We start from the raw sequence: 144,179 nt of genomic DNA, 5'->3' as shown, positions 1-144,179 counted from the left end.
TTTTTGTTTTTATACTTCTGAAGATGTGATGAATTAAGCACACTGTAACCAAAGTTAGTTCGTATAATTGACTAAAGAGGGCCAAATCAACTCATGGATGGAGGCAATTTCTTGAAAATAATTATATATCTCGCGCTTAAAAACATACACCAACAATAAGAATAAATAAATCATCTTTTTATGTTGACAAAAAACAATAATCGTGTTGCAAACGTCAAAATAACGTTTGAAAGAAATGTTTGAAAAATACATTTTTCATTTCTATTTCCTATTCCATACGTTTGAATCTAATTTATGTGATTTGCAATGAGTAATGAAAGCACTTTCATATGACTTCAGAAAGGAATTAGGTAACTGTGGAACGATACAGCAACCCTTCATAAACTCTGTGGTGTAGAGTATTTAAGTTGGAGTTTCATCTTATTAATTAGCTTGACTCCCACTTGTGATGATACGTTTCGAATGTAAACGTTTAAAGCACAGTCGTTTTTCTATAATGAAGTTCTGCTGCATCTAGTATCTGTTAATATACTTGAATGACTAGCAGAAGTCGAGAACCAATTTCCACCGCATAAGCACACGACCTGAATTTCTCAAGAAATCGATAATGGAATACCCTCTAAGAAATAACAACCGTCAGCAGTACTAATTTTAATGGAGGCGAATATAAGAGGGTTTGGAAAGGGTTAAAAATATGAAATGGTGATTTTTTATCTGATCTTACTTTCCTATCTTAACATTAAAACATTTAAAATGAACTAAAAGACTCTAAATCGAATGCTAAACCAGCGCCAGCTAACCATATTCAATTTCTAAAATTTACAACTTTTAGTCTTTGTCTGACATTTATATATGTATTGTTCATGTATAAATTGATTAGGTGTATCACCCAATAAACAAATACTATGTGAGAAAAGATTTCGTTCCAAATTATTAACAATTCCGACACCCTCACACTTTGCTCTCCACCAAAACTAGCGCGGCTGAAGATCGCTTTGTTTCTTACAAAAAGGTCTATCAATTTCGAGGAAAGTCAAGTTGTATGCTTGTACAGTGGGAAGTGGCTCCCGGTTCCTAGACAGTGTCTGTAACCAACTCACACTTAACCGTGCTCACCTACATGATATTCGCAACTTGAACTATATCACGAAGGATAATAAAGTCTAATACATTGTTTTTAGTGCACTGAAGGAGGTTTTCAGAGGCCTAAACTTTTTTGTTGTCATTTCTAAATATATGAAAACATCATATAACATATGCGAACGTTAGTTGGAATAAAATTAACACAAAAGATTGCTTTTATGCTACACTATTACAGTAAACTAAACAACATAAGTTTTTTAAAGTGATCCAATAGCTAACTTTTTAATTACACAATTTAGCACCACTCTTTAAATTTGGAACTTGCTCAATTTTAAGTTCCACTCAGGAATACACTTTCAAATTTTTTGAAGAAGGCCGCCATTTTCCAACATGGCAGCCAACTTTAAAATCTTTTATTGAACACCCTGTATTTTATGTTGTTTTTAGATTCTACTATACAAAATAAGACATTTTTGCTTTTTAAAGTTTTTCTATATCTCTAATGGTTCAGGAGCTATGTGGACTGGAAGTTTTCATCATCAGTCCGAAAAAATCCGAAAACTTTGAAAAATGTTGTAGAGTAGAATCTAAAAACAACATAAAATACAGGGTGTTCCATAAAAGATTTTAAAGTTGGCTGCCATATTGGAAAATGGCGGCCATCTTCAAAAAATTTGAAAGTGTATCCCTGAGTGAAACTTAAAATTGAACAAGTTCCAAATTTAAAGTGTGGTGCTAAGTCGTGTAATTAAAAAGTTAGCTATTGGATCACTTTAAAAAACTCACCCGGTATATGATAATAAAATATATCCAACACTGGTTATTGGTAATAGTTGGTTTATCAATTTTATTCCGATTAGAGCAGCAATAAAACTGAGGTAGTTTAGGTAATCCGGAAAGGCAACCAGTAATAGAGATGGCAGCAAACCCTGTGACGCATCAAATAGAATAAATTAGATGTGTTTGACAGCAAATTGAATCCCTCGGGGCTCTCGAGCTCAAATACTCAACACATTGCATAATTAGGCTAATATTTCAGTCAGTTCACAGGCTGTGCATTCCCATCGCACTTCGTATTACTGTACTGTGTAGCCTACTACGTCACACAGTCCGCTTGATAATTCACTGTGTTTGTGAAACAACTGTTATGAGTTGATATTTTACAATCAACCGATTTAATAAAATTTATTTATTTACATATCTGATATATTTAATATATCAGGATCTATAACAATAGTATTTTTAATGAATCTTAGGACATGTTATTCTTCCAACAGCTCAAAAAAATCCTAAATGCACATAGTTTAAGCAATAAATATTTGACAGATTAATATCAAAGTATTTCCTTTTTCTTGAATTAAACATTTTTCCTTGAAATAATGTGTTTTATCATTATGTTCAATAAACCAAACTTAACCAACACAAAACACAAATTTGAACAAGCATTTATGAGATAGCCGAGTAACTAAACAATGTTTGATGTGTTGGTGTTTTTATGTAAATAACACATCTCTGTTTGTTTACTTTCAGCATTCATACTTTAATATCATTCTGTAACGGTATTTAACTCTAGTTGTGCTTGTCTCGTCAAACACTTTAAAAAAGCTAAACTAATGTTTACATTTAAGATTTTCCCCTTGATCTACTTATCTATAGAGGGAAACAGTCACTGATGACAAAAAACTTAGTTTGAAAGATCCCTTATTAATGCTATTATATTGGACGGTAAAACAGTATTAAGTAAGCCCACACACTATCCAAGTACAACAAAACTTTTTGTTGTGTAACGAGACAGGGAAGCACTGACACTATTAACATATTACAGCCCAGAAACAGTGGTTTGCTATTTAGAAAATATTGTCAATTTGGTATTTTTCCTCGCCTTTAATTGCGAAAGATAACTGGACGGTTACCATCTTTTGGATTGACTATAAAACCTACTGCTCACCAACTATAACAGGGGGAATTATTTTATTATTCTTCCCACAATTGTTTTCTAAAAGTGAGTCCCCAGCCTTTTCAATATAATATACAAAGATGTTACTGGTCGTGCTTAAATGGAATCTAATCCATCATTAATATATGGTAATAGAATTATAGTTCCTTAGCTTAAATCAACTGAAATGTAAACTTTTAGAATCACTTATTAATCACAATCTTTGCTCAAACTTCTACGTTATAAACATTTATAGCACAAGAAATTTTTTCATGTTTATTTTCTGTTTATTACATTTTTTAGAGAAAATACTAAGTCGCATTTTGTACCTATTGTGTATGGAGATGATTAGGAGGGGACTATATTATTATTTACTTCCCATCATCTATTTAATTTCACGTTATTTCATACATGGATAGTTCAGTATTACAAAAATATAATTTAAAAGAAGTGATTAAACTGTTGAACTTAATATCACCGACCAATATTGAAAAAAACTACTTCAAGTTTTAATATATATTTCCAGGGTACATATAAAGCGGAATACTCTTTTAATCTAGTGGTAACATCTTTTTATGTTAACCATTGTTAAGGTTAGTGCTGTAAAATAAATTATTATAATCAACATGAAAGGTGAAGAGATCTCAAATTAATTTCAGGTGTGTAGTTTTAGGATTATGGACTATATATATACTCTAAAACGGTCTGAACGCGAAACCGTTTAAGTAGTGTAAAGTATATCAATATGTACAGGACAAATCTTAACAGCAGAAAGTAGAATTTCATTAAGGGCGCAGGTTCATTAGCTACGGACAACGACATTCCCCTTCTACGCTAGAATTGGTTATGTCGTGCTGTCATAACAATGTGAACAATGTGCTAATGTTGGTAACTTATACGACCACATACACAGTCCAAATATGGTTATGGAATTCCTGGAGTTAATCTACTCATAGCAACTCGTATAATATGTGTATACATGAATGCATGATGTGAAATTCATGAAGGTTAAGGTCAGAAGATATAAACAGTTTAAAATTCTTCGACTGTTTACGAAATTGTTCAAAATCCTAATTAATCCTCATGTTATTTAGATATCTATTTTAAGCGTTTTTTATATAATTTAAATTGTCATAAAAATAACATTTCTTGTGTGTTGTTATATCATATTAAGTTCTAAAAGTTGATACAATTACTTAGATAATCGATGATATTGATATAGGCTGTAAGTGATAGTTAATTTATGCTAAAGTTGTTCTTCCATAACAATGCAACTATGTGCTAGCCTCTAATCAGTCTATTGATAGCGTGTAACCTCAAAACTTATAAATAAACATGAATCACTAAGCGCTTTTATTTTGTGTTAAGCTCTAATCTTGGGGACTGCTGGACTAATTTGACTAACCTTTTTTATATTCGTCGAAGTCCCAGATAGATTTTTTTGAAAAGATAAATTTTAAAAGTTCTCCGAAATTTTTTAAAATTAGGGAAAATAATGATAATATTTACGAAGCATAATCTAATTTTATCTGACGGCGGTTGCCCTTTCAGCTGAAGTTCACCAAAGAAGCACGTAAATTAATAATCTATATTTGAATTTTAGTGTTAAATATACAGTTATTGATCAGTTGCGAAAGACAGATTTCAAAGACAGATTAGTATCTACTGTTTACTACGGAATGCACCAGTAACGAAGTTAAACTATCCGAGGGATTAGAATATAAAAATACTATTTAAACGCTGTTATAAACCCCACTTTTATAAACAAAGTTGTCAATATTTGCACATAAGGTATTAGAAACTGGTTGGCTCCGTTGACAGAGTACATGTCACAATACGACTGCGTACGTGACATATGTTGTGTATAGTATTTTATTAAGTGCATGTTTTTAGAGTTAGTGAAGTTGACAAACAACATGGTGGTTGTGATTCCTGACTTAGGCATGCCACAACGCTTTGGTATGATTTGTTTATTATAACCTAGTTTGTAATTATGTATTAGGTTAGTTATTTTACCTGAAGAAGAGATCATATTGCAGATCTCGAAACGTAGTGTTACTGATTTATTGTTTCACTGAACTATGGCAAATGTCCGGAAAAATCCTGTTTCCTTCACAATCCTTCCATCGTCAAAAATAACCTTCAAACAAAGAAATGTAGACTACTTACAAAACAAGTAGTCCTTGTGGAACAAACATAATTTCAGTGATTAATGAGAAAGCATTTAAAGCCTCATCCCATTTAATTGGCAATTCCGTTGTTTGATCAAAATCAAACGCAATGTTTCACAATATCGTGAAGGTAATTAGTAGCTAACAGCTTTGAGGCTTGTACTTGTGCCGCGTACGTAAGCGAGTATTTGAACTTGTTATTGATTGACCCGTTATAGTTCCGCTTTTACTGAATAGTACAACCTACATATAGTTTTAAATGTTTACAACAATCATATTGAAAACTAATTAAATCTTCAATGGCCTGAAAATCATGCTTTTTAATAGCTCTCTTTTATAGTGTCGGAGAGTTGTAAATAATTTAACAAAATAATTAACTGTTTAACAAAATATTTACCAAATAAAGGTCCTTGGAAATGGTTTTATTTTTTAGTTTTTGTACCGGTATATGTTTGAGTTCATTCTCGTATATTAGTATTGATTGGAGTAAATATGTGTATAATTATTTAAGACCAATTTTAACTGTAGCCTTGTTCTTATATAATTAAAGCACTTTATTTTTACATTGACGAGATTATATCTATAACTCTTCTGGTTTCAAAGAAAGTTATTCTGAATTCGTTTAAAATAAGGCTCTTAATTTTTAGATTTTTAGTATATTCAAAAATAATAAATAGAGTAAATCACTCTTCAAATCAACCTTTTTTAGACATACTTTTGTATGGAGAGTAGGAAGCGGAATAATTCAATTTTATGGAAGAAATTGCCCAATAATTTAACCGTCCGTTTGTTTGGCTGCATATCTTCTAAGTATTTATAAAACACCATAACATAATCATAATGCTTTAACAGAAATAAACCACATTATTAGCTGACCTTTAGCTAAGTCGACATCACTCGATATCGTTCATGCAATATTTCTACGAAGCGCGCGCTGTGTGTGTGTGTGTGTGTGTGTGTGTGTGTGTGTGTGTGTGTGTGTGTGTGTGTGTGTGTGTGTGTGTGTGTGTGTGTGTGTGTGTGTGTGAAGTTTCAGAAGTCAGAAACACTTTATTCAGTAATAGTTTGCATTTTTACATTATTTAAATTCCCAAGCGTCGCGTAGGACGCGTGCGGGATATCACATTGTACTTCGTAAATATCACCTTATATTAATATTGGCAGTCCAAACAGTGTCACTTAACCATTTCTAAATAATTTTCAAAGATACACAACATTCCGTAAGCAGTCAGGAGTATCATCAGAATTCATTAAATAATCATTATGTTAAATAAATAAACATCCATTACAGTGCTATAACAATTTCAAAAAATACAGACAAAAATATTTACGACAAAAATAATATAATAAATAATAAATATATACATTTAATGCATTTAACAAATTATGTTAACAAACCATACTTCAAAAAACCCCAAAGTATACTCCCCTCCCAACCACGCACTGATACTACACCAAATTTTACTTACTTTTTAAACATAATAAATATAAATAACTAAAGCTATGTACATGTAAATAAATATAGTAAAAAACAACACATATTACATTGATTGAAACTGTTGTGGAGGCTGAGTTCACATAAAAGTTAAATAAATATAATTAATATCAACAAAGCAACTAAAAAAATATATGGTTGGGAATAAATAATAGTATAGCAATAAATAACAATAAAAACAATAAATAACAAATACAACAACAATAATAATAATATTAAATAACAATAAATACAATAAATAACAAATACAACAACAACAATAATAATATTAAATAACAATAAATACTATAAATAACAAATACAACAACAATAATAATAATATTAAATAAGAAATTAAAAGATCTTTATATAAAAAAACAAGATTAAAAATAAATAATATACAGATTTTGAATAACTATCTTTAAGGCAGTTCCAGGATAAATTCTCTGACTTTCATTTTAAATTTGGGTTTATTTGCAAAAACAATTTCGTGACCAAAATTTTCAACGAAATTGTTGAATACTTTAGGTCCCTTGTAACAAAATTGGTTTCTACTTCTTTCTTTAGTTAAATTTGGTACTAGAATTTTAATAAATTGAGAGGCCCTAGTCCCTCTATTGACAACTTTCAGAGTAAATTGATTGAAATATTTATGTATGTATGATAAAAAATTCTGGTTATAAATGAGGTTAAAATAATTTATCGATCTCAACTTACCACTCAACTGAGCAATATGCTGATTCCACCTCAGATTTCTCTCTCTCTCTCTCTCTCTCTCTCTCTCTCTCTCTCTCTCTCTCTCTCTCTCTCTCTCTCTCTCTCTCTCTCTCTCTCTCTCTCTCTCTCTCTCTCTCTCTCTCTCTCTCTCTCTCTCTCTCTCTCTCTCTCTCTCTCTCTCTCTCTCTCTCTCTCTCCTCTCTCTCTCTCTCTCTCTCTCTCTCTCTCTCTCTCTCTCTCTCTCTCTCTCTCTCTCTCTCTCTCTCTCTCTCTCTCTCTCTCTCTCTCTCTCTCTCTCTCTCTCTCTCTCTCTCTCTCTCTCTCTCTCTCTCTCTCTCTCTCTCTCTCTCTCTCTCTCTCTCTCTCTCTCTCTCTCTCTCTCTCTCTCTCTCTCTCTCTCTCTCTCTCTCTCTCTCTCTCTCTCTCTCTCTCTCTCTCTCTCTCTCTCCTCTCTCTCTCTCTCTCTCTCTCTCTCTCTCTCTCTCTCTCTCTCTCTCTCTCTCTCTCTCTCTCTCTCTCTCTCTCTCTCTCTCTCTCTCTCTCTCTCTCTCTCTCTCTCTCTCTCTCTCTCTCTCTCTCTCTCTCTCTCTCTCTCTCTCTCTCTCTCTCTCCTCTCTCTCTCTCTCTCTCTCTCTCTCTCTCTGTGTGTGTGTGTGTGTGTGTGTGTGTGTGTGTGTGTGTGTGTGTGTGCCTGTGTGTGTGTGCCTGTGTGTGTGTGTGTGTGTGTGTGTGTGTGTGTGTGTGTGTGTGTGTGTGTGTGTGTGTGTGTGTGTGTGTGTGTGTGTGTGTGTGTGTGTGTGTGTGTGTGTGTGTGTGTGTGTGTGTAAAAAGTAAGAAAAGTCATATGACATTTCACATGTGACGTAATACGGTATTACATGCTACTGTATATCAATATATATTTTTATTGTCAATCCCTTGTTATTAGATGAAAACAATTTTGGTAAGGTGACTTAATCATCCAATATCTTGAACCATCTCTTATAATTCCCTCATAAGCCCACACTCACCTGTTACACACCCCTACCTACCACGTCCAACCTACATCACGTTGGGAATAAATGCCGTGTTTTTCAATCAAATATTTGTATAGTCCCGTGAAAAAAGTGTTTTCAACAGATTTTGTAAAATACCTTACATACGAGCATCAACAATACTTACACAAATAAAATTTCATTCACATATTTCGTACAACTCGATTTTTAGTTTTAAACAATTAGGCTCAAGACAAAGGTTAAAAAAATAAAATATTGTTAAGAATATCTTAAATAAAGCATGTTAAACAGTTTTATAAACAAACTAACTGTGATGGTCGACATTGCAATGAAGGAGGAGGAGCTCTTCTTATTGGAAATATCAATTTTCTATTATTTTACAAAATAAAACTCACAATTCTCCAATAATAACATCTTCGATGTCGAAAGGCCTCGTGGTAAAATACACAAATTATTGGAGAATTGTGAGTTTTCTTTTGTAAAACAATAGAAAACTAAATAAAGTTAACGAACCTATTTCATTTACCACATAGTCCATAATTAATATTATAACACTTTATTTTTAATTTGATCAAATATTTAAACATGTTTCCAAATTAATGAATTTGCCCGTATCAGATCTGCTCTATTAGATGAGAAACGTTCTAATTATATTAGTGACAGGTCAAAATGAAATGTGCGATGTTAAACGTTGTCAATTGCTTAAAATTAATTTAACAAAAGATTGTATTGTTGTGTACCTGTAATTATGAAACTGAATGCGAGTATTAAAATTAAGTATTAAAATCCTATACCAATAACGTCGCCTTCCAATAACTTTAAAACTGTATGATGTCAACATTATAAAAGATTTAATTAGTACTATTATACTCATAAAATCTACATCATTCTTAAATTGCTATACTAGAAACATTCCTTTCATTCTGAGATTGCACAATCCTAAATCCAAATTTAAATCTTTTTTTTCACCTTAATTTGGGATTTAAAAAATAGCTATACCGTAATGTTTTCTTCCTTGTAGTTGAGCTAAAAAAAACCATTTTGTCATACATATTACTAACTTCAACCACACAAATATTTACTTGTGTACTGAGAAATAAGGAAGAAGGAAGGGTGTGAAGAGTTGATGTACTGAAGCTTTGTTCCTGGTTGCATGCATCTATTCTCACTGACATAAACTAATGGAATACTATTAATACCGACAAATTATGAGGTTTAGTTTTATGTGAATCCGAACAACAGAGATTCAAATGTCGTATAAGCCAATAAATGCAATTTGTAACGCAATAAGTCACAGAGAGTTAATTTGCATTGTATATGCGCACAACCAATTGTTTTGCAAAATCGCTAGGTGAAACTACCCTATAGATCATTAGACACAATACCTTCGTATCAAAAAGTTTACATACCACAAACGAACCATTAAAACACAATTACCTGAGTTAAATTAAATTTAGCTTGTTCGTTTATACAAACAATAACTTTCAGTCTTTACGTCTATAACAATAACATTGCCGATTTTGGCGCTCTTCAGTCAAACTGCAACTTTGATAATTAATAACGCAGAAAATTGTGAATCAATTATTACGAGATTTTTTATACAATACATTTACATTTTTACTATTTTGGAGACTAAAATTTTAGAATTATATGAAATAAGTTGTTATTAAATTATCATATTAACACCAGCTTGAACAAGGTCTTAAAAAATCGGCGTTGGTCTTGTTTGGAGCTTTAAAGTAAACATTTATTTTATATGATTAATTTTATTTGGAGGTTTTTGGCCTTGATTTTATATGTTTGTAGAGGATGCTTTTTTCTTAAAACAAATAAAATAGTTAAAAAGTTACAAAATAGTTAGTTAGTTTGAATAAAGTTACTTTTTAGGTAAATATTTGAACTATAATAACATATAAATTACATTTTATGTTTATTTATTTTGGGAGTTCCTCGGCTTTGAAGGTTTAGTTTAACTTGAATAGATGAAAATATTCTAGGTAGGCCTAAATTGAGTATAAAAAACCAGTTTCATAAATCAGATTTTTTGTAAAAAGTTAGTAGTGTAAAAGCTAACTTTAGAACATTTCTCGACCGTATGATTTTTTGGGTTGCCTGCTCTTCATTATTGTGATCAGGATCATTAAATATTCTTACACCTGAGTATTACACGGTGTGCAATGTTACGCCTACAATAAAGTATATTGCATATCTGTATGATATACCTCTTAATTATTACTGCTATCGTTCAGTGAAACAAGACATCAATAACACTACGTTTCGAAATCTGTAATCTGATCTCTTCTTCAGATAAATAACTAACCTCATACATAATTACAAACTAGGTTAAAATAAACAAATCATACCAAAGGGTTGTGGCACGCCTAAGTCATGAATCACAACCACCATGTTGTGTGTCAACTTCACTCTCTAATACATGCACTTAATAAAAAACTATACACAACACTAATCATTAAAACTGAACTACAGAATACAGGTCACACAATACGTCTGCATTCGTGTATCAACCACCTACGACTATTCAGGTTTTCATATATGAAAAGCACAAACTTTGAAGTTTCAATAAGAGAACAAATAATATAAGCAATAAAATGGCCAACGAGCAATAACAAAAGTCCTGCAAACAACAGTCCTGGATATACACACGGCTTTGTTGTGGCGAGAAAGCAACCGAGTAGGCCATGTGGAAAACTTGACGGTCTTTTTTCCACCATTACTTAATTCATAAGAAAACTACCTTTCATCGACGCAAAAAATAACATTTTCATTTTACCTAGTGAAGTAGTCCTATTATGTATAGTGTACTTATGAGTATTTTATATGATAATTTGTTGTATTTGAAATATGTTTGAACGTTTCAATAAAACGGAGTAAAACGGAGTATATGTGCTCATCTCTTGGAACGTTGAAAGCGTAGCGTAAACAGTACAGAGTTTTGAGTCGGTTGCAAGTCTTTCACCAAGTGATAATCATGTCATTTGAGACAGAGTTACAGTAAGTAAAGTAAGGGAATATTATTGATTTCAACCGAATTAGTTTGACATCGGCTAGTAAAATTTTTAAAGTCTTTTCAACGAGTGCATATCGACGAACACTTTGTTGCAGGTTTGTTGTCAGGTGAGTTGTGTTGGGTTGATAATTACACCAAGACTCTTTACTTTGGTACAGTACGAAACAACTTACATTTACACTTGGAATGTTTTCAAAATTTATTTAATTTTTTAGCCGAAAATGAGTAATAATGATAGGTTTAGTCTTACTATTTAAATTTAGATCGTTATCTTTTACCCTTTCCATTATATTTGAAATGCCTGAATTAATGATTTGAATTAATTGGTTTATTGTAGCCTACTTGGCTTAAATTGTATGTATATTTTAAGATCGTCGGCATACATGTGATATTATTACAATTAACAATACTTGATGTTAGGTCTTTATCATAAAGTAAGAACAAAAGAGATCCTAGTACTGAGCCTTGGGGTACTCCATAGTAACTGATTCCCAGTGCAACGTTTCGTCACCAACTTGCACACACTACCGCCGACCAGACAGATATGACCTCAGCCAAGAAACAAAATGATAATCGAGCTAAAATTCAAGTAGGAGAGATTAATTAATTTAATTTAGACTTAATTTCTAAAGTAAACAGTTTTCAAGTTACGTGTACACGCTCATACCGTGAATACGGTTATAAATTACTAATTATTATCCCAAACATCCACACACGCGAAGTTACTTCAGAGCAGTTTAGTCCATACTAATCTGGGTTAATCCGAAGAACAACACGCCCAAGTAGTTTAAGTACCTCTTGTTCAGAGGTTTGCCCATCCTTTATCAAAGTTTTATTAACAGTAATTTTATGAGATACTTCTATACATAATTTATCTTAAAATTCCGAAAATACCAAACAGTAATCAATGCAATGAAAAATGAGGGATATTAATAACAAAGGATCAATAATAACTACTTTCCGTAACTATAGTTATAAGCTCGATGTTAAGCTTTCTTCAACTTCGTCACTTGTGGCACGGTTGTTAAAAATATATTCTTGATATTGTGATAACCTGTGGAACCACCACTTCAATCGCCGAAACATAACATATTTTAGTTATTTTCCATTTCGGAGGGCAGCATTATAAGCACCATACTGATTCGTGGCTGAAACAAAACCAAATAGCACATTTTCCAAATAAGCCCGAACTATATCAAAGAAATTTCCATAACATGATACATGTTTTATTGCTTTTATCCTGAAGCTCTGCTCCTTTGGTTCAGTTAACAATTATCAACCCTGTATTAAGTCATAAAATATCCATGCAAACTCTTGATAAATTGTCAAACTGGGAGTGTTGGACCATTCACTAAAGTTGCCTTTATCCTTAATCCCTTCTAGTCCTACTTAATTTAAGCTGGTTCTTGATATTAACTATTATATCAAAATTTTAAAGAGTGCTTCAATAACAAAGCTGTAATAACAACGTTTTCGAACCGCAGACTCTCGCTCCTTGGCACCAAACTTGTTCGGTATAAGACGTGGATAGTAAATTAATCCTTACATTATCCATGAGTTAAGATATGTTCAATAACAAAGGATCCTTTTTTTATTGACATCGCTAGCATTCATCTTAGGGCATTGTTTTACGTAATTGCTTTGTGAAATCAATAGTGTCTTCTTCCTTCATTGGTCGAAGGATCTAGTCTATGAGACCTTAATATCAAGAGTCATTGCCCAGATAGATAACGAGGTGATTCTAAATAGGACCTCTCGGGTCCTAATGATAGGGACATACTGTGTGAATGAAAAATTAGGATCAAGCGCTGAAATCTGCATTAAGGAACCAATAGATCTGTAAAATAACTTTCTATAGAAAGGCTTTAGAAACTTGAAACTTGATACACAGGTTCCTTTTGGTCAAAGGAAATAATGTTTTTTATTTCGGGCTGAAAAGGTCAAAGTCACTGAGGTTTTTTACTGAAAGGTCAAAAAACTGTGCACCTTATTCGTATGCAGTATGTGCAACACATAGGAGAAAGGGACTTGTAGACATCAGATGGAAGGCGCTATAAAAACTACTGTATGTTCTGCCGGATCCTTCCATGTCCGTTAGGAGAAAGGGACTTGTAGACATCAGATGGAAGGCGCTATAAAAACTACTGTATGTTCTGCCGGATCCTTCCATGTCCGTTCTATCGGTTTGTTGTTGACATACAACGTACGAAAACTGAGAGTTAGAGGAAAATTGTTTATTTGTATGGCCTATGTAATATTCTTAGCCTAACTCATTTACAAATAGGCATGATTTGTTAATGAAACAGTTTAGCCTAATTTGTTTAGATATAATATTGAATATGATAATATTGAGTAATATATGAATATTATTTAGATTTGATAGCAAACAATGTAAACTATTTTAGTGTTAAATAGTAGATATCCTACACTAGCAGCTAGTAAAAATATACAATTATAATAAATCCACTATATTTTTTCTCAAAATTTTAATTTCTAAATCAGTAATGATAATATTCGTAACTTGTTTCAACTCTTTTAATTAAATCAAACTTATTATGATGTAAACATTTTCATAACATAACGTTATTAACAAATATTGGTGGTGCTTAAACTTAATTTTACAGTTCATTATAGTTCATAAGCCGAATTAATTCGTATTTAATTAGCACATAGCCTCGTTTTCCTAGAAACCCATGGAGAAATTTGATTTATAGAAGAAAACAGTTGTCAGCCAAGCTACTTTTGGGGGACGTATCTAAAGGGTTAAAAATACGACAGGGTTATATAACCATGGTATTTTGTTTAATTGGTTTTAGTGAACTAAAGAAAATAGAGTAATTTATTGTTATTGAAATTAATGTGGAATGTATTAGACAGCAGAGAGTGGGGAAAGCTATAAATGGTTTGTTTGAATATATTTAAAAAGTACAACTATGAAAACAAAATTCTATCGTGGAATTGTTAGATGTCTGTACAAAATATTGATTGTTTCAAAGAGGATTGGTAAACATTGCTTTGCTTGAAAACATACTTGGCATTTGTGAGATTGTTATTGGAAAGGGATATTTTTATTGAAAATAGTATCTTTTACTTTAACTTTTTATTGTAAAAGCTATTTTTATATAAAAGCTGTTGAAAATTTTGAATACCAATTATGTTAATAAAATAGTCCATTAAAAGAGTTAGTAATATAGAACAAATTTTTGTGATTCACCTGTGAGTGAGGTGAACTATTCGTTCCCTGAATGTTTGAACATAAAATAACCCAGAATTTGTAAAATATGGGAGTGATTTGAGTTTTTTTGTTTGGAAAAGACAATCTGAGAATTGAATGAAATATAAATCAAAATATGTTGTAATCGTACATATACTGAAAATAATATGGATAGTCACAAAAACAAACATACAAAATATAAAAAAAAAACTTAGTTACGTATTGTACTTGGTTGCATATTAATTTTAATGTGGAAAATGTTTTATAAGAAATATGTTTGAAGACTGTTCATTATTAAATTAGCGCTTTGTTATATGTGGTACCAAGTGTTGCATAAGCTGTAAAATAAGCAGCTAATCGGTTTTTGTACTAACAATAAGGATTTTATAGTACCGTGTTTTGTAAATTTCTGCTGTTCCAAAAGTTTTTAATTTCTAATGTCACACCTTTTGTCTAAATTTGTAAATTTCATATATTTCATCAAAGTACTTTATTGATAGTGGTAACTTAATTTTTTCTCAAATAATAATTCAATTATATTATTTTCTCACCCATCCTACATTTTCTTCGTGCTTCTAGGGCTTCTGAGCGACTGGAAAAGTGAGAAACTGGCGGCAAACCTTAGTGGCATTGTAAAGGTATGGCTCACAGAAACGTTAAGTTACTTGTAGAATGTAACTGTATACCTACCACTAACAAGATTATTAGTTACTTTTAAAATCTACATTTAGATCATTTCCTCTTGTACAGCATTACTGGTAAACTGAAAATAAACATTTTCTGTAAGCAGTAATTAAAATATTATTGACTTTTAATTCTTGGAATATGAAGGGTCAAAATATTGTTTATAATTTTTGTTAAGAAGAAAATGGTAGTAATTCCGTTGCAAGTATAAACGTGAGTATTATTCAACTTACCTTTAGAAACCCTCAATTTTACTACTAACAAAATATAGTATAATACAATTAAAATAAAATAGTTTACAAACAACATTTTTTAAGCGCTTTAATACACCCAAATACAAAAATAATGAGCCAAGAAGTTTCATTTCAGGATTTCATAGATGTATTTCACTTCCTTTGCACAAACATCCGTGACTGTTTGAAGCCATAACTGCACATTTCATTTAGCTTCTCAAACAATAACACGTGCACTTACAGTAATTAATTGTTTCCTTTGAAATGCTCAGGAACTTGAAACCCCTTCAAGCTCTATAATATCATGTTTCCTTCTGTTTAAGATTTAAATCAAAGATAAGTGACATTAAATGTCAACTTAAATCTTAACCTCATGAGAGCATTTGTTTATGGTTTGTATATTGTCTCTATTCGGTTATAACAATGCTAAAGTACAAAAGTTAAAAGCTACAGTTTTAACAACACATATAGAACACATGGTACCTAAGAGATATATGGAGATAGTTTTAGGTAGCTTTTAAGTAGATATTGTTCACCAAACCACTCTATTAATATTTTTCTTATAGTACCACTTACAAAACTCAAAAAGAATTCCACATAGATCAAACGTTACCCCCTGAACCCAAACCAAAACCCCCTTTTCCAAACTATACATAACAGGGTGTTTACGAACTGTACAATACTATTTTGGGAGTTTGTTCTTCTATTCAAGGGAAATACAAATGTAATATATACATGGGTCAGACAGGTTTAATTTACCGTGTTTACGTCTGTATGTGATTTTTAAACTTTTTTTAGAAATAAGCCAAGATAAAAAATTTAATTATTGCACAATTATTGGTCTTTTAGTCTCAAATCAAGTGAAACTTGTATTCGTCACGTTTGAAGATGGTAGACGGTTAAAGAATTGAAAACCTAATAACGTATAATAGCATTATGCAAATATGATAGGAATAATAAAAGCTAATAAATTTCATCCCATACATTTTTACACCTAAAGCATAAAAATAGGTAAAAAAATTATGTAGATGTGAGCTTTTAACTGTGGTAATGCAGGGCAAACATTTACATTGTCATGAGTAACCGTATGTTAAGCCGAATTCAATAGAATTTTCTATCACCAAGAACTGGCGAAGGAATAGGGAAATATTTCCACATTGACATTCTTAATTTTAATCATCTTAATTAAAAAATTAAAGCATTATTTGAACCCTTAGTTTATTCCTCTCCTCTACAATTTTGAAATTTGTTCAACAAAAATTGTAATTTTCTATTCCCATATTTCAGTACAGTAAGAGGAAATAGAAAAGCCGGCCCAATGAACATCTCCTCTGAGTAGGATTCTATTGTTCTACCGACTAGCTGTCACATCACCATTGAAAGAAGATTAATTCATTTATCTTAACTTAACTTACATCTTTAATGTTGTATTCCAATATGTCGGTTTAGTAACGGAACTCCTAACATATAGTATTTACATTTTATATATCAACTAAAAATATTACGATTTGGTGTCAAATATAAAACTCAATGAAAATATTTTTCACTACAGTAAAGAATACAAAACCAGAGTATATATTTTTTTTTAGCATAATTATCTAATATATAGTTTAATACAGTACGTATAACAATAATGTAGCAGGAAACAAGGCGAGACCTGCCAGTCAGCAGCCACTTCTAAGCAGGAAAACTCTTTAATTATTGAGGGACGGCTACGTTTGGACTCTTCCTTAATCCAAAGCAGTCAGTAGGAATTTAAAGTGCTTTATCGCACCACTTTTTTCCGTGGGTAATTTGTAAATACACGTTTTCCACCGTCACTTGTTTGTTTAACGTTTATCGATCCACTCAGTTTTATTCTGCCCATGTCTCAGAGCGAACTGGAACACCCAAGTTTGTTTGCACAGCACTATATTATTGAACTAAGTCACCAACTTAAGCGGCACTGACTAAATTTGTGATGATCATTTGCATTAGATAAGATAGTGTATTATTTTTACACTTTTTAGCGTGTTAAACGATGTTAGTTCATTTTCAACGGAAAATTTCTCAATTTATATACCTGTAAAAAGTTACAAGCAAACTTGGTCGTAGTATCACACTATCGTGTTATAACTGACCACTCAAAACGTGAAAACTTATTCAGACCCTTGCACTAAAAACATCTAACTATTAAATTTAAGGTTAAACATGAAACTCAGAACCTCTCCATTATATTGGCTACATATTTAACTTGCAATTGTGTTTAACTGCTCACGAAGTAAAACCTAAAAAAATCTTACAAGGGTATTAAAATATACAGCGATATTATTATATAGGATAACATGTACCATAATAAATATCCACTCATTGGTTAAAGCAGCAGTTTGAAAGTTTTACATTTATGATGTGATAAAGAGATAGAGGTTGTTTAATATGTAAATTTAAAATTCAATGTGGTAATTTCTTACATACGTAGTTTAATATTAATAGGGTCGAAATTTCGTTGCGCACTATATTATATCTCAATTTTTAACCTTTTAGTTAATTTAATAAACTTCTCCTGGTGGACCAAATTGTGTTGAAGATATAACACTGCAAATTTTCTTTGGTACGGAATAATGTTATTAATTTACCGTGAAAGTGTTGAAGAAAGACGTGATTGTCCTGGACTTGCGATCGGCCTATGTAGTCTGAAGGAAACAGGATTTTTCCGGACATTTGCCATCGTTAAGTGAAACAAGAAAACAGTAACACTAACGTTTTTCGAGATCTGCAATCTGATCTCTTCTTCAGGTAAAGAACTAACCTAATACATAATTACAAACTAGGTTAAAATAAACAAATCTTACTAAAGCGTTGTGGCACGCCTGAGTCAGGAATCACAACCTACATGTTGTATGTCAACTTCACTAACACTAAAGACATGCACTTAATAAAAAACTATACAAAACACCAATCATTAAAACTAAACTACGGAATACAGGTCACAATATGTCTTCACTCGTCTACTAACCATTTACGACTGACCAGAGGGGGTAGCCAATGGTAATCGTGACGGCCGGCTAAAACAAGATGGCGGAAATACAAGGGAAGGGGAACAGGAATGGGCCCTTTCGTTATTAATGGTTCATGCGAGATGAACTTCTTAAAACCATATTGTGACTCCGCATTGGTTTATTGCAAATATGCCGATCCGTTTGATACTTTTGGTATTCTCTTTAGTTCATTTTTTAGAAATTGGGCAACCAAAGCGGCCCTAATCTCGACTGATGGTTTGACTGATTGGTTGGTCTGCCAATTTAATGTATGTTGCCTCAATTAATTTCCTTTTGAAGAAATGTGGTTCCCGATGTATTATGTGGGCTTCCATCCCAATTCATATGATGGTCTTCGGACCAAACAATGGTGTGCAATTTTTGACTTTTCTGTGAAACCCTTTCTCGTGTTTTCTTTGTGTTCTTTTTATCCTTATGTTTAGTGGTCTTTTTGTCTCGCCTATGTATTCCCTATTGCAGCTACATTTTATACTGTAAACACAGTTTTTGGAATCCTGTGTGCCATTTTTTGGTTTTGTTTTTACGAGACTTTGTCTAAGAGTGTTGTGTGTTTTAAACGCGGTTCTAATGTTGTACTTTCTACCTACTCTTCTAATTTTCTCCGATAATCCCGGCACATAAGGGATTGACATAAACGCAAATTTATCACAATTCTGTTTTCTGACTCAGGAATGATTCTTCTGGTTCGTTTGCACTTATTAATTACTAATTGAGGGTATCCATTGCTTCTGAGATCCGATTCAATTTTCTTAAATTCTTCTTTTAGTCCATCTTTATCTGAGCACAAAAGCTCTTTGCTCTATCAAACAACGAGTAGGCTACTCCTTCTTTGACAGATTTTTGATGGTTGGATTGATAATTTAAATATTTTCCTGTGTGTGTTATCTTTCGAAAAACAGTTGTCTTAAGGACATCCCTATCTCTTAATACACACACATCCAAAAAGGGAAGCTTGTTTTGGACTTCCACTTCTCATTGTGAGGCGGATGGAAGGAGAAATACTAAATTAATGTGATTCAAAAAATTATTTAATTCAATGTCTCCATGAGAAAAAATAACAAAGGTATCATCCACATACCTCCACCAAATCTTCGGTTTGAACTGAGCTGAAGCCAAAGCTTTTCGCTCGAATTCCTCCATAAAGATATTGGCGAAAATAGGAGACAGTGGAGAACCCATTGCCATCCCCTCATCTTGACGGTAAATTTTACCCTCTAACTCAAAATAATTGCATTGAGTGCATAGTTCTAACAGTTTCCATAATTACTGGCACGGGAAGTTTAGTTCTATCCTTTAATGTTTGGTCTTCTTTGAGACGTGATTTAATAATTCCGAGAGTTTCTGGAACTGGTACATTTGTAAATAGACTTTCGACATCAAAACTTACCAGTTTGTCAGTTTTCAGTCAACTTTAGGGATTTTGACTTCTCTACGAAATCCCTGGAATTTTTGATGAAAGAGTCAGTTTTTTCCTACCAATGGTGTTAAGATGTCCAAGAGGACTTTAGACAATTCCCTGCAAGGTGAATCACGAGAACTAATGATGGGCCGGAGAGGGATGGTAGGTTTGTGGATTTTGGGAAGGCCATACATATGGGGGATTTTGGAGTGGTGAGGAGTTAATTTAGATCTAAATTTATCTGAAAAAAAATTCTTTATGTTTTCTTAAGGTGTTTGCTACTTTGCGTTCAAATGAATCAGTCGGGTCTTTATTTAAAACTGTATATTTGCCAGAATTTAAAGTTTCCGCAATCTTTTCTTTATACGCTACTGAGTCAAGTACCACACAGTAGCGTTGCCTTTGTCGGCAGGTAAGATTTTGACCGTGTCATCTTTCCCAAGGATCGACCTATAACGATGGCAAATGTCCGGAAAAATCCTGTTTCCTCCTTCACAATCCTTCCATCGTCCAAAAATAACCTTCAAACAAAGAATTGATTCTATGTAGTCTATTATTATAATGTTATGTAGATAATCGGCGATATGTGGTGATCTGCAGATAGTCGTTATGTATGTCGTGTTTTGCAGATAATAAAGATAACTATTATTGGATGTTATGGTTGTAATTTATTATACGATTGTTATTGTATGAAATGATTTTGTAAAATGATGGTATGAAAAATTTTAAAAATTATTGTGATTTATTCGTATACTAAAAGAATAAATCGTAATTCTTAATCCTTTAACATCGTATTATTGTATTTTTATGAAAGAATAACAGTATAACAGATATAGTGCGAATCACTATTTCATTCCCGTAACGGACTTTTTTATGTAATACAACAGCAGATGTTCTATGATTCGAGAACTAGAATCCGTTGCCTTCATCAGGTGTCAAAAGGCTAATAAACAAAATTATTGGTTTAAAGTAGTAAACAAACCCACAGTGATGAACACACCGAATTAAAGCAAAGAGTTCTAATTCAAACCAAATGCATACTTGTAATTTCGTATCAAGCCAGAATAATTGCAAACAAAAAATCACGAAACTACATAAATGTACCGCAGAAATATAAGATGAACCCCATAGCTGGCCATTTCAGATTAGACAGAAGTTGTTGCCTTAATGGATGAGCAATCTCTACACAAGTTTGCTGCCACACGCTGATATGAGGTGACTGACACGTGTTAAAGTACTTACACAAACTTGTTGATACACACAGTTTCTTATCTGAGGATGAATTAAAGTTATGTGGGGAAGTACAATGAAGTATTTGATCTAAAAAGTCTGAAGATGTAAAGACATTTCCAAGGAAAACAATAAAGAAACATGGATATCAGAGTGATCTAAGGAACGGATCTCTTTAAAAACTAATAAGTAAACAGTACCAAGAGAAAAATTGATTGAATTTTTAAGAAAGTCTACTGTGAAATACAAATCTATGAAAACATATGTATATTAATTTATGTCTGTAACATTAAAATTATACTAAGGTCCCTGTGATAAGGTAATAAAATATTTTTGAACATCTCTAAGAACACAACATAAAATAAATAAACTCATTTTTAGTATTTTAATTTTTTGAGAAAATTTAATATAAATACGTTCATCAGTCTCTTAATTAGAGTACGTTTGAGCCAAATTTAAAGAAATTAGTCTAATAAATTAGGTTTAAGGAATGACAATAAATGCAGTAAGAGCGTATATTTAGCTCCTTTTTTTAGTAAGTGTACACTCTTAACTAACATTGTGAGACATTTCATTTTAGACTGACTGATTGTGATAGGACTACTATTTAAATGATGAGCACTAAAAATTTATCTTCTTCTGATCACGAATGATCTTAATTGGGTTACTCTAGTAAAGAGTGATAGAGCCAACATTGAATAAATGTTTTAAATGTTTTTAAAAACTTACAAATAATTGGAAAATTTTAAAAATTATTAAAATCTTTAATGTTAACACTTAGCTGCAAGGTAGGCGAACTCAGTACGCAGTAAACCACCTTGTTATTTATTTAAATTAATTTTGAGAACAGTGCTTCTCAAACTAACTTTGCAGTCGTGGAAGTTTTGAAGTCAAAAACGAAGATTATATCGACAGTACGCTGTCTTTTCTTACAATTTCCTTAGAAACAGAGAGCAGTGTCGTACGTGTACTAACTAATTTAGCCAAAAGTTACCAACCGCCTAACATAGATTTATATAGGAAAAATTAAAAAGTACTGGGTCTAAAATTAATCCCTGCGGAACTCCATACTTAATGAGCAATTATTTTACTGATTTTATTTATCTGAACATATTGAGATATCTTTTGCAGGCAAGTATAATTTCACCCAAGTGAATGGTGTATCTCTTTACCACAGCTATTTAATTTCGAAACGAGAAGCTAATCATCTACGCAATCAAAAACCTATGACAAATTTAGTGATATGCTGATTGTAGGTGGTTCAGTGTATAGGTACTCTCGGATAATGTTAATAAGCTGTAACTGTATCTGTTGTACATATACCTCTCTTGAAAAAAATTGCTCATTGCAAAGGATATAAAATCGTTCCAAAAAGTTCAGTGATATAAAAAGGAACATTTTTTTAGAATACAAGTACTTTATTCAGTACTGGTAGAGTGGGGCTCGGGTGATAATTATCTACAGTTTGATCATCGCCTTTTTTCAAGCAAGAAACTATTTTGCCCTTTTTATGCTGTTGGTAATCTGTCCAGATTAAAAATAAAATTCAATAATTTTAGCTAATGGTTCAGCAATTTAGTTTTTAATAGGCCACAATGATATTCCAAGCACTTCAGTGGAATATTTGTGCTTTGTGTCTCTGATGATTGCCATCACCTTGTAATGCTAATGACGTTAACATTAACAGGTACTAACTAACTCGTTGATTCCACTGTGTTTTGTTGCCTTTCTTTAATTCGGTTAGTAGCGGAACAGTCACGATTTTGAGCAACATTCATAAAACCTTCATACACATTATTTGCAATCGCATCACGAACCACGATAATACTTCCTTCGATTTATGTAAACAAATATTAGTGGTTGAACTCTCATGTTTTATATTGATTGGCAATTAATAATGCTCTAGGCCGTTTTCTGCACAATTTATGAATCTTGCAATTGGCCTCTTACGTCATAATTCTTTGAGGGAGGTATTACTTTTTACAATTAATTTTTACATTTAAAAATATTTTATTCTCTTCATTTATTGTTGATTTGAAAATTTGGTAGTAATTCTTCCGTTACTACTAGCGCCCAAACTTGCGGATTCCTGTATCGTTATCTTCACTACCCCCAAGTAATCTGAGATGTTCCATCGTTATCAAGATCCTCTCACAAAAAGACTGCTTGGCCCGCATTGTTGAGCAGTTGCCCGTGCCTTTTAAACGTGCACCTACCAAGTTTGATAAATCTACAACGATATACCGCCCTTATGCAACTTAATTAACTCTTTATTTATAAGACATTTCTTTAGTAGATCATGACGGTAAAATAAGTTTGGTATGACGTGAGATTTACCAGGTACAGTTTTAATTAGTAAATTAGTTCAAGTTGACTCACTAGTTTAAGAGACTATCTCTAGTCGCGTTCAAAACGGCTCACGTCGTTGTTTCCAGCAATGATAACAGACTCAGTTTTGTTATAGTTTCACTCGTCGCGTCAACTTACAATTCGTAAGAACATACTCGAGACGGACTCCTGCATTATCACAGCCAAATATCTGACCCTTATTTGACACCTGGATTCTGGCTATTGGCTAAGCTTTAGCAAATTTTCATTTCTGTCTTTCTATCTGTCTGTCTGTCCACACGATATCTCGAAAACGAGCTGACCTATAGACCTGAAATTGTGTATGAAGCTTCAGTTCTATATGAGAAAGGCTGAGTTCTATAATGATGCATCCCATGATATTTGGCTGTGCGTTAGCGGAATTTTTTGTTACATTAGTCTTACGGTAACCATGATGGTAATGAGAAATCAGCAAAGTGAAAACTTATGCAAATAAATTCAATACACCCAAAATAGATTCAAAGATGTTACATATTTACTCATGTAGCCTAACTACTCCACCTATTCAACATTATTTTATAGTGACTTGATGTTTCTTTAGTAAAGGAGAGTCCTTTTTTATTTACACACTGGCATTAAACCCAATTTAGTGAAAAATATGAATGCGTCATACAAAAAAATATGTCAAAAAAGATTTCATGTGAAGAACTCAGATTTTGCAAGAAATTTCATTTCTACAGATTGTCTGTCTGACTATATGTGCGTAGGTCATCGAGAGAATGAAATGAGCTGTAGATTTGAAATTTTGCATGCGATCTCAAAGACGCCTGTTATAACACGTCGTGTGCTGTACTTCTACCTTGTTTTGTAGGACGTTTGCCAATCCCTTAGCTTGGCTATCTCCAAAAATTCTTCTTCGTCCTCCTTTGGTACATTTGGTTTCACACTACTGTGCTTGTTTATTTTTGTCCTTTGCTTTGTGTCATCCGACATTTAAAGCTCCTTATTAGTATCAAAAACAGAATTATTTGTATTACCTTTAAATTAAAAGGATATAAAACGTTACTTTTTATGTTTTTGCCACACTCCACTATTCTTTTAGTCAGAGTAAGGCTTTAGGTTTCGCCCGAAATTATCTTACATGTCACTCAGATGTTGGCAATTTTTCTTCAGCTTTATCGACTTTTCCCTCCTGGTCGGTTTACGATGCGATATTATAAGTAAGTGGCTCCTGGCGAGAGACTCTATACCTCTCCTCATCCCCATCTTCTAATTACAGAGTCGGCTCCTGAATCTTATCAACTAACATTATTAACTGACGTAACTCTTCCACTCATGCAACAAACTCTTCTTTACATTTCAGCTTTATCGGCAGGTGAATATCGTGTGTTTGACACTAATGCACTGTATGCAGTCTTCCCGAAGAGAGTTTATAATGGAGAGGTGAGTCGAACGTAGTGAGCGGTGGCGTTGAGGGAATGGCGGTGGAGGCTGACGTGAATGATGCAGGTGGTTCTTAGGTCATTAGAACCTTATATAGTTGGTCGAGGCACGCAGGTCACTAGGTGAACGCTATAATTTATTTTTTCATTAACCTACACGATAATATTAGCATTGTTACCATTTGCTACTATTGCAGTGTTGCACATGCGACCGAGACCTTACATTTAATGTCATCATTTCGTATAACTCCACTGCCACATGCATATATGAGTCCAGAAACAATGTAATCCTCGGCCTACTTATTATTTTGCAGACTGAGAGCCATGTTTATTTCTGAACTACCAATTCTCATTAATGTCAACTCGTGATAGCTACATTACTAAATCGATTGCTCAATTAAATCAATTTTAGTATAGTATAAGTATTTTCCTGCAAGTTCTGGATAACATTGGACACGGGCAAGTATATATCTATAAACGCCTGCTTATCAGCCTGCTTGACGCAATTGGAGGTCAATCGCGGATTCCACAATAAATTGGCATCAATACGAGTCAACGCGCATGCGCCAATTTATGAAAGCTTGACACAGCCTTCCTCTCCTTGAAAATCAGTATCTAACTCTAGGAAGGAATTGGAGACTCGGTTAAAAGTTTGTAAACTCTCCGTCCGTCTACTGTCAGTTACGATGATCGCTTACTGTCTTCGTATTTTGAAAAAGGTCATTGGCGAGTCCAGTAAGTTTGCACTACATAATTATTCATTAATATTTACTGAACGAATAAATCTTGCTTTTAATCATTTTAGAACAAGCCTAGTACCTTTTAGAGTTGCTAATTAAATTTAAATATAATAATAATTAAAAATAGATATATAATAATAAAAATAAAGTTAAATCACATGTAACCTTTCTTACATATTAGCAACATGTAGCAATGTTCTTACATTATAACAATCCATACAAATTTAAATTATTACAATCCGATCGGAACAAAATTTTAATGAGTTATTCTCTGTATTTGTCGATACACTTTGTGTCTCTTGAAATCTCCATTCTTTGAAATTTCCATTAATCATAACATTTTTGGTGTTTATTAAACAAAATTCTGTTATTTGTATTAACAACATTCAAGCAGGACCAAAAGGTTTAGTCGATAGAAACATTATTTACTGTGTTCCATCCACCTGTAGGTCTACTGGTAATTGCATTGAGAATTCATTTTTTTTTCTGCGAAGATAGAATAAATTCCTTATAATAAACTTAGGAGTTAATCTCGCATAAGTTCAAAGATAGAAATAAAAAACTTGTCAACTTTTAAGACATTTTTGGAAAATAAGGTAAAAATCTAACAAAGATTTAAGATTAAAATAAATTACACAAGCAAAACTGCTCTTTTCTAATAATGATAATAATAATTTTATTGCATTAGAACATGTACATGTTATAGCAATTGTCAAGGAGGAAAATAGGCAAAAATTGAATTCATACATGACATCTAGGTTACTTTTATGCGTACAATTTATTCCATCCATCCTACTGCTCATTCATTCGAATTTCCCACTCTAGCACCAGTGTCAGTCAGCCAATTATGTGGTCACCCAAACATGTGCCATGAACTCGTCTGTACTGTAAAAAGCTTCTGAGAGAAATGCAGTTTTCAGGCGAGTTTTAAATGCCTTAGGCATTGCGGCACTTTTTATGAAATTTGGCAGTTTGTTGACAAACTGAGCTCCTGCCTGAGTAGGCAAACGCTCATGTACTACCGTCCTGTGTCTCCCAGTTCGGTAGTTGTCCCTGCCTCTAGTCTCTTATGATTGTATATCACTACCTCTGATGAGATTGCATTTTGACTTGAAAAACAGAGACGTCTCTAGAATATAGAGGCAGGGTAATGTCAACAGTTTCAGATTTCTGAATGCTGGTCTGCACGACTCTCTCCATTGCAGTTTTGCAATTGTTCGAACGGCTTTTTTGGAGTGTAAACACTCTAGAGAAATGTGTATTTACACAGCCTCCCCACAAGACCACTCCGTATGACAGGTGGGAGTATGAACTAAATTATTTCTTCCCTTAGTTTAGAATGGAACCGAAAACAATATTGCATAAGTAATCCCAAAGTACATTTTCTCACTTGATTACATTACTCTCCTTCCCTCTTGGGAAGGATGTGCTCATAATCTTCAGTACTCCAACGGACCTTGAAAATAAATTGCTGTTTCCTCCTTAAATTGCCATATCAACAAAGATACCCCAATACACATTAATTTACAAAATACCCAGTAAAATGTTTATTCAATACCGTAAACTCAAAGTTTATACAATTTCGGCGACTGACAGCGACTTACTTGTTACACCAGCGGTGTGGCATAAGGAAGTACTCGTGGTCTTGCGGACAGTTCGTGGTTTGCGGTTACCAGTATGCTCGAACACCGGCAATTCACTTTCTACAACACTAATAAAACTAATAACCTTAAGATTTTAACAACCTGCATGAAAAATGAACACATTAACTGCGACATGTATCATTGCGACTGTTTTCAGGACGGTATATATCCCGTGCTGTACAGCAAGTGTTTTATTTTTTGTTTATAAGAAGAAACAAATATTTTTTGAGAATGAAAAATATATATTAAATGTTTTTTTTAATAATTCAGACATACACGCTGTAAAGGTATTATATGAAGTATTTAGAACTATCGTGTTTCGATTTTCTCTTCAAGGCAGGAAAGAACTTTTACACACATCGTATACTACTAACTACGAGTATAACTGAGTTGTCACCACATGACGGGAAAGGACAACTGAAGGCATTAGAAGTAACAAATGTATCTAAAAACGCTGAAAAAACTCGATATACTTACGCCCTTTTACAAAAACAACTAAAATGTCTACGTTACAGAAGCTCTGTTGAGGAAAACAGTGAAAACAAAGCGAGGAAGCACTCAGCAGATTATAAAGGTTAAATTTTAGAGTGAACTGGAATCACTGGAGTTTCATATTTAATGATCACACAGACTTCCTCTCTGAGCATACAGATTAATTTTGTTTCAGTGGATGAGTTTGTGTCGTCCATGACTTTGTTTCTACTACCAGGGACATTGCTACTTTAAAATGTAATAATGTCAAAAGTTGGCTGAATATTCCTTTGTGTTGACATCTACCAGAAAGCTCACTGTAACAATCGAACTTTCATTAACGTAGTAGATTCTGTATTCTTCCCTTACTAACTAGTACCCTTGCACAGCTACCAATACATGTTAAATTTCCACCACAGTATAATATAATAAATAATCTTGTTTGATACAATTTTTATTGTTTACATTATATTTGTCTCCTTAAAACCTAATCTACACGATAAGGAACAATAATATTCTCATTGCATTGCAATGCTCATTGTTGAGAGAGAAACAACTGAGACGCAATATCCATGTTATTAAGTGCTTGACATGGCTTTCTTAACAACGGTCTTGTTGTCTGTCCGTCGGTACGACTATACGATAACTCTGGATAGAAAGGTCCATTTGAAAATTTGAATATTGGTTCCTGGTTGGTTTATTAAATTAATTTTATTGTTCGTTAATTTTTCTATGGAATTTGTTAGTTTCAATAAAATTGTTACCCGTTCTTTTAGCATCATAATATAGTATTATGATGCTATTAGAAAATAGCATCATAATAATGATGCTATTTTAAAACTAATTGTGTGGTCAAAATTACATGTAATCTTTATAAACAATAATTAATTCTTCTAAAATTAATCCTTCTCCATTTGGGTACTAAAGTCCGGATTTTCACACATATATGAACAAAATGCTGAAACATATTAACATCCCGTTATATAGACGTGTTTGTAACTGTTGACGACGTCCGGATATTATTGTTTTGAGTATCAAATAAATTGTATTTACTATACATTATATCAACTATAAATCTATTTTAAATGTTTCTAAAGAATGTTATTCCTAATTAAAGAAGAATAAAATGTATTTTTATTTTTGGTTAGCACATTGTTATTATGACTATTTTAAATTTTTTTACATAAAAACAGGCATATATGGAATCTATTTATGTACAAGTATTGTTTAAATCATTATTTTTACCGATAGTAAGACAATTAAAAGAAAAATTGTAAAATATGCATAACGTAATAAAAGTTCTTCGTAAAAAAAGGTCGTCAGTATTCCTCAGTCACAAATAAAAATGTTTTTCTGGTACCCAAAAGCTTAACACCAACAAAATTTCATTGCAAATAAATACACTTTAGCATGCATTAGGAAAAGTAAATGGAATATGGTTCTTGTAATATCCTTAAAAATATCAATATAAAAATATCAAAGTGCGATAAGTTTTATTATTGTTGTATGCATATTTATTACCATTATGAAAGACCATATTTAGTTATATACGTATGTATTCATGACCCTAGCATAAAAAAACTAAATTGTGAAGCTCAGCTTCCAATAAATACAAAGAAAGGTTCGTGTAAATTAGAGAATGTCCATATTTAAATAACAAAATCTTCATGGGCCAAGTTTAAAATTTTGAATAGTCATCTTCCACTGTTTGGAAATATTTCATAATTTCGGAGATGTTTTAGATAGAATTGCGATATACTTTCATCCAATTCCTTATAAATTACTTAAATGTGTGTCAAATAAATATTTTAGAATGAAATACTACAGTTCCTTGACAAGTAACTTCCCTGCTTTTAAGAATTATATAATAATACACTATTTAATCTCATTTAGAAATAGAATAGTTGAAACATATATAAATTGTGTCGTCTAGTTAAAAAATATGTGGTGTAACACTTAACTGCCACACTATAATAACTAAGTAAGCAAGCGCTGGCTATATGATATACTATTTCCAAATTGGTGTAATATGTCTCACAACTCATTCTAGCAGTATCATTCTCCCGTGATTGGAAAAGTGCCGGGGCCAGTACAGAAATTGTTTACATACACATGTTTCTACGTATCAGGATGTTGTTAAACTGAAAATGGAAACATATAACAAACATCACGGGCAATGTTGTGAAATACAAACTGCAAAACAGTAGATTGAAGTAACTGTTATTGTTTCTGTGGAAGAAAAACAAACGGTACGCAATTAAAACGTTGAAAAGTCCGTTTCACTTTTTCAAATAAACGTAACAATGGTCACTAGTTCATTGTTAAAAGTTTGTTTTTGACGATGGAAGGATTGTGAGGGAAACGTGATTTTTCCCGGACATTTGCCATCGTTCAGTGATACATCTGCAACCTGATATGTTACTCAGGTGAATAAAAAACCTAATACATAACTGCATATTAGGTTAAAATGTTTTTGATCATATCAGGGCGTTGTGAAACGCATAAGTAAGGAATTACAAAAACTATGTTATGTGTCAACTCAACCCATACTAAGGACATTCACCCTGAGGTCTCAAAAACACTACAGGAAAAAAGTCCTTCCTACAGCACTGTCTAGTCTCAAGTTTTGTTTCACAGTTGAAGATGGAACCTGGAGATGATGGCCACAGTGTTGACACAGTATTTGGCTTTTTCTACAGGTAATTTAATGTTTTCAGGACTGGCAAGTTTGAGCAAGTCGTAATTCACAATAGTTACAAGGGTGTCTGTAGCAGTACAAAGCACCACTTTTCAAAGAATCTAAGTAGTAGCTACAGCATTTCAGTTTATTCAAGTTTGATCTGTCAGCTTCTCAACGCACGATGAAAGGAAGGCGACTCTTGAATGCCCAATGCAGAGTCAACTGTCTTATGTCAGTCAGTAACTTGATACAGATTTGACACCAAACTAATAATGGTTCATCAAAACTTGTGATGACACGACAAATTCTGCTTCGTCTTACAAAAATAGAACAAGGCAATCACTGAAGGACTGCAGAATGAATTATAAAGGAGGTAAAGATCTAGACTGCTTCAAAGGGAGTCTTCGGTGTCGAATTATCACAATCTTGTGTTTTGGAGCATTTTGTAAGATAGATAGTACTTACCCAATCGCAGAAATTTAAAAAGGGGTTAAAAATATTTGTACTCTCTAAAAATGTAAAAAAAATTGTAACTAAGAAACAACGTTTACACAGAACAGTTGATATTATTAGAAGTGCTCTTTTAATTAGTATTTCACAACTTTAGAGACCAATATGGAATTTTGTTGCTTCTTTAAAGACCAGTGGGGCGTAGCCCGGAGATATTTTCGTAATAAGAATAGGCCTATATTCATTCCAGGGACCATGAGAATGTCCATTTCAAAAATCAGCGAAATCAGTTTGAGTAATTTATGCGTGAAAGCAAAACAAAGGCACTCTCGTTTTTATAATATTAGGCCTACTAGCTGTTACCCGCGAGTTCGCACACGTTTTTTTTTTAATTCAGAGTCCGAAGCCTACTTTGTCAAATCAATGAAATATGATGGTCCTCTATGGTATTTGTGTAAGTAGGTGTACGAACAGATTCGTATTATTTCTGTGTTGATGGTTAGACAATCAGAGATAGGGAAACTAACTCTTATATCAAGTTTGGGGTGTATAGGAGCATTTCTGGTTAAACTTAGTTACATTTCTGATACTACAACTAAGTTTGCGTCGTTTCCCTCATCCAGAAAATATAAACACAGGTCTCAGAAAGACCCTTCTTGTTGTCACGTGAAGAAAATATACATACAATATATTAGGACAGAACAGGAGTTTAGGATCAGTAAAGTTTCAATTACGAAACACAAATATTATAATTAAAATTGTGGTTAAATTAAATAAACATATTGTCGGGCAGCCATAATACATTGTTTACGCAGTACAGTTGATTACACTTGACAGGCTCTTTAAATTAATATTACACAAATTTAGAGACGAAGATGGTATTTTTTGCTGCTTTAGAGACTAGTGGAGCGTTGCTCGGAGGGATTTTAGAAGTAAGAATAATACAATATTCATACCAAGGGCTATAAGAATGTTCATATCACGTTTCAGTATACGTGGTAAGCAACACATATAAACAAAGGCACTTTCGCATTTATAATGCTATTAGGATTAGAAATAGTGTCTGTTATATATTTGCCCATATCAAATTACAGAACAATCGGTTGAATAGTTTATGCGTGAAAGCGAAACAAACGAACAAAGGCACTTTCGCATCTACAATATTATTAGGATTAGAATGAGGATTAGTAGATACAGTTTTGAGTAATTGTAACAAAAATAAAATCATCTGTTGCAACTCAGTTCTAATATGTAACGTATGTCGAAAATTCAAGTTAATTTTACAAAGCACAATAATGCAAGTAACGTTTAATAAATAATGAAAATTGCTCCACGATGTTCATTATTGCTCATATTTATAAATTGAATTATGGACAATTTTAAATTTTGTGTAGGCTGAGGTATCCTGCAAACCACAACGAAAGATGCATGTTACAAGTAAATGTACTTTATTAAAAGTGGTGTAACACTAAATCTTAAAGTTCAACCAAAAATGTATTTTAAATACAAACATACATCATACCTTAGCACCTTCAAATAGTCTTTGGCTATTTTATATACGGAACTGTCACATAGTTGAAGTTTATAATGTGCAGGCGCTTTGAAAATGTGTATCTTTTATTTTCTTAATTTTTTGTTACTGCTTAAACTTTTAAATCTAAACCATTCTCGAATCCACCTGAAGACACACAAACATTGTATTAAAATCGACCCAATCGTTTAGGAGGAGTTCACTGACATAAACACGCACACATAAAGAGCCATTAAATCTGTATAAGTAGTGATAGTCTTATTTAATTTTAATAGAGATTGAATCACAAAGAGTATTTTTATGCCAGGACCCAAACCCGGGAAGTATATACATACACAAACACAAAATGCTTTATTTTTGATATAGTAATTGTTACAAATATATATGATTTTTTTTTGAAAATATTACAATAACACATTATATACATTGGTATACACAATGTAATACATCAATAAAGTAACCTAAACAACCAAATGTATACACAATGTACAAACCTAATGAGCAAACTTAAATAAAAATGTAACATTCTTGTAAATTAATATATCCTTTTCAAAAGATTGAAGTGCTTATTTATAGGTTCAATATTGATTTTTTTTCTGCAGCCGCCATTTGTAAATAATAGATCTTATGAGTTGTGGTTTTCAGCATTGTGTTTAGTGATAGTCCTTAGTCATATGCATATTGACATAGAATAGTATTTTAGATTTCCATAATACTCCCCACACGCCATTCTCCCTAACGTCGGTGTATGACTGTTATTACATTGTTAATATAGCCAAACTGTGTAAAGTTGGTGTATATTATTTGTTATGGTTTAAAAAATATTAAGGTGTTTCTAGAAGTTTTACACCGTTATATGTACAGAGTGTAACACAGCCCCATACAAAAACTGTATGATGTATTGTTCAAAGGACCAAGAGGAGCTAAATACTAAATGCAATTAATTATCTAACTCTTTTCGTTTACCGTCTGCCTGTCTGCATGTGTGTTTTATGCTTGACTATTTTAGAAATAATGTAGATATAAGCTTTTAACCGTTGTAATGCAAGGGAATAGTTATATTGTTGACACTCCACTTGTAAAAAGCCTATATCTCCAAGACGTATTGGCCAATTTAGCAACTTTCAATGTTCTTAAAAAGATTCATAATATATTTTGATTAACGTTATTAGGCTTTACAATTTTCAACCATCCGCCATCTTATAGCATCACATAATAATATAATAATAATTTTTCTCCTCATTTGATACTACATGGAAACTGCGCTAAATTTGATTTTTTTTTCAGAAATAAAAAATGAAATCTAATAAACACACATAGGAAGACGGTAAACAAAAGATATAGAGAATTAGTTCTATTTCTTTTTTTAGCTCCTCTTGCTCTATGGACAATATTCTAATGTTTGAGTAAATTTTTGTTATATAGTCGCATATACGTATTGGTATTATTGGTCTTCCGATCATATGTTAGTTTGCTTATTTAAACGAATATGTGACAGATACGGCCAAATACAAAATAATTAAATCGGAAAAAGTAAGCGCTCTGTGGTGTAATGGTAGCACATTCACCCGGCAAGTGAGAGATCCGGGTTCAACTCCTGGCGGATCAAGTACTTTTTGTGATTCAATGTTTATTGAAATTAAATAAGGCTATTGCCATTTATACAGTTTAATGTATATAAATATATATATATATATAATATATATATATATATATATATATATTCTATATATAGGTACATATACGTATATATATATATATATATATATATATATATATATATATATATATATGTATGTGTGTATGTATGTACATACAGGATGTTCACAAAAGGGTGTCACAAACTTCCGTGACTCATAGTACTCATCATTTTTTGACTAAAAAGGCATATAACGATAGGTCCGATAAATTTCTCTTTTAGCAAACGAATCCTAAATTAATCAATTAAAAAGTAATTGTATGAAAGCAAACACAGAAGCTCAAGCTGGAAACTTTGTACTGTCTAAATGTAACAACAATTGCAATTGTTACTGTAGCATGTCAGCTGTTTCAATACAATTTTATTATTTATTACTTTAACCATTTAGTTAACACTGATCATTGTTACCAGTCTTCATTTAAACTCACTTCTAGTCTAATGTATTTACGTTGCTACAGTTGAGTTTGCCTTATTTTCTCGATTTTGAATTTATATATCCACGTTGTCCCATGCGTTAAAATATTATAGAATATGTGTAAAAACACATAGGGCTAAGAAGCCTACTTCATCTCAAATGCGTCTACTTCAGGCCGTTTTAATCAATTTCTGATATAATGTATTTAAGATGTAAAATTGGAGTTTTTTCCTATTGACCCGACAAAGAAAATATATATATAAGAAGTTCTCAGAAAACTACTTCCGTTAAAAAAAGATCTACTTGCGTCTCTTGCAATCCTTTCGGTCTAAAAAGTTTTAAGCCACAGTTCAGTTTGTAGAATGAAGAAAACATACAATGAAATGAAATGAAACAATGATTTATTTCCATAATTTATTAATACAGTTGTATACATCAATATATGGGAAATCACTATTCATAATCTTCCTATACCGATAAGTAGGTAAAACCTTACTTTATTACTAGTAAGTAACAATTAATAATAATTATAATTATAGTACTAACAACAATTATTACACTAAAATAAATGAAACAGGCAAAACACGTGTATCCTCAACAAACGACAGAAACACCAACAACGAAAAACATGTGCGTATAATGAAAATTGCTCATTTTTTCATGATTATCTAATCTAGTAACTCACTTGTGCTTGTGTTCTAGTGATTAGATAAGCGTTAGGAGTGTGGCTCCTTGTAAGGGATATCAATATCCTGTCTTGTCCTTGTCAGTGTGTGTCGGGCTGTAATGCAGTAATAACCATGTAATGAAACATTTTGATACATTTCGGTAAAAATAAAAAATAATAATACATACATACTTATGACTATGAAGTCTATTATGCTCAAAAACATCTAATGTACTCTCTGTATAAAGGGAAAATCCTTAGGAAGTTCACGCTACATTTAAAAATATTTATGATATATTTTTAATTTTAAAAGTCTTGTTTACCGACTGTAATCTAGGAAAGAATGGCTCGTTGAAGCGTGTTTAGTGTTAAAATAACAATGTCAAGGAAGCCAGTCTTGAGTATTTAGACATTATTGCACAAACACATGCACAGTTTTCTTCGTTGAGGTGGGTTTTATAAAAGTGTTTTAATAGTATTTACAATAAATATATGTTTTAAATTCGTTCCAGGCTCAATGTGGAATTAATTTTATAAGGTGTCATTGTTTTTGTTATCTGCATTACACTGGTTGATTAACAATAACTTTACTTTGAAACTGAATTGTAAAACAAATGTTTCACAGTCTCTTTGACGTACCTGTCAAACATCAAAGAAAAGTTTAAAAATGTCAACAGCTGTTTAGTTTTCAGTTAATTTGGATTTTAAAACATAAAAATATTATCATTAAAAATAGTGATTAAATTAACTAAACATATGGTTGTAACTGTCGTAAAAAAAGTTTACACAAAACAATTGATTACATTTAACAGGAACTTAATTTATATTCTACAAGTGTAGAGACCAAGATGAGATTTTTGCAACTTTAGAGACCAGTTTTAGGCGTAACCAGGAGGAATTTTCGAAATAAGATTAGGCCTATATTCATAGTAAGGACCCTAATAATGCCTATGTTACAATTCAGTATAATCGGTTGAATAAGTTAACACGTGCAAGTTCCTAAGAACATTTACATTATGACGTGCGTGCGTGCGTGCGTGCGTGCGTGCGTGCGTGCGTGTGTGTGTGTGTGTGTGTGTGTGTGTGTGTGTGTGTGTGTGTGTGTGTGTGTGTGTGTGTGTGTGTGTGTGTGTGTGTGTGTGTGTGTGTGTGTGTGTGTGTGTGTGTGTGTGTGTGTGTGTGTGTGTGTGTGTGTGTGTGTGTGTGTGTGTGTGTGTAAAAAGTAAGAAAAGTCATATGACAGTGTGTGTTTAATCACTGCTATGGCCGCAATTCTTAACAGAACTTTACAAAAATTAGCTTGTATCGGCAAGGTCGCGTTGTTATGAGAAATGGTTTCAAGGCCGTAAAACCAGTGGCAAAACTGTTATCTGCACATCTATTCTACGCCTTGTGGTAGTATGGAATTTGTAGAAAATTTTCCACGAACATTCTATAAAATAAACGAGATTATTTTATGGCTCCATTTACCTAAGAGGTGGAGCTTCGAAACAAAACTGTTTCCCACAATTAATCTACATAATTTCATTGCTTTATGTACATCAACGTTATGTTGAATACCAATTCGAGTTAGCCAAAAATAACTCTTGGAATGAGTGCAATCAGCCATACCCACTAGACGACTTAGATTCATAGTTCTGAACGAAAATTATTACGGATATGCATTTTTGTTCAGAATTGTTAAAAATCAAAACGTAAGCAATTATAGTTTGTAAATTGAATGAATTTTGATACCGCATCGAAACTAAAACTTAACACTTGTGAACTAAATTACCACATAAAAATTAAAAATCTCGGACTCACTACGAACACAAATCTCAAATGGACTGACCAAGTTACGATAACGTGCAGAAAAGTATTTGTTGGCATCCACGGTTTGAAGCGGTTTGCCTTGTACCTGCCATTCATTGTTAAGGTGCACATTAAGACTCTTATACTACCACACTTTGACTACTGTGACGTCGTGATGAATGACATGACCGTTGAGCAATCGGACAGACTCCAGCGTGCTCAGAACTACTGTATTAGATTTATTTTTAATCTCAGAAGTCATGAGCACGTTACACAATATTTTCGGCAATTTTCACTTATGAAATTTCATCAACTACGTAAATTCGACATTCTTTTCACTCTCCATGTAATTATCAAAACCAAATATCCTGTTTACCTATCAGATTATTTCAACTTTATCAATGATATTAGCGAACGACCTACAAGAAGGGGAGCCACATTACTATCAATTCCAATTCGTCTTTCAAAAATTTGTGATGTGTCCTTTACTGTTTAGGCTTGTCACCTTTGGAACGCTCTCCCCGATGATATCAGATGTATTGAGGACCGTCCTCGCTTCGGAGCGGGGGTTAGGGGCTTGCTGCTGGGGGGCCTGTGGGGGTGACGGGTTGTGCTGCTTGTTGTGGTCATGTGGACATTCGGTGTGTTGGATTGATTGAATATTTTTTCTTCTTGCTCTTCATTTTGAATTTATCATAATATGTATAAAGAATTTCTTTTGTATTTTAAGTATTGAATTAGTATATAGATTTTTACTTTATGTTCATTTAATTTTGTATTGGTCAATCATTATTGTTATTTTATATTTAAAGATGAAGTTAATAATTTACAACAACTGTTACGTATTTGTTTCCAAATAAATAAATTTCAATTCTATAATAGATTAATTTATACTATAATATTTATAAAATAAGATTAAAACATAAACATTTCTTAAAATATAGGTAAAAAGTACCCTCATAGACAATCCTGAGTCGTTGAAAAAGATAGGTCGGCCTAAATTGCTGATGAGTTGTACTTAATTGTATCAAACTATTGTAAATTTACTATACAATATCATTTTGAGTGGTAGAAAGGACTTAATAGCCCTAACTCCGCCTCTTTAATAAAAACCATTTTTCATTTTAGTTTCAAAAACATGGTGTTCGTATTTAAAATTGTTGAGTTGGCCTCAATTTTCGAAACAAATTATGCCGTCGGTCATCAGGTGAAGGGTGAACTTTGAGGGTGACCTTACACACTTATTGCGTCTATATGAATCAGTCATTCTTTTTTATTTGGGGAAATTCTATCTAGTATGTCAATAAAATATGGTTATTTATGGATCTGTTAAAACAAAAAAATCTATAAATATAATTTTAAATGTTATTTTTAGATTTCATAACTTTTAGAGATAAAACTATGTATAATTGGGGAGTTTTCTTTTGTGGCATTTAAGTTTAAAATATCATTAGATTTTATGGATTAGCTTCTGTAAATGTTTTATCGGGTTCAATTATTATTAGATATTTAAACTAATGCAGCAAAGCAGATACTTGCTGAAGCTATTAACATGGCAACTGGCAAACAAAAATTGAAATCATAACGAAGCAAAGTGGTTTCGCATAAGCTGGAACAGCCGCGTCGTGCAGCTGTCAACTTAGCTCCAATAATCCCAACGTCCCGACAGGTTTTGAACACCTAATGCAAGAATTTCAATATTTAAATCTAATTCAAGGATTTCATAACCTTGAACTTTTCAATTTATACAAAATAGTTTAATACGTTAATAATTAGTGTTGTTCAACAGTAATGAAGTTTATCCATTCGTTTTATTAGATAACATGTAGGAATGTTTAAGGACCCGACGGCCATTTTGAAATCATCTCGCTGTTCGTCCGTCTTCTGATAACTCTGATAGAAAGATTCTAGATATTTCAAACGTGTTACCTGATCAAAAGAAGATCGCTGTTGATTTTGGAATCGATAGGTCAAAGTATAGTCCGCCCGCCTGGTTGTCTGTCCATCTTACTGTCTGAGTGTCTTGATAAAAAGTCATAGACCCTTGAAACTTGGTTCATGGGTCCCTCTTGATCCAAGGAAGGAATATTCAGTTTGGTCTCAAAAGGTGAAAGGACAGTCTGTTGCGTATGTGCAATAACAACGTGTTTTTCTTTTGTCCCAATTCGATAAATTACAGTGTTTCTCCAATTCTCAACTTGACTATACAAAGTAACAATGCACACAACAAGCAAGTTGACAATGCAGTTTTCCAGTAATATGCTATTTCATACAATGCATTAGCAGATCCAGGAGGGAACGAATCTCGTCATTTCGGTAGAATATTAAATACTCCCAATATACTGAGTTTAAAACTAGCGTTTTAGAGAAGTTTGTGATTTAAGTGTAAAAACGTTTACTTTTAACGGAGAACTGTATTATAATTTTATACTTAAGGTTTTATTAGTTATGGTACTATTGATATTTTAATTTTTATCGGGAATCAGAATTGTAATGTCGGTGAACAAACATACTCATCTTTTGTTTAGACTAATTTAATTTTAATCAATTAAATACTTGAATAGCTTTTTGAGTTCGTTTAGCTTAAATTTTATAATAATTTACTACTACTTTATACTTGTAGCTGTTGACCATGGTTGCGCTCGCAATTTCTTGCTAAACGACAGAGTTGTCATTATCATATCCGTTCTAAATGGCATGGTACTTCTGAGATAAGTGTTGGCGATTGGAAAATACTCCCATTTTCTAGAATATTTAGACTTAAGTTTCAGTGTACTAATAGGTGAGTTATAATAAACAACCATGAACAAACTAGAATTCTATGCAGCGTTCCATAATTTTTGTGCCAGGGGATTCCTCTGTGATCCTGCTCAAGCACCACATTAATTATCTGGTGTATCATCTAAACCACATAACTGATCGTAGTATATCATCAGTTGTCTATCCTGCAGTTAAAATCTACATAAGTTATTCCAGTTGCAAAAATAATAGTAAAACACACATGAACAACTATAGACCAATATCATTCTTTAGTGTGTTAAGTAAAGTCTAATAGAAATGTGTTAAAATTCAATTACAGAAGTACCACGAAGATAATAATATTTTATCGGATTCTCAATACGGCAGTTGCAAAAAACAAAAACACTTAAGACTTTCTGTTTGCAATCAGTAAATTAATTTACATCTGATGTTTAAAACAAAACAATGAAGTGCTTCTTTTCATTGATCTTGCTTTAGCATCAATAGAAAGCTGCTGTTTCGATAGCTAGAATGTAGAGTTCGTGGGTTGAATTGAATTTGTCTTATAAGCGATTTACGTGAACGTACACAAACTTTCTCAATTAACAACCATTTAAGTGACTCAACCATTGTCGGTTATGGTGTAGTAAAAGGTAACAGACTTGGACCACTTTTATTCTTACAATAATTTATAAAAACTCGAGTTTACTGGGGAGATATTTGTGTTCACAGATGACTTTGCAATGTTGTTTGAGCAGGGGTTGTGAGAGGAGGTTTCACGTGTTGTTACAAGAGAATACAGAGAGTGAACCAGTACAAGTACACCTTGAAGCTATCATGAATTAAAAATTAAGACTGGACCACATATTCACATGTTGAAATCTAAACTTTATTATGTTTTATCAATTAAGTGAAGTACTAAATTCCAATGACATTACAACTATTTACTACGCTTACGCACCATCACTGTTACAATATGGTTTTATAGAATGAGGAGAGGCCTAAAGGTCTATTTTAGATTCATTAATAACTGCACAAAACTCAGTTATTAAGGCAGCGTTTAAAAAACACTACATATGCCCGACAATCTTGCTTCATACAGAAACAAAACTGTTATAAATTCGGCAAATATATCAAAATATTACTGCTGTTCACAAGGTGTCACACAAGCAAGAGATCTTCACCCCTGTCCCACATACATGGTTTTTTCATAGCCTGTATCTTACAAGAAATTCAGTTAGTGTAGGTCTTCAAGCCCCCAAAGTAGGAAAATCATTTAATCAGGCTCGTACTCAGATTGGTTTTTTCGGACAATTGTACCGGGGCATCGTGTGTATTTGAAGGGACCGTGCGACGGATGGCGGCATGTTGGCAAGAAATAACGGGGCCCGCCAAAGCTGAGTACGGCCCTGCATATAATTATACCAATTCCCTACTAGATAAAAACTTTTTTACGCAGAATTATTCCGCACCAGATAAAGGATCTGCAGGTCGCCCTGGCCACACACAAAAACTTTGTCTCTGGCTGTTGGAGGTCGGTGCTGAACACGCTGAGTCGCTGCTCTCATTTATTTTTACACTAATATTGCTAATACATACTATACTATACGTATAATCAATTTGCTATTACAAAATGGTGCCGTATCACCTTATTATTAATGCCGTAACCATAATCCGAATATAGCATTTACTACCGCTAATTGCAAATAATATATCTGATATTGTATTAGATTGTCTGAAAGTGTTTGATAAAAATATTATTAGATTATAAATTATACCAAATTGTTTGTGACATACATTCATATGATCTTTAGACAATAAACAAGATATATTTCTTCTTTCTTTTAGTTTTAAAATGATGTTTTTACAAAAATGTTTATTTTTTAATAATGTGATAATTTTGATCAGAAATAAGTGCACAACGATACGATGTAGAACCATCGCCACGAACAAGGCTCTGTGGGACTAATTTCATCTTCTAAAAGTGTAATAAGTTTGTTTTTGTAAATTATCTAAATTAATTAACTGATTTGACATTTGACTGAATAGCTTCAAAGATTTCAATTTCAATAGCACTTGAAGGATTTAAGATCAGTATTAGAGAGCTGATCTCTCGTGTTTTAGGTTGTACTGAGCCGTTTTTGTTCTAGCGATATTCACCGTCCACCTCCTCACATCTACATGACTTTTTGATAAACTCAAAGTAAGCGGACCAAATGCAAAGCATCGAGGTTAATAGCTACACAATTTGCTAGTTTTTGCTAGATCCCCTCAATGGTGGTACTATGCGTAGGCGTACGATCGCGCTGTATTTGATATTTTATGATATTTTACGTATGCTCCCGCCTTACGGACAGAGCGAGCTGAGACTCGCTCGCCCTATTTCTACCCAAATTGTGTGTGATCACTTGTTAGTCCTCAAAAATATGATACTTAATCAGCATTAGTTGTCTAATATTTCTATCATTGAAGATTCTTAGATTAGTAATAAAAACCTTATTTATCTTATAACTCTCTAAGGTTAAAGATAATCACCACCATGGGTTGCTCCAAGGCCTAACTATTCTTTTAAATATCCGACATCTAAAATTACTTTCTAACTGAATGATAAATATATGTTATATACAACGTACCAATAATTAATGAATGATTCATCAGAAACATTTTCTGGTTATGAGTATTTTCACATTGTTGATTAACATTTTTTATAATTTATTATTATATAGTACTGACATGCACAACATAAATAATATTTTTTATTGATCTAATAAAATAAAAATTGTATTATTTCATTGTAAAAACGATGTAAAACTGTGTGTACATGGTAATAGTACATATTTAACTTAATATTAATTCTCCTCTTCATAAAATTACAAAATAATTAAAAATCTATGGTCTTGGTGTTTACAACATACACTAATTTTACAGAACATCACATGTAAAATATTTCCTACAGGTAGTTACAATTCTCACCGCGTTTGAAGGAAAAAATTACATTTTTCAATACTGTAATGTTATTGTTATCAACATAGGATTCCAATCTAAATCATAGAAGCTCATCGCTTTACGTTATATAAGCCCAGAAACCCTTCCAATAGACAATTAAACTCGTGTTGCAAAAACTGAAGTTATCGCTTCCTCGTCGTATCAAAGGATGTTTAAAAAGTCGCCTGACGAGTTCCTGCATCGTGACTTCAACTCAAGGTCCCAAGTCTTCCAGACAAATTAGCTCGCGGCGCCGCGCAGCGCCTACCCGGTAAAGTTCAACTCACGCCAAGGTCGCCCATGTCGATCAGTTTGCTTTCTCCTCCCTGCTGACGCAACCCACGAGCGAGCAGCAGCTCTGAACCACAGAGACCACGTTGTTCTGTTCTCTGTCACGTGTGCGCTGCAGCGCTGGCAGTAGCGCCGTGACTCAGCTGAGTTGTGAAGTTATCTAACAGCTGATGTGTGGTGACGTCAGTCAGTGAGGCACACTCCCGCGTCTCGCTTCAGCCCGTACCTCTCAGTTGAGGTTATGTCGGTGTCGCCCGCGCTCGCGAGTGAAAGTGTGTGAAGTGAGGCGATTTCCTTTTTTATTGGTGTGGCGCAGCTGTTGTCGTGAATTCCAGTGAGTAATTATTCATAATTAAAATAACGTCGTAGTCCCTTCACCTTTTTTGTTGTATATGTCTTATTTGTTGTTATTATTATTTTGCGCAAACGCAGTTGTTCAGTTCATAACAATATTGAAACCTTCGTCCAAAAGTTATGAATCTTTTATGAATTTTTTAATACAGTACAAGTAAAAGCTACGAGTAGAAGTAACAGTTGGGGTTGTCGGCTTAGGAATACAGCAGATTTAGCACATCTATTGAATAACATTCAGGTGAGCCTAAATATTTAATTTAAATCACTTGGCTCATCTCACAATTTCAGAAGGAATTGGTGAGGAAAACACTTCGTACGTTTGCGAAATTATTTCAACACACTTCTCTTTTTTAATATAAATTATGTATAAATGCATTATTATGTGAAAAGCAACTCTGTAAAGCTTAAATAAATCTAACTGTTCATATCTAAAATGAGATTATCTTTATACCATTGGTTATCTCAGTTATTTTAGTGAGATCAGCAACTGTGAGTGTTGTAAATTAATCATGAAGAGCATATGTCCAGGTAAAGTGACGATTTTCTCAGAAAGAATAAGTGTATGTTTCAAGTAGTACATTAGGAATTTGACAACATTTTGTTTAGGAAGCTGAATTTAGGAAAATGGCTGGGTTTTCCTGATTGAAATCCGTTCTAAAGTTAGAATCGTGGTATTTCTTCTAGCATTAATGTAATGTAGATACCGGTACAGCAATGTATGACAACAAAGTATTAATATTTCATATGTACCAGTTTCTTATGTAATACATAGCATTTTTTTAAAACTAATTTTTACATTGTCAGATATGTATGTAAATATTGTTCTGAGGGTTTCTGTGGAAAGGACGTAAATACTTATATTCTTAAACCATTGACTTCAGTCGAAAACTTCACGCAGTCTCTGTGGCTCTAATAGCCATCTTCTTCCATCTGCTGAAGTTCTTATGTCAATAAGAATTCTCTAAGGATTCTATTCACACCTCTATGTGCGGGCTAAACTTTTAATATGTTATCATCGTTGATGATGTATTATTATAAGGGTCACGTTGTAAATTTTTTTTAACTGAAACCACAATACGTTTAATAGACCAAACCATCGGAATTGGTGTTTATTCTTAAAAGTCTTAAAATAGCTTTGAAAGTATTGAATATATATATATATATATATATATATATATATATATATATATATATATATACGAGTATATTTGCAGTAATAATAATAATTTAATTTTCAAATTTTACGAAGTTCTTGTACAGATTGTAATCGGACGGAGAGAATCATGCTGTTGTATCGCGTCGCATGTCCAAACGCATTAGTCACATGGAGGTGGTGTAGTACGCCTAATCCATTTTCAATGCCAGCTCTCATGACGGATACGTCCTCTCAGTCCCTTACATCCGAGATCTCGTTACAATCGGTGGTGACTTCTGTGTGATGGGCGACCTTCGTGACTCCAGCTCAGTTTTACTTTCTCCCTATGTTACTGGCGTACACAGTCTAGTTTCAATTTTGTTTTGTAAATATCCATTTTTTAGTTAATTATGCCACAAAGGTCGACTTATAGGAAAAGTAGGTGTCCGTGTCTGTCCGTATTGTGTGCTCTCTCCAACTTAAATTAAATTTTGGTGATTAAGTAATTTTGATATTTTTACCGATCAATAAATATGTATAAGGGGTATAAGCTTCTAGTATAAGGGCAAGAGTGTGTTATCCCAATTTGCTTTTCTATAACTACAGTAAAAATGCCGTACACAATGTTAAAGTAGCTAACCAGATTCGATTACTTTATGTGCAAACATTCACAGCTTTATAGGATGAGGTGGTTTTTATAACAGCGTATAAATAATAGCATTTCCATTGCATTAGATTGAGCATTGGTGCAACATAAATTAAAAATTAAATAACTTCGTCTTTGCAATCTGCATTACACTACTGATCAATCACTTTATAATAATGTAATATTTACTGAAATTTCAATGTAAACTAATGTTTCTGCCTCTTTGATGAATTTCAGCTGAAAGTGTTAACAGCTGTTAAGTATCAGTTCAATTTATATTACGTGCCGTAGCGCAATCTGCCGGATCCAATGTAAAACACTCCAATATCAACAACATTTATAAATAAAAATTTAATTAAATAGACTATTTAAATAGGACCAAATTGTGAATCTAAACCATTCTCGAATCCCCTTCAAAACACACAAAAAATTCATTAAAATCAGTCCAGTCGTTTAGGAGAAGTTCAGTCACATACACACGAACACAAGATATAGCCTAAATATGTATGTAATGTAATATATATATATATATATATATATATATATATATATATATATATATATATATACAAAGATAATATTTGCCATTTGATATTTCATTGAATGCTACAATATTAAGTTATTTAATAATGTGAAAATAAAGAAAGAGAGTTGAAATAATTGTATTCTCTTACGGGTATTACGATACTGTTTCACAAATTGGCTGAATTAGTAATAATAATTAGATAAAATAGGGCATCGATTAAGACTACACATTCAATTCACTTATGAGAGCCCTTTTTGTTGACACTAAACATTAGGAACATTAGGAAGGTTGACACTGTATAGGTCAGATATGTTTAAAATGAGCAATATTATGACAAATGTAGTGTACGCAACACGATGTAACGCGTAATAGGCCTCGCTAAGACTGCATGCACAATCTCAAGTCAGTGATATGATAAAGTATCATATGCTTGTCATTAGTTTGTTTAAAATTGTTTTATTCTGTGATTTTATAGTTGCCACAATATAAAAATTTCTAGGCTGCCGGTCAGTTCGTTTTTCGTGGTATCGCGTGGAGAGCAAGATAGAAATGAAATTTTCCCAACCCCTCGAATGATATGCTTCGCTAACGCTCAGCCAATAAACATCACTTAAAAGACAAATTAATAAAAAATTGTTAATGTCGTTAATAATACCCATGCTTATTCAATGGTATGTTACCTTAGTAACGAAACTATAGATCAATACACAGAATTGACGACAAAGACATTCAATTTTTAATGATGCCAGAGTGGCCCAGCCATTAAATGTTTTAGTCAACAGTTTTAATTAGTGGAAACCTTTATTTCCAACTGGTATTATTCAAGAGGTGTACTGCTAACCGGTTATTTTCACTGAATGTTTTTCATTTTCCCACAAAAAAAATGTAATATCAAGGGATATAGAACCGCGCTGTAATAGTAGCCCGAAACGTGGTAATTTTAGCTTTTTTCTATTTATCGAGGCGTTTTAATGACGATTAGAGGCTGTGGAGGCGGTTACCGGTAAAGGCATACTTCGCACCGCTTTAGCAAACGTATTTTGGGATGCCGGCGAACCGGTACACTACATTTCAGATGTCGTCATGAGGCTGTCGAGACAGAGACATGACAGAAGTATTGTGATGTGATTTTTAAAAAAGCCCGTGTATAATAAACAAATATGGTTTTGCAGAATTTAGTAATTAGCCTGAATATTTTATTTTATTTTAAAATATAGCACCAAAAATTGGACTAATTTTATAATATTACACTACTATATCAACGTTTTGTTATTATTACTAGCTTAGTTGAACTTTCATAAAGGGAATTTCTCTATTGTGCATGTATTACTGACCTGGTTAGTGTTAATGCATAAACTAACACAACAAAAACACTGCACAAAACGATTTAACTTCAGATATTTCAAGAATCTCCCCTTGTGTAGATTAGATGTGCTGAAGATCATCTTGATCACAGTCCCTTAGAATTATTTGAAACCTTGAACCATTATTTTGGTTGTGAAGTTTACTTCATTATTGTGTAAACTTATTTTTTCGTTGTGAATTTTAACTCTTGAGATAAGGCTCGCACGCAAGCAATACTGCTTAAGTATAGTGAAATAAAACAAACTGTGAGGGGGGGGGGTTAGTAAAGTAAAGCACACACGAGATGCTCTATAAATATCAACATATTACAGTATCGGTCGGGAATATTAATTAATTAACTTTGCAGACGTTTGCACACGCCAAAGTAAACTGAAAACTGTACTTCCAGTACTTTATACTGATAAGATGACTGATAAGCAACGAAATGAATAGTACAAATCCTTGTAGAAAATATGAAAACAGAATCTTACAATGATATTTTAAACTTTGAAGCTTAATTAATTAAACTATTCCTCTTAGGTGAAGAGATTATAATAGTGAGTATAAATCTGAAACAGTTCAGAATAAAATTGCCTATTTTAAACATGGACATTTCATTTAATACCGTACCATCCACAGATGACGAAATGCAAATTGCACCATAAGTGGCATACTGACGTCCTCATGTGTTGTGACAGCCGATATGAATGTATAATACACGTGACTGTTCGCTTTGTCAGCAGAATGATCGATCCGCTGCCATAAAGACGTCTGTCTCGACAAGGCGACCGCAATCGTTTCCCGTTGTTGGAGAAACTCTTTGAGAGGATTTTATAACTCATTGAATTGAACACATATCGGATAAATGTCAACCGTGTGGACATCGGACCATCGGCTTCGTGAAAGTCTTCTGTGGCCATTTCTGTCTCACCGGCCTCCGAGTCGCTACAGACGGATTCCATCATCGGAGCCGACGCCACGTGACTCACCGCTCGCGCTGTCATACTAGTAGCCTACATCAACGGAGCTCAGCATTTCGGAGAATAATGTTGGTATTAATGGCTGACAAGTATTTCTACTTAAATCAACTGATACGCAACGGCTACATACGCAATCTGCCACCTCGTGGTGTTTTCGTTTAAAGAAACATCTTGTAGTTTCCTGAAGACAGTAAATATGGAAAATCAGTAATGTTATCAATGAACGAGGAATTGTATGTACTGTATATAAAAGATTATTAGTGGGGTGGATTATTTAACCAGCCCAAGATAAATTTTAAAAATTATTAAGATAACGATATGGAATTGTTACAGTCCGTATAAGGATGACTGAAGTGAATGTGGTGTTTTTTTTTATTTATAACAAATGTATTTTTTTTATAATTGTTTTCTTAAATTATATGCCATTAAAAATCTTAGTTTTAATTCACCAACAATTAAAACACTCGTAATACCCAGAAGTTATAACCCAAATACGTTCTGTAAACAAATCGCATTCATGGTCACGATCTATTTCTTTGCTCCAATTACAAAACTAGCCAAAATTCCTATTTAAACTCTCATAAAACTTTATGAAGTAATACCGTGTTTATGTTTTACGCATTCATTACAGGTATCTTAAATAGAAGTGACACTGGAAATAATAGAAATTAAATCCAACAAAAAACTGTTGGTACACCACCTTGATATCTCTTGATTTGGAGTATGGTGTATAGACGCCACACATGATGAATAAGCTTTTTATGTGTGTTTTAAAACAACTTAAATTTTACTTCTTGCTTTCGTTGCATTAAAGTGTATCGTGAATTTCGCCACCTCCAAGCTGTTATCTTCTGTATGTTTTGGGGACAAATGAGCCGAGATGAGCAGCTATGAATGCAATGTTCAATGATAATTTCACAATGGAAATCTGGAAATTACTGGCTATCGCGTCGCGTACTTAAAGTACATGCTAATCGCTTATTGAAGTTGTTACTGCACGCACTTAAAGTTCCAGTCAAGGTATCATGTATCGTTGTCGGTAAAATACAAGAACTTTGTTATCAGTATGGAAACCCATAGACTATGTCGAGAAATGTGTTCACTTCACAGAAAAGTGTGAAATCAAGCGTGAACAGACTATCGTTGCGTTTTTTGACTTATTAATTAAGTTATCTTTAGTGTTCTGTCTTTAGGTATAACGGCAATCTACAGTAATTACGAATCATGTTTTTCATATTGCCACATATCATATTGATTCAGCGGTACACACATTAATTAAAATTAAAAAATCCATGAAAACAAATAAAAAGACTTTAAATTTATTAATATTATTTGTGGTACACATAATCGGATCAGTGACTTATAACAAAAACACGTTGTTAGAATTTTCTATTCCAAAACTCTTATACCTCTCTGGTCGACGGTTGTCTGTACTTAAATTGATTACCATGAAGCTTGGCATGGTGAGGCTGTACTTGTGTTTGTCTTTGATAAGTTTTAGGCCAGCCTAGTTTCATTAATGAGGTGAGTGTAATATGTTCGCGAAATAACTTCATTGAATCACAAAGAGAAAGTAATCAGTTGAGTGGGATGTTCATAAAACGTTTAACGTTAATAACACGTTTTCAACAACAATGTCTTTTCGAGATGGATTTTTGCAATATTTTCATATAATTTTTGTTTATTTTAAAATATGCATCTTTAATAAGGAAAACACTAAGTAAATTTAGGTTTAGAGCCACCTTCTTGTTCTCGCTATAAGAACGACATTTTTCAAATATAATATTTTTATAATATAATTGGAAACCAAAATAAAGTAAGAGGAATAGGTGGTTGAATAAATGTTATATCGTTTTAATTAAATATAATTTTAGAACATACTTTATAAAATATTTATATATATATATATATATATATATATATATATATATATATATATATATAATTTTACCTTTTATGAGACTTCTGACGATGCAATGTTGCTAGATAATGCCTACCAGTCCATGTAAAGCCATATCCGTCGGTTGGTCTTAAAAATGTTAATACTTTTTCTAAGGAATAAGATTTTTGTTGTAAATAAAAATATGTCATTCCATCCAGTCACCTTTTACAAACTGTACAATTTCATATCGTTATCATTAACCGTGCCTCTTAGAGCCTGAGTATAAGATATCCTAAAGTTCTTCTTCAATTTCCTGCTACTCTTCGTGGAGTAATACAATGTTTCAATATTTTCCCTGTAGTCAGAAATCATATCTTAATTGATTAGGGATGTGACCAAAACTATTCCAACCAACCTCTGATTGCATCGGACAAACCAACTTCTTTACTGTGTCAGTGCTGAACCAGTCTTCCACCTGAAAACCTTTGGAGCTCCTCTCCCGACCTCTTCCGCACTTTTACATCTTAGGTACCCTTCTGGTTCTCTTCGCGAACATATTGATTATATGAACGGATGTGAATGTTCGTAAACGTCTAGTGGAACTGTCCAGCATATTTCCCAAGAGTGCGCTGGACCATCGTACAGTACCGTTTCGCATTTGATATAGAAGTCCCTTCAACTAAAAATATTTATCTACTTAGTTCGTTCCTGCAAATTCATCTTCAGCTCTGCTAAAGTCTGACAGTTCTTTTGCAATAAACCCCAACTCACTATGCACCAGCAGAGTGTCATGCGGCCTAAATGTACTTTCTCGTCTTCTCATCCAGAACGTAATGCGTAGTTATATTGATGGAACATTTTCTCACCTTTTAAGCAAACAATTCATACCACATGGTGAATTTTATGTAACGCAAAGTACTTATCCCGGGGAAGGAATATGAATCTTATGGACCACTCTCACAACACAGATAACATCAAATCTTGCATGATAAGGCACATAAACAACATGACACGACTGTTAGGTACCCAAAAGTTTCCCTAAGGCCAATTCACATTTACCGGTTTTGTACGCCAAATAATAAGTTGTACCGGATATATTCTTGTGTTCGTTTGCAGTACCGAACACGGTACGTCGGTTGGGTTGCGCAGTCATTCGTTCGTAGAAGCAAAAGACAAGTTGGGTGACGTCCATCCAACATAGCGCCGAGGGCATGATAACTATGCAACAGGTCCCCTCCATATCTGTATTCCACTGAAGGAATGCTGAACTATGAATTTTGATCTTTGTATCATCCGAAACCGGTATATTTAAAGATGTCTTAATGCGCCACGGAGAAACGTTTCTTTTTTTACATAGGCTACATCTGAAAAGTATGGACATACGTTGTAAAATGGGTTTTATAATCGTTCACTGTTTTAATACCTTACTCAAATAACAGTTTACATATTTCTCCTTCTTTATTGAAAACTGACTTTTATAACTTGTTATGAACCATTTTAGCAAGTGTAGAGGTAACCTTAAACTTTTGTTTACAATCTCACCCACTTATATTACGAAGTATTAACCATAAACAATGCTGCATGACAAGTGTTCTTGTAACACTGCACAATTAAAATACTATTTTCAGGCTCGATACGAAGATCTATAATCGAACGATACTGCCAATGTACTTGAACTTTTGTTTACAATCTCACCCACTTATATTACGAAGTATTAACCATAAACAATGCTGCATGACAAGTGTTCTTGTAACACTGCACAATTAAAATACTATTTTCAGGCTCGATACGAAGATCTATAATCGAACGATACTGCCAATGTACTTGAACTTTTGTTTACAATCTCACCCACTTATATTACGAAGTATTAACCATAAACAATGCTGCATGACAAGTGTTCTTGTAACACTGCACAATTAAAATACTATTTTCAGGCTCGATACGAAGATCTATAATCGAACGATACTGCCAATGTACTTGAACTTTTGTTTACAATCTCACCCACTTATATTACGAAGTATTAACCATAAACAATGCTGCATGACAAGTGTTCTTGTAACACTGCACAATTAAAATACTATTTTCAGGCTCGATACGAAGATCTATAATCGAATGATACTGCCAATGTACTTGAACTTTTGTTTACAATCTCACCCACTTATATTACGAAGTATTAACCATAAACAATGCTGCATGACAAGTGTTCTTGTAACACTGCACAATTAAAATACTATTTTCAGGCTCGATACGAAGATCTATAATCGAACGATACTGCCAATGTACTTGAACTTTTGTTTACAATCTCACCCACTTATATTACGAAGTATTAACCATAAACAATGCTGCATGACAAGTGTTCTTGTAACACTGCACAATTAAAATACTATTTTCAGGCTCGATACGAAGATCTATAATCGAACGATACTGCCAATGTACTTGAACTTTTGTTTACAATCTCACCCACTTATATTACGAAGTATTAACCATAAACAATGCTGCATGACAAGTGTTCTTGTAACACTGCACAATTAAAATACTATTTTCAGGCTCGATACGAAGATCTATAATCGAACGATACTGCCAATGTACTTGAACTTTTGTTTACAATCTCACCCACTTATATTACGAAGTATTAACCATAAACAATGCTGCATGACAAGTGTTCTTGTAACACTGCACAATTAAAATACTATTTTCAGGCTCGATACGAAGATCTATAATCGAACGATACTGCCAATGTACTTGAACTTTTGTTTACAATCTCACCCACTTATATTACGAAGTATTAACCATAAACAATGCTGCATGACAAGTGTTCTTGTAACACTGCACAATTAAAATACTATTTTCAGGCTCGATACGAAGATCTATAATCGAACGATACTGCCAATGTACTTAAACTTTTGTTTACAATCTCACCCACTTATATTACGAAGTATTAACCATAAACAATGCTGCATGACAAGTGTTCTTGTAACACTGCACAATTAAAATACTATTTTCAGGCTCGATACGAAGATCTATAATCGAACGATACTGCCAATGTACTTGAACTTTTGTTTACAATCTCACCCACTTATATTACGAAGTATTAACCATAAACAATGCTGCATGACAAGTGTTCTTGTAACACTGCACAATTAAAATACTATTTTCAGGCTCGATACGAAGATCTATAATCGAACGATACTGCCAATGTACTTGAACTTTTGTTTACAATCTCACCCACTTATATTACGAAGTATTAACCATAAACAATGCTGCATGACAAGTGTTCTTGTAACACTGCACAATTAAAGTACTATTTTCAGGCTCGATACGAAAATCTATAATCGAACGATACTGCCAATGTACTTGAACTTACATCTTAGAATTCTCTACTTCTTGAGTTATACACATGTAAGTGTAACGTTTATTACTCCAAATAAACATAAAATCGTTTCTAATCGTGTTATTCAATGATGTAATAAATGTAGCCATCTCTGTACTCACACTAAATGTAAAGCGCTGGCTGGCCACACAACACGTATAAGCCTAGCTGATTTTAGTGATAACGATGTGGACTAAAAAAGTCGTGTACCTTCTGTTAAATCCTTTAAACTTTAAATCCCTTGGTCGTCCATACTAATAATTTTGAGCATTTTTACAACAAAGTCAGTAGTCATGTTGTCTAGTATGTATTTGGAGTAATATCCAATCAGTGTTTGGTTTCTCTTGAATGTTAATCCTCTTCATGTACAATTGACAATCCCGTACTACCTGCCATCAAACAAATAGACATTAAAGAAGTAACGGCCTAAATAACGACATTCTGACCTCAAGACTCACTAAAGAAAAGATTAGAATAAAAGAGCTAATATAGTGATTATAAAACATTGTAAAGTAAAGAGTGAGTAGCAGCGAACAAATCTTCCTCGTGTGAAGAGATTTACGGAAACTGCATATTACAATTTGAGTAATTTTAAATTAATTCCTATGGGTAAATATGTATCTGACTTACTCGATACGTACTTCTGGAGATTCTAATATGTGAGAAAGAACTAACAGCCTTTTTGGTCTTCGATGATCAATTTACCTATAGAGCACAACAATGTATATAACGTCACAATTAGAACAATATCCTAGTTGCTGATTTTTAAGCACTTTTTTAACCTAATTAAATTTAATAAACGTCTTTAAGATGAAGTAAGATTGTGCGTCTACTCACCAGGATTGAGTTATTCAAACTTTACCTCAGCGTGTGGCTCCCGGTCAAGATTTGATTCCAAACATAATACTGACATGCCTTACAAAAGCATCAGGTTTCCTCTCATCCATATGTAATGCTTATTTCTCATTAGCATTATACATATGCATTAGGGTTAATTACCTAATGCTTGGAAGCATGCTCAATATTGTGGCTGTTCTATAATCTCGCTAACCATTACACCCCACATCTTACTCGATACGACTAACATTATTGTGGCCCTTAATGTTTTACGTTCTGAAGAAAAACTTTCAAATCGAAATTTTAAAATGCAATGTAACTTTACGCTTGCAGGAACTGCTTCGGTAGCAAACAGTTACAGTAGCAAATATTCCGGGGCTCAGCCTAATTGATATACACTCAGAGCTGAAACATAAGCGCAAGAAATGCTTTTTAAAAAGTGGCCTATATCAAGTTTTGTAAAGGATTCTTACAAACAATCTCCCAGAACAGTTAGGAGGAAAGTTTTTTTCAAATTGGCTCTGACCTAACTCTAAACGTGTAATGTTACATAGCTGAGAAATGCCAAATTCGTATCAGAATCCATGAACAAGGTTGAGAGACACCAGTGACTTGTTTCATTGACTCCATACTATGGCTTCCCTTCGTCCGGTCGTAATTGGTCATGAACACATATAATCACTATATCAAGGTTCGTGGAAACCACTTCAATCTCAAAATTCTCAGCTTAGTGTTTACTGACATTTATTTCCATTATCGATTCAAATTAAGTAGAATTAAATTAATTAATGAACTTGTATATATACATACATCACCATTGAAGTAGTCTAGAAGTTTTAAATATAAGTAAGAAGAGTAAACTAATGTAAACTTTAACACGTTTCAAGATCTATAAAAGTACCAAAATTAGTTTTAACGTAGTAATGACAGATAAGTTATGACATGTTAAGGATAAATGAAAAGTTTTGTGACAAAAATACTTTGTAAACACATGTGACTTTGTATGTTTTCCCCCATAACCTCCGTTAGTCCCAGACCATGGTCTCTCTGAGATTGAAAGGTAAATTGTGAAAATAAAAACTAGTTTTATAAGTGTTAATGGAGTATAATTCTTATTAATTGTATCATTATGGCCCAGTCTAAAACACAAATAACACAAAAAGCTTTGTGATTCATCTGTGAAAATGTATTGCTAATTCCAATTATCATTATTGTTTTATAATGAAAATGCGTTATTTTTACACTGAACACTGATTTAGTTACTAAGGGCCAGTATAAATTGGAGGAATGATATAAACATATCTCCCCCTTTTAGGCGGGGATTATTTAATGATAAATTTGGATTTAGACAGATACAAATGTCTGTAACTCTGAAATAGCTCATCCGATTTCCGAAATAGGGTCAAATTCCGTTACGTTCCCAAAAATTAAACATTTACTATGGACAAATAATGAACTAAAAAAACTCAGAAAGTAACGTAAAACAAGAAAAGTAGTCTTTATGATTGTTTGGACAAGATTAGAAATTAGTTTTTGAAGTGTATACCGACGAACAAAACACGTAATACGAGAATAAAATCAGACCCTCATAGAATAAAATTATAGAGGGTCTGATTATAAATGTCTGAGACATCTAATATTATAAACACATTTGCGTACACGTATTATACTGAAAAAGTTTGAGTTACAAGCTCGGCTGGCCAGTCGCTAGCCTGTTATCTTTATAGCGATAAGCCGTTAAGATAGTTTTACTGATAACACCCATAAAGTGGTTCAGTTTAAACATGTAGAATAATGTATGCAATTGTTTTCTCATGTCGTTATTTTTTATAGAAAGAGTTGTGGAGTATATAACGGATTTCGAGACCTAGTAGTAACAAACAACCTTCGTTAATACTCTCAAGGGAAATGTTACGAAAAAACATTTATTTAAGCCGTCCCTTGAAACACCACTATGAAAGATGTTACTGTTCTGTCACTTTTTAAAAGTTCGCCGCCCGTTTGATGTGGCCCGCATCGTTAGCAGCCTCATACTGGTCGTTTTTCTGCGCTCATAAAAAGTGTTTTTCTGAGTTTCAAACCTTATACATTCCTAATACTTCATGACAACTGTTCCCTGGTTCCTGGCTTCGTAAAATTGAGGATGACGTGAAGCTACAGCTTCCATGCCTCCATTAGTTCCATCACCCGAACTCCAGGTGACGCATACCAACCACAACATCGTTCAGCCTTCTGTGGCGCTTAATTTGTTGAACGAAACTTCAAGTATATTACTTATGATGTACCTTGTAAAATCTTAGGCATATCAGAATTTACCTTTAGCAAAAAGTCATAATCCAATATCTATTTATTACTAACGTATTATTATTATGTTGTTTAAAATATTTTTAAAGTAATGGCAGAATTCTATTCGTATAACTATTATTGGATATGCACCGCAAGCACAACTAATCGATTGTGGGGTTGTGACAAGAATACTATGGAACAAATATAAAGCAAATAGAAAACATGCTGCTTTAAATCTGTTTTCACCAGAATAATTTACATTTGAATTTTAGCTAAGTTAATAACTAAGTTGTGTGGATTTAAATATATATTGAACATATGAAAATCCTATGAAAGTTATAGAAATACACTTAAGTTTGGCTTACATTACGCTTTCTTTACTAAGGATGTTTAATTAAATTGTAGACGAATCATATTGCCAGTGGATTTATTGTAATGCAAAACAATGTTACTAAAAGTTGAAACCGATAAGTTCCTTTTAAATTATAAAACACAGAAGTAAAACTTTATTGTCTAATTAGAGAACTTTAAAAGGGAATTTATTTTAGTTCTACAATAATGCCCTAGCTGTTCCTTCCATTATATCTTACTTTGCCCCTTCTAAGGGAATATTTGTGATCTAAAGGTCTGCTCAGAATAGGTCGATAACGATAGTTTTATCATGCAGTCATTAGTGAAAGACGTAACAACAACAACATCACTATCTTATCACTTCATTTCAGTCGAGAGCGATCATTATGTGATAATGCTGATTGCAGTCCAATTGTATCTAGTTGATATTTAACCCAACCCGACCAGACGAGAGAACTAATTGCCTCGTTTATATTTCGGTCCAGATCCATGGACTCTATCACTATTTTATCCTGTTTATCGTTGCACAATCACTTTAGCTACCAATCTGTAAACACTCAGTAATATTACATTGTTTTGTATTCTTTATAAAAATATTTAATTTATCCTTGAAATAGGAGTTTTTTTGGTTTAAACAGTTAACATGTCTGTTAAATAATTTGCGTTTTGATGCTCTAACGAATTAAATAATGTTTCTTTATGGCATGTTTCTAGTAATATTTAAATTTTAGTGTAATTTTTGCTCCTTTCGTTTTATTTGCCTATTTCTATGCAGTACATTATGCACTAACAACACATTAAATACTAAACTATTGCTACATTTAGATGATTTTATAAATTTCTGAGATGATTTAAATAATTCATACAAAAATAATAATATTTAAACACCTTTACTATTGCTCAATAATGATTGAGACCAACTAGCACCAATGTGATTCTCTACAAGGTGTCTGCCACAATCTACGTGTTTAATAAATTATTATTAAATAGTCACAGTTTCATGGACAAATTGATAGTATTGTTGTCTTCAGCATATTAATCGAATCGTGTATCCGCTAATTAAATGGCAAATAATTCCTTTTAGGCAGACAGAAGGAGTGGAGGAAATGCAATTTTGTAATAATTAAAGTGGTGGACAAATAAATACAAAATGGAAAAATATCTCTTCCCGCTTATTCCGAACAAATTTAGAAATATAAAACGTCTAGAAATATCATATTTTCATCTTTTTCATCAAGTACCAAACTGAAGATGTATAATCTATTATGAGTATTACAGCTGTTAACGTAATAAGTTTAGAAGATTAATTTTTTGTACAAGATTGATGGCATGATGACTCTAAAGGTTGTATTTTTACTCTTAACAGTAAAATTATTAAACATTTAGAAAATCCATCATCTTGAAACTTACATGACAAAACTTGTTATAAGCTTATGACGCGATTTCAAAAACCGTGTATTTGTTTAGTTTCATTAGGTAAAAATTGTGTTTTTGAACACATTCACTTGTAATGATTCGATGTTATCGCCAAACTTTGAACGTCCGCTAATAACATCTAACGAGATAACTAAAATACGTAAGAACAAACATTATTGTAATAATATTGTAAAAATAATTTGAGAATTATGAAACACTTCAGTTTTGCTATAATAAATAATAACAGAGTTTTAGAAACCTGAGATTTCTTTGTGGCTTGAGGCTTTATTTTTGTTGCAATCCCTATAAGTGTTACAAATGAAACCTTCCGTGAAGCAAACGTGGGCCTCCCTTCTCTGCGAACGCACGGGGAGATCTGCCTGCCTGACGCTATCTTGTTACACGTCACATGATCGGACTACTACCTGATCAGCTGTTTTACTTACAGCTGCCAGTCTTTCTACAGGACATACTATATCGTGGATTACTATAACACTAAAACTTGAAACGTAAGTAATTAGTCATACTCTTTATTTCATCAAAAGTCAACCAGCAATACAGGATTTCACGTAAGCAATGGAAATATTTCGTAATAAAGATTATTGTTGAAATATTTTGTTGACAACATTGGCTTGAAAAGAAGACAAAGAATCATTTTCCTGCCGCAATCCGTCCAATACTCCAAAGTTTTAACTTCCTTCAGAAAAATGGGGTACAGTTATCAAATTAAAAAAAATCAAATCACTTAAATTCTAAAAAACTGACACTTACAGGGAAATTACGTACTATGTCATTTTACCGTTATCAGAAATAAAGTTTTATAGAATATTATTGTACTTAATAGTTTATTAAAGTTATTAATATTTTAAGACAGTTTTGTCAGATAAATAGTGCTAAACCTTTACTCGACATTCTGTACAAAATACCTGTGACAGTATTGTGATACTCAAAGTATAGCTTACATTGAACCATTAGCAATTACAGCTTTTGTGCTTTGGTACATGATGTTAATATTGGAAATTAACTGAAAGATATACATTAAAGTAGATAATGAATATTAGTATAATTAATCCATTTAGGGGAAGTACTTTCCATATACACTTTGGTTTCCTTACACGTAATCCTTATTAAAACATGTTCTACTTTGGTGAGAGATTATACTTGAAAACTTGTTTAATTTCACACGTTCTTGTTTTAAATCCGGAGAAAAGTCATTCTGAATACCTACACTGCATTACAAAATAAATAAGAATCGAACAATTTCACATTCTGAGAAATCAGCGTTATAAAGAACTTTGATTTATAAGGCATCTATAAACGAGAAGTGCTGTAATTCCAGGACATTAAATTGCTTCAAGAAGATCCGGATATAAGCACCTCGTTTATAATATTTTTGCTGAAGACTAATGACTGTAACGACCGTTCTTAATATACTTTCTCAAGTTTGTTAGTACTAAGAATCCAATAATTGACAAGAGGAAAATAATGATTTCGTAGTATTTCTACAGGATAGACTTCATTTCACTCACTCTAATAAACGTATTCGTTATTAAATTGTTGGAAATCTATCAGTCCACTATATTTGTACAGGGATAACATAATGGTTACTTTTTCACATTTTCCTTGTTGCTTTGTTCCCGCACATAAATGATATACTAAAATATCCACCATTTGACTTAATACCTTGTGACCAGAATATAAAGTTTATGTATTTATATTTCATAATTGTGGAACTATAATAGCATGGAGTAATAACAAAAAATGCATTGCTAAGTATCCAACACCATTATTGGAGAAAACAAATTTTCATAAGTTTAAAGTTGGTAGCCTTTACAATATTCCGGTTAACTGTATTGACTTGATCGGTTAAATTCAGTAACGCACTGGCCATTCTTTTATCATTCCATATTGACACAGGTATTTGAAATAAAAAGTCTTACCCGAGGGCGCAAAACCCTGTTTGTAAACTAGTTTATAACTGCCATAGTTGCAACATTTATTTTTCCATACAATTGTGTGGGCTATTTGTGGAAAAAGTGCTTACACGTTGTTAGAAATGTGAACCAATAGTCTCCATTTAACATTTGGTGTACTTTTCTATGGTTTTCATTTTCAGATCGGCAATATTTAGAACAATATAAATGCGTGTACGAGGCAATTCCAGTTTATTTCTTTTATTTTTTCAGTGTTTAGGTCTAGTTGTTCTGTAAATTCTTTCAACACATTGTTTTACAGTTTAAAGTGTATGTATTATTAGTACGTACATACTGTACTTAATTTGTCTAACTCATTATTAATGAAACCATAATTCGGAATAATCGCTTTCGTATATAGATAAGAAATATCAATTTTAATGAGGTTTGTATTTCAGTTTCACATCTTTACAACACCGAATAGATAAACAATGCGCAAAATATGCAGACAACAAAACACGAAAAGACGCCTTTAATTAACAGTCAAAGAAGATTGTAGCGCAACACAAAGACAAGGGTTCCTTTATACTGTCAAGTTTCAGATGCCTTTCCTCATTGAACCGACGTAGTAGATTGATTTCTCCAAGGCTGTGATAGAGTAGAGTTAGCATTGGTTGGGGGGGGGGGTGGTGTTGGTGGAGGGGAGTCAGCTGGTCGCAACAATGTTCAGTCAGATTACTATGACGTCACTGTATCACAGTCATAGGCCAGACCGCGCCTCAGCCTCATGGGCTATTCCTGTCAGCTGACGCGCTGTTTTCGTACGCTATCTATTCTCAGATCTAGCGATGAATATTTACATCGTGTGAGACGCCTCACATTCAGTTATTCCGCGTATCTCTGCCAGAACAAGTAAATACTCGTTCTGGGCCGACCAATGCGTGACGCAAAGACACGACAGATAAACAAATATTTTATATCTAATTACGTTTTAGTAGATACGGCTGTCATCGTCATAGTGTAGAATAGTTATAGGACATCCCTTCTGCTGGAAGTTCTCGCTACAGACCCCGTGACTACTGTTCTTACAAGAGCTAAAATACTCCTGATTCAAATTCAGTAAATATGAAAGCCTATATTTATTTATAGTTAGCCTTGGAGCCACAGTGAAGAGCTTCGAATAAACTCAATCACCTATGGAGATGTGGCAAGGATACAGAGACGAATGTATTTTGCAATACAGTCTGTTCCAAATATCGATATAGCAAAACTAATGAATGCTAATTCGTAGCTTTGATTATGTAACAGTCTAAGACAAGATAGCATCCAGTGCTAGTGTCTGTTGCTACATGAAACGTTGTGGTTGCGCGCTATCTAACAGCAAACAGAGGAAACAGCGATATAAATTCAACATAGACAACAATTAAACATGTTGTATTGAGTGGATTCTGACAATAATAAAAGATTCTCAACGTTTAAAATTTAATTCATTACAACTAATACAAAATACTTTTTTTATAAATTGCCATTTCGTTACGGAGGAGTTCCAGCTGTTACGTATGGCTCATGATACATATTATAAACATGTACCATGCTTGTTATGTATGTTATGTTCATACATAACATAGTACATGAACATGATACATAACATAACGTTTCCCGTACCTATTATGGTTCGTTTTGTAAACACATTTTACTTCATCTAAGTGTACACGCTTCTCCTGTTTTGTTTCATTTTGAATCTTCTCCTCACATGTTATACATTTCAAACAGAACATTAAAATCAATAAATGATATACGCAATGTTTACATCATCTTTGGTTCGCACCAGCTGGTATATTTAAAACAACTATTAATAAAACCTCTGTAGTGGTAACAAAGTTTACTGTGAACATGTGGCTAAAATTCAGACTATTTATTTATGTATGTATTTCTTGTGAAGAAATGAGGTAAATGATATAAGAAGGAAATGTTTCAAAACATTTTTTTAGTACAGTAACGTTGTCTATTCGTTACCAAACAGCTTTACCGAACAAACTTTTTCCACACAATTCCTATTTGGATGCAAAGTTATTCTCTGGAAAGTCAAATGTCTACGGCGGCGTGAGTCAACTTAACTAACAAAAGTCAACTAAAAGTGTTCGTACCTGCTCTAGTTGCAGGTCCAGTTGGGGAGGACTGGACAGGAATTAGCGGTTTAATGCAAGTAATAATATGTTACTCTATAACCGGAAGGATAGTTTTCTTTTCTATTCTCTAATTAGTTGCATTTAAAGGACTTTACAACGTCCTCCCCGCTGTATACCGCAATGAGATGTCTGTACAGTTGTTATTGCATCCACTCGTACCTCAGTACGTACTACCGATAACAGACTGGTGGCTGGGTCTATTCGCTAACGTCAGTTACTGATGTTCCTTATCGAGTTTGTGTTATCTTTAAGGCTACACATTACGCGATCATCGTAAAGATCGTCGCACAGATCTATCGAAATCCAAGACAAGAGCGTATGACATTAATTAAACCGTATACTGTGTCACATCTCACTTAAAGTAAAAACAGTGTTTGTTTTTTCCGCAATTGACTAAATCACCCAAGGTAAAAGCCAACAAAAAAGATCGTGCGACATTAATTAAGCAGGATACTGTGTCACAGCTCACTGAAAGTAACACGGAGCTTGTTGGTTGTCCTACACAAAAGCTAGACTAACTACATCCAATTGTCCCTTTGACAACGTTATCACATTCAATATATCCCTGAACACTGCAGTGTTTTGTAGTCGAGAGAAGGTGCTTAATTTCACGGAAAAATCACAAAATCACCAAGATTAGATTTTCGCTAATTTAAAGACCAGTGGGTCGTAGCTTGGAGGGATTTTCGAAATAACAATATGCCTATATTTATCTCAGGAACCGCAAAAGAATTTCCATATAAAATGTTAGCGCAATCGGTTGACAAGTCGTTTTTGCATTTATAATATTACATACATACATGCATGTTGGCTTGTAATAAATAAATAAAAATCCATCCTTTATAGCTCAGTCATCGTATGGTCCGTTTAGCGATTATTGACGTTGTAAAAACCTAATATTTGATGAGAATATGTTATGTATGTTACCGTTTTAAACATTCTGGTTGTACGTTATCAAGCAGCAAATGAAAGAAAATATTATTATAAAATTATTTATTACACAGTAGTATTATATATTTTGTATTTATTTCGATATTTGAAAATACTTCATAAAACAAGCCAGTATGTTTGAAGCTTTTACAAAGTATTCTACACCGTAATGCAACCCATCGTGTGTTATAGTAAACTATCTATCACAGTACATTCTGCCACACAGTACTCATGTGGGTGTGAGGTATGCAGTTTTATTATTTTTTTAGTAATATAGTCTAAACGCAAATTCGTTCAATTGCATCAAGAAAAAATTAAAATTTCGATCAGAATCGAAGCTTTCTTATGTTATAGGAAATAAACTGGTGTGTGTTGGACCATACGCAACTCGCTGTTAGCTCTATACTGTTTGTACAGTGTTTCAAGAGTAAACTCTGTATTTTTATTATTGGCATGGATTGTAGAAACAATCTTGATGTTTTTTTATAGCTTACCTAGTTAAGGACTCGGTTAGGAAGATAATATTGTTTAAGGTCATTCACAATAGTTCTGAACATGTTGGGTGTGGAAATGTTGATTTGAACCAAAACCGTTGAGCGTGGTAGAAGATAATTATGATAGTTGACTTTGCTGTGTGTGACGCGCATTAGTCTACGTTTCAATTTTAATTTCGCTCTGTTTTCACACTTAACGATGCATAGATTAACTTAAAATTTTTTGCTTAACAGGTTCATTTAGACCGCATGTTTTACTTTGTGTTTATGAACTAGGCGTAAAATTTAAACAGCACAAAATACCTGCCCATTTTGAGTTACAGCGATGTTCAAGATTGATGAAATTGGACTGATAAGATACGTGTTTGGCTGATTATTAATTAATCAAACTGTCATTCTCAATACTGTCAGTCAGATTGGTAATATAAAGTCCAGTTAAATATTTCATATGACGAGTTTTAACTGTTTTACTAATAAACACAAACTCATAAGTAATGCAATAAATCATATTATGTCAAAAAGCTCAAATTATGTTTCAAAGCCTGTTTGGAAAATAATATAAATTTAATAAAAAGTATACATAATTTTACAATAATCGATAAAACCATAATAATAATAAAGAATTGGTTTTCCACTAAAATTATACAACAATTATTGGTTACAGTTTACATTTATCTCACTTATGAGTACAGTTTTATGACCTGCATTACATTAACGTGACTTATTATGTGATAGAAGCGTGGCCCTGCTCTGTTTACAATACCTAGGGAGTTAAAAAACAATTGCACTGTAACCAATAATACAACTGAAAGGACAATTTAATTATCTTTATCCATTATGTACGATCTACGGAATCTGTAATTAGTTTGGCTTTCCTATTGCAAATGACTGTTACAAAGGGAAGAAAGATCATGCCCGAACAGAGAAGTGTCCACGCCTTTCATTGATCTCTTTTGTCTACGTCTACACTGATCTCTTTTGTCTACGTCTACACTGGTCTCTTTTGACTACGTCTACACTGATCTCTTGTGTCTACGTCTACAGTGATCTCTTGTGCCTACTACAGTGATCTCTTGTGTCTACGTCTACAGTGATCTCTTGTGCCTACTACAGTGATCTCTTGTGTCTACGTCTACACTGATCTCTTGTGTCTACGTCTACACTGATCTCTTGTGTCTACGTCTACAGTGATCTCTTGTGTCTACGTCTACAGTGATCTCTTGTGTCTACGTCTACAGTGATCTCTTGTGTCTACGTCTACAGTGATCTCTTTTGTCTACGTCTACAGTGATCTCTTGTGTCTACGTCTACAGTGATCTCTTGTGTCTACGTCTACAGTGATCTCTTGTGTCTACGTCTACAGTGATCTCTTTTGTCTACGTCTACACTGATCTCTTGTGTCTACGTCTACACTGATCTCTTGTGTCTACGTCTACACTGATCTCTTGTATCTACGTCTACACTGATCTCTTGTGCCTACTACAGTGATCTCTTGTGTCTACGTCTACAGTGATCTCTTGTGCCTACTACAGTGATCTCTTGTGTCTATGTCTACACTGATCTCTTGTGTCTACGTCTACACTGATCTCTTGTATCTACGTCTACACTGATCTCGTGTGCCTACTACAGTGATCTCTTGTGTCTACGTCTACAGTGATCTCTTGTGTCTACGTCTACAGTGATCTCTTGTGTCTACGTCTACAGTGATCTCTTGTGTCTACGTCTACAGTGATCTCTTGTGTCTACGTCTACAGTGATCTCTTGTGTCTACGTCTACAGTGATCTCTTGTGTCTACGTCTACAGTGATCTCTTGTGTCTACGTCTACAGTGATCTCTTGTGTCTACGTCTACACTGATCTCTTGTGTCTACGTCTACAGTGATCTCTTGTGTCTACGTCTACACTGATCTCTTGTGTCTACGTCTACACTGATCTCTTGTGTCTACGTCTACACTGATCTCTTGTGTCTACGTCTACACTGATCTTTTTTTGTCTACGTCTACACTGATCTCTTGTGTCTACGTCTACACTGACGTAATGTAGAATGTCGACGTAAGCGCCGAAACGTGCCTTTTTGGAGAACTGTACGAGTTGTAGTCACTGCCAGGTCGCATGTTGAAGTAAACGGATATTATTTATTCGTTAAATTAATAATGAGTTAAATAATTTTACATTACATTGCTTTTAATAGATTTAAATATACAGTACGGTCAAAAATAAAGGCTGCTGTAGTTGGGGAGGGTGTAGGCAAATACATATAGGAGAAAAAGGGTAATAAATTCTCTCACCCTTTGAATTCATAAATATTATTATAATATTTATATAAAAAACACAGATCATATTCAAACCCTAGGAAGTACAACTTAATATGATAACTTCATATATCCAATCCCTAATGTTGTAAATACCGCTTAACAAATTTCTGAACCGCTATTAACTTAAACATACATTAACGCTATAAGCAGATACGCTATAAATGAAACGAATCGAAATTTAGAAAATTAATCAAACATAGTTTAAAATCCCATGTGCATTGATCCCTACTTAGAACAAACACATCACAAACTCTCGTCTCCCACGAGGTTGAACAGCGGTGGTTCAGTATCATTGCAAATAGGTTTTCTCTTTGTACTGGTGTAACACAAACATTCACATACAATTATACGAGTAAACATTGGGTCCAATGTGATCAATGAGATTGTCATTGTTTTCAAGGACTGATATACTTTCCAAAGGTGTGGAATAATAGCCTCAAGGGCATATAGACAAAAGACTGAACTGAACAAAAGGTTTGTTGGAGCGTCAACAGTACATCAGTAATTTGAATAGCGAAATGTGTTATATCATAATGTTAAGTTGTGTTCTTTCTTTGTTAACAGTTCTTACAATAGTAAAGACATCTTAACTTATCCTGGTTTTTACTTGTTAAAATTAGCAATATTTGTTTAAAATAATCTTTGTCGAATAAATAACTATAATACCCGAATAAAAATACACTCAAGATCCAGAGCCACAAAGAAAATATTTAAAACCCAATTTAAATACAGGAACAGCAATCTGCAATAAACAGCATTAAATATCAATCAAATATACATAATTTAAATCAAAATTCAAGTCAATCCTAATAGAACAGTGTTTTTGTTTATAAAAGAATGTATTAAAAACAAGCAGTTACCCGTTCCTTTGCTTGCAATTTCCCAGGCTTTGACGTGTACGAGTACCTATAGTTCGAGTGCATTTTATTTCCTACGCTAATGTTGAGTTTGCCTCGTTTCCACGATCAAGAAAATACGTTAAAAGTGTATATTTATGGTGATTGTAACTTGTTCTTAGTATGATTTGTCCCATACATGATTTTGCCTTGTTTCCCGATCAAGAAAATTGATAGCATAGATCATAGAAGAACCCACTTCTGTCAAAAGTAAACTAAGAGTTTTATATAAGTCTTTAAATTTATAGTAAAAGTTAGATAGTAACATTGTCTTTTAGATCTAATATTTGATAAACATTTAAGGTTAAGGCTACATTAAAAATGACACTACTCGTTTGTTTCTTTATAAAATGAAATATATTGTTAATACTTTAGTACGTTTAGAGCTAGAATTGGTACATTATTAAAAAAACAGTCTAGAGAATTTTAATCTAGCATAGTTCTTTCCGAATGCTTCAAAAGGAGTCTTCGGACTCAAATTCTGACTATTATATGTTTTAAGACATTTTCTAAGGAAGATCGAGTTCTTACCTAATCACTGAATCTAAATGCGTTAAAAATAATGGTAGTAATAACCATTATTAGAAATTACTCATATTATAATCTACTCACTATAAATGTAAAACAAATAAATTAATAAATAACGTTTGCACAGAACAGTTGATTATATTAGACACGCTCTTTTAATTAATATTTCACAACTTCAGAAATCATTTTGGAATTTTCGCTATTTTAAAGATTGGTAGGGCGCATTCATCCCAGGAATGATTGCAGCCGTAAGAATGCCCGAGTAAAACGTCAGTACAATCGGTTGAATAGTTTATGCGTGAAAGCAAAACAAACAAAGGCAGACACTTTCGCATTTGTAATATTATTAGGATTAGTACGCGTTTAATTTAAATATTTGAAATATTGAAATTTTTACTTTTTTTGCTGCACAAAATAGTTAAACGTTATAATATTTAAGATTTTAATGTATGTGAATCCTATGCAAATGGCATCACTAATGGGTAATGCGATTTGAGTTTGAATATGAACTTACACATTTTGATGTTCAATTAAATATGAATAATTTTACCAAATTTTGAATACACGGTCAAAATTATAAAAATATATTACTTAGCTAGTAACGTCTAATAGGCAAATACAAAACTTATACTTTATCCGTGCTTGGGTTCCCATTGGAGTATTAGGTACGTGGACTGTGTTGTAGCCTTCATTTTCAATATTATCAATCCGAGTAATCGTTAAGGGTTTGGAACTGGACGAGTGGAAAACATTGGGTAGCAAGAAGGTTTCCAACTATCTAAAGTGTAATCACTGTTTCCACAAAGAAATCCAGAGTTTTTTGTGGCGCCCTTGTACATTGTACTTTTCTAGTGATATGCGTGTTCGTTTGCAAACATTTTTTTAACGTTTCTCAGCAAATAAAACTCACAATTCTAATATAGTACCCATTATTAAATTGCGGTGCATTTGTTCTCACATTTTGATACGAGTTTAGAAATTTGTAACTCTTTGTATCTGATTCAAAATATCGTAAATCTTCAAAGCACAACTTGTTTGGCTGATTACGCGATTTTATCTGAGTAACGTCAGCTCGAGGATGTGGTCTTTTATAAGAGCGGAAACTGTCCAGTGTTCGGTTCCACAGCAATCTCACAGCGAGAGTGGACCACGGAGAATCGACAGCGACATGAAGACGAGCACTCTGGAGGCGTGGCTGCTGCCGAGGTGTAAGTAATGGCTATACTATCGTCACGCTTTGTGCCACAACTTATGTGTCGCTATTGCAACTCTATGCGCGTGGGGAGTCGATCTGTTCCAGTTATTATTGCGTGCGCGAGTCAGATATACGGTATATGAAACAAACTTAACTTTGGTGGCTTAATGTTTACAAGAACTCTAATTTAACCGTTAAAACTGTGAAAATTTGTTTGGTTTAACTGATTGGGCTCTTTATGTGTTTGTTTACACTGTTTGCAAACTGAGAGCTAATTTTGGCGTATCTAGTTCAACAGATGTTTGTTTATGTCAGTGAAACGAGAAGCTTTCTATTTTAATCTCGTTTTATTTCGATTTATTTTCAACTATTTTCACTCAACGTGAGATTTCGTTTCACTGTGCAACAATTTGAGCCTTGTAAATATAACTTAGATTCCCGTGGATCATGGCCTAACGTAGTCAAAACAGTAGTCCGATCAGTGTTGTAAACCTTACAATTTAAAAATACATTAATAAAACAATAGTAAATATGAGCTGGCTGTACTGGCGACCATTGTGATTTTGACATCATAAGAGCAACAGTGATGTTAAACGTCATGCACCGTACGACCATATTTTTAGTCGTAGAATTATGGAAGATTTCGCATTTTAAAGATGTAATTAAAACGCATTCAAACGCTTTTTTAGTGTTATGATATGTTTTAGTTTATTTAGAAAGGAATCTTTTAAGCAACGTTGTTTAAATACTCAAAAAGTTTACCATTTACAACGACTCCCTCTATACTCAAAATGAGGTTGTAGAAGTGCATAGGGTTTAACATTGTTCTTATAGGAAAACCTCATGGTCCTTTCACTTTAGCTCTTAATTTTTTGATGGGAGATATTATGAGCATCACCATTCCATTGTACAACACTCTAAATGATTACCAGTTGAACTCGTACATTGAAGCATATTCGATTAATTTCAAAACAATCTCCTCCTCTTGCATTTTATCAAGGGCGCATTATAATTTCCTGGTTCTGTAATGTAAACTTCAAGCAACAACTTTGCTAACATCTCATGATAGTCTTGCATTGTATTAAATTAGTAGAGCTACTCGATCTCACTGCCTCTCTTCATTTCGTGTGGGTGAACCGGAAATGAGGTTAAGTTGAACTGACAATCAGCTGTTATCTTTACATTATTAAAGGCTGTCAACAAGCAGTGATGCCACCATTAGCTGGATGAAACTTAAACTTCTTGTTATCTTGTATTGATACATTCACTATAACGTAGTAATTAATGTTCATTAAATTGAAATACTTGCTTATGAAACATGTTTAATATAAAATTCATTTTATGAGGAAATTGTGTAAGTAAAATATGTAATTGAATTTAATCGAAATTTTTTATTATCCAAATACACATTTGTATCTGTGAAAAATGCATCATCAATTTCATTGTATAAAACCCTTTTTACTTTTATTATCTAAGATAAGCTTTTAGTGTTTTCAGTGTGAATTGAAAAATTTATAAATACTTATATACGAGAAAATCACTTCTTCAAGACGTCCGCAAATTTAACTTTAGTTTTACATTTCTAAAACTGCGTACCGGTTTAAATACAGTATACACTACTTAGTGTCATGACTAGAACGATAATCTTTGTGCTGTGAGTATGTTGTGAAAGTGATTAAAAAGTATCATTAATAGAAGAATAGAATGTGTTTTTATTGAGTGCATTACATTTCTATTTATTAACTATATTTGTAAAATGCTCGCACTACAGTAGTGATAACCGTACCTTATCAGCTAACCTTTTAATTATAGAATCTGCTATTTATCTCGTTACGGTTATTTGAATTCCATTATAGTTTTCATTGTCGTGTCTCAAAACATAATATCCAAAAACTCTTCAAGTATAAATGTGCCTCAAAACAAATTTTCTTTACAGAATATGATTGTGAAGTTTTATATATATATATATATATATATATATATATATATATATATATATATATATATTTGTAAAGGTTTTACAGCATATGCATATGTAGTAAAAATGTTATATATATTTTTAATTTATATACATTATATACATACATGTATAATATTTATTTTATAATATAATATAATATTATATTTGTATAATATTTACAAAATGACTTGACTGTGATAATTAAATATTTCTCGTGTTCAACACTTTTACATATCTTATTTTTTCTCACATACGTTTCAACCAGGATCAATACATTTTCTTCTAACTCTGATCACAATATGGTTGGCCACAATATATGTTAGCTCAAGATTTGATTTGATGATACTACTTAACCACATTAGATTAAATAATTTGGTCAAAGACCGATCTGATAAAATAGGTTGTACAAGTTGTATTAGGGAATGATACAGGTTTCCTTTGTAAAATACTCGAACGTGATGCTATTTGAGTGTTCGTTTTTCTTGTTAAAGAGTTGTTTCTGTATGGAAGTCTCCCCTCCTGGTATCCCTTGTAGTTAAACAAGTGTGTGCGCGCCGTGTATATATCTGAAAATATGTGACGCGTCAGAATGAGTGTGTCAGTGATTAAGATCACCCTGTTCCTGTAACATGAATAAGCTGCCATCTGCCATCTAGTTATCTCTAACAAATGGCTTAGATATCACAGAAAAGCTGACCAATGTCTTGTGTCTGCCTTTGTGTAAAGCGAGAGAGTGAGTATGTCAGCCAGTTCGCTCACATTGTGGTGACAGGCATCACCCTGTTCCTGTAACATGAAGTAAGCTGCCACCTGCCATCTAGTTATCTCTAACAAGTGGCTTAGATATCGCAGAAAAGCTGACCAATGTCTTGTGTCTGCCTTTGTGTAAAGCGAGAGAGTGAGTATGTCAGCCAGTTCGCTCACATTGTGGTGACAGGCATCACCCTGTTCCTGTAACATGAAGTAAGCTGCCACCTGCCATCTAGTTATCTCTAACAAGTGGCTTAGATATCGCAGAAAAGCTGACCAATGTCTTGTGTCTGCCTTTGTGTAAAGCGAGAGAGTGAGTATGTCAGCCAGTTCGCTCACATTGTGGTGACAGGCATCACCCTGTTCCTGTAACATGAAGTAAGCTGCCACCTGCCATCTAGTTATCTCTAACAAGTGGCTTAGATATCGCAGAAAAGCTGACCAATGTCTTGTGTCTGCCTTTGTGTAAAGCGAGAGAGTGAGTATGTCAGCCAGTTCGCACAGATTGTGGTGATAAGCATCACCCTGTTCCTGTAACATGAAGTAAGCTCCCACCTGCCATCTAGTTATATCTGACAACTGGTTTAGATATCGCAGAAAAGCTGAGCAATGTAAGGCGAGAGAGTGAGTATGTCAGCTAGTTCGCTCAGATTGTGGTGACAAGCATCACCCTGTTCCTGTAACATGAAGTACGCTGCCACCTGCCATCTAGTTATCTCTGACAACTGGTTTAGATATCGCAGAAAAGCTGAGCAAGCTCAGCAGCCTGAGGCCGTCAACGATAAGCGAGATGCCAGTGAGACAAAAGGAGTGACAATGAGCGCCAATCGCTTGTCTGACGTCACGGAGACGTTTTATCTAAGGTGTTGGTAATAAAAGAGTAACTATTGCTTAAAACATCTCGGACAGATTTCTGGATAATTAACGTTTAAGGTTATTTCTGTATTAGCCTTATCTGTAATGTAATGACATTTCTACACTGTAATTTCCTTCCTCGATCAGAAACTGCAATATTAAAAAGGTAAAGATGCCTATTGGTTATTATTTCCAGTCCATGTTTCTACTTGTTTCATTACGTTAGTCTTTCTTTTTTTGCTATAATATCATTTCACCTATTATGATAAAATTTGTTACATTGAAATAAAGAAATTTTAGAAGAATTAGTTAAATTTTGAGAGGTACAATTTTATATTTCCAGTATATCTGTGTGATACTTTACCAAACTGTCACTTTAACATAATAAACAAGTATTTTATTTATGTGCGCATTATTATAATAAATGTACCCCAGTGTTAAAACAAACGTAGAATTTAGGTACTATAATACTATAGTAACAACCACTTAAAGTTAAAAGTTTCTAATACAGTATACGATTTGAAACAGAGTTAGAAATTATGTACAGCAGTTGTGACAACGCCTTAAATGATAATACAGTAGGACCTTGATATATCGAACCTCAATATATCGAATTCCTCGATAAATCGAAGTTTTGTCATTCCCCTTGAATGTCCCATTTACTTCAATGCTAATTTTACCTCTACATATCGAAGATTTCAAGTAAATAACCTCAATATATCGAATTTTCGCCAATAATTTTGCCTATTTTTTACCTCTATATATCGAAGTTTTCTTATAATTACCTCAACATATCGAAGTTTCAGTTTATCAACGAAACGAACTTTAGTACTGTATTGTCGTGTTGTGCAAACGAACAACCGTCAAAGTAGAGTAGGTACCGTATTTTTCATGTCGAACCCCCACCACCAACACTCCTTTGTTTTCTGTAGACGCCAGTGGTGGGTCACCACTCCACCCTCAGTTTAATTTGGACGTTACCACGATTAGTGCGAGTAGATTTTTTTTAACAACAGTAAATAAGTTTTGCAAACTCTTTATAACATGTACGTAAGCCTACATTACAGTAGCATTTTAAACATTTAAAATACAGTACAGTAGAACCGTATTTCAGACATGTGTATTTATACTGTACAACATAACTTTTTAAGACGTTACAGTATTTCATATTCATATTTATGTAATAATATTACTCTATACGTTTAGTTAAAAAATAAATACATTTAAATTGATGTATGGTGTTCTTGTTATAATTTCTTATTCACATTTCCCGATAAAGTAATGTACGATTCTTAATTGTACTGTATTATTGTAGTGGGTGTGGACCTCTATACAGTATATCGAAGTCTGTCAGAGTTAACCTTGATATAATGAATAATACAACAACAGTTGTAAACCTCTATATATCGAAGTCTGCCCCAAACAGCCTTGATATATCGAACCTCATTATATCGAAATTCTTGATATATCGAAGTTTTGTAAATCCCCTTGAGGTTCGATATATCAAGGTCCTACTGTAGTTTCAAAATTGTTGCTATGTAATTAACCGTGTTTAGTTATAATTTCACCCATATAACATTATGAGCAAGTAAATATACGCAAAATGGGTACAAAATAAAATATACCTGCATACATACGCTTCAGTGTCAAATTTATATTTTCTATATTTGGAATATATAACATAACCTGAACAGACGCGTGACGTGTCACTAGATTTTTGTAGGATGTATAGGGTGTATGTAGCACGGTGATCTAGAGAGATTAAGAAATAAACTAATAGAAGCATAGGCCAAACTACAACGTTATATCACTGTAAATGAACGTTCTCTAATTCTGTGTTTGAAGTTTGTTTTTGACGATGGAAGGATTGTAAAGGAAACAGGATTTTTCCGGACATTTGCCATCGTTCAGTGATACAAACAAAATCAGTAACACTACAATAACACTGATACTGTGTTACTGATTTTTTTTATCACTGAACGATGGAAAATATTTGGAAAATTCCATACTCTAATGTACGGAGAATAATATATTAATTTAAAACTATATTTAAATAACTGCTAATCGTATTATATATTTGATCATTTGGACATGACAAATATCAAATTCAACATGTCTTGTATTTTAGTGTTTGTAGTCGTAACGTAATCCATCAATATTCGTTCTTAAGTTCTTGATAATTTTCCTAGCCTGCAGCTATTTAGGTTTTTAATCTCGGGATTTCATTATTAAATACATAATAATAGTTATAATGTATTTAATAATGAATTATTTTTAAAAACTACATCATTTTATTCCAGCTTAGTAAATGTAGGCAAATGTGTTATATCTCGCAGGAATAATTATTATTGATTATAACTAATGGTGAACTAATTATAATTTTCAATAGAAACATTTTTATAATTTTGAGGTTAACAGAATTCAGACTTTGATATTTGACATGTTCAGAATGTCATAGATTGTCTATTACGTGCCCATAAGTGATACATAGAGCGTTTCAATGTTTTCATTGCTTCAGTACTTTCTGCGTTTTAATACGTTTTATGCGCTTTAAAACAATGCAGATGTAGCTGTAATTATGCCACTGAATTAATAATATTTCGCCATTGTATAATTCAGAGCGCTGAATAAGCGTGTCCAATGTCAATGCACCGAGTGAGTGAATAATGCCTCGATCGTACGCTATTGTGCTGAGTCGCATCCGGGTGAATTAGCTCAGCATCGCTGAAGTAGTGAATGGGCCATATTACTTAAGCCCTGCTTTTTGTTCTTTAATGAACCGCATTCACAATGAATAAGTCTCAAGAAGTAACATAATTTGTTACAATGTACTAGTTCAATATGTTTCCTCTAATAAATGGTATCGTCTTTTGTCACAGTACGCTCTAAATGTATTTTTATTTATTATTGTAAATAAAATTGTGATAGAATTTAGCCACGTTCAGCCCCACTGACTTATCAACGGGGAGACCAACAGTTTGAGCAAAGGCTAAGACGTGATCAAATATTGACCTTGGTAGGTATTTTTATTATCACAACCCACGTATTACTAGTGTAATAAAATGAAATCATAACAATTAAACAACTCAGAACTATATTTACGTTAAATAGTTATGGTATTATTGTGTCACATTCACACTCACTAACCTAACAAGTGGAAACCAATAGTCTGAGCATAGACTAAGACAGGATAAAATTTTGACCTTAACCAGCAATTTTTATTTAACACTTTTCACCTCGTACTGATATAATAAATTCATACCCAACAATATTAAACATTGCAGAGCCATGTGTACATTAAACAATATTGTGACATAAATTCAACAAAAGCTAAAGAATATTCCGATTCTATAACTGTACCACACTAATGATAATCTGTAAAGGATATTAGAACTAATTAAATAAGTACTGAATTCAAACTCATTGTCATTTCTTATTACAAAACTGTTTTAACGGTAGATCTAAATGATCAATTTCTTAGAATTAAACAATTTACTCGTCTAGTTTCTTGTTTACGTAATGTAATGCAATATGTTCAAAACTAATATAATTAAGATATAATATTAACAATTGTGTCCGATAATGAAGATAAAATTTGGTTTTTAATTATACGTACCAAAACAACAGGCAGAACGAAAAACCCCAAACTAGTTTATTCATTCAATACAGGTTTACTTTCATACAAACTGCCCTTACAACCATAGTCAACTCCACCATGGTTAATTAGACTTTTGGTTAGAATATAATCTGTCCTTTCAGTCACCCAATATTGCTGTTACAATTATAGTCTATCCCACCATGGTCCATCTACACGCAAAATATTACTGTTACAATCTTAGTCAACTCCATCTCGGTTCATTCGACCTTTGGTTACAGTTTGTCCATCTACACGCAAAATATTACTGTTACAATCTTAGTCAACTCCATCTCGGTTCATTCGACCTTTGGTTACAGTTTGTCCATCTACACGCAAAATATTACTGTTACAATCTTAGTCAATTCTATCTCGGTTCATTCGACCTTTGGTTACAGTTTGTCCATCTACACGCAAAATAATGCTGTTACAATTTTATTTAAATCCACCTCTGTTAATTTTACCTTTGGTTACAATATACCCATTTACACTCGCGTAATATTGTTGTTACAATCATACTCAACCCCACCATTGAACTTTGTTTACATTATAAAATAACAAACAAAAAAATCTAATCCCTGAATATTGTTGTTAAAATCAGTCAACTCCACCACGGTTCAATCGATCTTTGTTTACAGTATAACCACCTATCTACTCGCAAACAATATTGTTGTTACAATCAGTCAACTCCACGATGATCCATTCAAACGTTGCGTTGTTTACAGTTAACCCATATACTCGCTTAGCATTGCTGTCATTCTTATAGTGAACACCTGTATGGATCAATTGATCTTCATTTACGGTATCCATTAACTCGCAGAATTTTAGATTACACGTGTAAAATTCTTGGAAAACATGGCTGTATGAACAAAGTTTCATGCTATAACCATCACTCGCTTATATTGCACAAGTGATCGGTAAGTAGTGTTTTGGAGGTCTTAAGTGCAAGCCTTGGGCAATAAGAATATCATATTAAAGACCTTTAGTATTGCAACATAATGCACACTTCATAAGTTTTATTCATTACAAAATGGTGATTATTGAATAAAGATCTATATTGTATCTTTGAACAGTCGCCTTATTGTATAGAATAAATGTTTTAGGAATCACTCCATCAGAAAATAGAGCACTGAGAAGTGAGGCCATTGGGTTTTGTGATCAGAAAATAGAGCACTTTGAGTAGTGAGAGTATTCAGTTTTGTGATCTGAAAATAGAGCACTTTGAGTAGTGAGAGCATTGAGTTTTGTGATCAGAAAAAGATCACTTTGAGTCGTAAGAGCATTGAGTTTTGTGATCTGAAAATAGAGCACTTTGAGTAGTGAGAGTATTGAGTTTTGTGATCAGAAATAGAGCACTTTGAGTAGTGAGAGCATTGAGCTTTGTGATCAGAAATAGAGCACTTTGAGTAGTGAGAGCATTGAGTTTTGAAAAAGTATTGAAACTTTAAATATTTAATTTCGTTTATTAAAATGAATATTTGGAAACAACAGCTATTTAGTGCCACTATCAATCATAACGTGTTTTACCGAGATTTGTAATGCTAGTTATCCAAACAATACTGTAACCACTTGCGCAACTCAGATATCACGGTCATAATCAACATGACCGCAACTCCAGTCTGTGGTTACTCAAACGCAGCGCATTGCTCTACTTCTACTCCGATGACTTCTAACTCATTATAGCTGTTGATTTAATTGTATACGCAAGGCTTAAATTGTATTGCCAGTTGGATATTTGTTAAATTGTAATATATGGACAAGGTAGGAGTGCGCCACACTCCGTGTCGCCAGGCTTCGCCCAGGTTGCTTGTTAATTCTCGAGATGTCCTGTGGGCATCATGCAAAATAAAATTGATACACAAATTATCTTTAGCCAAACTATATGGTTGGACATTCACCGTTATAGCACACGTTCTTGTCTATTTATAAATGTAGTTTCAAGAAAAATGTAAAGTGTAAATGAAATCCTTATCGAGATACCTTGTCACATGATGCATTCAAATCCTTGTTCATTAAGTTACGTTTCGTGATATTTTTCAAATAATAAAATTCAACCAAGGGTACTAAAACGAAAGAGTGAGCCGAATTCGACTTTTGACATTGATATTCCACTATATATTTTTTCGTTTTACTCGTTTTCGTTTGTTTTTTTAATAATTGTGTTTAGAAATTTATTCCGCTGTTTTATCGTTACCTTTATGGTACCGTATAAAACCATTATACTTAACGTATATTGATATTTGCTCTCTCAGCCAAATCTCGTGTAGTGACATGCACCATAAACTCAGTATTACCGACAAAGAAATGAAGTTTCATGCAAAATTTCAAGTCTGTAGGTCATTTTGTTTTAGAGGTATCGTGCAGACAGACAGGCAGAAATACAATATTTTCCGGCCTCTCGAGTGATAATAGGATTCACCAAGCTCAGCCAATAATATGTTATGAGTTAGGTCCTATATTTCTCTTTTCTAATGATGGCCATGGGAAATTTAGTATGTTATTGTCTGTACCAATATTGAAAATGTACTTAATTATTATGTTTGTTTGTCTAATAGTGTAGTTTTCTTTTTGTGTTGTTTGACATATTTTGAAGTTTTTCTAGCGTTCTGTACAATGGAGATCAAAGTAAATTCCTAAACATATTTAACGTTACAAACTAATAGTAAATTAATAGTTAATTACTTTAAGCTTGACTCGTAACAGCTTATTGTAGCTATATGTATACGGTAGTAGACGCAGTACTTACACAGAACATGGTCATGTACGTACTTATCTCGGCTCTGACGAGTTAACTTAAAAATGTAATCTATCCAATGTTTTCATGTTCATCGAGGTCTAGAAATCACTTCGTATGTTTGTAAATAATTGAGGATTGGTGTCAAAATCACGTATAACCTCGAATGATTTCATTTGACAATTTGTTAGTCAAAATAGCAATGACTTTTGTGAATATGTTTGAATAGAATTGTTTTTATGTTGCGTTATAAAACAACTGAGAGGGATACAATTTGTATCTTGCGTTGTGTAACAGCAGACATAAATCAAAACAAATAACAGAATTGTTATAAACGTTATTAAATATGTAAAATTTTCTTTATGATAATTTGTTAGTAAATTATACAAAAATACTTTACAATCCCAATTCTCATTGTAGGTTAATTTTTACTTATCCTACTCATTCTTAATAACTGAGACAAAAACATAAAGTTTCTGTACTCAGAAAATATTGCAATCTAACTTAACCATACACTTACTACAAAACGTGCTTGAATAGAATTCGAATAGTACGTTGGTAAAATGGCTTGCGTGTGTAATCTAATGTTTGAAATTTTACTCAATAAGAAATTTCTCGCATTAGGTTTCTTTTTATTTGTTAAACATCTAAGAAACTGACGTTTTGATATTCTCAATTTGTTAGTCACAAAAAACGCCCAAGCTTGGTTTATAAACAGTGCCCGGGTCAGAAAATCTGATGGTAATTACTGTCATGCTCATCTGAGTACAGTCGGATATTGTTGTCCAGTCAACCAATCTTCCATTGACGCGTTTGTGCTCACATTTACACCTCGGTGTGAGTTTATAAACACCAAATATACGCCGCCTTGTCGCATCAGTACCACCGAGATCACTTGCTGTAAATTTATTCTGGACCAATCAATCGGGTGAATATTCCTGTCTATTGTAACTGCGTACAATCAGATATTGTCATTCAGTCGTCTGATCTTCCTATAGACGATTTGTGCTCACTGTTACGTTATGGTGTATATTTATGAACCTTGAAACTATGCGGTTTCATCGCCTCAGTTTTTACCATGAGGAGAGCTTAGTGTAACACATTTTTGATCCGATAAATCTGAAGCGTATTACTGTCTTTGTAACTGCGTACAATCGGATATTGTCGTTCTGTCGTCCGATTTTCCCATTGACGCTTTGTACTCACAGTTACGTTATGGTGTAGATTTATGAACCTTGAACCTATGAGGTTTTGTCGCCTCAGTTTGTACCATGAGGAGAGCTTAGTGTAATACATTTTTGATCCAATAAATCTGAAGCGTATTACTGTCCATTGTAACTGCGTACAATCGGATATTGTCGTTCAGTCGTCCGATTTTCCCATTGACGCTTTGTACTCACAGTTACGTTATGGTGTAGATTTATGAACCTTGAACCTATGAGGTTTTGTCGCCTCAGTTTGTACCATGAGGAGAGCTTAGTGTAATACATTTTTGATCCAATAAATCTGAAGCGTATTACTGTCCATTGTAACTGCGTACAATCGGATATTGTCGTTTCAGTCGTCCGATTTTCCCATTGACGCTTTGTGCTCACTGTTACGCTTTGTTGTAGATATATAAAGCCAAATCTATTCTGTTTCGTCACATCGGTTTGTACCACGATGTACGCTTGCTTTAATTTCTTTTACATGAAGTATTCATAATGTAATAGTAAATCCAATAGCATTCTTTAAACGCATTACTTGCTATAACAAGGATTTACCAGACTGTTTTGATGATCCGTGATAATTTTCTTTTGAGGTACATTTCAATTTATTAAAAACATTTATGACGGAATAATTATTTCTCTTAATTTGGGTATTAATTTCACTTGTGTTTCCTACTTTTTAATTTAAACAATGGCTATTTTTCAGATTTTTAAAAAAGCAAAAGCATATCTCTAGAATTCTTATGGTCTTACTTTTTCAGTTCTCAAGGTCAAACATTCAAAACCTCGTTGTTATAGTATTGTTTTTAACACAAAGCAATATAAATGCCTGCGGTACAGTTATACGAAATCCCACCTCGTCGTTTTAAACGTCTTAAGAGTTATATGTCTATTATTTTTAATTATTCTCTCTATAAATATGTATTTGTATCAGTTATGTGAATAGTTAAAATATTTAATTGCATGTATCATTTAAACATTATCATTATTTATTGTAAAACTCAATGTTAGCTGTTAATTTTAAAATGTACTTTTATAGTGTAAAGGCTAAATAAAAATGACATTAAGAGCTCAATATACTATTATTAATAAATTAAGCCTCTTAATGCAGTAGCTGGCCCCGGTGTTTAAATTGAAATAGAGGTTTAATTCGTCACTTTAATATCCAGTGAGGGTTAAGCGTAAACCCGGATTATATTTTGAGTCTCAAGCATTTAATTTTTATGTAGACCAATACATTTTTAAATATACTCATATAACTAGCGTGTTAAATATCAGAATTGTTCCCGGTAACTGTTAAAGAAGTGAGTTTAGTTTGAGTTAATTTTGTCTTGATTGCTTTCCTTTGATTCGTTTCGTTTGACACGATTAGTTTCAGACCCAGTTGCAATTAACAAGAGAAACAGTTTCTTTTTATTCGGAAACAAATATTACAGAGATTAAAGGATTTGAAATTCTCTTTTATGTTGTTAACTTACTGTAATTGATGTTAGGTTTTTTTTTACTTTCAAGTTTCCTTGTCGTGGCTATCATACAAACTTAACTAACTATTTCAAGGATTATTATATCTCAAAAATTATCAATCAGTATTCATATTGGAAGGAAGCAAATACAACAGATTTTCGTTCAAAATTTACAATAGAACATTCAATATGTTCAGTATATTTTTAAACATTCCGTGTTGTTCACAACTATGAATTACTTGATTTTAGTTTGTTGTATCGTAACACATTAATTTGTTGATAAGTTTTATTTTCTATGGTGGAATGATACAGTACATTGTACAAAGTACATTGTTACAGTGGATTGTAGTTTCATAAAGGGCGGGGTTTATCTGAAGATTTACACATGGACAATGAAATTACCTCAGTAAAATGTTATGCTTGTGATACAGCAAGTTGATTTATTTTTTCAATACTTAAGGACTCAGGGGGGATTCTCTTTGCTCCGCCGCCGAATTGTTTATTTAGGAATTCGAGTTATCGTTACGTTCCCAGACACAGGCTTAAGCGGGTTTTACATTTTAATTTCAGTTCTTACGCCACATTTTGCAGTTGTGTGCCCATTACTATTCTGACAAGACTGGAAGTTTTGACACGGTCTGTAATCTGTGATAAAAGAAATGTACAGTTATGGAAGGCACAAACAAGTGCTACACAGACGAGAGGACCAGAGCGATAAGATAACGCACGATCAACACAGCGAGTAACGCGATGTAGTCGAGTGTACTAGATGGCTGAAGACAGTGCGCTGTGCAGTTCGTGTACATTGCAGTACAATCATAGTGAATGGCATGGCGGTGCGCGCCCCCGCCCATCACAGATCCCGCCTCACATTTGATCAATGTAAGTTATTCTAATTTTCTATTGTTTTTATTCCAAGTTGGGTCATATTTTCATTCTATTGTTGCATCCACCGACGTGTGACTGAAATATAGCTAACCCAGTGCAGTAAAGATAATCAAATCCTAACCTCGGTACACAGCTGGTCGAGTTTGGCAATGAGCCAACTACTGTAAACAATCTGGCTCACTTCATTCTATTGTTATACCCATCTATGTATGACCGAAATACAGCTAACCCAGTGCAGTAAAGATAATCACATCCTAACCTCTGTACACAGCTGGTCGAGTTTGGCAATGAGCCAACTACTGTAAACAATCTGGCTCACTTCATTCTATTGTTATACCCATCTATGTATGACCGAAATACAGCTAACCCAGTGCAGTAAAGATAATCACATCCTAACCTCTGTACACAGCTGGTCGAGTTTGGCAATGAGCCAACTACTGTAAACAATCTGGCTCACTTCATTCTATTGTTATACCCATCTATGTATGACCGAAATATAGCTAACCCAGTGCAGTAAAGATAATCAAATCCTAACCTCGGTACACAGCTGGTCGAGTTTGGCAATGAGCCAACTACTGTAAACAATCTGGCTCACTTCATTCTATTGTTATACCCATCTATGTATGACCGAAATACAGCTAACACAGTGCAGTAAAGATAATCAAATCCTAACCTCGGTACACAGCTGGTCGAGTTTGGGAATGAGCCAACTACTGTAAACAATCTAGCTCACTTCATTCTATTGTTATACCCATCTATGTATGACCGAAATCCAGCTAACTCAGTGCAGTAAAGATAATCGAACCCTAACCTCGGTACACAGCTGATCGAGTTTGGGAATGAGCCAACTACTGTAAACAATCTGGCTCACTTCATTCTATTGTTATACCCATCTATGTATGACCGAAATACAGCTAACTCAGTGCAGTAAAGATAATCGAACCCTAACCTCGGTACACAGCTGATCGAGTTTGGGAATGAGCCAACTACTGTAAACAATCTGGCTCACTTCATTCTATTGTTATACCCATCTATGTATGACCGAAATACAGCTAACTCAGTGCAGTAAAGATAATCGAACCCTAACCTCGGTACACAGCTGATCGAGTTTGGGAATGAGCCAACTACTGTAAACAATCTGGCTCACTTCATTCTATTGTTATACCCATCTATGTATGACCGAAATACAGCTAACTCAGTGCAGTAAAGATAATCAAATCCTAACCTCGGTACACAGCTGGTCGAGTTTGGGAATGAGCCAACTACTGTAAACAATCTGGCTCACTTCATTCTATTGTTATACCCATCTATGTATGACCGAAATACAGCTAACTCAGTGCAGTAAAGATAATCAAATCCTAACCTCGGTACACAGCTGGTCGAGTTTGGGAATGAGCCAACTACTGTAAACAATCTAGCTCACTTCATTCTATTGTTATACCCATCTATGTATGACCGAAATCCAGCTAACTCAGTGCAGTAAAGATAATCGAACCCTAACCTCGGTACACAGCTGATCGAGTTTGGGAATGAGCCAACTACTGTAAACAATCTGGCTCACTTCATTCTATTGTTATACCCATCTATGTATGACCGAAATACAGCTAACTCAGTGCAGTAAAGATAATCAAATCCTAACCTCGGTACACAGCTGGTCGTGTTTGGCAATGAGCCAACTACTGTAAACAATCTGGCTCACTTCATTCTATTGTTGTACCCATCTATGTATGACCGAAATACAGCTAACTCAGTGCAGTAAAGATAATCAAATCCTAACCTCGGTACACAGCTGGTCGTGTTTTGGCAATGAGCCAACTACTGTAAACAATCTGGCTCACTTCATTCTATTGTTATACCCATCTATGTATGACCGAAATACAGCTAACACAGTGCAGTAAAGATAATCAAATCCTAACCTTGGTACACAGCTGGTCGTGTCTGGCAATGAGCCAACTACTGTAAACAATCTGGCTCACTCACTTCATTCTATTGTTATACCCATCTATGTATGACCGAAATACAGCTAACTCAGTGCAGTAAAGATAATCAAATCCTAACCTTGGTACACAGCTGGTCGTGTCTGGCAATGAGCCAACTACTGTAAACAATCTGGCTCACTTCATTCTATTGTTATACCCATCTATGTATGACCGAAATACAGCTAACTCAGTGCAGTAAAGATAATCAAATCCTAACCTCGGTACACAGCTGGTCGTGTTTGGCAATGAGCCAACTACTGTAAACAATCTGGCTCACTTCATTCTATTGTTATACCCATCTATGTATGACCGAAATACAGCTAACACAGTGCAGTAAAGATAATCAAATCCTAACCTCGGTACACAGCTGGTCGTGTTTGGCAATGAGCCAACTACTGTAAACAATCTGGCTCACTTCATTCTATTGTTATACCCATCTATGTATGACCGAAATACAGCTAACTCAGTGCAGTAAAGATAATCAAATCCTAACCTCGGTACACAGCTGGTCGTGTTTGGCAATGAGCCAACTACTGTAAACAATCTGGCTCACTTCATTCTATTGTTATACCCATCTATGTATGACCGAAATACAGCTAACTCAGTGCAGTAAAGATAATCAAATCCTAACCTCGGTACACAGCTGGTCGAGTTTGGCAATGAGCCAACTACTGTAAACAATCTGGCTCACTTCATTCTATTGTTATACCCATCTATGTATGACCGAAATACAGCTAACTCAGTGCAGTAAAGATAATCAAATCCTAACCTCGGTACACAGCTGGTCGAGTTTGGCAATGAGCCAACTACTGTAAACAATCTGGCTCACTTCATTCTATTGTTATACCCATCTATGTATGACCGAAATACAGCTAACTCAGTGCAGTAAAGATAATCAAATCCTAACCTCGGTACACAGCTGGTCGAGTTTGGGAATGAGCCAACTACTGTAAACAATCTGGCTCACTTCATTCTATTGTTATACCCATCTATGTATGACCGAAATACAGCTAACTCAGTGCAGTAAAGATAATCAAATCCTAACCTCGGTACACAGCTGGTCGAGTTTGGGAATGAGCCAACTACTGTAAACAATCTGGCTCACTTCATTCTATTGTTATACCCATCTATGTATGACCGAAATACAGCTAACTCAGTGCAGTAAAGATAATCAAATCCTAACCTCGGTACACAGCTGGTCGTGTTTGGCAATGAGCCAACTACTGTAAACAATCTGGCTCACTTCATTCTATTGTTATACCCATCTATGTATGACCGAAATACAGCTAACTCAGTGCAGTAAAGATAATCAAATCCTAACCTCGGTACACAGCTGGTCGTGTTTGGCAATGAGCCAACTACTGTAAACAATCTGGCTCACTTCATTCTATTGTTGTACCCATCTATGTATGACCGAAATACAGCTAACACAGTGCAGTAAAGATAATCAAATCCTAACCTCGGTACACAGCTGGTCGTGTTTGGCAATGAGCCAACTACTGTAAACAATCTGGCTCACTTCATTCTATTGTTATACCCATCTATGTATGACCGAAATACAGCTAACACAGTGCAGTAAAGATAATCAAATCCTAACCTTGGTACACAGCTGGTCGTGTCTGGCAATGAGCCAACTACTGTAAACAATCTGGCTCACTTCATTCTATTGTTATACCCATCTATGTATGACCGAAATACAGCTAACTCAGTGCAGTAAAGATTATCAAATCCTAACCTTGGTACACAGCTGGTCGTGTCTGGCAATGAGCCAACTACTGTAAACAATCTGGCTCACTTCATTCTATTGTTTCACCCACCGATGTATAACTGATACTTAAGCTAACACATGCAGTAAAGATGATCAAATCCTAACCTCGGTACACAGCTGGTCGTGTTTGGCAATGAGCCAACTACTGTAAACAATCTGGCTCACTTCATTCTATTGTTTCACCCATCTATGTATGACCGATACTTACAGCTAACACAGTGCAGTAAAGATGATCAAATCCTAACCTCGGTACACAGCTGGTCGAGTTTGGGAATGAGCCAACTACTGTAAACAATCTGGCTCACTTCATTCTATTGTTATACCCATCTATGTATGACCGAAATACAGCTAACACAGTGCAGTAAAGATAATCAAATCCTAACCTCGGTACACAGCTGGTCGTGTTTGGCAATGAGCCAACTACTGTAAACAATCTGGCTCACTTCATTCTATTGTTATACCCATCTATGTATGACCGAAATACAGCTAACTCAGTGCAGTAAAGATAATCAAATCCTAACCTCGGTACACAGCTGGTCGTGTTTGGCAATGAGCCAACTACTGTAAACAATCTGGCTCACTTCATTCTATTGTTTCACCCACCGATGTATAACTGATACTTAAGCTAACACATGCAGTAAAGATGATCAAATCCTAACCTCGGTACACAGCTGGTCGAGTTTTTGAATGAGCCAATTATAAACGATCTGGTTTCCCCGGTTATGCGTTAAACCCACCCTATCCTCAGGTAATATGCAAAATATCACACTAAGAGCAATTTTGAAAACTTTCTAAAAACTATTTTCTACATCACTAACACAATCCTAGATTTTCGTTTGGTAGTTCCACTGTCGATTTATACAAACTATAAACGTTCATTCTCCCTTTTAAACATCCTTGGAACGCTATTACAATAAGCTATTTATCATAATAAGCTTACAACAAGCCGGAATATTCTTTGTAGCCTTCCTTACAAGATGTCAGCTCAATGCATTGTTTACATTGATTATTACATCAGGTTAAGAACACCTTTCATAAAGTTATTAAGGTTAGCCCTTTAAGGTTTTGTTAGCATTTATAAGGAGATCAAAGTTTTCTTGTTGCCGTTGATTTTGTATACGTAGAAAAATTAATCACAACAGAATTTCGTATATGAACTGTCTGAATAAAATTAGATCACTCGCTTGAAAGGAGGACAAAGATTTGGCAAGGCCAAAAATTCCCGATGAAGGAGTAGTTAAAAGCTGTGTGTTTAGAATAAGAATGCGGGATGAAGTGCGGCTATGGGCCAACGGGAACTTAGCCAGCAGACACGTCATACAGCGGCAACAAACAGTTCGTGGTTATCACATTTGTTGGGTTGGCAACACTGTAAAGCAGTGACAGTCATTATCAGCATCCTACGTTCGGTATGTCGCGGCGATGTGATAATTCACGGCTGCGACATAACCTGCCTAACTGATAACTTATCTATCACGTTCCTTCGTGTGTCAATTTCGGCCGAGTAATGGTGTAGTTCTAGCAAGCCATAAAGGTTCAAGTTCATGGAATCTAACTAACTGATGGTCGGATCCATCCAAGGGTCGATCGTCCTACCCCACAGTCCACCAGCTTATCTGGGAACCGATCGGCTTAAAAATAAACATTCAGATGAAAACGTGAAATAAGGAAGTTATGATGGAAACTAAGAATGCTGCATCGGTTGAACCTCAAGGGTCCTTCAATAGGTAGTTTTAGGTTAGGTGAATTTTTGCGGAATATATTCATGTTTGCAAGGTCTAGTTTATTATGTTTCCTTACCTTGTGGTTTTAAAAAGCCTATTTGAAAATAATGAAGCAAATTGAAGTTGATCCAGTTCAGAATTACCAAATGAGAAGTGCTCATCAAAATATTTTTACATGGCAGTTATCGGGTCTACAGATTAATTAGCCAATCTAGAGTACTACCAAATGATGTTTTAATCTATCCAACAATAAGGAATGGTGGTACAACAAAAGGAATATTTATTGCCAATGGGTAAACAGGTTTTTTATTAATTTTTGGTGCAAGATAGTAATTGAGAACAGGATGTTTTTATTACATAACTTCCATCGCCTGCTATTGAGTCGGAAGCACCCGTTGACTTATTTAGGGACCAAGATAGGCCCTTCCAAAACTGCCTGGGATAATCAATGAATTCTTCTGACAAATGTATAGTCACTTCACTAATGACTTCTGTATTTAATTAAATTCTTTTAACATATCTTTATATTCCTCTTTTATCCTACTTGTAGATTTGTATTGATAACGTCTATCTATCGTTTAAGAAAACACCGAAATGAATGATGTCGGTTGACGCAGACCGTTGGTATCTGCGGCGTTTCTGTGGAATTTGCAAACATCACAGTAGACTTAATTTTGTAAATAAATTTTGATAACAATTTCATAAAGAAATAAAATTAGGCACTAGCTTAAATGTAGCTCTTTTCGTTGTATGTTTAATTCAACTTACAAAGAAAACTCTGTATTAAAACTGTGGGCGTACGCGTTTGTCTTCATGGGATTGTATCACATCTAGACTGAATAGGATGTACACCGAGAGTTGACCTTGACTTATATAACACAAGAGAAAGTATTTACGCTAGGCATTGACGTTCATCCAAACATACACGATGCGGACATAACTTCATGCGTCAGTAACTAAATGACAAGGATGATGATGTAATTATAGAAGAAACTTTCTAGTTTATTCAAATATATTTAAACGTTACTTGAAATGCTAGACCGTATTAATTGTTTAAACACCGTGCACCTATATTACTTAAAATGTCGAAGGTATTAAACTAACTCCTACACCAATCCTAGATTGGCCACCATAGGTCGAAGAAACTTTTTTTAACTCTTCATTGTGAAATATATTTTTAAAATTTTAACATTCGTTTAAAGTTAAACAATAAACAAAACAATCCGGCGAACACCATATGTATTTCAATTACACAGTCCCCTATTATAAAGGAAAAAGAATTTATTATAATATATCATAATAATATGGTTTATGTTTAAACCTCCTTCGAGTTAACTGAGTGCTTTATTTATTATTTATTTTAACACATAATTCGTTTCTAAATGTTACATTAATATTAATTTTTGTATATGGTAAACATAATATATTATCATAAACAAACTGGTACTGGTAAAATATATTATTTTTAAATTTTGTCCTCGCTTGAAATAATCAAAACAACCTTTGTTCTCGAACACTCAAACTTTCCCCCCTGGTCCTTCTCAAATATTACGATGGTGTAAGTCAATTATATATTTGGGCGTAGATCACGTAAATCCGGGTCGACCTTTGACTTGTCCCTGACCTACGACATAAGGTCGGGTCAGGTCTGCGGTGACCACGCCTGACAGCACCCCCCCCCCCCCCTAAACCAATCCCCAGTTCTAGGCGAGGCGGGCGGACTCTCGGTTGTGGACTAGTGTTGCGTCATTGTACGCCAAGGTCGCCTATTTATGTCAACACGTGTGTTCGTATTATAAGTTGGCGCTAGTAGTTGTAATCTGGGAAACCCACCGTCGCCGCCCACATCTTCCGCCTTCCTCGGCCGTATTTACCTCCGTCAGATGACTGAATGATGGAAAAACACCGATGGATTTGTTGATCAACTGATTAGTTGTGAAAAACACTCCTCGCAGCCAACAATTACAGAGAGCTTAGAATAAGATACTGTACAAATAAACTTGTGTGTAACAATGGATGGACAGAATAGTAAAACAAATAAAATCGAATAAAATGATTTGTTACAATTGTCGACTAATGAATGATGAAGGATGACGTCTACATGGGTGACCTGTAACAATTAATCATTACAAATATTCACAATACTAGGGACACACTGATATAAAATAAATCAATACAACGGTATTCTGACAGACGCTACGAAAGAGTTATCATACAGACGGGCGAACAGATGAACAGACACATTGACGATTTGACCCATAAATCATTAGGCTTCTTCCTTGGGGCAAGAGGAACCTATGAACTAATTCTAGCATCTTTCTGTCGAGAATCATTTCTGTCACAGACGGGTGGGTATACGAACAGGTAGACAGATGGACGAACCTTTTGACTCCAAAACTAGCAAGATTTTGAGATGGCAAGGTATCGAAAGGATTAAAATATAAAACGAATTTTTTCTAGCTAATACAGATCTACTATTTGGCAGAAATTTTAAAATTTCAGTCTTTTCATATATTTTTATGACGATACCGTGAGAAAAGACGCACTACAATTTCACGTTTTCCCCTTCTTAAAATTTTAAGTTTAATCTCACGTGCTGCAAAACTGCATTCTCTTTCTTACTAATATTTTCTGGGAATACGGAATCTCAAAAAGACTTATACTTTTACTAGCATTTACCCGCGGCTTCATACACAGTTTCGTATGCTTTTCAAATATAATATGATCACTTTCGGTTCGAGTGAATCATATTTCCGTCGCTAATGTAGAGTTTGTCTTGTTGCCACGATCAAAAAATTCTGTAAATAAGTGTATATTTATAGCCATTCCAATTTAATTCATTATTGAAATAATAAGAGGTGTTGTTGCAACCAAGCTTACTCTATGCATTCACACTGTTGTAAATGTAGAGAGGTTGAAAGTAATGGTTAAATTAATTAAACATATGGTTGTGCTTTCATAAAATATGGTTACACAGAACTTTAGAGACCGAGATGGGATCTTTATCGACTGTAGAGACCAGTGAGGCGTAGCCCGGAGGGATTGCCGAAATAAGAATAGGTCTATGTGTTAACCAGAGGCCCTAACAATGCCCATGTAAAATTTGAGTACAATCTGTCCAGTAGTTGTGATTGTGTGTGAGTTGCGTGTGATAAGTAACGCACGCACGCACACCCACACTGAGATACCATGAGATTTGTATACTAGTACAAGTATTGTACTAGAAGTCAAGTCACAATGCATTTCACGTTGACTTACTGATAAGGCATATTGCAACTGTGATTAAACTAGTATAGTTTTGACCAAAAACATGTTTCTGCTAGTTATAGATAGCTCAGGTTCGAATCCTGTATGTGACCCTTGCACTTTTTATCAGTAAAAACGACCTTGTACTGTATCGACTCTCCCCCCTATTCTGTTTGATAAGATCCTCGCACAGGCCAGTGGCACATGAGGACGGACAGAGTAAGGCTTAAAAGGGGATCGGCTTCTCCTTAAAAAAAAAAAATAGTTCCAAAGGTCTCTTCCAAAAGTGCTGACTTTCGTTAGAAGTTTCAAAAATTAGCATTAAGATGCGTTTTATGTCCATTATGTCAAAGTGAGATAATATAAGTCTTCGTTAATGTTTTGAGAAATCAACGCAAATTTTTACTGTTTTTCAATTCAAGACGTCCAGAGTGGCAAATGTTTTTTGTGTGAAAAGTCTACAAAAGGCGTAACAAATGTTGTGTTGATACTTTACTTCTCAAAAACACTTAAGTGCATGCAGCCATCAGACTAGTAACTAATTGTCATCACATCTAGTACAGTAATCCGCCTATAAACTGGATACCCCATTAATACAAAACTTTTTTCATGTAAAAATGGATAAACAATTAATTTAATTGTAACACTTTTATTATTCTTGGATAGTAACCAGTTGGACAAAACTTAGTTATGACATGATAGGAGATGTAGACCATACAAGTTATAACATGAATCTTCCATTAATAAAGGATATTTTTTAGTTTTGTAAATAATTATGTTACTCAGTTTCTACCATCTCCTAAAAACAAAAACATATTTATTATTATGTTATATGTCTGTATTGAGGAAAGTTTAAAAAAATGTATGAGCAGTATGAATATGAGTAAGATTTTCCAGCTCCTCGAGTGTATAAAATTGAAAAAAAACCCTTCCATTAACGATAACAGTTATATTTTAGTTTGTGCAACTATAACTGAAAAACATCGCAGAATACTTTGCGTGCAAGGAACGTGCTGTTACATATGTAGTGAGATAACATATTCAGAAGTACCTCAGTTGTAAATCAGTTTAAAACGTGGCGATTCACTCTGCAAAACTTTAAATTATGCTAATTAAAAAAGAGGTTAAAGTAATTTAGCAAACTTCATCGAAATTCAGCAGCATCAAATGCTAATAGTCCATTAAAGTAGAATGCTTGAGTCTTGCATATAAACCCCACCAAACCCAATGTGGTTCTATGAAAAATGTAAAAGATGCCATAGACGAGTAATTCGTTACTTCATTATAAAAGATAATATTGTATTATTTGTTAAAGTTTATTTTTTGACGACAGAAGAATTGTGAAGGTAGGTAACACGATGTTTTTACATTTTTCATGCATCGTCCTGTGATACAAGAAATCAGTAATACTACATTTCGGGATCAACAGTCTGATGTCTTCCTCAGGTGAATAACTAACGTAACATATAACTATAATCTAAGTTAAAATAAACAAATCATACCAGAACATTGTGACAAGCATAAGGCAGAAATCAGAACAACCATGTGTTCCTCCTTGCATGCCATCTCTAAAACACGCACTTCAAAAGCATTAATGATTAAAGTTGAACTAAATAATACAGGTTATAATAGGTTTTCACTGAACGAACAACCACTGACAACTTAATAACTGGAAACCTATAAATTAATCTTATAGATTTAATTCATTTCAATTAAATTACTAACCCGACTTTAGTTAAAACTGATAAATTTTATGTTGTAAAATAAATCATCATGACGTGTTCAATACACAGTACTGAACCATCCTTAACTGAAGTAGCAGTGGTTTCCAACTAAAAAGAAATATTTTAAATGCTCTCATATCCTGGCATAATATTTACATAGCGTTCGTTATTAAAAACCCCCAGGGGTTCAAACTGAGCTCTTTAAATTAAGCGGTTATTGTGTGTTCAGAGAAGATGGGGCAATCCCGTAGCTTCTGTGGAAGCGCTATTTTCATTAAACGTAAATAATTTATCCCCACACGATATCATTTGCCTCGCCTAAATAAACCTGATGCGGTCTATATATGTCTCTGATTGGATATCCGTTACTTAGTTTCCATGTTATTTGTTTATGAGCCAAGCAACCGTTGCGTCATTTTTAAATGTCAGATTTTTCCTCTGGCACTCCAATTCTATATTTGGATTACTTCCAGGGATGTAAATCTATAAGACAACATTGCGTACTTTCATTTGTGTGCTTTAGAAAATATTACTACAGTAATCAATGCAACCCTACGTCAAATAACTTTCACCGTCATCCTTTGGATTTTACGTCTCATCAAAGCAGAAAACAAAGTAAGACGTCAAAAATGCAAAATAAGATTATCTATACAAAGGTTAAACTGAATGAACTTATGACATATGTCCGGGAGAACGTTATAATTTTATATGGAAAATGTAATTTTTACGCAGTAAGCATCTTCAATTTCAACCCATAGAAGAAAAAATAATATGTAAAATTGTTCCTTTGCTACTAATACATGGCAGTGTTATATATGAAAGAATGAATGTAAACGTGAATAAGAAAAACATCCTATTCACTAAATGTTCTATTTATCTTTTTAATCTAACGAAATTCTTAATCATGAAGTTTATGACATACTTAACGATTTTCTTACAATAATTTCTCTAGCATCTGAACTGCCAATCGAGTACGTACCTGTATTCGAGTATATAAACTTTCGAGGTTCGCTTTGTTATTCAAGACTAATCCCAGTGACAGACTCCTGGGCAGGGTCTCAAACAAAATATTGACCAACCTTACTACAAAAACGTTTGGTTCTTTATCATCCGCATTAAATTCGCTTGTCCCTAGTAGTTTGAAACAAGCTGAAGTAATTAGTTTATTTACACGCCCAGCAAAGCAAACAGGGTCATTGTTAATTATCGACCCATCTGTTTTCTACTATGGAGAAAATATTGCTTTAAAATACTAAAATATATTGACAGTTCTAATGTAATCACTCCTCAGCAGATTGGAATTCTTCTAAAACACTCATCAATCTCCTACAGTCACTCAACACAGTAATTCAAGTCTTCAAGAAAGGAACACGCAGTGGTTGCATTCTACGCCAAGTCACGTCAATGTCGCGAAAGGATTAGGCAAGGTTAGGTACGACGGTTTATTGTATAAAATACATACATTCGGATTTTCTCAATACATACAAAAATTAATCATATAGTGTCTCTCTTTTTTAAGCTATTCACCCCATGCTGAATAGGCTAGTGGCTAGTATTCATACGCCTACAAAATATTTTTTTTACATGCTGATGACACAGCTTGTAATCTTAGTACTCTACCACATGATTGTTACTATCTTACAATACGCCATCGCTTCAGTGACTAAGTGATTGGTGATTGCAACGAACTAAGTCCAAAAGTAGATTTTATTAATCAGTCTCCTCTGCCTTCGGAATAGCTGTAAATAAACAGAAAAATACAGTATGCGGTTACTCAGACCAGACTAGGCTATTAGTTAGTTATCTAAGTATACACATAGATTAGATAGATGTTAAACTGGAATTTCCTTTTTAACACAAAACTAACACAAGTTTGTGCAATGTTGTAGTCTGGCTTAACATGTTCCTTTGATTAACAACAATTCTAGAAAAATCTTAGTACCCTCTTCATATTTGTAAACTATTTACATGCATTATTCATTCATGGGGGTTACTAAAATTAGTACCAAACTGAAAAATAAATAAATACGTTAGCGTATTATTAATAATAATCAATGTTGAAAATAACAGTTTTAATAAGTGGGGACTTATCGTATCGTAATATTATATTTTGTATGATTAATTAAATCTTAACTTTACAGGACTTCTTTAGTGGATTGACATCTTATTATTAAGTTTAATGTTTTATTATGTATGATTTTAAAGAAATAAAGCCAATTCCTAGAATTTTGTTTTTAACCGACTACTAACTACGAATTTGTTATTTTTGGAAAATATTTTTTCAATATTTGTGCTGTATGCAAAAGTGTTAAAAATATCATCTACAATAGGCGTTTCAAAGGAACGTCCATCGGCTACTTATCCTTGTAGGATGTATTGGTTGGCAAGTTTTCTTTACATCAATACTCGAAATTTTACTACATGAATAACTTCCTCGTAAACCTTTAAATTTCAAATAACTGGATCTATATCTCCCAAATTGTCGAAAGGATCACAATTAATTATGTTTTGTCCTGGTTGGTAATCTAACAACTTTTGTAAACAAGCAACAGTAAACAAACAATGCGGTGGTATTGGTTTTATTTGTTCAAAAAGCGATATGTTACTCTCCCCAGTCTGCAGTTCACACACCGAATTATCGCTTGGGGAGTACAGTAAAATATCAGGGATGCATCAGAGCACGCCCTGTAACACAAAAATTTGTAAAATTTGAAATGTTACATAAAACATTCGGATAGAATGATAATTTATTTATGAAAATATATTTCATGGAGATTGCAATGCTTACGTGTTACGTAACATATTTCGTAGACTATAACATAACACTATCTTTGCGTGATTGTTGGAGATGACTCACGCCTATCTGTCTAAACACGGAGGCTTAACCAGACTAATGACGTCATTGATTAACATAAAATTTGTCAAAAACGGATGCCTTAACCATACTAATGACGTCGTTGATTATATAACAAAGTTATTTTTTCAAAATAAACTATTTACAAATGTCCGTGCCATTAAAGAATATTCAGTTACATATCAGGATGTCTCGCAACGAAGAAGTCAGCCTGGCTCGTCCTCAGTTTGTTAGCCCTTATATGCCCAAATTAATTTTTGTTTATTAAAATCTTTTATACTTTTAAAATATGGTTATTAGTACTTATTTAAGATATATTTACCATAACTTTAAATATTTTATACTTCATATGTGAAAAAAGTGACGCCCCGTTTTTGGGGCATTGGGCACAGTAGGGTACCGTGTTACAGAATGTAAGGTGCCCCATTTTTGGAGCACTGGGTATGGGTGGGAGCATAAAAACACAAATATTTTACCATGAAATCATTAAAATTTATTCATAAAAATTTAAACACACAGAATAATTATTTTGAGATTAGCCATAATATATATTTGGTCATTTATGGAAAAGAAGGAAACAGTTTGCATGGCAGCCGACTTTGCACTTATCAAATTTTTTTGTAATATTTTTGTGACATTGTCCACATCTTACTTGGGTTGCTGAAGGTACAATGAAATGGTTTTTGCCATCTAATCTCACTTCATCAGGAACCCTTTTTTTAGCAGTTTTCGGGGTTCTTCCCGCTGATGGTCGCAGTCCAGAAGTTGAAGCCAAGTAGGTTTGAACAATTCTTCTTATAAAACCTAGGTAATCCAACGAACCCTTGTCACGGCCTGCTGGTGTTAACCGGTAGATTTGGAATGCATTATTTGAACTTACATTCAAGAGAAACATGAGTATGGGCCAGTACCATTTCTTCATCCAAATAGCAGTTCTATATATGGAAATGTTCTGATCGAGACGGTCGACCCCTCCCATGTAGGTATTATGTTCGGTAATGCACAAGGGTTGCTTGATTGTGATACGTTTTTTTTTCTTGGTTGCTCCAACGTTTACATGTGCCCATGGGAAGAGCCCCACATTTGTTAGACGCCACTATTACTACATTGTTATCATTATATTGAATGAGAGTGGTGCCGCTTGCAGTGTCCGTAGTTTGGAAATAATCCCCTCTTTGCATTTTTTTACATCTTTGTTATCCATCAGAGGGGCATCAATGACCCTGTTTGCTCGAAAGGTGCCTGTGCCATCATGGCCCAGTTGTTTCAGGTGGTCAAGGAGTGCAAGAGACGTGAAAAAATTATCAAAGAATACACTAAATCCTCCAGAGTTGGGCAGTTTATCAATTAAATTTGATACAACAGAGCCGCCCACACCTAATGAGGGATTGGTGTTACCAGCTGAGGCCCCCTGATATGGCTCTGCTTGAACAAGATATCCGAGTCGAGTACATAGTGACCATATTTTGAATCCAAAACGGATGGGCTTTCCGTGCAAGTGCTGTTTTGCACCGTGACGGCCGTAGTACGGTACCTTACATATCGATCCTGTGGACAATTATTCTTCAGCCACCTAGTATTCATCATTGTAAATAAAGGTCTTACCTTAGTAAACTTGTCGGTAGGGTCAAGGCATGTATTGTCACTTACATGGAAACGTCTCAAAATCTCTTCAAACCTATTCCTAGATTTACTTTGGGCCACACCAGCATGGTAAGTATCAACACTATTATCCCAGTATAACCTACGCCGAGAAACAGTGCAATAACCACTCAGTAAAAGTATTCCCAAAACTACCTTTATTTCTTCTTTAGTAGTATTGAAATTATGTTTTCCTTTGAACAATGCATACGAATTGGATTCTCGCACAATGAGATCTATTACTTCTTCATCCCAAAACAATTCAAATAACTGAACTGGAGACATATCATTGTCTAACAATTCAGGCCTTTGTCAAACTTTCTCAACTTTAGGCGGTATATCTGTAGTTCCCCAGGTTCTACCAGATTCTTTTTTATTTTTAACTAAAGGCCTATTATTAGTTTTGTTTTGGTTTGGTTGTTTGGTAAGTTTTGATTTAGGCCTACTAGAACTTTTTTACTCTTTGGTTTTAGATCTAAAGAAGTATTTTTTGTAGAATTTTGGTTATTGGATCCACTATCACAGCTGGTGCTCGGTAAGCTAATATCAAATAATTGAGAGACTGGCCTTGTGTCAAGCGTAAATTCATCACCTGTAGCAGGCCTGGCTGTGTTTTGGTCACCCTGATTTGCATTTTACTGGCAGTCAATTGCATCCTAAATCACCCTTCATTGCATCCTAAAAACAATTCTTCTACTCCAGATTCAGTAATTCTTGTTATTTTAGCTTCACCTGAGGCTCGGAGCTGACTTCCACAAATGATTTATGACCATATCCTCTTCTTCACCACTATCTTCATCGCTATTTAGATAGTTTTCTGGTGGCACCATATAGATATCCGCCGAAATGCATTGATTATCTCCTTCAAGAAGCGCCAAAATCTCCTCCACTGTAAATCTGAAACAAGATATAATACAAAACTACAAGTTTTAACAAATTAAATAAACAGATATATTATTATTATTCAATTATTCCAGTAAAACTGAAATAAAAAACATGTTATTTGCATTAGATTGAAGGGTTCGCTTATAAAAAATATCGGTACCCTCCCGTGCCCATTGCCCCATTATTGGGGCAGCAAAATATTTGAGGTTATAATATGAATATGATGAAAGGAAACATAATTATTGGTTATGCCGTTGTTAGAGTATATTATACTGAACATAATTATATCATAATTGCATTACAAATGTTATGAATATGTTGAAAAACCTACCTATCTTTAGAATCCATGACAACTAATATTTAGAAGCTCTTTTCATTGCCACCTGAAAAGTAAACAATGACACTGCAGCTTTACTTGGTGCTAAATCTAGCTTCAGTGCTACCAACTGAACATACTTATAACTGAAAAATTACCTCAAAACATTTTAAAGAATTTTAAACATTTTTTATTTCCACCGCCCCAATAATGGGGCAATGGGCATATATGGGTTAAACAATCGGGTTTTAGAGGAATGCGCGACGCGCCATAACCTTCAAGCTCAAGGCCGTGGATAAATTGGGAGTCAGGACAATCTCTGATAACATGCGGAAATTTCCTATACCGAAGTTGGGTTGTCGAGAACGCCGCGCCGCCGCGCCAACTCGTATATTATACAGTAACTTATCGAGTCAATGTTAATAAAACTAAGTTGTCTTAACTAATCCAGTTTGTAGTGTAAGTAAGGAACTAGTGATATACAATACCCGGGTATTTATGAATCAGCAAAAAACCTAGGGTAAATACCCAATGTTCATAAATACCCGGGTATTTATAAATCAGCGAAATACACAGGGTTTACACCCAATGTTTATAAACAGCCTGGTACTTATAAATCAGCAAAATACCCACGGTAAATATCCAATATTCATAAATACCCGGGTATTTATGAATCAGCAAAAAACCTAGGGTAAATACCCAATGTTCATAAATACCCGGGTATTTATAAATCAGCGAAATACACAGGGTTTACACCCAATGTTTATAAACAGCCTGGTACTTATAAATCAGCAAAATACCCACGGTAAATATCCAATATTCATAAATACCCGGGTATTTATGAATCAGCAAAAAACCTAGGGTAAATACCCAATGTTCATAAATACCCGGGTATTTATGAATATTGGATATTTACCGTGGGTATTTTGCTGATTTATAAGTACCAGGCTGTTTATAAACATTGGGTATAAACCCTGTGTATTTCGCTGATTTATAAATACCCGGATATTTATGAACATTGGGTATTTACCCTAGGTTTTTTGCTGATTCATAAATACCCGGGTATTTATGAATATTGGATATTTACCGTGGGTATTTTGCTGATTTATAAGTACCAGGCTGTTTATAAACATTGGGTGTAAACCCTGTGTATTTCGCTGATTTATAAATACCCGGGTATTTATGAACAGTGGGTATTTACCCTAGGTTTTTTCCTGATTCATAAATACCCGGGTATTTATAAATCAGCGAAATACACAGGGTTTACACCCAATGTTTATAAACAGCCTGGTACTTATAAATCAGCAAAATACCCACGGTAAATATCCAATATTCATAAATACCCGGGTATTTATGAATCAGCAAAAAACCTAGGGTAAATACCCAATGTTCATAAATACCCGGGTATTTATAAATCAGCGAAATACACAGGGTTTACACCCAATGTTTATAAACAGCCTGGTACTTATAAATCAGCAAAATACCCACGGTAAATATCCAATATTCATAAATACCCGGGTATTTATGAATCAGCAAAAACCCTAGGGTAAATACCCAATGTTCATAAATATCCGGGTATTTATAAATCAGCGAAATACACAGGGTTTATACCCAATGTTTATAAACAGCCTGGTACTTATAAATCAGCAAAATACCCACGGTAAATATCCAATATTCATAAATACCCGGGTATTTATGAATCAGCAAAAAACCTGGGGTAAATACCCAATATTCATAAATACCCGGGTATTTATAAATCAGCGAAATACACATGGTTTATACCCAATGTTTATAAACAGCCTGGTACTTATAAATCAGCAAAATACCCACGGTAAATATCCAATATTCATAAATACCAGGGTATTTATGGATCAGCGAAATACACAGGGTAAATACCCAATGTTGATGTATACCCGTGTGTATTTATAAGTCAGCAAAATACCCAGAGTACCCAAAAATAACCAATTTTTATAAATACCCGGATGTTTATGAATCAGCAAAATACCTAGGGTAAATACTCAATATCGTAAATGCCCGGGTAGTTTCAATTTAAATTAAAAATTCCACCTCGGCAAGTTAATCCTTGGGAAATGAATCGAACAAAACTGTCAATATCTCTACAGGAGTTCTTGGAACACATACATAAAACATCAGGACACTGGAAAATCAGCCACAGTGGAACTTCATAATTAATAAACCAAACATGAACTAGAATTTATAATTTATTGTATATACTTATAAATAATTATACGTACAAATAGACGTGCACTGCTGTTTTAATCAATTTCATCATCTTTTGGCTCTCCACAGCGAGACGGACAAACTTCAAAGTAATAAAATAAGTAATATATTTGGTGTGGTGTGAAACAGAAAACAGAATGTCAAATCAACCTGTCTAAAACATTCACTGATGAAATAGTAACTGATCGTAGAGGTATCTTCACTGATGCATTTCATTGTCACATTCCTGCAACTGACCCGAATTCGCTTTCAAAACCCCTGGCTTCTTCAACTAGTTAGAACCAAGACATGGTTTAAACCAAAATCACAACCCTTAAATTGTTTTGACCGCATACACTTCATACGTATAATTTGTCGGTGTAGACGACCGGAAAGGTCAGGCCAGCAGTGTCAGCAGTGTACAGTTGTGCTTGTTTAGTCAGCGTTATTATCTCATTGCTCATCCATCCTCTGATTATCGTTTCCGCCAACCCGCGCAAACCGCTGTAGCCCCGGGCTGTGTGCAACTGTCAGTTCTCAGAAAATTCCAATTAGTTGCGTACAGTACAACAAAAGCAACACCAAGAGCGCGTGGTAGGTAATTAACGTTTAGTCAGGCTAATTATTCACAGGTTTCCAGTAGTTCATTATATCCTCCCCTGAATACATTCTGCAGGAATGTTTTTCACATTCGCAGTGCTTTTATATTAAATATTCATTCATGTAATGGACAAGGAGGGAGAGGCGGAGCCATGAGATTCATAGCGTTATCTTCACGCTCATGTGGCTCCCTGATTCTTACCGCATAACATAAATCATTTTAATACGAAACAAGAACAAAAGAAATTTAAATATTAGTTCATATGAATGTAAAAATAATAAATCACGCCATATTAACATTTATTTCGTGCCTTTCTATAATTAAAATGAAATGCAGTTGGTAATTGCAAACGCGCGCTGGACAGATTTGGTTATTTGTGATATAAAAACATTTAAAGCATTTTTTATATTCGTTATAATCCATATTAGATTCTTTTACAAAGAAAAATTTCGAAAGTTGGAAATATGCACCTATATACATATATAGTGCTCTAGATTTTTGTAACCTTCACGAGAATTTCGTTTAGAAGTCTTCATGTTTTACGTTATATAATTATAAACAAAACTAATACCTGTCATATGTTTATTGTTTGTATAAATACGCTATACAATTCTCATAAGTACAATAATATTTGAAGCTATTTTTATACATTGCAACAAAAAATTAATAACATTTGCAACGTTTCGTTAATTTTAAAATCTTCACTATTATTTAAATTAATGTTAAAAAAAACACCACTAAAATCTAATTGTTTTTAAACATTTTAACAAACAAAATAATTAGTAGTAATAAATTGAATTGCTAACGAAGATTTTTATTTTTATATAAATAAAGCGGATATCCAAGAAAAGAAAACAAATTTTCTTTCAACATGTCACGATGACTTTTTTTACGGGGCCAGTTTACTAGGCCTATCAATAAAAATACTTGTTTTAATATAAATAAAAACACAACCATATTTAAAGTGTATCTGAACTATGAACGGATTTTCATAGAAATTATATAATTATATAATATTTTCATAATTATAAAATCTGATGACTGTGATAGGATCTTTTAAATTATTGTCCTAGTCTCCTCAATATGCCTACATACCCTACCTCACATTCCTATAAAAGCCATATCGACTTAATCCATGGAAGGTTTACATGATCTACAAGCTTTTGTTTTCATAATGAGAAATCTGATATGTAGGCTCATGTTCTTAATTTTTAAATTGAACAGTCCTTTATTCTAAAGTTTCATAAAGTTTTATATTTTATTTCCGTTTTTCATTTTTTTAGAAGGAAGTTTTTATGATCATGGGTCACTGTATTAAATAGCCCTTTATAATATGCTATTCATTTACATGTGGAAGGTATATGTTAAAACTGATAAAGCTATGCCGATTTAAAGTAGGTTTGTGTTAAAATATGTTAAAACATTTTTAAGTATTACCGTATTCTTTAAGATTGTTTACTGTAATTTCACAAAACATAATAGCGTGAAAGGTAGGTCTATAAGCATTATTTATGATTAGAAAAAGTTTTTATGTCATCAAAACGTAATTCTGGTAAAAATCGCAAAAATCTGAATAACTATGAAGCTATCAACAATTTGATAACTGCATATGAGGATTTCTCGTTGAAAATGACCCCCTTGATCATCTCTCAATGTGTGATCATCTACTTATGGAAAACCCTGTATTGTAAATTTCATATTTATCAATTCATATTTAACTGAAGAAGTTTACACAGATACATGTTTTATAGTCTATTTTTAAGAAATTAACTTTTTTATGTCTCTATATATTTTATATTAAGTTTATATTTTCGGCCGCCATCTTGGATCGCCATATTGTAATTATATATTTTTTAACGTAAGGTCCTTTCATGGTTTCATCATGTTTTGTACTAAACACTATGTCGTAATCTGTTTTGAATACCATTACACATTCTTCGTTCAAAATGTCGTACTTGCTTCTCAACAATTATCAGAGACAGTCTGGAGCCGATATCTGAAGAAATGTGGGGACAAGTAAGGGTAGGTCGCGTTTAAACTCACCCTGTTTAAATAGATTTGGAAGCTTTCACAGAAATGGAAAATTTCAAACGTTTCCAGAGGCCCTGCAAACGGTAGTTACGATAAATAGTATTGTTGTATATATAGGTAATGACGCGCTTGACGAAATCAAACATCAAATTTTTTGTATCCTGCATATAAAACTCGGTGAACTGAAAAAAATGTGAAATACGTGTATGACATAAAATACTTGATGTTGGGGGTTCTTCGACAATGTGCCCCGAAGTATTTAGAGTAACTGAAGGAGGACTGGCCACTAACATGTCTCCACGTTCCGTCCGTACCTAGGAGGTAATTTGAAAGAATAAGCTAGCACAACGAGCTTGTGACCATTGCAAATGATATCACAAAACAATTCACCAAAGAAATTTAAGTGATTAAGACCACTTTGACACAATAACTGGACTGAATGTATCACATACTAACTGGTAAACAATAAGAGATGACATGGCAAAACCAGCTATTGGTATTCCCAGGACTTCCTAATGGGCTTCAGTCAGACAAATAAATGCTATGTTAATCATGGTTGTTGATTCCTGTAATAATTGGTTTTATGATTGTGTGTCCTAAGTTCTCTAAATAACCAGTGAGTGAATGTTTTGTCTGCCTTACAATGACTTTAAATCTAATTTAAACTGTGGGGGTTTAACAACAAAATCTAAACTTTAATTTGCCACAAAAATTGATAGTTACATTAGAGACCTCTAGTTTGCACCATTATTCTTCTTTTTATAATAGGTACCTTTAAAATGAGGTGTCACTGGCTAGGGGTTTCTATTTTAAAATTTTGACTTACCCCCAAAATACCCCATTTGGGTGGAGGGGAGTCAAAAATTTTCATGCGTCAAAATTTTCCTCGGTTGGTCATATAAACAACCCCTAAAGTAAATCACTCCATCTCTATTTATAAAAAAGTTAATGGGGGGGGGGCTTTTGAGACACCAGTATACTATACCATACGGGATAGTTTGGATGTACAGTATGTGCTTCTGTCATGCACAACCTAATTATGTGATTGTGTACACTAATCATATTAACAAAACCCCCGATTCAAAATGATCACACGGCTTCATTATATAACATCATAAGTGCTCTCATTACAAAAGCTGCTGAGTCCGGTTTTGGAATAAAACATCATGGAATGGTGCAGGGAAAGTCGATAATTAATACTGTTTCACGCTTCGAATGTAGGGTCGAGAACAATTAATATCCTTTAATTAAAATTAAATTATTTTAAAATGGATCAACATATGAGAATATCTACCGATTACAATGATTATTACTATCTCAGGAGTGCTTACTGTGCTATTAAAAAGGATATTCCAATGACGTCCCCGTTATACAGCAGGAAATTGCGTGTGAAACCATGGGTAACAGGTAGTCGGTAAATAAAATAAAAAAGCAATATTGTAAATGTTCATGATAATAAGTGGACTACGCGGATCGCAGGGATCCCTCCTAGTTAAAACATATCGTATCCAACTGAAGGCCTACGGACCGACGCGACGCTAGGGGCTGCGGAAGGGGCAGTGTCAATGTGCGATCATGATCACTGTTCTTCCCAACCCCTCTGTTATACCCTCCAACCCTCTGTGTTTCTTAGAGGACCGAATATATTCTGTGTCAACAGTTTAGAAGCTATACGTTTTTGCTCTGTCTCAAAGCTCATGGCATTATTTCTATTATTGGCATCTATTATTAGTAAAATAAGTTTTATTTCAAAGTTAACACTTACCGCATATTTATAAATTGAATTGAATTGAAAAGTAATGAATTGTAATAAAGTATTATAACATTTGATATAAAGGGGGGAGGGAAAATAAATAGTAGACCTAATGCTATTGGATGTCAACTGTATAACAATACTAACAAACGTGTCTTGTTACTTGTACATATTGGCTCTTATAGTGATCTTATTTATTCTATGTATAAAAAAATCGCGTGCTTAAAAAACAAAGCGATAAATTTTGTTATCTAAGCAAATTATCAGCCACGTAGCGCAAAGGCCAGGCGGTTTGGAAGAGTTTGCTTGTAACAAAAACAATATAAACTGACCATAAACTTGTAATTAAAATTGTGACCATCAGTGCAAATGGTAGGTATACACAATTTTTAAACGAACGCGAGTCTTAGCCTACTTCAGTTTTCTATAGATATTTCTCGAGTCACGAAAACTTAATATTTTATTTAAGCGTAAAAATAAACGAATTTTTTACAAAATATTCAGTTATTAGAGATATTGAAGTTTGAACATTTTCATGGACTTTATTGTTTTAAATTAAACTGTACCAATTCAATATCTCTTAATTATAAAAATATGTTATAGACTAAAAGAATTATCTTTCAAAGTTTTAATTTAATTCACCAGCCCACAAATGACTGCCAATGGCGCAGTGTAACGGGTACTGCGCGGCGGTTATCTCTGAGATAACCAAATCAAGCAACGTTGAGCGTGGCTACTGCTTGGATGGATAACCGCTGAGCGATCCTGTCTTTGCAAGCAGTGCTCCTGCCCGGCCATTAGTGGTGGTTCGGAAGTCACCTTTATTTCGTTCGCTGGTCCCCAGGTTCAGTGTTATAGAGGGCTTCCTGACTTCGCCTGGTTAAATAAGATTTTACTTCAATACTTGTATCCAATAAAAATTCATTTTCTTTGGTGAAAACCAACAAATAATTGGTGCAGTACACAAGGTAGGACTTTTACTTACAGTAGTGACATTGCTTCTTCATCTCCTCCTAATAATCATGTGGTGGAGTTTTATACACCCATAGCAGTTTTTGGACTCGCTCTTTATTCCTTTTGTTGATTTTACTCAAAACCTAATTGTATGGAATTGTACTTAAAATGAAAGGCATGTTTTCAAATAATTTATAACTGAGGAGCTGACATACATTCATTAAATGAGATGTGATGATATTATGGATAGTTATTAGTCCATTGTCAATCCCTGGAATCTGATTATATGTGTAACTATGCAATATGGTTGCAGGGTATAGAGAAGTGCGCCGGGATGTGATGATATTATGGACCATCACTGGTCCATCATCAATCACTGGGACCTGAACATCTATGTAACTATGTGATATGATTGAAGGGAATAGAAGTGCTTCGGGATGTGATAATGTTATGGACCGTCACTGGTCCATCATCAATCACTAGAACCTGAACATCTGTGTAACTATGCAATATGGTTGCAGGGTATAGAGAAGTGCGCCGGGATGTGGACATTATGGACCGTCGCAAGTCCATTGTCAATCCCCGGAACCTGATCATCTGTGTTACAACCTGCACCGTTGCAGCAGTCTGGGCCGTCATTTTTGCAGCTCTCTATTTTTACTTTGTGAGTATCTTTTATGTATAAGAGTGTGTAATAAAAGAAATATCTTAAAAAGAATGTCATTTTTATTTCATACCAAAGATTAATAGGTAATAAATTATTGTAGGGTTTCCATTTTGGAAGGATAAAATCATATGAACTCAGAATGAAGGTAAAGAGATGTTATTTAAATTTAAAGTTGAATAATATGTTCTATGTAGCTGTAAATACAATTAATATTGGGTCTAAAATGATACAACATTAATTGCTGTTTTTTCTTTTAGGTAAAACTTTATCATTTAATTCCTTTTTTCTTGTTCTTGTACTACACAGTTAGTTTGGTCTCTATTTCCAACTATACATAGTATCTTATTTCATTATCTCTTGAGGTCTACCAATTTCTGTTTCTCCTATCTGCAAGATATCTTGAGACCAATTTCATCTGTAGAATTTGCCAGCCTGAAACCCAGTTTCTACAAAGACAAGAATGAGTTCTATGATGATACATCCATCCACAATATTTGGCCAAGCATCATTGAAGGGCCTACATTGTAAATGTTTTAAACTTTAAACCAGCGTACCTTTTTAAAGAGTGAACTTTTTCAAGTCAGATTTGCAGCATTGCACTCTATTAATAAAGACCTTTAATTTGATGTACTACTTGATTTATGCTCTAATTTAAGATTTCCCTCTGACTCCTTGCAGGCCATCCCCCCGACATGACAAAAAGTGGTAGTTACTTCAAAAAGTAAATTTATACGTGCAGAAATAATGTACCAAGTTTTATTGCTTTACCTGTAATCGTCCGGGAATTATGAAGTCCGTGCAGGACTTTTTCACCCTGTATAATAAAAGATTTAAATAAGAAGAAACAATCAATTAATAAGACATGTGCATTGTTTCAAACAGTTTGGACAGTCTGGTAGTCAGTCACCGGTGGTACACAATGTGACACAAGTGAGGACCATGCAACCCTATCAGCGGGAGTTACTGCCCTGGTACATGGATGGTCCTATCCAACCTACCACAACACCACACGACAACCAGGTGGCACTCTGGCACCACCAGATACCTCATGATCCCTTCCAGAGGCTGCTCAACCAACTCATGTTTTTACCAAAAGGGGTAAGTTCATTATTGTTTTTACTTAGACTTCATTTTATTCTCTATAAATATTCATTGATATTTTGGAAGGTGTGAATGAAGTACAAAAGATGTAATGTTATCAAAAAAGTATTTTCAACATCCATCTGATGTTGGAATAAACCACCAATTTTATCATAAATTGTGCTGTGTACAATAACATTTCTATACTCTAACAACACCGATTATTGCCATTGTAACAACTGGTACTCGTTTACTTTATAATTTGTGTTATTATTAATTGTTAAAATAAAGTAGAAACCAAATGCTCCTGAATTCATAAAATAAACAAACAGCAATCCACTTTTATGTTGTTAATTAGTGAAAACTCAAGATTTTTACTTCAATTCATTTTTAATCAAATATTAATTTTATTCAAATATTTTGCTTGCTCTTTTTTTGGTCTGTTGATTCACATTAATAAAATCTGATTGAAATTCAGCAACTACTTTAATTTAATGTGCTAATTTAAGTTTAAGTTTGTTTTAAATCTGACTTATAAACTACCTTATGTTTATGGTATGAAACCCAAACTTAAGTATCTATTGCATACTTATAACTTAAATATATATTATATATTATTTATTTATTATTACACATATTATACATTTTTATTGAAATTTGTTCAATAGTTTTTTATCTCTTTTAAACCTTAGTCCTTGGCTATTCTGGCTTGTTTGGGACCTCCTCAGGATTTGAACCTGTGACCTCTTAGTTAGAGAGCTGTGACTATATCCACTAGTCCAAGAAGAAGGACTTGTTCAATAGTTAATCAGATAAAAAAAAGATTCTTTGTCATCATCTAATTAGACAAAGAACTTACTTATACCATCAGCTGTCCTGTCCATATCTTTCCTCAAACCTTTTTGGTCTCTTCTGTTTGTAGAGCCCTCTCATTGGCCCATAACAGGGGAAGCACATTTTATCTGGTACCAATTTCTTTTGCTTAGCATGTTTTAAAAATTCTTGATTTAAGATATTTTTTTTCTGATCATGACTATGCTTACTTATGTTTGTAATTTAGACTAATCCTTACGGAAACACAGATTAATGTCTACTAAAGCTACTGCATAAATTACAGTATTTAAAAGTAAAGCATTTAAACTACAGTACCCTTGGAATAGATTGAGCGTATATGAAAACGTGTTGTTCCACAAAACTGTTGTCTATTCTGTATACATCCCTCCTGTGTACAACAGTATAACACATTAACTGAGGCCATACTGCGTTCTACATTAAATCATATCATTACAGTACGAGTAAGTCAGGATATATATGAGTACAATCGTAGTGAATGTGTTATTTAAATATCATACACTGCTAGTTTTGTATTATAATTCACAATACTGTATTTTTATAGAATGGAGACACCAAAATCGTTCTTTTCTGGTCAGACTGGTCTCCGAGGGAAACTGTTGATTATAAGGTATTTTAGCTTTTCTCACACTTTGATTTTAGATTAAATCCTTCAGTTTAACTACTGTGTATCAGAACTAAGTTTTAGAGTAAGTTTTTACTTATTTGGGAAAATGTGCTTTTGTATATTGTTGTAGTTCAAGGTCGTAGCCAGTGAGAGAGTCCAAGGGGTCCAGACCTCCCTCAAATATTTAATTTTTTTAATAACCTTTTTAGTAAACGATTATTATTATGTAAATAATTCAGTATTACTGGCATTTACTGCTGAAAGATCATTCTCAACAAAGAAACGGGTCCAGAATTTTTTAAGAAACAAAATGGGGCCTTACTCTCTGTCCACTAAGGAAAAATATCAGTTGGTTGGACTCCCCAAAAATTTATTACTGGTTACATTCTTGTTGTAATTATTATGACCCTAGTTTTAAAATTAATGGAGTGTATGTATTCCTAAACTGTTTTTGTCATAATTTTTACAGTTTTCAATCTTTAATACTATTAAATTTCATCAATAGTGAATAAAAGCACTATACTAATTGTAAACTATTTACTTTATTCTAGCTTTTATGTAATTTTGATTTATTATAAAACGAGTATATTATAGTTGTTTCAAGTATGCAGAATATAAAGCTACAACTTTTACCTATCTTACTATTTATCGACTATTAAATTATGTTTGATCCATGTGCAGACGCAGCAGTGTCCTGTCAAGTCATGTGTGTTTACCAACTCACGCAAATCATTCAACAAGGCCAGTGCTGTTGTCTTCAGAGGACCTGCCAAACTGTTGAGTGACTTTCCTCATGAAGAAAGACCTAATTCACAGGTGACTACTTAACCAATTATATTTAAACACTGTGATAAACTAAAGTAAGAAAATGATTGCATATGAAAAATATATTAATAATCTGCAATAAGTAGGATGTTTCACATTTTTTTGTTATTTTGTTGTACTCATATTTACAGCTACAGATTCTTTAGCGAAACCTTTCAAGGGCACTCGCACACAGCACAAAAGAGTACCTCATAGAACTGCATTTGTTACGATGAGCCATATCTTAAATTCCTAAGACTTAGAGAACAGTTTGAGTTCTTTAAAATATTAATTTGAAAGTTTTAGGTTGAAGACTTAAGCTAGCACTTCCAGTTCTTTTTAGTAAATCAGTAGCAGTATGAGCCTAAAAAAAATTAAAAGCCAAGATTTGGCCACATTGGTTTTTAAAGTATCTTTTCAAAAGTAAGGTTCATAATAACCATAAAATAAGAAAATATGGATCTCTAAAATCATTAGAGGTTGCTATAAATATGAGTAAACAGCGATCCGCTGAGGTACATACCGTGAACTATACAATACCAAGATTATTGGGTAACAAGTCATTTTTATTGTGAAGTCAATTATTTCACAATTTCATAGCAAATGTCATTTTTTGTAATTCTACAATTTTTAACATGCATACCATTTCTCATTAAACATACAGTTCATTCAACAATCACATTCCTTTCACTCTTCACCAATGTAACCTACTTTAAACAACAGAGTAATTCATTCCAATTGGGGTCCCCAGTCGAATGCCAAAACTCACCTGCATTTTAAAATTGTAGTGACGCCAAAAGGTGTAATACCTTGTGCGTTGGGGAATTTTTTATTGAGTTAGGCAGTCTGTTGAGGAAATTAACGCCTGTCTGCGAAGGCAAGTGTTCATAAACGACTATTCTGTACCTACCAGTTTGATCATTCTCTCTGCTTCGTGTCTCATGCATGTGTATGTCTCGCCCTCTGGTTATGGCATGTATACATACAAAACACAGTTGTTTCCAAAATGTACAGAAATGGCAAATGTACAGTACTTCGTCCATCATTGTTGCTTTGTTTGAAATATGTTTGTCATTTAACAATGTCCAAGATGATTTCTTTTTTACAAAACTGAGAGGGAATACGATGCCAATAACTCAATAGGAGGAATATTTGCTTGTTATCAACAAAACTCTTTTTTTAGAGATTTAACCTGCATTTTTCCCCAAAAGTATTTGAGTAAAAGTTTGTGTATATGAAGACAGCTAATTTTTTCTCTCATTCTGTTGAATTCAATTACTAAATAAGAATTGAATTGAATTGTTGTTTGTGTTGTTGTGGTCTTTGATACCTTTCTTGAAATACTATTAGAAAAATTTGACTTATTGAAATGTAACATTTTTTTCTTGTCTTGCAGAAAAGAGACGGTTGCCTCCAAACGTAGTCCTAAAAAGACCCTTGTGCCCCTTTACTTATTTTTACACCCACAGAATCTCAGACCTTTGGTGTTTTGGTATAGGAACCTGTCATCTGTCCTTTTTGCCCATTTAAGAAGTTTTCTAGTTTTGTTTTTAAGCGTTTCTAGCCTCCTTGTCCATCAAGGTACATCTTTCTTTAGCCTATTGTTTCTGAGGGGGCAGATTTTCTCATAGGCCTTTATGATGGCTTTCTCTACCAATTTAGCCCACTTTTCTAATTCAAATTCATTATTCTGATAGGGTTCTATTTCCTCCGACTCTTCTGCTATGTATTCCCTCCAGTTGGTGAATTTTGTAACCTTGTGGGTCACATTCGTCTCTACTACTGCCTCTATGTCGGACCTAATGAGATAATGGACCAAAAGTGAGGCTTCCTGTGACACATGCAACCTTGCTATGTTAACGCTTTTAAAGCCTTTTTAGAAGATAATATCCAAAACCTTTTGTCTTACTCTAATAATACAAGTGGGATTACACCCTCTATTTCTTGAGTAATATCATTACTGAAAATAAATTGTAGGAGCTCCTCACTTCTAGCGTTAATATTGATGCTGCCCCAGTAGGTATGGTGCGTGTTGCAGACACAGCCAAGGATGAGGGCTATACCTCTTTCTCCACAGTACAGTTGGAGGAATTTAGCTGTGCTTTAGGGCCCAGATACTACCCTCTCAACAAATAAACGCTATCTGTGTGGCGGGTTGCGTTTACGTGCTAGCTGCTGAGATGAAGGTGCAGCAATCTCTTTAACGACTTTAAACTCACGATTTTGATTTGCAGATAAAATTGACAAATACGTTATTTTCAAAAACACGTTAAACAACACTATAATAACTGAAAAACAAGGATAAGTCCCATTATTGCTATTATTTGGTTTTCTCTTATTATTTAATTCCACCAAAATCAGCACTTTTACAAACCAGACTGATTTTAGCGAGTGTGATGAGTTATTTGGGCCAATACGATTCCTGAAAGGAGGGTTTTACCCATGAGTCACAGAACATGTTTTCGGGACGCAGCGCATAATGCTACCCCGCCACCCCTCCCGCCAATCACCATACACTCAAGGTCACGCGCACAGCTAAAGTCCTCAAACTGTACTACAGTAGCCTTTGCATTTCCACTGGTGGACAGTGTGTTGAAGGATTAGGGAAATATGATGTAATATCTTGATGGTGAACAAATTTAATCTTTGCTTATGCCCTATTTTGTCAATCTCATTATTTAGTCATTACTAAATGTTTATGTTCAGGTGTGGATATTCAACAGCCTAACAATGCCAGGGGAAGCGTATGTCCACCCCAGAGATGTGTTCAACTGGACGGCCACCCCACGGTTGGATGCAGATATCCCCATGTTTCCCCATGGGGTCTGGTTATATTACAACCCCTTGTGGAAACATCAGGACCCTCCCATGTGAGTAGAATAGAAACTTACTGTCCAAAAGTGATTATTGAACACCTTTACTGCAGTGGCTCTATACTGGAGTTATATTGAGTTGTACTGAACCTGAGGCCTAGTGCGTCTGGCACATTCAAGTTGTTAAATATATATGCATCAACATTTGCAAACCTTATGTATAACAAAATGAAATGTGATATTTGAAGAACTACTAGTATCTCCTGTGTTATTCAGATAGAAAATAAAAAAGGTTTTAAACAACGTTAGTTACATGTTCAGGAATATCAACTGAAAATCTAAAAGTAGGCTACAGCAAAATCCTATATTGTGTACTTTTTCTTGATCTTACTTATTGTCTCCAATCCCATAAAAAAGAATAAATTCCGGCACACACAGCAACAGACGGATGAATGAAAAATCGATCCCCAGTTTATCAATTGTGCCAACACTCACAGAAACCCATCCTTCTTTATGTATATATTTTGGAATAGCACTGGGGCTATTTTAGAAATGTCAGCTAGCAAACATCAACAGCACTGGCAAGGCATTGTCGTGTTTACACCTGTGTTACTAGCGACATGATGGAACATGCTGTCGAGCTACAGTTTCTGTAACGTGGCTGTTACTGTGCAAGTCACAGTTCAGTACTGGCCCCTGTTAATTCCACAAAGTGCTTCGTTACACAAGGTGAAGACTAACAAAATTACTTAGTTTAAATACGATGTAGTTTTGTTTGTTGTAGGTACGTGTCTGTTAGATTATACGAATGAGGATAATAATTAGAGAGGAATTTGTGGAAAGAAGTATTCAAATTTCTGGAAGATGGGTACTATGAGCTAAGCACTGGAGAAAATAAGAAAGTTGGTTAGTGACTAACTTGGAAATAATTTATGGAGAATATATCACTATTTTTCTGGGGCATAACCAAAGGGATCGAACCGCCAAAATTTTGTTGAACCATCAGACCTGGCTTTGTAGCTTTTCTAGATATTGATATAATTGGAATTGGGCGTGTGCTGTAGTAAACGCTGCAGTCACAACATTCACTGCCTCAGAAATTTACAAGCTCTTTCAATATATTGCCAATTTACAACTAGTACATTGTCATTAATAGCTTAAGTAATATAGGCCATATTTGAAAAGGTTTATGGGTGTATATAGTTTGTAGATTCAAAATCTATTTTTAACATCTTCAATAGAAATTTATCTAACAATACAAAATGTTCCAGTGGCTCTTAGGTTGTGTTGGAATTAGCTTCTCATCTAAAGTCTTCCAGATAGAAGGAAACCCTATTGTTATAAAATCCATCTAAACAAACACTGATTGATGATATCAGATATATCTTTAATAGTAAATGCAGGAAAACCTTCATTAGTACTTACCCTTTAAGAAGGTTAATGCAAAGGGAGTTTGGATTTTGGAGTTAGAACTTTTTGAAAAGCCTTTTTTTAATCTGTATTAGGAAAGATGTTTTTTATACAGACATACATTTATTTATTGTTTTACTGATAGAATAATTTACAATCAGACCTTACAAAATCTTTACTTGTATTTTGTATTCTCTCTTCCACATTGTTTAAATGTATTATACATTCTAATTAGTTTATTTATAATTTGTTCTCTATAAATAAATTAAAGCTAATAAATAATTACCATGAATATAGCATCACAAATTACCTACCTACCTAATTATTCTTTTATGAAAAATGGCATTTAATACATAAAATATCAGTCATAGATCTTTTTTTTTTAATAAATAAAAATTGCTTATTACTTAAATTTAAAGTTCTTAGTAGTATAGTTCATTAAAGATGTATTTTCGAGAGCCAATCTTGGTGTCCAGTTTTAGAAGAAGAAAAGCTGCATCATCAAGCATTTTATTTACTATGTACAACAAATTGACATTGTATTTTTATTTCAACTTATCAAATTTATGTAAATATATTATTTATGATTCTCTGTTGAAGCTTTTAGAAATCAATTATTGTAGGTAATCTTTAGAGTTTTAAATTATTTCTAAACACATAATAAGAGAAAATTATAATAAAATGTTTATATATAAAGTTATAAATGCTAATATAGTGAGCAAACATTTACAGACAAATGAAGGCAGTTATTAAAATACATTTTGTACTTGTGCAAGTGGAGGTTTTGCTTAGCTTGGTGCTTTACTTTCTGTTTCACAGCATCCTATAGCTATCTAAGTGCTTTTTAGTTTCACATTACATCAAACTGATTTTAGTAGTTTCTGAATGTAAAGTAGGATTAATTGTCTACTCTGTTACAGGAACCTGGTGGGCCAGAAGACTCTGGCTGCGGCTGCTTGGTTTCCAAGGACTTGTGATGAGCGCAGCCGAGCGTACGAATACGTGAATAGGCTGGTGCACTTCACACTGGTGGATGGGTTTGGTGACCATCCGGCTTGTGGGGACCGGTGCCCTCAGGGTCGCACCGAGATCTGTCTCAAACTGCTGGCCGACAAGTACCGGGTCACTCTGGTGCTGGAGGACAGGCTCTGCAATCACACTATCCCTAACATGTTCTATGTTGCTCTGCAGTGAGTATTCATAATTACGCTCAATAAACTATTCTGATTAAAATGTCCATTTTTTTATGTTACAGCTTAGCAAAGTATTTTTTTTATATTTTGGGAGCTGTAAACTATTCAAATAATTGTTATCATTGTTGGGCTTTGTAACTCTAAATGCATCTAAATAAATATACAAATCTTTAATAACGTATCTCAGGCAGTTTGAATTATTTTTATACAATGTTTGAAAGATCTTCATAAAAATATTACTAGTAATTATAAGGAGTGTTCAAAATGTTATTAATGGTAATAAAACAGGATGGTAAAATTGGTTCATGTGTTATTGTTCTGTGTAAGCGTTCTCTGTGTGAATTCAGCTAAGCTGGCTTTGACCAAAATTACATGGTTGGATCCCTCTTATACAAAAAATAACCATACAAGCAAAGTATATCAAACAACAACTTATAATGTAATTATAGTATTTTGTGTTATATCTCATACGTAAGTACTAAAAAATCAATATTATAGTAAAAAATTTAAATTTAAATAAAAACGTAGGAGGGGACTTTAGTTTATAGCACTGAATGTGGAGCCAACAAACTTTAATTAATTATTTGATTTTTGAAATTAACAAATATTGAACATTTTGGCTATTGAGTGAATGAGTGTTAGTTTTGGACACTACACTGTACAATAACACTGTATCCATCAGTAGCTAAGGTGTTAAGAGATGTTGCCATAAAATAAATAATAAACAAAGAAAATGTAACCAGCACACTTTGATTGAGAGCTTTGAAACCTTTATATTCAGTAAATTTATTACAAATATTTTTTAGAAAATAAATGTTTTTGAACTGTAACTAAGGCATTGAACTTTGAATGTAACATCATAGATTCAAATCCTGTCTGTGACCAAAGCACTTTTTATCAGGACCATTGACCCTGACTGATAATACTTGATAAGGTACTACTAGAGGCCTTTGAGGATGGGCAAAATAAGCATATAATATTTAATTAACTTCTTTACCAAACATTAAGAGATTTTGGGTTTCCATGTCACTAGTTTACACTAAGTGTGGTTGAAAACCAACTCTTTTTGTGTTCCAATTCTGCTATGTTTAAATAGCTAAATCTATTAACTTGAACTAGTTATGATAAATTAATTCATTATGTACCATACTAGATATATACAGGGGTGCTGAAAAGTCCCGGGACGGTCTAATAACTTTTGAACTAATTACAATATAAGAACCAAAATTTACATCAAGCTTTTGCTCATATAAAACTATTATTTTATGTATTTCACCATGATATCCTACTTATGGGGGACGTCCCGCTAGGGGTTGGTGAAAATTCTTAAATAGAAGCATAGGTCGAGTCGTACATCAAATTAAAGCTCTTTTAATTAGAAACATTTTGGCGAAAATCTGACGTAAAACAGTTGATGCATTACAAAATGATTACTCAAAGATTATAAAATACAGAATTTTTCAAATGCAAACATTCTGGTTGTTAGAGAAAACTGAGACACTTAATCTTTTATTTTACTTCTTTTACTTCAAATCACTTACCAAAACAGTTATAACAAATGTTCAAAGTGTTTGCCTTCAGTTTGCTGACAATATCCCAATCGATTGTAGAATGCTGATATCGCATTGTTTGAAGCTTGGACAGGAACACCCTGAGCTTCTCTTACAATACGGTTTCTCAACTCATCCAAATTTTGAGGTTTTGTTTTAAACACTTTTTCTTTGAGGTAGCCCCAAAAGAAGTAGTCTAAAGGGGACAAATCTGGAGAACGGGCAGGCCATTCTATTGTTCCCCTTCTACCAATCCACTTATGTGGAAAGACATTGTCTAAAAAATGTCTTGCATGTACGCCATAATGTGGAGGGGCTCCATCTTGCCGAAACCAGATATTTTCATTAAACAGATGCCTTACCTCATCACATGATCTAATACGGTCACCAAACCCGCGCATCATTAATAAAGTTATTCTTTCTCTCTCGGAAAGCGCCATAGCAAAATAAACTAGCACTACTGAAACTACTTGCAAAATTAGGGCTTGAAGACTTCTAAGTGACTGAGTTGATAAAACAACTGTATCTGTCAGCTGGCAATTTCATTGGTGTCTTTTTGGTCTTGTTTGCTCTTGCTGATTACCTTCCAGATAAGGAAGGTAATAACCTTACCTGCTGATAAGGAATTTCCAGATAAACAATGCGATATCAGCGTTCTACAATCGATTGGGATATTGTCAGCAAACTGAAGGCAAACACTTTGAACATTTGTTATAACTGTTTTGGTAAGTGATTTGAAGTAAAAGAAGTAAAATAAAAGATTAAGTGTCTCAGTTTTCTCTAACAACCAGAATGTTTGCATTTGAAAAATTCTGTATTTTATAATCTTTGAGTGTCCGCCATTTTGTAATGCATCAACTGTTTTACGTCAGATTTTCGCCAAAATGTTTCTAATTAAAAGAGCTTTAATTTGATGTACGACTCGACCTATGCTTCTATTTAAGAATTTTCACCAACCCCTAGCGGGACGTCCCCCATAAGCAGGATATCATGGTGAAATACATAAAATAATAGTTTTATATGAGCAAAAGCTTGATGTTAATTTTGGTTCTTATATTGTAATTAGTTCAAAAGTTATTAGACCGTCCCGGAACTTTTCAGCACCCCTGTACATATATATATATATATATATATATATATATATATATATATATATATATATATATATATATATATATATATTACTGAGTTAGGGCTGTTATATGAAAAGTGATAGGTAATGGACACTCATATAAACAGAGTAGAATACATTGAAATATTCTTTTATACATCCTTATCTCCATTAATATTTGTTTACCATATACGTTTTACTATTTATAAATGCTATTAAATTAATTTATCTGTAGATTACATGTAAAGTTAAATTCAAACAACATATTTTATAATCTTGTATTGTATATATTGTAATAAGTAATTTTCCACTTGCAGTATTTTCATTACCATTCACAATATTTTTTTACTTTAAATAGGAGTGCAGTTATATCTGATCATAATTTAGAACATGTGGGTTTTTAAATAGGTAATTAAAATGCACAGTTTTTGCTCGGGTAAAGTTGCTTATTACATAAAACATTTTATATCACTTTATTTCTGATCAATGGTAAATGGGAAAAGTAATGAAGCTTGAATAGAAGAGTGAATATGTAATACAGGACAATATGCTGGGAAAAAATGTCTTGGTTTAAAATACAATACACAGTCTAAAATATACAAAGCACAAGATGTTTAATAACTTAAACAAGTATTTATAGTGGGTTATATGAATGATTTATACAGTCAGCTAGGCGTAACAACCTTTACCAATCAAAACTAACACAATTACATAATAATATTAATGAGAATAAATATTACATAATTACACAGAAAATTATATTATTAATTTTTATTCCTTTAGAACCATTAATTAACATTCTATAATTGGATAGCTTAGATAAACTGTTTTAGTGTATTTGAAATGATATAATATATTTTATTACTACAATCTCATAACTCTTAAGGAACAAGGTAAGAAATTTTGTTGAGTTGAAACTTAGATGTAATGGAGCAGGGTTATATTTAAATTCTACATGTACAATTCACATTAACTCAATTACTATAAAAGTTAAGATAGTGATTTGGTTAAAGATTATTTAGAACACGATCAAAGTCCTTATTCACTAGCAACGGTTGATATTTATTACAGAGCGAACACAGTGCCAGTAGTGATGTGGCCGCCTCGTTCAGTTTACGAGCAGTTGGTGCCAGAGGGCTCGTTCATCCACACAGATGACTTCCCTTCCCCTCGGGATCTGGCCTGGCACCTGGACACCATCTACAATGATGACATGGTCTTCAACAGATATCTCAGCTGGCAAGGCACTGGACTCTTTGTCAAATCGTGGTATGTACAATAAATAATATTCTAAAATTGTATAACGGTAGAAGTAAAATATGTATAGATATTGTTGGCTAGGTGCATGGTCCTATACAATAAGATCCTAAATCTCATCAGGTATCAAGCACTGATAAGTCACTGACAAGGAATGCTGTACCTCGAAATTTAAAGATAAACTTGATTGCATTGCTTGTCTGACAAATATTGTCTTTTGAAATGAGGGTGAGTACCTATTAATTATAACTTTGTGATAGCCCACACAAAGTTCCATATTTGGTCCAGTCTTACTTAAACATGTGCACGTCTTCACCACCTCTTCCACCATTCACGATTTTCTCCAATTTTATATATATATATATATATATAATTTCAATAAACATTTAATCCCAAAAAGTACTTGCTCCCGGCGGAGCAAGTACTTTTTGCGATTATTGAAATTAAATAAGGCTATTGCCATTTATACAATTTAATGTATATATATTGGAGAAAATGGTTATTTATATATTATAATTGACTAAGACAATGGCAATGTAAATACTGCATACTGCATAATGTAGGTACTGTCGACTATGTGCGATGTTGCATCACAACAGCATGCCAGATCAGAATCAGAATCAGAATCAGAATCATTTTATTGTCGTCCAACAATTACAAAATTGTATTGACAAAGTCAAATATGATATTAAAAATATCACTAAGTAGGCCTACAGAGCCTAAAATAAATACAATCTATATCTATGTTAAAAGTTTAAAATTGTTTAAAATTTTAAAATTGTAAGTCACTAAAATTAGCATAAAAAATCTCATCTACAGAATAAAATGTTTTTCTCTTGAGCCACTCTGCAACAACATTCTTAAACCTACCAACAGAAATTGATCTAGCACTTAATGGTAACTTATTGAATAGCCTAGCTCCGGTTATTGCATAGTTCTGTTGAGTTTTACTTAACCTAGCATATTGCACATCAATTGTATTTTTAATTATAGTGTTGTGTTCATGGTTAAAGCTTCTAAGATTGAAAGAGTCGAGATTTTCGTTAACAAAAACTAAACTGTGTAATATATATATATACATGGAAGCGTAAGTATACCCAGTTCTTCAAAAAATGGCCTACAGGACTCATTGTCGCTAATTCCTACTATGCAGCGTATGGCTTTCTTTTGCCACTTAAACACAGTCTTGGCTCCACTAGAGTTGCCCCACAGTAAAACCCCATACAGAAGGTGTACATTAAAGAAAGCGTAATATGCGCTAATGACAAGATTAAGACTTGTATACAATTTTAGTTTTTTTAGTAGAAATATTACTCTTGCCAATCTAATACATAAATGGTTTGTATGGATTCCCCAGCTAAGCTTTGAGTCTAAATTGATACCAAGTAGTTTTACAGACTTATTTACAGAATTACGTAAACTAAAGACAATTTCCTCGGTCTTGTTATTATTCACAGTTAATTTATTAGCAGAGAACCAGAGATAGGACCTTTCCCTCATATAGCCCATAACGACATCATTTAATTTTGAGTCTCTGTCTGATGATAACAGAGTAGTATCATCAGCATACAAGACAACCTTACCAGGGACAAATTTAGGGAGATCATTAATGAAGACAGTAAACAAGAAGGGGCCCAAGACTGAGCCCTGGGGAACCCCGCTTGCCACCCTCTTAAGTCCTGATCTCTGGTCACCTACTTTGACAAGCTGAAGTCTATTGCTCAAATAAGACATAATCAAAGACAAAGCATTGTTCTCCAGACCATAATATTTCAATTTTTGAATGAGTTCATCATGAGGTACAACGTCAAATGCCTTACTTAAATCCAATAACACAGCAGCTGTTTCTTCCTTATTTTCAAAGCTATTCAATACATAAGATACGATATTTTCTACAGCTTTAACAGTTGAAAGATTTTTCCTAAACCCATACTGAGATGAAGAAATCAAATTATTGTACTCAAAGTAATATTCCAATTGGTTTTTCACAATAGTCTCTATTAACTTTGATATAACGGGTACTAGGGCAATAGGCCGGTAATTGTTTAAATTCATTTTGTCACCCTTCTTATGTATAGGTACTGTTATTGTTATTTTAAGGCACTGTGGATATATTCCATCAGTAAGCACCCAGTTTATCAGCTGTGTTAAAGGATAGATTATAGCATCTAATATTTCCTTTAATACAAAGTTAGAAAGTCCATAGACATCTTCTGATCTGGAATTACTTAACCTATACACAGAACTATATACATCTCTACTATTTACAACTGTCCACTTAAAACTAGATAAGCCAGGGGGTTTAATACCTGACGATTTCAACATATCAACAGAACTTGCTACATCTAAAATATCACAGTTATTTTTTAACACATTAACAACATTAATAAAAAAGCTATTAAAATCATCAGCTGTTATTGGGATTTTTTCTTTGGCTTTGTTAGGCACACGACCTGTTTCAGCGTTTATAACTTTCCATGCAGCTTTACATTTATTGTGTGACTCAAAAATAAACTTTTCATTTGCTCTTTTTTTCATTTGATCTAACCATTGAGAATATAAACCAGTTGTGGGGTCTAGATTGGGAGTGCTTTCATTGCTCTCAATACAATTACTGAATTGAGTCTAATGCTTTATTTATGTACAGGTACTGTCGACTATATGCGATGTTGCATCACAACAGCATGCCAGATCTAACCATTGAGAATATAAACCAGTTGTGGGGTCCAGATTGGGAGTGCTTTCATTGCTCTCAATACAATTACTGAATTGAATCTAATGCTTTATTTATGTACAGGTACTGTCGACTATATGCGATGTTGCATCACAACAGCATGCCAGATCTAACCATTGAGAATATAAACCAGTTGTGGGGTCCAGATTGGGAGTGCTTTCATTGCTCTCAATACAATTACTGAATTGAGTCTAATGCTTTATTTATGTACAGGTACTGTCGACTATGTGCGATGTTGCATCACAACAGCATGCCAGATCTAACCATTGAGGATATAAACCAATGGTGGGACCCAGATGGGGAGTGCTTCTCATGACCTCAATATGATTCTAGACTGAAAGGCCTATAAGGCATAATTTAATTTATAATTAATTGCATTGTATTATAGATTAAGTTAAAGATTTATCATAAATGATGTTGCAAAGCAATACGAATGGAAAGGAAAATAAATATATAGTTTTAACTTCACTTTTTGTTATGTGGGTTGCATACTTTCAATACATTATTTTGTAATTGATTTTTGTGTTTACATTCCAACATTTAGCAACAAGCCATTAGACTTTTATTGATTTGACTTTGCTATGTTTTACTCATGTAAAACATGTTAAAATATGTGTAAAATATGATTAATAACCATAAAAGTACAAAAATCATAACTATTTAAAATATTCCATGATGGTGTAAAAATTATGCTGTGAGTACTTTTGTAATTACTTATAATAAATTAAGTGAGCTCTTTTCTTTAATGCCACTTTCTTTTGTAGTTTCTCAAAATTAAATACTTAATATTACTAGTTTATAAGGATCTTGAATTATATTAAAAAGGTAAAATAACACAGTTAACCATGTATCAATTTTTTCACAATGTCTTCCCAAATGCTATTGCTATGATTAATATTAATTAATACTGATTGTTACCTAGTCATATTATATAAGTGATATTTCCTGCTAAATGCAATAAAAACTATAAGAATTTGAGAGATTTAATTATTTTGATTTCTCTGAATTCCTATAGAAAAATGCTTAGATAAATCTTTGTAAGCATTTTTAGTGCCTTTAAACTAATGTTTATTTGTAAACAATGTAAATTACAATGAATAGTACTTTTAGTCAAATTTAGGTCTGACGGGATTGTCGATGCAAGTTATGTACATTTGTATAATTTTAAAATCATTGTTTATTTGTAAATTATTTTGTAAATATTTTCATAAGTATATGTGTATATTTTTCCATAGTAGTTTCTTTTGTTTGTGTTTAAGAACTACATTTCTTAGCCTACACAATTGTTTACCTTTGTTTATCTACAAGTTGAAAGCCAAAGTTTATATATCTATGTATTAAAGTATTTTTAAATACAAAAGTGTTGTGTTTCTTGCAATTAACCTTATTTGAGAAGTTCACCTATCCCAATCGTAAGAACAGAATCCGGCAAATATATTAACAATTTTATAACTTTACTGTAGCTATCTATATTTATGTACAGGTACTGCTGACTATGTGTGATGTTGGATCATAACAGTATACCAGATCTAACCATTGAGGATTTAAAGTCCAATAGTTGTCCTTTATAACATTTAAAATAAAGTGTGCCACATTGCACGTACACCTACTTATTTTCTCAGCTTTATCCATGTTTTGCCAGATTCTGCAACTTTTTTTAACCTGTAGATCTCATGAAGTATCTTCTGCAATCATTCTGATTGGATCATTGGTGTAAGGCTGGACAATGCCCAATATGTTCACTGTTCCTTCATCAGAAGCCTCCTAACATTCCTATCCATCAAAGCTTTCAATCGTACTCTGCATTGTCTCAATCACTTCACTGTACACTGCTTGAACATCCTTAAACCTACACCATCATTACCCCTCAAAACTCTTCTAAACTTGGCAAATTCAACCTTCAAATGGTTAGCTAATCTTCTACATAACCACTAAAATACGGGTTTCTCCTAATTCTGATTCATTCATATCAACTCGGATTTTAATGATCAAATGGCTCTCAGCTTGTGGGGCCACTATGAATTGCCAGAGGGGTTTTATCTGTTAGTTGGGACATTTATAACTATGTCCTGTCCCTCAGCTTGCTGGGCCACTATTAATGGCCCTCGCTCTAGGAAGTGCAACAATCTCTCAGCCAAATAAGTAACTTAATTAATATTTCTGTATTTACAGCACATGCCATAGTAAACATTGTTTAGAATAGTTTTTTATCCAAGTGTCAGTGTCTGCTATGGTGTATTTTATCAATCTATAAAAATACAGATCATTTGGTGGAGCTTAACCTCAAAATATGGAAAAAAGTTTTAAATTCTGTTGCTATTAGAGACCTACTCGAAACCGATTCTATTTTTATCCTACAAACAAAAATACTTTCAAAATAGGTCAAGCTATAACTTAAATTTAATTTAACTTGTAAGTTTAAGATCAAATAATAAATAACCAATTAATAAAGTTTTAACCTTGAAGCTAATAAACTTCGTAAATTGTCTAAGAATTTAATTTCAACTTCAGTAATTTCAAAAGCCAAAGGTCATTTAAATCTTAGTTGTAGCACAGACAATGGATACAGAAACGTATCCATTGTCTGTGGTTGTAGTGACTACACTGTTACGCATGCAGGCCACTAGTTGGGCCGCTGAGGTGAGTGAGTGGACAACTACCTTTAATTCCACCTGAGCGGAGAAAGAGAGAAGAACGGGCCACACTTAATGGCCTACAGAGTGTAAAGGGTTTTAAGCATTAAGAATATCTGTCTCTTTTGAAACGCTCAGTACAACATCCAACAGTCAGTTTAATTGTCTCCAGCGTAATTCCAAACTCAAAGTTCTGTTGAACAACACATTTCACAGGAGAGGCCCCAGAACTAAGCTTTGAGTAAACACTCTGGTTCTTTACTTCTCTTTGCCTGAGCACCCTCAATTCTTAACTTAGCTCTCCTATCCCTGAAATAATTCATGATAACCACACACTAATTTCACGGATATTATCATTCTGTCAGTTCCTTCATAATATTTGGTCACAATGCTCTTACGAAAACACTCTTGTTGTCCATTAAAATATTTACATATATAGATAATATATACTTGCTTACATTCTGCACCGCTTGTTCTATGGCCTTAAATACCCGCAAAATACATCTTCCTCATAGTTTGCTTCTCACATATTCTCCTCTCAACCTTCGTTAAATCAACTATCCTTTTAACATAGAATTTCTGAACTAATATTCCCATCACTAGTCTTTATATGACTTCACTTGTGCAAGGTTCCTATCCTATCTCTTCAAGAAAACATTAATAAACTTATCTATCTGGAACCTTCTTATCCTCATCATTTATTTAATGTCTAAAAGAACCACCTCCTTAGTTTAGTCACCTTTACTATCTTTCTTTATCTAATCTTTTCCAGGAGCCTTTTCATCCTATTTACTGCCCACTCTTATTTGGTAAAACTCCTCTGTATCCTGTGCTTTCAATTTCCTTTCTCAGTTGCTGCTGAGGCTCAGTATCATTTTCCTTGTCTACATCATTTGGGAACAACACTCTCAAGAATTTCTGCAATGTCTCCTCACTTCCCTGTATCATCCTGTTTTATAACTATTCTAAGGTGAACCTAACCTTTTGACTTTAAACCTAACCTTCCCACTGAAAACTTTATATGCTTTCCCCAAGCATTCAGTGGGAAACTTTCCTCCCATCTATAATACATTTCCTCAGTAATACCTTCTTCACTTGTTGATATCTATAACAGTTAACAGCCATGTACTCCTCTCTCAAGCCTTCTGTTCTTTTCCCTCTTCCTTGCCTCTGTAATTTCCTTCTCATCTCTATTTTCAACCAAGTCAGCCCCATCATCCACCATGCCACCTTACATTCCCTTCTTGTTACTGGTGGAATGGCCTCATCTGCAGCCAGCTTTGTAGAGATTCAATCCTACTAAAACCTCCTCATTAAATGTTTCAGCATGCAACTCCACTTTCAATTCCTTCAATACCACCCTCTCGTCTAATTGGTACAATTAAAGCACCAACCCTCTGGATCTCCAATTGTTTCTCCACCTACATCTTTAAGATTGAATAAACATACTAGAATGTAATCACTCAGCATCTTTAGTTTGATTCTCAATCCACTCATCTCAGTTCTCACGTCTCCCACGACCACAGAAATATCTATGTTTGACACCATACCTCTTCTATTTTAAAAATATATTCTACTTCCTCCATTTGTTAAGAATTTTCAAACTCTCAGAAAATATAGTAAACCCATACTTTTAGTCCTTCCTTTTCTAACCCCCCTGCATGCTGTATTCATGACAGCATTAAAGGCTTCTCAAATAATCAATCGTCATTCTTCCTGATGGTTGATCTCTGTTGTTTTATTTTATTTATTCATTCAATGATACATAGCCAATTATATATCATAATTTTAGCATTATATGAAGAGAATCATTAACACTGACAAACAAAAGCTGAGAATCAGTGAACTATTATAAAATAATGAAATTAAATTAATCTTTATTCCATTTTATCCTAGCATGGCCATATAGTAACTCAAAGTATATTTTTAAATAGTACTAAATGTTAATAAATTAATACTTTCCAATATGGTTTATTTTTTGGATGAGGCCTTTCGAAACCAAAGGTTTCATCATCAGGCAACTCTGTTAATATTCTACAAGACATATTGTCGGAAATGAAATGGGATAATTTAGGTTATGAGTTCCTTTGGTTGGGCAGTCTGAAAAATCGATTCACCATTCTGCCAGTTGAAGTGATTAGAACATGTGTAAAATATTGTTTTTTCCAGATTGATGCATTTTTGCCTTAAAAATAAATACTACGTTTGATATCAGTAAGATCCTGTGTTCACTTGCTGTAGATAGGAGTAACATTAGCTTAAAATACAATTTATAATAACAAGTTAAAATGTATGTGTATTAAAAACATTTTTATAGTATTAGGGACACCCTAACAAATGTTTTTTCTCACTGATGTAACAATATGCTAGAACATTCCACCACTAAGTGTAATCTTTTGGTGTGGAATGTGAAAATTATTTTGCAGGCTGGGACTCCATTCCAGGAGTTTTTAGATCTCTCCAATAATGAAGATGAAGAGGATAATAAATTTTGAAATTGATAGATGGGTTGAAGAAGTTGCTTTTTCCAATCAATAAAGTCATAATACTTACATAATCATTTATTTATCCAACCACAGAGCCGTTTTACAAGCATATTACAGTACAAAAACTATAAAATATTATAAATTGAAGAGATAAGACAACAAACAGAAAATATGAATCAACTTAGATAGCAGTAATTGAAATAATACAACATGAACTTAACTTAATTTTTAGGCAACAATATAATTTAATAACAAAAATTAAAACATACCATAGAAGAGAGTATTGAGACCTAAAATGCTAGGGATTCACTGAAGAATCTAAGACAACAGACTCTGTTGCCCAGCCTTCTATTCTATAGACAGAATTAATTATGGATTGATGCTATCAAGGACGAAGGACTCCCGAGATATTGACCTGGAAGGAATACTAAAACCAATAGCAGCTAACAATTCTGGACAATCCATATACTTACACTTTACAAAGACAGGTGAGAGAACAAATATGTTTGCTCAGCGGCTTCAAGCTCTATGTTGAAGTAAAAGTCATGAGTCAAAGAAATTTGCAATGAGTCCTCTGCAGTCCAAATATGCACCTCCTTACGCATGCGAAACGTAAGAAAATTACCCACATTTCCAATCACTAGACTGGGGGACATTATAGACTCAGAAGTGACGTACCTGTGCTGTTTGTGTTGGTGCTCCCCCACGCCTCATTGTGTGAATTAGCGTCACAGCCAATCACCAACTCCAAACCGTTCGTCCCAACATGATGCACCAAGGTAGCCATCTCTCTAGAGAGCGTGAAATCCACATCCTCATACAGGAGATATAATGATGTAATCAACAGGGTTCGTCCAGTACCAGCCCCAATCAGCTTGAACCCAGGAACAACATTCTAGAACAGAAATACTGTTCACCTTGTTACAACAATATAAGCTCTGGCATTATTAACATGGGCGCTAACAATTTTTACCCTGCCATGGAAACCTCTTATATTTTACCCTTACAAATCTAGAGTTCTTGTATCAGGGCACGTAAAATTCTTCCGCCAAAAACGTCTGCAGAACACAGCTGAAGCAGGTTTGCTATGCTTCAGATTAACTTGAAGGTCCTTGATTCCCGTGATCAGTAGCCACACCTCTGCTGGTCTGCTTAACCTCTACATCAAAACCACCAAGTGCTGAATCTTCGTTGATGTTATTTGAGCATGATGAACAGGCAGAGGCGCCCAAAGGCAAACTACCAGATGCAACTGCCTGTTGTAACCTTTCCAGATCAACCTTTCCTTGTTGCGTTCTTGATTTCAGAATCCATTAAAGGTCCTACGAATGCCGAGGAAGTAAAAGGTCAACCTAGTCAGAGCCTTGAGTGACTTTTTGCGTTTGGGAGGGCGCCCAACCCCAGGAGCTCCGTTCGTGACGCCCTACCCCTGCGCCATGCATCCCTTAGGCTCGGTTTACATCATATCGTGAGATTGGGAAGCCACCAGTAATCCAAAATCAATATGTGGTACGATTCCGCGCAGAGTACACAATCGGGGCACTAGCCTAGATCCTGGGGTTTAGTAGAAAGCAGGATCATCTCAAGCAGGACGCTTAACTAGCGTTTATCCGAGCCCAACCATTGGTTGGATTCAAATCCCAGGGAATATTCATATATCGAATTCGAGTCTATAAACATTTATATAGTCATAATATCAATCATATTTAGTATTAAAATAGTTCATATAAAACACATAGTAATAATATCATAAATAATAAAGGAACTATACCGATAGAACACAAAAATTTGAACTGGAAATAGGAAAAACTCAAAAATAATAAAGAAAATGATAACATAAGAAACATTTATAACAGGCAAAACGAAATATTTGTAACTATTTATGTTTTTCTTCTGGGTGGCGATGGTTAACCACTTTCAAGAAGTTGTTGTAAGAATCCTCTCTAGAAAACCGTACTTCTATTTCGTACAAATATTTACATGACATGCTACTTTTTAGACTTCTACTTGTAGACGGTCCTCCGCGAGCTGTAGACTGTGTTATTGTTAGTAAGAGACAATTCTTTAATTGAGACAAGACAAGACAATTAAAAAGTTTGTAAGGTTGATACGTTAGTTACTGTTCAAAACTCAGAATAGCTTTATTATATCGATGATTATAATTATGTAATATCGTCTTAATGACGATATAAAAACCGGATCCGATTGAGTGGCACTTGAGAGTCACCCCTGGGGAGGAGTAAGCTCAGGTCGTTGGAGATCACCTGAACTAAGGTCAGCCCAACCGCTAGATGAACTCCTTAGTTTTTATATTAATAAAATATTTGGGGTCAAACCTAATCCCATCTTGGCAGTTGTGTGCTAAAAACCTCATCATGTCAGTTAAGGGTTACTAAAATATCTCTACGTCACGATTAAGTTACTGTACAATCTACACAAAATTGGAGATATTATTAACTAAATATAATCTGAGTATGTGATTCTAAAAGGTATTTTCTGTTATGTATTTAAAACAATATTGCACGATTGAAGGCATTCGCCATTTAAATAAGCAAATGTTAAGGTACAGAAAATCCTCTAAAATATAGTGTTCTTCTTTATTTGCTAAATAAATCTTCAAAAGTGCACTAGTTCTTTTAGAAATTGAGCAATAAAACAAATGTGAACATTATAATTATATTTTCAGTGCTCACAAATAAAAAAAAAAACTATGATGAAAAGTTTGCTGAAACATTGGTCCGTGGTTGCATCACTGCAAGAGCAAAGTGTAGTTGTGGTGTATGGGTTTGTGGAATGCCTATTCTCTCTATCATCTGTGATCAGATCCATCCTTTTTGTCGTCTGATACGTTAATACAAACATGGCTGTTTCGTCTCCTAGTGGTAATGCGCAATCTAGTTTAGAGAAATATGGTGTTAAACCCTTTACAAAATCGAACATTCTTCATTATTACGCCCCTCTGTATGGTGTAGCGAACTATGGACTTCTGTCTGTCAACGTTATGAATCCTAACTTGATGATCAAGTAAGTATTCTTCAATCCTAGGGCTGCTTTAGGTGGGGTCACGCTGCCGGCATTGAAAGTTATTCTTGTAGATGATTGTCATTAAAGTAAATTTAGAGTCAATCTTGTTTAGCAATAACAAATATTGCATAATGCAAGGAAAACATTCAGAAACGCAAACTAAAATTGTTATTTCTGGGCCTAGGCCTATTGAACTAAAAGTTTCACTTTCATCTGTTGTAAGTCTTTAGTTTATTTAATTTATCGAATTTCAGTCTTAAATTGGAATATTGTTAACTAAAAGCAAAGTTTATAGCCCACCTCTATAAGCCTAAATAATTTTATAGCTTATCAAGAGCTAAAATTATGAATTGGCCTAACCTATTACAGCCCAGAATAATAATGACTATGTTTTGTGTAAGCACTGTACATAAAACTGTTTCCATATAGCTACACTAAGGTGTTTCAGACTTAAAAACACTAACTTAATCCTTTCAGTGCCAAGGTCCGTTTTTACACACATTTGAAAAATGTACAAGAAGAGCCAAGAGGAAACTTTAACCCATTAGCCACTCAATATTCTCGTGCCTAACCTCTTTCTACAAATGCAATTAAATATGAAAAAATGCAAACTGTCACAAAACATTAAATTTTATTGCTATTGGGTTGAATGCACTATTGTTTTTAGCTAATGAAGCAGCTTATAATATAGCCTACTGTAATTTATAAGCACTAAAGTGCCTATATAAGATTTTTTCGTTTTGAAAATAATTTTAAATTATTTCTTTTTTTTGTAAGCAAGAAATTGGTTTTGTACAGTTATAATCTATGATTTTTGGTGTAGTTTTAAAGGAAATTTAAGTCGGTAAATCTTAAGCTCAGTGACTACCGCTCCAATCGCCATGATTTTTTGCATACTAACACAGGTTAACGTAATTTCACCGAAAAAAAAAATAATCCCGATTATCGCCGTAGCCGTTTACTCCCCCCCCCCAAAAAAAATGTCAGAAAAAATAAAATTAAAAAAAACCTGACTGACATCGCATTTATTCGTTTTTTTGGTATTATTAGTTCGTAGGGCAGTAGTCCAGGTACTACTTCTAGTATAAACTCGTCTTATCTTATCAGTGATAAACGCGCGCCGGTTACCTTTTGCTTGTAATGAAACCTGCGTTAGTTCTGTCTGAGTTTTGTGTGTGTAAGCAGTCATGGCGTGATCTGGGCTTGGACTTTGCAAGCTCGAGTTAATTTTTTTTCTAAAAGAGCAAGCAGCGCAAAGCGCTGCGCAGCGGGCAAGCATCGCATGATCTGAGTTTTGAATACGCAAGCTAGGGTCTTTTTAGCGTGTGACAAGAACCATCGCACGCCATGTCAATAACTTCACTAATTATTCCTTGTCCATGTGGGTTTGTTTGTTTACGTCTGGCGGTCAATCGAAGCCGTCCTATAGGTCACGTGACCCGCCCGGCCAATCGGAAACTTTCCTGTTTGTCACGTGACTACTGTAAACTCATCAAAACGACCATGGTCGGCCATTGTTTATAGTTTGATAGTCAAAAATCTCGTTATTTATGTGTTTTGTATTGCCAACATTTTACTGCCAAAAAACTGGTTTTTATATGTTAGCGATAATCGGGACTATTGTTTCGGTGAAATTACGTTAACCTGTGTTAGTATGCAAAAAATTACGGCGATTGGAGGGGTAGTCGCTGAGCTTAAGATTTACCTTTAATTCTTTAAGTGGAAAATTTTACTTCATAGATTTATCTTAATATTTTTCAATTTTACGTAGATTTTTGTAAAATCTGACATTTATGTTCTTACGCAAATCCTAGCAAAAACGTAAAAAGCGGATGGGTATAGTATTATACCTTGATTCATTTTGTTTTTCTGGGGTCAATACATATTTAGGGGAGACTTTAAAAAGCAGCCTACACTCATTATTCGATTGCTGTTATTGAACAATTCAATATAGCCTATTATCCAACTTCGATGTATTTAAAAATCGTACACAAAAAGAGTAACAATAAATTACAGTAATAATAAGAAATATGTACATTACACTTTTAAATACATACATTTTACAATAACATTACAAAACAACAAAACCAACTATGGCCTAGACTTAGATATCAGTAATTAACAGCTATTGTCTTATGAAGGAAAGAATTCTCCCCATGTGTTACCAGCAGTCAAAACCACATGTTGAAGCCACGTAAACAAATCTCGTCACTTGTGAGAAAGATCTGACATATTCAGCATATTCATCGCCGTTTTCAAAGTCTCAAAATATAAGTTACTTCTTATTGTTTCCATTAAAATTACTACAGTAGAACCCCTCATATCCGGCCTCGGTTTTACCGCACCTCGGTTTATCCGGCCACTTCCCGGAAGCCAATATAGAAATTTATTTACCACGGCTTGCAGACGCGCAGTTGCACGCACTAGTCTCCCACGACTCTTGCGTTATTTTGGTGTATCTATTTGTGTATATTTTCCTGTGTTGTCCTCAGTTGAGCTAATAGGTTTAACCTGTAAACAGTTCGTTGATTATTTCCAGTGCGGTTAGTACAGTACAGTACAATTGTTTTGTTTCGTCAAGTGCTGTGTACTGTAGGTTGGTTTATCCGGCCGAATCGTTATCCGGCCAGGGGCTGGTCCCGTGGTGGCCGGATATGAGGGGTTCTACTGTATAACTAATAGTTATATTCATATGCTAAGTTAAATAAATTGTAATATTGAATTATCGTTCGAATAAAAACAATTGAACCATTCGATAATAACAATCGATTAACAAGTGTAGGCCGCTTACTAAAGTCTACCCCATATTTATACGTATAGTACATGTTCTTTTTTTAAATTTTAATACATAAACTTTAATATTTGAGCGTATACTAATATTTAAACAGATATTTAATAACGTATGTTGTCATTACATTGTTATATCGTCTTGTGATGGCCGACACGGCACCAAAACGCCGATCATGCTCATACTTTTATGGGGTTAATACATATTTATATGTATAGTACATGTTATTTTGTTTAGTTTTAATACATAAACTTTATTATTTAAGCCCACACTAATGTTTAAACAAATTTTTAATAGCATATGTTGTCATTACGGTACCGTCTTGTGATGGCTGATGTGGTACTAAATGCCGATCACGCTTATATTTTTCTGGGGTTAAACATATTCTTTAGTTTAATTTTAGCATATAAAATTTATTATTTGAGCCTATACTTATGTTTAACCCTATAACCCATTGCGGATCGTATTGTTTTTGCGCGCGGGCACAAATTAATTTACGGTCAGTGCCCGTACCGGTACCCTGTGTGCGTCTTGGTTGGGTACCGGGCCACACAGGCATAGGTGGCAACGAATGCGCCGACAGGCTTGCCAAAAGCGGAGCAAGCATGCCGTACACCGGTCCAGAACCGAGTTGTGGTATAAGCAAGTCAGCCGCTTATCAAAGTATAAACAAATGGTCCAGGAAGACACACCGCTTGCGGTGGCAGAGTCACCAAGGACAAGCACTCGGCAAAAGACTGCTTGCCGATTCTAGCTCCGGATTCACCAGATGGCTGATGGGGCTGGGGAGGGATCGGGTTAAGCAAGTGATTGCCTTGATCACTGGACACGGCCACTTCAGGAAACACCTAAACACTCTAGGTTTACGAAATGAGGACTCGGAGTGTAGACTCTGCAATAAGTCTGAAGAGACTGCAAAACACATAATACTGGACTGTGAGAGACTGGGAGCAAGGAGAAGGGCTCTTTTCGGTGATAAACAACCAGGCGACGAACCAGATGCTAGTATCGGGGTAAAGCTTCTTAGCCTAATTAAGGGCACGAAGATAGGCTTACCCCTCTAACATCAAAGGGGCACACAATAAGCTCAGGTTGACGTGTGAGGATCTAGGAATCCACCCCAATATCCCAAAGGAAAAAAAAAAAAAAAAAAAAAAGATGTACTAAATGCCGATCACGCTTATATTTTTCTGGGGTTAAACATATTCTTTAGTTTAATTTTAGCATATAAAATTTATTATTTGAGCCTATACTTATGTTTAACCCTATAACCCATTGCGGATCGTATTGTTTTTGCGCGCGGGCACAAATTAATTTACGGTCAGTGGCCGCACGAACAGCAATGGTATTGCTCGTTATTGTATACTAGAAAATTCAGCTGTGAAGGTATTCGTTCAGATGGAACATGGGCCTGCTGGGGTATCCGTTTAGTTATAAGCTAAGGCAGTTAGTTATCACAGTTTATATACTCAGTAGACTAGTAGGATTAGTTAACGTTAACAGTAGGCTACTGTTTATTTTCAGTGTTCATTTTACACCTAGATGTAAATATACAACAATAAATATTTATTCATTTTACTATTCTTATGTCTCTGTTAGATTTGTGATCTCATTATATACTTATTAGTGCCCGTTACAGCTACTTATTAAGTAACATTTTACAGAATATCTCCAAAGAGAGACATAACCAACTTCTTACTGGTGGGCTCAGTAGTGGGGACTGGACTCTATATCTCCAACACCAAACTGGTTAAGAGTGCAGTAGCAAAGAAGCAGGTTATGTACAGGTAAATAATAATATTCCATTAATTTTAGTTTTATCTGCATAGATTTAGAACCGATTTACTACTTGACTATGGTTTTATTAAATATTTCTAATCTGTTATAGTGAATTATTTTTGGTATTGTAGTTTTAAAAAATGTTTAATTTATTTTCTTTCCTGTTTCTAGATTCAGAGTTATTATTAATTTTCGTATCATGTTAATAGTATAGTGTATTAAATAATATGGTTAAATACAACAAATATGGCTATTTAACAAATTATTTTAAAATGAAGTAAACTCAAGAAATTCTAGATTTAGATAAAAATGTACATTAGTAAGATATGCTATCAGGGAGATATTAATTTGGTCATAAATTGAGTTACTCACACTATATGATGCACACTAGTGCATGATGTAAAGCAAACGTTTTCTTACAATTTAGTAATAAATCTAATCCTAGAAATAAGCTAATACTTACATTTAAATGTTTTTGTAAGTTGTTTTAATTAATTCAACAGATTATGTGAAATTCTACAATTAATTACGTATGCAGCTCTTAATGCACTGATGTTTTCTTCTTTGAAATGTCTCTGTATAATACTGTTGGAGGAAGTGGTGCATCTTTTAAACTGTGCTGTGGTTACCTGGGCTGTATGGTCAGATATACCTGCTTCAATAACTGCTGTTTTCAATTTGTCATGTTTGAGGTTTGTGCATACACAGTCTATAGAGGTCGAGGATTGAGGAGTTATTCTTGTGGCAGGAAGCAAAAGTCTAGATAGATTGTGCCTGTTTAGTCTCTCATTTAAAATAAAGTTGTCCCGGCTGTGTGGCTTTAAACTGTCTACATTTATATCACCCATCATAATCAAGGAATAGTTTTCTGCCCTTGTTTCTTCTAAAACATTGGAAATTACATCAAGAGCTTCCTCAAGTTTTCCATTGGGTGGTCTGTAGATACCTATAACAAAGAAAAGTTCCTTTCCTTGAGAGATTTTTACCATAGCAATTTCACAAGTCAATTCTGCACAGTAGTGTGTAATATTCACTGGCATAGCACTTCCTTCACATTCCTCCGCTATTTAAATGGCCACTCCACCTTTCCTGTGTAGTACTCGACTAAAATCGGTCTTAAGGACAAATCCAGGAATTATTGTGTTTTTTAGCAAGTCATCCTTCAGTCCATGTTCAGTAAATGTTCTTCTGGCTTTTGTAAATTATGTACAATATCTTGCTTTTTTGCAGTAGTAAATGTTTGAAAATAATAGGATCACATTAAAAAAGTCTTGCAACTTCTGAAATGCAGAAGATAGATAATGAAAAGTGGTTGCAGTGCATATGTAATGCCATGGCATGTGAATTATTGTTAAGATTTAGTTGTGTGTCAAGTTACGTCTATTTTGTCACTGAGTTACTGTTGTGTCTATCCACTCACCTACAATGGCGCATTTTTTCTTCAATATTATCTGTGAATAGAGTCCTTTAAAATGAGGTACAGCTCAGCCTGCCTTTACATTTGAAAATATTTGAAAAAACCTGTTTTTTGGGGTATTTTTCGGTGTTAAAAAATTATTTTTCTGAACTCTTTAGGATCGAATATGGGGGTTTTCATTAAAATGAAGAAGGTAGGTTTTCGGGTCTGCTGCTATACATTGCAGACAGGTGGTCCACCTCACCATGTATACCAGTACAGCTCTAGCTATATAGAATGTTAACACTTTTGACTACCAAACTATACTATTGTATGATATTACAAGTGTCATCACATACAATTACTGTGTCCGTCGGTGCTGGATGTGTTATACAAGGCGTGTTCAAAAAGTAATAGGAATTGTTAAGTTTTGCAGCTTTGGAGAGTCCGATTGTCAACTTTTTTTATTATGTTGGTTGGTAATCATACCCTGAAGTAACATTTGCAGCAGCAGTATTCATTGGTTACTTATTTCGACTGGTAAAGTTAGACATGTTTTATGAACTCAGTAATTTTTGTTTGTTAAATAAAAAAGTGGATTAAAGAGTTATCAAATTGTTTGTGAGAAATAAATGAAGTGGAACAAAGTGGAAAGTTGGAAGTCAACGACGATGAAGAATTACTGAAACGTGTTATAACAGAGGACGAAACATGGGTTTACGGATATGATGTCAATACCAAAGCTCAATCATTCCAGTGGAGGAATTCTGGATCGCCAAGACCGAAAAAGATTTTGACAAGTGCATTTGAACGTGAAGGTTGTGCTCACTGTGTTGTTTGATTTTAATGGCGTAGTGCATGGAATACTACCTGCAAGTTCAACACCATTTGCGTAAAACAATCAAAAAAACCCCAGATTTGTGGCAAAACAATTCATGGCTTTTACACCATGAAAATGCACCTGTTCACTCTTCATTGCTTGTTCGCGAATTTTAGCTAAAAACAATCATAGATGATATTAAAAGTGCAACACTGAAATAGCTAAAGGCTGTCCCAAGGATCGAATTTGAGAAGTGTTTTGAGGAACGGAAAAAGCGCTGCATAAGTGCATATTATCTAATGGGGGACTATTTTGAAGATTAATGTAGACAAATAAATAATATATCTTACAAAAAATTTAAATTGCTGTTAATTTTTGAACATACCTCTTATACCAGTACAGCTCCAGCTATAATTTACAATGTTAATACTTTGACTACTATGTCATGCAATGTATGATATAGGTGTCATGACACATCATTACTATGCCCTTCAGTAGCGAATTTGTTAAATACTTCTTTAGATAATATGTCGTTTAGCCAAAATACATATAAATATATTTTTGTATATGTTTACATATAGCCTTTTTATTAAATTATTTTACAAAAATGGACTATTGTCACTGTATTTGAAAAACAAAAATATAATTTACCTGTTGTAAAATATATAGAAGACCTATTATTTGTAATTGTAATATAATATGCTACAAATTCAAAAAAATCACAAGAATTCAGTTATTGTTTATCAAAATATTAAAAAAGTGTACAATATGTAATCAGAAAAATATTCAAATAACTTCACACAGGTATTAAGAACTATGAAGTAAGTTTACTTATATATATATACTTGTTTATAACTATATGCTGTATATTACGAGGGTCGTCCAGAAAGTAAAGAACGATTGCGCATCACGGGCGGCGCAGTTCACCCACCACCGCGGTAGATAGCTTGTTCGTTAGCCACACCTTCTGCCTCAGTGTGAGCTGAGTAGCGGTACCGTGAGGTCACGTTTGCGTCTCCTGTGAAAGTTTAAAATGGCGGCGTTAATTGAAAATCCCGCCAAGTGTGAACTGCGTAGTGTGATACGGTTTCTGAATGCACAGAATGTTCGACCTATTGAAATTTATAGGCAAATTAAGGCAGTTTACGGTGACAAAGCTCCAGTCAATGGAATGGCATCACTCGAATTCACCAACAAAAAACAGGAAAGAAAAACCAAATTTGAACACCAGGAAATTGATGGCAACAGTTTTTTGGGACCGAAAAGGCCTAATCCATGTGGAGTTCATGCCGAGAGGCGAAACAATCAACTCAGAGGCCTACATCGAGACCTTGCATCGGCTTCGCCGCGCTATTCAGAACAAACGACGCGGAATGCTGTCGTCGAAAGTGGTGCTGATCCACGACAATGCTCGGCCTCATTGCAGTGCACGAACCAAAGCAGAACTCAATTCTTTCAAATGGCAAATCTTCGGACACCCTCCGTATAGTCCAGATCTGGCTCCGAGTGACTATCACTTGTTTCCAAAGTTGAAAGTGTTTTTAGGCGGAAAAAACTTTTTGGGTGACGAAGACCTCAAAGAAGGAGTAAAAACGTGGCTTCATTCCTTGGTGGCAGAACAGTATAACGTCGGTATAGAAAAACTGGTGCCACGCTACAACAAGTGCCTTGACAGTTCCGGCGATTTTGTAGAAAAATAGAGTAAGTTTATAAGTATTTATAAATAAATTTTCATGCTCTTATCTTTTGTTTTTATTGACTTATAATAAAACGTTCTTTACTTTCTGGACGACCCTCGTATTTAAGTTACAATGTCCTCCTATTTAAGTGGTTATAGTCTCGGCTCTCTAACCGAGAGATCACGGGTTCATATCCCGGGGAGGTCCAAAAATTTAATAATAATAATAAATAAAAACCAGTGCACTTCGAAGCCGGCATAGCTGATGCTGAGGCTTAAATGAGGAAAAAAAATAAAGTCACAATTTTATGAAACAAACAATAAAGCAATGTATGGCACTACAGTAGTAACATCTGTGTTTGTCAACGAAGAAACAGTGGTAAGTAGACAAGAACAACAGAGACAAACAGCTGTTCATATATCTTGGCATAAAGGAAACCCAAGTTATTTTGTAAGAGAAATAATGACAAGTAATGACATCAAACATATACATACTCTACATATAATAAGTACAAAATGTACATGGGACAAGTTACAGAAAAGCACAAAATACGAGAAAAGTGGCTAAGCGCAGGTGATATATCACTCGCTTGGGCCTTCTCACGTATTAGTGAGTAGGCCCCACTGAGCCTTTAACCCGGGAGCACTCGCGCTATTAGATTGAATCTAACATAATTTTTGTGTTATAAAAAAATTTTTTTATTTGTTATCTTACAACACTGAACCCTTAATTTATGCTTCTATGGGTATGCCTGCTGCGTATTGCATCATGTTTAGACATTAGAAGTTGCTGGGATGGGGCGTCATGGTGGGTGGGGTGGACGCTCCTCGCGGGTTATTAGTTTCAACCTAACAGCGCGAGTGATCGCGTCAGCCCAATGTTAGGAGCGATCTAACGGCGCGAGTGATTGCGTAACTGCCAGATTAAATCCATCAGTTAAGTGATTTTTCTTGTTTTTCTGTTTGCTTTTGAGTTATATTTCGTAGATTGCTCTTTTATGACTTTACAATTATTGCAATGAATGAAGACCATGAAAAAGCCGTTCTTAGTTGGTTGGAGGATGTTAGATTCGATCTAAAAACGCGAGTTATTGCGTAACTTCTTGTAGCGCGAGTTCTCGCGGGTTAAGGTTAAGACAATGCACATAATAACATAACAAATTAAAATATTATAAATTATTATTTCTATGCATCACATTCCCATGCTAAAAATGGTTGTGACATTACAACACAGTGACAATGGAGAGCGAGACAAAAAGTGAGTCAATTGAAGAAAGATAAAATACGTTCAAGCATGCTTGTGCATTAAAATGAATTGTCATATTTTGGAATTTTATAAGATATTTTGATAGCTTATCATTTATAGGGATTCAACTTAGTTTTTAAATATTAAATCATGAGTTGAATGCATTTATTTTGTTTTAATGGGTTAACCAACGAATATTATCTCTTTCACATGCATAAGATAGTCAGATTGCCTGGTAAATTAAGTGAGCATAAAAATAAAATGGTTTGTTGCAGTGCATGTGGGTCACTGTTATTCACGTTTGGTTCTGTGCTGATGTGGGCTGTGCTGAGAAATGTCCTGCCAGACAACAAATACCTAGCCGTGGCTGCTGGAGTTGCCTCCGGAGTAACATTAACGGCTGTCGGCAAGGAGTACCTAGAATTTATTGACTCCAAACTGAAGTGAAGTCTGTGTAATGATTATGTTTCCTTGTAACCAAAGGTCTCTTAACTATTCCACTGGCATCTTTCAATTACATTAATAATATGCCACTGTTAGCATCGTCTAAAATAAAACAATACAAAAACTGATTGCAGCTTTAGCCCTCTGACCAATGAGACCAGTAACACAAATCACTCTAGGTATCAGATGTCTCAGCATTAGTATAAAGGATAAATGTATGAATTTTAAACCCCCAGTCTTAATCGTATAATTTGTTTACCTAGTAGCAGATTTTTAAATACTAAATACAAACAATATAACACTTTCTTTTTTACGATTCTTATTTGGGGTTTGGAATAGTAGTATTTTAAATTAAATCAAGGATTGTTTTGAATTGGTATTTTGCAATAAAAATAGAATTGTCATCATATTTGAATTAGTTATTTCCAAACATTTCTGAAACAAATGAATATTAAATGATTTCTTATATTGAAAATAAAAATTGTACTTACTTAATTATAATTTTGGATAGGTGGCCTCTCCTAATATCTTATTTCATTCAATGAAATTGTTTAATATCCTTGGGTTTTTTAGTCATGAAACCTCGGCTGTAAAACATTTTAAATTAATATGAGGTATGTCACACTATTTATTCATTGTGTGTATACAAAATGGCAATAATCAAGTCTAGATAAGTGGCAATAGTTAAGTACTTATTAAAATCAAGTTCATGCTAGGCTGATTTAAAACATGGACTTCACTAGTAATAAATTAGTTTTAATTAGTATAGAAAATTTGTAAAAAATACCTTTTTATTTATTATTTTCTTTTTTATGATTCTTATCTGATGCTTGGAATTGTTTTAATTAATTCAAGGATTGTTTAGATTTTCATTATCAGTTTGCAAAACTTTATTGAATCTTATTACACATTGTTTTAACCGTTATAATCTTGATATAATTATAGGTTGCAACTGAAATAAACTAAAATAAATATTACAAATATTTACTAATACAGTGCAGATCTACAAGACTGATGTTATAATGGATTACCTAATTTTCTTTTAAGGTGTATGTTAACCTTCTTGAAAACTATTGTTTATCTTTTCTTACTTATTAAATGGTACAGGGCACACTTATTTCTATTTGTAATATTATTAATTTAAAATTTTTCTGAAAAAGTAATGTATAAATATGTGAAATTTTCAAAATAAAGCAATAAATATAAAAAGTGTTTTTGTTCATTTTCTAAAGCAATGTGTAAGAGTTATTTTCACCTTAGAAGAATAATAAATGTTAATTACTAGCACTACTGAGGTAAGTGATTAATGGTATTAAATGTACTTCCACTGCCTCACAGTGGGGCCGAATGCTAATTTAGCTAACAAAAATCTCAAAATTCAAACTATCCTGATTTTGATTTTACTAATCTTTTTTTTTTTGCGTTGGGATATTGGGGTGGATTCACAGATCCTCACACGTCAACCTGAGCTTATTGTGTGCCCCTTTGATGTTAGAGGGGTAAGCCTATCTTTGTGCCCTTAATTAGGCTAAGAAGCTTTTCCCCGATACTAGCATCTGGTTCGTCGCCTGGTTGTTTATCACCGAAAAGAGCCCTTCTCCTTGCTCCCAGTCTCTCACAGTCCAGTATTATGTGTTTTGCAGTCTCTTCAGACTTATTGCAGAGTCTGCACTCCAAGTCCTCATTTCGTAAACCTAGAGTGTTTAGGTGCTTCCTGAAGTGGCCGTGTCCAGTGATCAAGGCAATCACTAACCTGATCCCTGCCCAGCCCCATCAGCCATCTGGTGAAGCTAGAGTCAGTAAGCAGTCTTTTGCCGAGTGCTTGTCCTTGGTGACTCTGCCACCGCAAGCGGTGTGTCTTCCTGGACCATTTGTTTATACTTTGGTAAGCAGCTGACTTGCCTATACCACAACTCGGTTCTGGACCAGTGTATGGCATGCTTGCTCCGCTTTTGGCAAGCTCGTCAGCGCATTCGTTGCCACCTATGCCTGTATGGCCCGGTACCCAACCAAGACGTACAAAGTTGCGTGATCCAAGCTTGCAGAGAGTGTCGAAGCACTCCCACACAAGCTTGGATGAAATGCTGTTGGAGTCAAGAGCTTTAAGAGCTGTCTGACTATCTGACATTATGTAGATGTTCTTTCCTTGGTACCCTCTGGAGAGGCCTAGGTTGGCACAGGCCAGGATACCATAGATTTCGGCTTGAAATATGGAGCAGTTCCGTCCCAAACTGCCGCAAAGGGCAGTTCTAGGGGATTGACTGAACACTCCATATCCGGTTCTGCCCTTAATAAGCGAGCCATCCATGTACCAGACAAAGCTCTTTCTTATTGTTGGGATGTGTTATCTTGCAATTTTCACTCATCTCTGGAGTAGAAGTCAACAGAGAATGGCTTATTGAATATAAACTCCGTTCTCATTATGTCTGAGACCATTTCGAGAATAGCGTTTGGGTTTACAGCTTCGGTGATGGTGCCGTGGCCCGTTCTAGACTTGCCATTCCTCCACAAGTCAGCAACCATCAGCCGATAAGCTGACTTGCGTGCTTCAGCTTTTATGTAGACATCAAGAGGCGGAAGTCCTAAAGCCACCTCGAGGGTCGCTGAAGGATTGCTCCTAAATGCTCCGGTTGCAATGATTGTGCCAAGCCTTTGTAAGCTTTCAAGCTTGGCTTTAGCAGTTACCTGATTCACCTTTGTCCACCAGACTAATGAACCATAAGTGATTTGGGGCCTTACAACTGCTTTGTAAAGCCATAGTGCTATATGGGGTTTTATACCCCATGAGATTCCTGCAAGTCTCCTGGACGTCATAAGCGCCCACGTTGCTTTGTGCAGGATATTGTTAAGATGGTCATTCCACGTAAGCTTATGGTCTAGAGTCAGTCCTAAATATTTGACTGCTACCAGATCATCTGAAAGACAACCCAGGATAAAGAGAAACCTACAGTGTTGGCTGCAAGACCACACATACCACATACTCAATGAGTTCTTCTCATGGAATGATGAATCTTAATTAGACCTCTCATTTAATAATACAATTCACTTGTAAAAACTCTACGACTCTGAAACATATATTGTTAATAAAGCATATTGTCTATAATGGAAACATATTGTCAAAGTCTTGTCACCCTTGAGGAAGGGAAGTCTAGCTCTGTTTCAGCCTTATCCGGTCAAAATGAGCAGGGAACCAATATTCTCTCTACAAGTCTTGTCACTCTTGAGGAAGGGAAGTCTAGCTCTGTTTCAGCCTTATCCGGTCAAAACGGGCAGGGAACCAATATTCTCTCTTGTTTATTATTACAAAAACGTTTAATTCTAAGGGAGTTAAACGTCTTCTTCAACAGTCATACTTTGCAGTAGACCAGATCTATGGACCAACGCTATTTACCCAATATCTCAAAATTTGTGGTTAGTGTGATGTGCTGCTCTTGGAAATCCATTAGGTTCGAGGTTCAACTGGAAGGTATAAATATTAATTTTACGAGTTGTCATGGTACAAATAGTACAATCAAAGGTGTATACTACCCAGAATTAAACCCTCTTGAGGATTCACTAAGTATTACCGATGATGGACTTGTTATTTACTACGTGGAATAATATAACTTCTTTTCCATTGCATACTTGTTACACCTACTGCAAGTATCCGTTTACGGATAACCAAACGAAACATTGAAGTCTAGACGGAATATTTTGCTGTTAAGATTCAGAAGAATATTTGGTAGTTTTCTCTTGAATAATTGATATTTGTTTAATACTCTTGCTATAATGGCTATTCTTACCTTTGAAAAAACTAATGTGGATGAGAACATATTCTATGATGCTATTACAAGTTACTATGGTCTATTCTTGTGCTTACACTTTATATTATGTGGAGGAATGCCTATATTTTATTAACATACCTCCAAATCTAATTAACTTTTACCCTTGTCAATACACTTTAATACAGTTCTATTAT

General features: G+C 34.0%; 2 protein-coding genes across 2 annotated transcripts; both read left to right on the top strand.

Moving 5' to 3' along the window:
* Positions 1–68,529: 68,529 nt before the first annotated feature.
* LOC124359200 (glycoprotein 3-alpha-L-fucosyltransferase A-like) lies at positions 68,530–123,287 on the top strand. Its single transcript, XM_046811755.1, has 9 exons — positions 68,530–68,674; positions 106,371–106,513; positions 107,399–107,614; positions 108,993–109,058; positions 109,737–109,871; positions 112,566–112,729; positions 115,003–115,272; positions 119,008–119,205; positions 122,141–123,287. The coding sequence occupies exons 1-9, from the start codon at positions 68,545–68,547 to the stop codon at positions 122,241–122,243; spliced, it is 1,425 nt and encodes a 474-aa protein (XP_046667711.1). The 5' UTR covers positions 68,530–68,544; the 3' UTR covers positions 122,244–123,287.
* Positions 123,288–129,832: 6,545 nt separating this feature from the next.
* LOC124359199 lies at positions 129,833–141,430 on the top strand. Its single transcript, XM_046811754.1, has 3 exons — positions 129,833–130,070; positions 134,523–134,645; positions 140,053–141,430. The coding sequence occupies exons 1-3, from the start codon at positions 129,907–129,909 to the stop codon at positions 140,222–140,224; spliced, it is 459 nt and encodes a 152-aa protein (XP_046667710.1). The 5' UTR covers positions 129,833–129,906; the 3' UTR covers positions 140,225–141,430.
* Positions 141,431–144,179: the final 2,749 nt, after the last annotated feature.

Source organism: Homalodisca vitripennis, chromosome 4, assembly GCF_021130785.1.
Source record: "Homalodisca vitripennis isolate AUS2020 chromosome 4, UT_GWSS_2.1, whole genome shotgun sequence".
Lineage (NCBI taxonomy): Eukaryota > Metazoa > Arthropoda > Insecta > Hemiptera > Cicadellidae > Homalodisca > Homalodisca vitripennis.
The sequence above is the reverse complement of the archived record's forward strand: the minus strand, read 5'-3'. Positions and strand labels throughout refer to the sequence as shown.

What these genes read in the sequence shown, in the direction of transcription:
- LOC124359200 (XM_046811755.1), top strand. Translation starts at nt 68,545, where the DNA reads ATGTGGTCTTTTATAAGAGCGGAAACTGTCCAGTGTTCGGTTCCACAG. An exon ending in AAACATCAGGACCCTCCCAT is followed by an intron (nt 112,730 to 115,002) that starts GTGAGTAGAATA and finishes ACTCTGTTACAG; the next exon opens with GAACCTGGTGGGCCAGAAGA. An exon ending in ATGTTCTATGTTGCTCTGCA is followed by an intron (nt 115,273 to 119,007) that starts GTGAGTATTCAT and finishes TATTTATTACAG; the next exon opens with AGCGAACACAGTGCCAGTAG.
- LOC124359199 (XM_046811754.1), top strand. Translation starts at nt 129,907, where the DNA reads ATGGCTGTTTCGTCTCCTAGTGGTAATGCGCAATCTAGTTTAGAGAAA. An exon ending in AATCCTAACTTGATGATCAA is followed by an intron (nt 130,071 to 134,522) that starts GTAAGTATTCTT and finishes AACATTTTACAG; the next exon opens with AATATCTCCAAAGAGAGACA. An exon ending in AAGAAGCAGGTTATGTACAG is followed by an intron (nt 134,646 to 140,052) that starts GTAAATAATAAT and finishes GGTTTGTTGCAG; the next exon opens with TGCATGTGGGTCACTGTTAT.